Consider the following 144179-nt stretch of genomic DNA (forward strand, 5'->3'; position numbering starts at 1 on the left):
TCATGGGTAATCGTATTACAATAAACAGTGGCAGTCTTTGGCCAGTTATCAAGCATATTTAGTATGACAGAATAATGTTCATCAGAACTCTTCATTGAAAAGGAGAGTCAATTATTGGCCTAGCATTAACATAATACATTGAGTGATACAAATTATTGGCACTCATTGGCCATTTGCCAAAACATGAAAAATCAACATTGAAACAAGAGCTAATTAATGGCATAACTAATAACATAATTCATTTAGTGAAATTAATTATTGGCACTCAGTGGCCAGTAATGGAACATGAAAAATCATCATTGAAAAAGGAGCTAATTAATGGCATAATTAATAACGTAATTCATTAAGTGACACTAATTATTGGCACTCAGTGGCCAGTTATTATAACATGAAAAGTCATAATTGAAAACAGGAGCTGATTAATGGCATAATTAATAATGTAATTCATTTAGTGACATTAATTATTGGCACTCAGTGGCCAGCAAGTATTGAATAGAATAAAACATTTTTCATCATTCAGTATTATTCAGATCATTAAGAAGTCATTATTAAAAATCAGTTAATTACAGACATAGCATTAATAATCATGTGTATTATAAGTAGTCTCATTACAATAAACAGTGGCAGTTATTAGCCAGTTACAAAGCATTATTTATATATATATATATATTTTATTGTCTCATTAAGAAGTCATTACTCAAGTGACATACTATTCAGAGCTAATCAGTATTATTCAGAATTATCATAAACTAGCGACATTATGTGGGACTGGTAATACATTTTTTTTTGTTAGCAATGCATTGCATTGAGATCGATAATTAATTGCTGAGGCATAACAATATTTGATTTTGACCTATTGCTGCAAATGAGGATAGGTAACGTCATTCGTCATGAGTCAGCTGTAGTAAGGTTATGTAACAAGGCAGTATATGTGATCACATTTATAAATGATAGACACAAATGGGTAAAAAAAATAAAAATGCAAGTACTAGAACAGGTATAATAAGTAACAGGTTTAGTAAGTATCATGAAAAGCTTCTCCTGGAAAAAAATACAAAATGGATTATTGACCTGAAAGAAGAAACACATACTATGCTGAAAAGTAGTGAACTTCGAATTAACAGGTAGTGAAATGTGTATAAAAATGTGTTCCATAGCTGTCCTTTCCAAAACTTTCCGTCATCCTACTATGCAATATAACACCTGCTGTCAAAGCAAACTGCAACGAATACTTAAATAACTACATAGCATAAATACATAACTTCAACATTATCCTCATCTGTAAAGAAAAAAACTTCATTATCAATCACTTCATTATCCATATTATCATAACTTCATTATCATCACCTATAAAGAAAAACTTCATTATTCATAACAGCATATCCTTCATCATTATTCATCAGCATTCATTATCATCTGCAAAAAAAATCACTTCATTACTCATTACACAACTATTCCTTATCTCTAGCATATTTCATCACTAAAACTAAGATGTGTAGTTCTGTCTGACAGCCTGCATCAATCGCCTTGTATTCTGAAAGAAAAATTAGTTAAGACTGCTATTCTATGACGAGTATAGTATATTCTTGTTAATGCTTGTTAATCCTGATCCATTTACCCTTTCTCATAAAGTTATTGCATCTTCTTTCGTTTATTCCGTAGGTGAAATTCCCATTTCTGTTGAATTTATTTCTTACACGCATCATTTCTTTCTGAAATTGATGAACAAAGATTAATGTCTTGCATTTAAATCATATACCCACTAAATAATGACTGGTTTATGGTGACATAATTAACCATACAGCATAACATGACAGAAAACGTAATATGTCAAAGACGTTGACAGTGTTCAGATGCAAAAATGTACACAGAATAATACAATGAAGCAGCAAAAAGAAAAACGTAAAACAGTCACGATGTTGAGATATCATAGGGCAACAAAAATGTCAAAGTCAACTGGTGTGTGTTATATCTTAACTATTTCACAGTGCATATAAACAAAACTGGAATACAATCATACACACAAAAAAAATGGAAAATGTGCACGGTTTGATGTGTAACGACAAGAAAAGCGACCCGCTAACCTTACCTTGGCGGGCACTTGCCAAGAAAAATACGATAATCATCAGTAATTAGTCATGTGAATATAATTGCATAAGTGGTCATAAAAAAATTAGTAAATGGCATCATAGTGTGTCGAATCATAAAGTGTCTTCATTCAATAAAGGGTTTAATATTTGACCAATGGTGGTTGCCTTTCGATATTCTGGTTCTCAAAGTTTCGACGTGTACAACATTGGGATGAGGAATGCTGCGAATCCGATATGGACCTGCGTATAGAACTTCAAATTTACTGCACTTACCTTTTAATTTGCTGGATAAATAGTGTGTACGTACTAATATCTTCTGTCCAACGTGAAAGTCGCGGCGTGTACAAACCTGTTTTTGCTGTCTTCTCCGGCGCTCTGCGGCACGTTTGATGTTGTTCAGCGCAATGTCAATTATTTCGTGGTGTCTTAGTCGACGACATTTAGGGAAGTTGACTAATTCTTTAATTTTGTTTAGTGGTTCAACGTTTTTCAGTATAACAGACAGAGATAGCATAGTGGATTCATTTGGAATGGAATTAATTACATCTTGGAATGAGAATATGTGTGTATCCCAATCAATATGTCTTTTGTGGCAGTATATTCGGCACAGCTTACCAATTTCTTTCATTAACCGTTCACAAGGGTTCGAAGAAGCATGGTACTTGGATATATAAATCGGAGAAATGTCTCTAGCTCGTAACATGCGTGTCCATATGGCACAACGAAATTGTGATCCATTGTCAGAAATTACTTTCATCACATGCCCTACATGAAATAGAAAATGTTTTACAAATGCTTTCGAAACAGTTTTAGCAGTAGCTTTGCGTAACGGAGTGAAAGTAACAAATTTTGAAGTGAGCTCAACAGCGACAAAGATGTAGCAAAAACCTCTGTTAGTTCTCGGAATCGGACCAAAAATGTCTACTGCGGCCATATGTCTTAATTTAACAGGTACAATGGGATATAAAGGAGGAATATGTGAAGTGGTGTCTGATTTAGCTTTCTGGCAAATTTTACAAGACGCTAAAACTCGTCGTATACGTTTTTCCATGTTGGTAAAATAACAGTTCTGTCCCAGTATAAGAAAACATTTTCGTGCTCCGTAATGTGCGTAACTTAAATGAGTGTACCAGATTAATTTGTTGACCAGTTCGTCAGGAATGCATAATAACCAATTGTTGCTGTCAGGATGAAAGCGGCGAAACAGAATGTCATTGCGTACAGTGTAATGGTTTCTAATCGTAACATTATTCTCATCTTGCCAAAGGTGTTTAATTTCTTTCCACACGTTGTCTTTATTTTGTTCTTGTGCTATGTCCTGTAATGACGATGAAGTAAAGTTTTCAAATGCAACTTGCTGAATGTACATGACACTGAAATTTGCTTTGCAGAAGTTGGTTGCTACGTCTTGCTGATTGTTGCTCAGAGAACGCGATAGTGCGTCTGCTATAACATTTTGTGTGCCGGGAATGTGAACTATTGTAAAATTAAATTCTTGTAAATGAAGTTTCCATCTGCTTAATCTGTCGTGAGTGAATTTAGCCGAAAGTAAAAATTGTATTGCTCTGTGGTCTGTGTAAACGGTGGTATGTCTGCCATAAAGAAAATGCCGAAATCTCGTAAAAGCCCATACAACACATAATGTTTCAAGTTCTGTAACAGAATAATTTCGTTCAGCGGGTGACAGAATGCGACTTGCAAATGCGATGTTTTTAATTACTATTGAACCATCTTCTTCAATTTCCTGAAAAATATGTACGCCTAAAGCGGTGTTGGAACTGTCGGTGGCAATGGAAAAATTTCTAGTAAGATCTGGGTGCAATAAAAGTGGTGCATTCAACAGAGCATGTTTCAAATAACATTCTCGTAAACAAGATTCTGCGTGTGAAAATTATTGCTTACGTTACTGGAATATGCAATCTGTACTGTGTCTGGTCAAATTCTGTCGTACGTGCTGTTATTTATTTCACGGGAGGATGCTGTGGCATATCCACTATTTGAACTGTTCTGTTAACTCTTCCTGACGTATTACGCTATAGATGACACCTATTGCCTGGTTCATTCATGATTATTTGTTGTTGCTAATGTTCTTGCTGCTGATAAGATAGACTGTTATTAAATGTACGCTGATAATTGTGCTCATTATTTTTACGTCTGTCGTAATAGTCATTCCTATACGGTGCATTGCGATAGGAATTGAAATACTGAGTTTTCTGTATGTAGTTATTTCCTTGCTGCCGTACGTTACTATTTCTTGTATCAGGGACTATACGTGCACGCGGCAAAACATTAAAGCCTGGTTGACCTTGTGCATTCCATTGTTGGTTAGGTATGCTAACCGGTTGACTTTCATGCTGTTGTGGTGAAAAACATTTATTGTTACAAAAATGTGGTTCCTGTTACTATAATTCTACACATACTGATGATTACGATTTTTCTGTAATTAAAATTACGGCAGTAATTGTCATTACGGGAGTGCCTACTGAAAATTGTCACATTCGGTAAAAGATTTGTCATATCGGGTTTTCATTACTTATTCTTAATACTAGATAGAGCAATAGTTAAAGAACAGTTTTGATAGATATAAAGGATAGTAGAAGAGAAGACAGCAGTGCAGAAAACTAAAGATGAAACAGCACTACTACAGCTCGGGGCCCTATGCTCGCTACGGCACATATTCATTAAAGCGTAATGAATCCCCTGAGGTCATTTACGCACTGCAAATAAATTTTAGCTTTTGCGTTGCAAGCAATAGCGGTAAAAATCCAAAGGCAAATTGTTGTCTCCCTGTTAATTCCAATTTCTGCATAATAGATAATGCTGATGAAAATACAATAGCAAATTGTCGCATCAGGTTCAAAGCTCGTTTCTGCATTACAGGTAATAGTGGTGAAAGCATAAAAACAAATTGTCGTATACAGCTCAAAACGTGTACCTGTGTTCTGACATTATTAAGTTCCTTAGATTTTCTTACAAATGCAAATTGCTTATAATCAATGTTCTCGTCACTGAATTTGATAACACGTTCAGGTTTGTGTGTGAATCTGTTCGTCTGTGTCATTTCAGATTTCAAGTTGCGTAGCTTTTCAGATTTTAAGTCGCATGGCTTTTCGGATTTTAAGCCGCGTAGTTGCTGTAAATTGCTCACATTAAACGCGTTGCGCGAGTCTGACAAATGTTCACTAAGTGGCGTCTGTTGTGGTATGTTATTAACTGAAATGTTTTTCATCTCTGTTACTTCTTGTTGTAAACCTGACAATTTTCTACGCAAGGTGTTGTTAGATGAATCGATCTCATTAGTTGTCTGCTGTAAATTTTGAAATTCAGGTGTTTGGTTAAATGAAATCAGTGCAGTATCGTCTGATTTATTGTCATTACTACTTTCTATAACGTCAATACGACTGGCCAATTCATCATATTTTTCAGTCAGTATTTTTGCCTGATCATCGGTTTTAGAATCGGACGCATTAATCTGTTTTTGCAACTTACGTGTAGTTTCGCTCAGTTTTTTAACATCAGCTTTGATGACATAGCAATCCTGTGTTAGTTCTAATTGTTCGAGTCTGTCAGTCACTGTTTGAAAACCGGTAGTGTATGTGTCTATTTTCGATTTAAGGTCAGAAATCTCGTCGCGTAATTCTGTGTTCGACTGTTTGATGGAATTAATTTCGTCGGACACTGTAGCAATATTGTTGTCTACATATGTCTTTGCCTTCGCAAACATTTTACGTTTGTCTTCCTGTCTTTGTGCAGTGATTGTTTCCATTACCTGACGTTAAACTTTATTTTGATCCTGAATAAATTTACGGAAACGCGTATCACTGTTTTGTATGTGAACACTAAGACGTTCGTTAATTTGAGAGTTCTGTTGCTCGAATTTCGCGTCTATCTTTTCATCCATTGTGCGCGAAAGTTCTACCGTCATTACTTTAAACTCGTCCCATAATTGTGTAGCCTTTTCAGAGCATTGTTTAGCGACTGTACTAATTTCCGCTCTAAGTGTTTCTGTTGCGGCTGTTTGCATTTCGCTTAATTCTTGAGCAACAGATCTAATTTCTTCGCTACTTTTTTTTGAACAAGCCTCAATTTCCACGCGCAACTGTTCCTTAGTGTCATGGCACTGCGCGGCAACGGCTCTAATTTGTTCACTAAGCTGTCTGTAATTGTCATCTAATTTTTCATTTAAGTGTTGTTTGAGTTTTTTGTTATCTTGTTTGACCTGTTCACTAAGTTTTTGTTTGAGATCTTCACTCTGTTGTTTGAAATTGTTGTCTATTTTCTCACTTTGCTGTTGTAGCAAACTTGTCATAATTCGTACCAAGTCAAAATTAGCGTTTATATTCTCTGTGCTGTTTAGTGGTGGATCTGGAATTGTCTCGTTTTCTGTAACCATTTGATTATTCTGAGATTTACAAAAAGGTTTGTCAGTCGGATTTACACTGTCAGTCACTATTTCAGAATTAAATAAATCCGTCCTACTTTCAGTACACTGTTCATTTTCACTAGACAAATTTGTCTGTTCGTCACGTGAATTTTCCGAACCGGTTGTGTTAAGCTGGGTAGCGCTCATTACAATAGAGCGTCCCGCGTCATCAATTGTCGTCAAATTAACAGAAGAGACAATTGAGTTCATTTGTTCATCATTAAGATAAAAGTCATCATTAGTGGTTGGAATGCACTGATTGTTAGTGAACGCAGAATTGTCATCATTACACTGCGTGTCACAATTACTATCGGTCACACTGTTCAAATCGGTAAATTCATTCATAATACCTTGCGAAATACTATTCACAGTCTTTCGCGGCATTTTTACAATAGTCAAAATTATTCACAAAATAAATATGCACAATGCAAAAGCAACACACAAATACAACAGAGCAACGAATTGCCGTTGACATGTAGAAAGAAAGTCACAAGATTAGTAAAAGCGTTGCGCCAAATCCTAATTATATCTAAGCAAATAAGAGCAGATATCTGACTGTTTTTCAAAAGACTCTCAACGAAATTCGATCCTGGACTGGGTGTCGCCAAGTGTAACCTCCCCACAAAAATTTAAAAATGATATTTTATTTTAAATGCTAATGGACAATGTGCTAAGTGTAAGCCCCCACAAAAATTTAAAAGATATTATTTTAATAGAAATGGGAGCCAAGGGTAACCTCCCTAGCAATTGAATTTAATGACAATAAAAAATGCGAAACGCAATGTGACTCAAGGTGTAAACTCTCACGAAAATAATGAGACACAATTTAATGCTAATGAAACTTCAGTGATAATGACAACTCAATCAAACCGAAATATCGGTCTTTGGCCCTGTGCAAAAATCAGAATTAATTTCTTACCGCAGTATAACTGCATGTCAAATTTCTGCTCTTATTGTTGGCCACGGCTTGGAGGAAATGCATTGCAAATAATATTTTTTTTTTTTTTTAAATTTAACTGAAACTTTTCTTTAAAGGAAATGGAAGGAAATCGTTGGTTCAATTAAATGGTTTTTTTGTTGAAAATTGATTTGAAATCAAAATTATTATTGGGGCGATTATTGCACAAATTAGTTACAGTTAATTTACATTATTAGCTGAGCGAATTTAAAAATAATATACCTCGTCCTGTATCTTGACCAGAATGCCATGTCGACGCCCGCCGACTACTCACACACAACTGCACTCGACTGCTACTACCGACATACTGCACTGCTCACAGACTGCCCACTGACAGACTGCTCGCAACTGTACTGCACGACTACTACCGACAGACTACTGGACGCAACTGCACTGAGCTACTGCTAGCGACAGAGTGCACTGCACGACGACTACTGACAGAGTGCTGGACGCAACTCTCGCGCGGTCAAGCGCAGACTAACCACGATAAAAGGCTCTCTGGTCAAAGATTTTATCATGCCTCACCATCGCTGCTACGTTACATACGTGTTTCAATGTCACTATGAAAATTTGAATTCTGATTGTGATTCTGCCTTGGAATACCATTCGGCTGTTGGTATTCTTCAGCTTTCCTGTAATCCTTGTTATTATTATCGTTGTAACCACAGTCTTGGTTGTATTGGTTTCTGTTACTGTTATTGTTGTAATTGCTGTTTCCATAAGATTTATTTTTATTTTGTTTAGGACTACCTTCGCCCCTATTTACCTTGTTTGAATTCCATGAATTCTCTCCATTCGGACTGTTTGTATTGCTGGTGACATCAGAAGTCCTTCAGGCGTCCTCCTGCACAAGATCCAAGGAATCGATTACAGACAGAAATTCTTTTAAGTCGGTGTCTGTAACATTGAACAGTTTCTATCTAATGTGGATTGGTAGTCTGGCTTTTAGTACTCGTAACAAATCTCTAGTGGTAACTGGCTCATCCCAGTATCTGGTCATGTTAACATATTTTTCAAAATACTTCCTCAATGAACCTGATTTCGGATTATATACTTCGGCATTGTATACTATTTTACGAAGTCGCTCTTGAATAGACGCCGACTAAAATTGGTCTAAAAACGCTTTTTCAAAGTCATGAAAGGTTTTACAAGTATCTGCGGTATTTAATGCCCATAATGACGCATCACCAGAGATATGTGATTTTACAAATTGTATCTTTTTTTCTTCTGACCATGACTTTGGAAGAACACTTTTGAAATTACAGATAAATGCAACAGGGTGTACGTTTCTTTTGCTTTCTTCATTGAAGATCTGAAACTGGCGATGCTTGATGAGACTCTCTTCATGCATCAGTGTTGTTAGTTGCATTGAACTGCTATCAATTGCAGGTGTTGCATTTACCTTTTTACACACTCTGCTTCGTTGTCATGATTGTTTCTTGTTGTCACGCATCGCTGTGGCAAAATCATTTGATTACCAAAGTCTGGTTTTCTTTGCGGTACAACAAGATTCGGTGTAGAATGTTCTGTGTACGTTTGCCTGTCAGCATCAATGTTGTTATTGCTGCATACTGACAGATTTTGTGGGTTACGGTTTTCAGGATACATCGCTCTGGCTATCTCGGTTTTGACTTGCTTATGTGACTAGAAACAGTTGCACACTTTTACCATACTTATCAACGCCACTCTTCCAAGATTTTGATACAGGTATTTTGAATAACTAATTTTTAGTTTAAGAGCTACCACATCACACTCTGGAGCCATTTCCTGCATATGATGCATAATTTATACAATGTTTGGTCCCAATAATTACGAAGTTTATACGACTCCCTCTTTTGGTTACAAATATTAAGTTTAATTATCATTCCTTCGTGGGATATGTCATTGGTTTGCACACACACACACACACACACGCACACACACACACACACACTGCTACACAAAATCAAACATATGTTGCTGCTATTGTAGTTCTAGAAGCTGCGGAAGTGTACCTGCCGAGCGTTGTTCTCTCTTTTTTCAGAAATAATATAAAAACAAACTGAAATCGAATGGAGTACAACGGCAATTACTGCACGATAACTGTGACAGAATGCTCGTGTTTCGCAATATTGCCACCAGGGAGTAGTGGTAGTAGGAAAGTGGTGCAACAAAGTACAACCAAGCTGAAAGTTCTGCGGCATGACAAAAGTTGCATCTCTTAAACTGCGCCATTAAAAACTGTGAGTTCACACTTGCATCTGCAGTTTGCCACTAGCAGTGCCGACACTTTTGTAGCATGTGTGAACCCGGCTTAACTAACCGCGGAGCGAAATAGTGTCTTACCACACGCACCCCAAGTTAACCCGTAGTTAGCCTATTCCTCGGTTAGTTATCCTTGGATTTATCCCAAGATTGTACAACCGGCCCGTAGGGGTCATGAGGATAAGATTAGAATAATTACTGCATGCACAGCGGCATTCAAACAATCATTCTTCCTGCGCTCCATATGTGAACTGAACGGGAAGAAACGTTAATAACTGGTAGAATGCCCTCTGCCATGCACATCACGGTTGTCAAGAGTATAGGTGTAGATGTTTTTTTCTGGGTTTTTTCGTGGATGCAATTAGCTTATTTTGTTTTGGAGAGTTGGCCACACTGATGCATTGTTTACATTAAGTTTAAATGCAAGATGCAGACGATCATGCTTATCTTCTGAGTGATTTGCATGTTAGTGCATGTAAAGAAGAGGTAGAAAAGCATAATTAATAATTATAAGTCTGTAAGAGACGGACCCAGTCCTTTGTTATAGCTGGAATTAAAATAATAAGCCATGGTATTTGCCTGCCAAGCAGACAGTTTTCTGCGAGAGGTATTTTTGAATAGTTGTATTCAAGTAATTTGTTTTGTTGCGTATAACAAGAGTACGAATTTTGATTGTTTTCTTTTCTCTACGTAGTTTTCTTCTAAAGTCGTGTCTTGTGCTGAAGCAAAACTAGATTTAGTAAAAGATGGGAAGAAACAAACAATTGATGGGTTTGAAGTGGTTTTAGAAGACACAATTTTGTTTCCTGAGGGAGGAGGACAGGTGAGTAACAACCTGTAATATTCAGACCATGGTGATTGTGTGTAATAACGTGTTACATGAGAAGTATTCATGGGTAATGTAGTCTGCTTCTTGTCACAGCTGTTGTTAGTACATCAATTTTGTGTGACTTCCTTTTACCGAGCTGTGGTATGCAGTTTTGTACTGTGACACGTCTTTCGTACTGGCCAGTGTTCTTCATTATTGACTAATTCAAGTTTTACTAGTAAAAAAAGAATTTAACTCAACATCGCTGCAAAGCATAAGATTGGAAATGCCCCCCAACCCAACACCATTCTAATTCTTGGTTGTGGTGAAGCTGACGGTTATACATTTTTTTTTTTTTACAGCCATCAGATACAGGATACTTAAATGAAACACCAGTGATTCAGGTTAATCGACGAGGTGCTGAAGCTGTTCATTTTGTTCAATCAAAGTTCTCAGTTGGAGAAACAGTAAAACAAAAAGTAGACTGGGAGAGAAGATTTGATCACATGCAGCAACATTCGGGTAAATTGTTGTAACATTACATCCTTTCTGCTGATTAGTGGAAAATAATTTCGTCTTGGTTTCTAATTGTTCTGTGTAACAGGGCAGCACCTTCTCTCTGCTGTTGGTGAAACTGAATTCAATTGCCCCACGACTTCTTGGTGGCTTGGTGAAGAAACGTCATATGTTGAACTTGGTAAGATATTACTTTTTTTAGGTGAAAACTTACAACTGCCCTAGATGGCAGCTCAGACTTGTCACTATGATGCAAGTAATTATCAAGCTGTATGACTACAAGTGGTAAAAAAAAGGGGGGGAGGCAACAAATAAGTGACTTCCGTCATTTCCATATTACGGGAATGGAATCAAAATTCGCTAGCTTTGCTTTATCACTTTACATATTACTGAAAGGGTAATCATTTGGCTTTTTATTTTAACATTTCACTATTGTGGTTGAGTAAATTTTAGTAAATGTCATCAGTTAAGCACATGCACAATAGACCTCGTAGTTTTACTGTTCAGATGAAAAAACAAAATCCAGAATACAGTGTATGACATTATTGAAAGCACTATTTTTTTCCCATTGCTAGTCGGGCCAGAAGGCAGTCTACCTTGAAATTTATTAGTGCCCACCCACTCCTCAGACATGCACCTGTGATGACACTGTTCAAAAAATCCCTCTGGATGTTGGGTTCTCATTGTTTTCAGGAATTGCTTACAGCAAATCCTAGTGTCCTTTCTTTCAAAAGGATACAACAAATCTTTACTGACTTACGCTGCTGCTCAGTTTCTAATAATCTAATCATCATTTTACCATTAAACTGTAATCTTCGTTAACCCCCACTTTATTTGATAGACTAATCCGTAGCATATAAAAAGTTCTAAATTATTTTGAAATGTTACTTTGATTGTGAGTTGACAAAATCATTGAACATAAATACAAAAACTTCATTGTAGTGGCAGACTGATGTTCTGCTTAGTGACGGGTCTAGATTCATCTTTGGCAAGATTTGCTCCATATTTAGTAATTACACACCACTAAGATACATAAATGATACTTCATAATTTTGTTAGCCTTTTCTAATTTTGGAAACAGTTAGCTAACATCCACAATGACTCTTGAAGATAAGGTAGTGATCCACCCCAATTCAAATACTGATCTCCCACCAATATTCCGGCCACTATTTATTCATTTACATTTTTTGCACGTACATTATCAGACTGACAACTTTTGCAAATTTCATACATAAATTGAGTAATTAACATAGATAACACATACAGTAGTGGTACATACATTCATCTTAATATTCTAATTATATTACATGTTACAACAGAGGGCAAGTAAGATTACAATTCACTGAGTGAATATAAACATTTATTTACTAAGAAGGCTTTTAACTCCCAGTGGAACAGCTTTGGTTTACAAGTTTTCAAAGCATGTGGCACCTTGTTGAACTATATCTGCCCATTAATATACTGACTATTGTCAGTTATTGTAATTTTGTCCTTTGCCTGAAGTAGTTACCCTTATTTCTAGTGTCACTGCACTTATTTTCTTTGTTTTTACTATTCAGAAAAAGTATAAGAAGTTTATACAAATACAAGGAATATACTGTTGAATATTTATATTGGACAAAGGTTTCATGACAGGTCTCTCTGCACCAACCTAATGGCTCTGTTCTGTAATACTGGTACTCTATTCATGTGCAGGTCTGCTGCACAACCCCACAGTGCAATACAATAATTAATAAATCCATTAATTGTTCCATGGTAAACAATTTTTAGTATTTAACTTGGACTACTTGCCAGGTGACTTAGCAGATACAAGCTACTGCTGATTTTCTAATATACAGTAGTAATGTGATCTACCAAACGGAGAAATTTTTCCAAGGTGGACATGAAGAAATTTGACGTTATCTGTTTCTGCTGATGTAATACCACAAATATTGTTTATGAGAACCTGTTTTACTGATGATAGTGTTTATACCCTGGTGCAGAAATTATGTGGTTACTTTACACACCTATAGTTGCAGCTGATTGTAATGTTTCTCTTTTTCATAAAATAAGAGGGAAGTGTCGACAGCACAGTGTACTAGATGTGAGTTGAAGGGTTGTGTCACGTCATTGACATAAACAAAGAAGAAACGGACTGAGGATCGATACTGGCAGTACCCCCTGGGTTACTGTATATCTAGAAGACTGGAAATCCATTACCTTATTATGTATTTAATGTGAAAGTTTAGTACACTGTTCACGATTTGTCAGGTGTGTGGTAATTGTATGGACGAGACCTCAATGTTGGAAACCTTCAATTTCTTAGTAAGCAACCCGTGGTTGACTGAATCACAAGGCTTTAGTAAGTTCTAAGAATATGCTTGCTGTCTTCATACCTTGGTCTAAGACAGTGTACACTTTATGGAGAAATTCAGCTACTGCGGTAGTTGTGCACAGATCTTTCCTAAAGCCATCCTGTGTTTCTGTTAACAATTTGTTCTTTGTAAAATAAGTGGAGAGCTGAGAAAGGATATCCATTTCAAAAACTTTTCTAAAGGTAGGGATCAATGATGTTGTGATGTAGTTTGATATCTCTTTTGTATTCCCCTTCTTATGCTGTGGTTTAACAATTCTTATTTTTAGTAAATGCTTTCTCTAATACTACAGTTTATGAGATGCTGTTTGACTATTTCTTTTATTCCTTTTTTTAACTACTACATTCGACGCACCATCCCATTCAGCTGAGTATTTGTTCTTTAATGTTAGGATTATCTTGCTTATATCATTTTATTTAACCTCATCAAATTCAAAACTTGCTCCTTGAGGGGTGTGATTTGGTATCTCTTGGTATTTTTCTAAAGTGTGTGTTGGTTTTCCTGTTGGTGATATGAAATGTTTATTAAAAATATTACACAATACTTTTGGTTCTTTTATAATAATGGATAAGGGTTTGTTGTCCTTAGTTGTAGAAATCTTTTGTTGTCAATTAGTTTCCAGGACACCTTTCTTACAGTTGTAGATTGAGATATTCCATTGCTGTGGATTTGTTTTCTAAGGTTTGAATGTTCCACTTTAAATGTTTTATTAGCTGTGTTACATTTTTGTTTGAAACTGTCTTCTTGATCTGTACAGGGTATCTAGGTCATGAATATTTTGCCTTAGTTTAACAATACTGGCTGAAAGTCTTTGGTTGTTATTTCTTACACTGTGTATTGGCCCTGTCTGCATTTCTTTAATGGGACAGCCGGAATCAGTGTCTCAATAGAATGTTATAAAACTTTTCCCATTTGTTAACTGATCCTTCCTCGTAGTACATTCTATACCACTTCTCCTCAGCTAGTTTAATTTTCTGAGAGTTGATGTTACTTTTGCTCATAACTCATTTCTTTTCAAAAGTTTTTGGTCTTGTTTAAGGAGGTGTCTTTCTGTTTTCTACCTGTTGTGCAAGGTTGCCTGAGAAAGAAAAGTCTATATTACTATACTTAAGTGTCTTCAGCAGTTTCATTAATTATTGCATAATCTGTCCTGGTAGAACTAGACTCTGAGACCCTGGTACCCATGGTAACTATATTTTTAAGATTGTATGAAGTTAATACATCTAAAAATTTCATTATAGCTAAGTTGTAGGAGTTTACATCAGTGTTAAGGTCTCCAAGTACAGCAAGGTCATTGGAACCTGTTTGCCTCGTTATGGTATTGAAGCTGTTACATTTTCAGATGTATTATGCTAAGTGATGGCTGGGTTTTCTTCTCTACTTATATATCTCTGGATGTTGTGTTCTGTGAGAGTGGAACCAGGACTGTCTTTGCTGTTGTACTTCTATGTGAGTGATTACATTGAGTGCACATGGTTCACATACATCTAGTTTGCCTGGTTGATCACTGCTGTAATGGTTCTTTTCTCTGGAAAAGTGTACAATTATAACCTAGTGCTATTGGCTCCTTCTTGTTGGTGAATGAGGCACGGAGAACTTTTATTTCATTCAGTAACATTAATTTTTTCTTCCTGTTCTTGTGTAGTCAATGCTGGGTGTGTGCATCTTGGTTCATTTTGCTAACATCTCTTAATTTTACATAGCCTAATTTTTCACATAGCTTTCGTAACACTGAATCGTGAGTTTCTGTTTCATAATTAAACATCTCCAGTTCTTTTCCTTCACCCCTCTTCCTTTCCCTTCAACTCTTCTGCCAGAATTATTTTTCATTGTGGGTTATTCTCAAAGCAGTCATATACTTTTGTTATGATCCTGTCTACTGCTTTCACAGTAAGTAGGGTAGATCTAAAGCCATACTGTACAGAACCGATTAGTTTATTATATTCAAAATATTGGTTCATCTACTGGTACATTCAGTGCTTTGTTGCAGTAGAAATAATTGGGGCAAGTGAAATGAGCAGGTAATTGTCATGTGATGTTGCGCTTGTTTTGTTATGGACCAACTTTATTATGGATATTTTTAGGCGTTCTGGGTACACTCCCTCTTGATCTTCATTCCTGCCAAGACACTTATTATTGTATCTTGCATCATAAAAAAAAAGAGTTGGCAGGATGTTGAGTTATCCCAAACAGTATCCCCATTCTTTACGGCAGGATATACATTAGCACTGTTCACAGTCCTTACGGCAACAGTTTTCAGGCACACTCTTTAAACAACATATGATACTTAATCTTCTAAATATACCATCAATATGTGTATCCGATCTAAGATAGTCTTGGAGCAAGACCCCAGAAATTTTGTACTAATGACACTTAAATTATTTTGTCTGGCATTTGAATTTTTATGTCCTCCTCACTAGTTCTCTTGACATTATGAAGAATCTACATCTATGTGCACTCCACAAGCCACCATATGGTGAGTGGCAAAGGGTACCCTCTACCACTATTTGTTGTTTCCCTTCCTGTTCGCTGGCCGAAGTGGCCGAGCGGTTCTAGATGCTTCAGCCTGGAATCGCGCGACCGCCACGGTCGCAGGTTCGAATCCTACCTTGGGCATGGATGTGTGTGATGTCCTTAGGTTAGTTAGGTTTAAGCAGTTCTAAGTTCTAGGGGACTGATACCTCAGATGTTAAGTCCCATAGTGCTCAGAGCCATTTGAACTTGAGGAGTATTAAAGAATAGTTCCCACTAGCGTCACGTATGTCGTCTCCAGATGAACCACACTTTCCTAAAATTCTCCCAATAAACCAAAGTCTACCATTCATCTTCCCTACCACAGTCCTCACATGCTCATTCCATTTCATATCATTTTGCAACATTATGCTCAGATATTTAAATGATGTATCCAAATATTACTGGTTTGTTTTTCCTACTCATCCGCCTTAACTTAAGTTTTTCTACATTTAGAGTTATTTGCCATTCATCACACCAAAAAGAAATTTTGTTAAAGTCCACTTGTATCATCGTATGGTCACTCATCTTCAACACCTCCCCCTACACCACAGTATCATCTGTGAACAACCACATATTGCTGTCCACCCTGTGTGCCAGATCATTTATTTATATAGAAAATATTAGAGGTCCTGTCACACTTAGCTGAGGCTGTCCTGATGATAACCTTGTCTCTGAATGCTCACCGTTGAGGATGACAAACTGTATTCTATTACTTAAGAAGTGTCAGAGCCACTCATATATCTGGAAATCTATTCCATATGCTCGTACCTACGTTAAGTCTGCAGTGAGGTACCGTTCTAATGCTTTTTTGAAATCTAGGAATATGGAATGTGCCTGTTGCCCTTCATCCATAGTTTGCAATATATCATGTGAGAATAGAGAAAGCTGAGTTTTGCATGAGCTATTCTTTCTAAAACTGTGCTCTATTCATGGACATAGACTTTTCAGTCTCTAGGAAATTTATTATATTTTAACCTGAATATGTTCCAGAATTCTGCAGCAAACCGATGTTAAGGATGTTTCATGCTGTATTTTATTTTTATTTATTACCAGTTTGCAATACAACCCAGTGTCTGATAGTATATTCTGAAGCACTTCTGTCATCTTACCACCAGTTATGATACTTATCATCCGTGAACTGAATAGTGTTTTGTGTGTGTGTGTGTGTGTGTGTGTGTGTGTGTGTGTGTGTGTGTGTGTGTGTGTGTGTGTGTGTGTGTGTGTGGTTTCTGATTGAACTTCCTGGAATTCATATTGGGCTGTGGATAAAATGTTGCACTTTCCAAGAAAATGTAATGTCCCCTTCTGGAAAATGTTTCCAGTAATTTAAATGTTACACAGTCTATAAACAGAGTTGCTATATCCTTTTTTCCCATTTCTGGCCAGTGGATTCAGCTTCACCACCTTTCAACAGGAAGGAAAGGTTCTAGTTGAAAATGTACTGTTGAATGAATGGGCTTGTGGTACTGCAATGAGGGCACCAGAGCCAGTGAAATGGTCGAAAATTTCATCCAGTCCAATCGAATATTTTGTTTTTAACCAAACAATCGCTAACACAACCAGTGAAAAGTCCAGAATGAGCCACAGAGAAGCACAATGAAAAAGAACACACAAAATTTAGCTTTAGACACAGTCCTCCTTCAGAAGCAGAGTGCACACGCATGTGCGCCAGTGCCTGTAGACAATGGCCAAGTGTTTGTGTGTTGTGCATATGTGAATGTGTCGGTTTTCTGTTTCAGAAGGAATTGGTCCAAAATCTTAACTATTGTAACAGTCTTTTTCATTGTACTTCCTGTGGCTCAGTGCCTCCGTATGTAGTGAACACAGTCTGTCCTTTCCTTATTGCTGTCGAGTCACTAACACAGTTTCTTTAGGGTTGGTTGGAAAAAAGGAAGTTGAATTAGGGTTTCTATTCAGGTTTAAAGGTAATATTGTAAGTTCTTCCTCTTCTTCTTTCCCTGACCTATGTCTCTGTCTTCATGGAATGGGCATTTTAATTATTGGATTTGGCAGTATTGGTGATAGAGGGTGGCCGAAGCCCTTCCTGTACGCTCCCCCCTTCTTCCCCCTAACCCTCCCCCCCCCCCCTCTAGAAATGGAATTTGTGCACCCCATCTATGTGCATCTACTGCTATCCCATGGGAAAGTGTCCAGACATTTTATAGATGTTTGTGAATTGTGAGACTGATGCAGGGTGTGTGTACCAGCCCAGTATTTGCCTCGTCAGATGAGGGGGAAGCTGCCTGGAAACCACATCCAAGCTAGCTGGCACCACAAGCTTTTGTTGTTAATCAGTCAGGTTCATTCAGTGTGGGACCGGCATTCCTCCCTGAATGCAAGAAGTGGCATGTTAATGCCTGCAACTATTCAGTTGGATCAATATTCTATATTTGTTACTGGACGATTTAGTGTTACTGGTACACCTCCCTAATATCATGTGGTGGCCCCTGCAAGCATGCAGAACTGCCACAACACGATGTGGCGTAGACTTGACTAATGTCTGAAGTAGTGTTGAAGGAAATTGCAAGGATTTCCATAAACTGAAAGAGTACAAGGGGTTGAAGATCTCTTGTGAATAGCATGTTGCAAGGCATCCTAGATATGCTCAATATTGTTCATTTCTAGGGAGTTTGGTGGCCAGCAGAAGTGTTTAAACTCAGAGTATTCCTGGAGCCACTCTCTAGTAATTCTGGACGTGTGGGGTGTCACATTGTTCTGCTTGAATTGCCCAAGTGTGTCAGAATGCGCAATGGACATGAATGGATGCAGGTGATCAGACAATGCTTAATGTGTCACCTGTCACAGTCGTATTTAGACCCATCAGGGGACACACAACTCCAACTGCACACGCCCCACACCTTTACCGAGCCTCCACCAGCTTCAGTAGTCCCATGCTGACATGCAGGGTCCATGGATTCGTGAGGTTGTCTCCATACCCATACGTGTCCATCCACTCAGTATGTTTTGAAATCGGACTCGTCTGACCATGCACCATGTTTCCAGGCATCGACAGTCCACTGTTGGTGTTGACAGCCCCAGGTGAGGTGTAAAGCTTTGCATCATTCAGTCATCGAGGGTACACAATTGGGTCTTCGGCTCTGAAAGCACGTATCGATGATGTTTCGTTGAATGGTTCGCACACTAACACTTGTTGATGGCCCAGCATTGAAATTTGCTGCAATTTGCAGGAGTGTTGCACTTCTGTCACATTTAATGATTCTCTTCAATCGTCATCAGTCGCATTCTTACAGGATCTTTTTCCAGCGACAGTGATGTTGGAGATTTGATGCTTTACTGGATGCCCGATATTCACAGCACACTCGTGGAATGGTCATATGGGAAAATACCCATTTCATCGCTACCTCAGAGATTCTGTGTCCCATCACTCCTGCGCCGACTATAACACCACGTTCAGACTCATTTAAATCTTGATAACTTGCCATTGTAGCAGAAGTGACTGATCTAACAACTGCGCCATATACTTTTTGTCTTATATAAGCATTGCTGACCGCAGTGGTGTATTCTGCCTGTTTACATCTCTCTGTATTTGAATACGCATGCCCATACCAGTTTTTTTGGCAGTCCAATATATTAATACTGGATCTGTAGCTCTGCTAGATTTTTTGGTTGTGGGTTGTTCCTATTGCTGGGAAGAATAGGTACCTTGCTACAGTTGGCGATGGCACTGATTGTTGATTAGCAGGGCAGCAGGTTTGTGGAGCCAGGTGGATGTCGGACAGTGAGTTTTTGGAGGGGGGGGGGGGGGGGAAGGCAGCATTTACATAGGTAGATTCATTTATTCTGTACAAAAAGTGCAGCAGTCATATTGTTGCTGGGTGTTAGTCAGTACCCTGCCAGTCAACGAACTGTGCTTGTATCAGTAAGCGGCCACGTAATGTCCAGTGCGTGATATCACCCATTGAGCAGGTGGAAGCTGAAGTGAAGGTGCTGTTAGCACACCAGCGGTGTAGCACTATCTCAGGCCCCAGACAGGCAGTTGCCATACCACTGTGATTGACTCCACAGATATACATCCAAAAGTCAATAGATATAGGCCAGCAGATGGTCTGCCGGCTGAAAGGCACCAATTCCACTCCTAGCAGCGTTGAGTGTAGGTGCAGCCAGTGAAGGCAGTGCCTTTACCAGCAGTTATATGACCCATATCAGGGTGACAACCAATGTGGAATACCTCTTGTAGCTGTCTGCAGGTCGTGACACACTACATAGCTGAAATGGGCATCCTTATGGTGGTTTGACCGACCACAGAGTTGTCAAGCCATCACTTCCATTGCATACACCAAGCAAATGGCTTGGTGCCAGGCGTGAAGATGTGTTATTCGCCTCACTGTTCCAACAGTCTGCTTCTGTACTTCCACAATGTCGATAATGTTACGGCTTGGCAGCGGGTGTGGAGGTTAGATGTGTAGTATTTCGTCCATCGTGAGGCATGAGCAGTGATTCTTGTCAGGCTCTTGTAGCTTCCTGCAAAATTATCCCCTTCTGGCTTCTCTTTGTCCCATCTCTAAGTCTTCTTGTGTCAGCTTGTTGTGACATTTCTCACTAACTTGGCTGCAGGTTTTCACATGCCAGGTAAAGAAAGATGTGATACAACATGCCTCCCCTCTTCAAAAGATATGGTCTGCTGGATTGCAGACTGGCAATATCTCTGAAAATAAATTGTTAACCTACACTCCTTTATTTTATTATTTTTTATTTTATTTTTTACTTACGTGCGTGACAGATTTTCCTTATACTAACTCATCTTCATCTATGATGTTCATTGGTTGTATATTAATAAATAACTGCTTCCTAATAGTGACCTACTTGGCTGGTATTTTGTGTACATGGAGTTCAGGTGGGTAGACAGTTCCGTCTTAAATAGTTACAGGCCACATAGACAAGAGTCAAAACCAAAATTATACCTAAGGCCGAAACATGTACTACCACGACTCTGGTGAAAATCGCTACTATATTGCTTTATTTACTGTAGCATCTGCTCTGCACAACTTGGCCTTCCTGTGTTGCTATTAACTCGCTGAGCTTGCCTTACTTTCCCACATAGCCATTACATAACAAATGAAGAGAACAAACAAATAAGATAATATTTGCTGAACTCTCTCTCTCTCTCTCTCTCTCTCTCTCTCTCTCTCTCTCTCTCTCTCTCTCTCTTCCACCCCCCCCCCCCCCCCCACCTTCTTGATGTTTTAGTACATTCCTCAATATGTTGTCTTTGCAACCAAGATTTGCCTTATGTTTTCCCAGAAAATTCACCCATAAACTATGTTGACGCATAACCCACACATGATACTGCCAACCCCTGTTAAGACAGTCTCGCGTATGACCCGCTTCAGTATTGATTACAGGTTGAATCCTTTCTGCAATACTGCTTTTCCTCATACCTTGCAGTACTCCACCATTGAAATTGAGCCTTGCTGATTTTGAATGCAGTTTAACTAATTTGCCCTATGCAAGAGACAAACTTTGCAGCAGCTCATCATCAACAGTTTCCCCTAAGTTCTACCCTGTTTTGTCCATGGCCAACTTCAGCATGATGCTTTCTCATATCCCTTCCCCCGTTTTAGGGAGTGCCACAGTCACCAGTGGCAATGAATTGGATGCCCCTCTTTAGATTCAATGTGTGTCCTGTACTGCCTATTTACCCACATTTGCAACATAATTAATATTATCAATAGCCACTGCATCCTTCGCAGTATTGACTATGAAATTCGTCATCTGTAGCTACACTTTTCATGAGATAAGGATCATTGGCACATGTATTTCCCTGTACATATCCATTCAAGAAAACACCTGCCATGGCTCCACTGCCTGCATGGAGCACTTATCTGCTTCTAGAGGGTAGACACCAATGCGCCTAAATCAGTATCGCCCATGTTGTTATTGGCATGCTCCTGCATCTTGGTACAGTGCAAATTTACTCCATCTGCAACATCAGCAGATTTAGACTGCAAATTCATGCCAGGTAGTAGAGCTGCTAACCCACATTATTTTCTTTGACTCCTACAATTTCACTGTCATCTGAATCCAATACAATCCTAAGTGCATATACTACCATTATTTAATTTCTCCCCGTATTATGCCTGAACCAACTTCCCCATACATTAGTAATCTGCTTCCCACAGTTAACCAGCCTTGCTTCATTATTTTTCCATACCCTGTCTGTAAAACTCTTGGTAGGATTAACTAAGACAACAGTAGTTGAAACTAGTGTGGGGGCAACTAAATTTGATGACGCTCTGTCCTCTTTTACAGCATTTAACTTGCTATGGAAGTTTCATTACCTCCTCTGGACTGAGCTATTTGTTCCATCAGAGATTCAGTCACTTCCTGAGTGGAACACTATACTAACACTTTTTGCTAACTTCAGTTTCTGTGCCCGAGTGGTTGCTTATGATTAACACCATATACAGTCACGGGTTCAATTCCCAGTCAGGTTGGGGATTTTCTCTGCCCGGGGACTGGGTGTTTGTGTTGTCCTCATCATTCATGAAAGTGGCTACATTGGACTCGGTAAAGATTGGGGACTTTGTACGGGTGCTGATGACTGTGCAGTTGAGTGCCCCACAAACCAATCACCACCACCACCTTATACAGTTCAGAATAAACTACAGTTGATGACTTAGCCACACTCCTTGGTTTTCAATAAATTTCATTACCCATACCAACTGGATACAAACTAACATATGCTCCTTTCAAAATTCGCCTCATACACCTTCAAATTGTAGTCAGACTTTTTGGGCACAAATTTAACCCAAAACCCAGAATTGAAAATCTGATAGCAGACTAGCTGATTTAGCTTTGAAAGTATAGCCCAAAACAGTTACTACACTCACCCCAGTGTGTTCTTGATGTTGTACATTGCGGCTGTCACCGTTGTCCCAAGTCCAGGTGGCCACTTCTGCCTGTAGTTGACAGCATTCGGCCAATTATGAAGCCAGTTGCAGTGGGTCCACTGGTCACTTTAGAAATAGTTATATCAGAGTGTCAATATGGCGGGTGAGATTAGGTACCCCGCTGCAGGTAACAGTGTCATTGAGAGTGTATTAGCAGCGCGGCAGGTTCGTGGAGCCAGGTGGATATTCAACAGTAAGTCACAGAAACAGCAGGTATGTACATTCATTTATTCTGTGCAAGAATTACAGCAATCGTAGTGTTGATGGTCAAATATCCTGACATTTGCCCCCAGACGCAGTTTGGTTTTGGTCAAGGAAGTGTGTTCAGCTCAGCAAGGTGCCTCGTGTAACAACAAGCGTGTAACGGCACCCTGTCAAGCAGGCAGTGAAACTACATTGCCAGCACACCATTGATGGAAGTGCTGCACTGAGCCTCGGGCAGGTGGTCTGTACTCTGCTGTGACAAACTCCGCAGAAGCTGGTCATGTTGGCTGTTATAGATGTGTAGCTCAGAGCAGAAAACTTGAGCACGCAGTACTGAATCAGGACCCCATTGCAGTATGTGGTAATAGTGATCCACAGGGGCAAGTCTGCAGTGGTAGTGTGTGCTGCACTGGTCAGGCACTGACTCAACATTTAATGACTCCCAGGCATGAACTGTGGATCTCTAGGTACATACCCTGAAGTTGATAGAAGTTGGCCAGAAGATGTTCCTGTAATTAAGTACTATACAGAGATGTACATATCTCCTCCACCTCAATGTATTAGAGTGCATGGATTATTTTTGCTCTCCTTTTGTATGAAACAAAGGATGTACTGTAGAGTTCTACTTACTTTCCACTCCTCCTGTCTCGATACATGCCACAACACAAGGTTTACGTCTTTGAGTTAACCTTCAATAATAATCTTATTTTTTAAATAAATGATGTACTGTTTATTGAATATGTATCTTAAATATCACCAATTGTCTGTGCAAGTTTGTCATATGTTGCAGCAGCCTAATTCTGCTGGAAATCGTAAGTTCAGTGATGTAACGATTAGACGCCATCGGTGCATATCATATGCATATTTGCATCCTTTCTTGTAGAACCTACAGTCTAAATCATTTGTTATGTGCGGTCTAATTATTCTAGCCGTGCACTGCCAGCTATTTTATCACAGTTAGCTACATTTTGATACGGCCAATTATCACCCAAGTTATCTCTCTTCTGCAGAAATCTCTGCCCCTTGTTTCATCAGTGGGAAAAAGAATAATATTAACACGTGCAGCCAGCTATAGTGGGAGCTCATTAAAGTCATACCTTAATTGAGAACTGAATAGAATCATTTTCACTCCAGCTGCAGCTCTTGTGATCCCCCCTCCCCAGAACAACAGTATTCTGAGGCACTATGCAGTCTTGCATTCCATTTTGTTCGGACAACACACAAAATTCTTCATGGGGAAATATCACAGTCACAGCTGGAAGGAACCAGTTTGACTACCTGTGACATCAGGCATAGGTGCAGCCAGTAGATTCGCAGCTAGCGAATGTGGTGGTGTCTGGTAGCAGCAGTGGCGGAGGGAGCTTGCGTACCACTGTCACTTAACCCCCTTTCCTGTGTGTCACAAATGGTTCATTGGAACAACAAATGCCACTATGAAGGCTTGAACCTTTATGATTTTATGTCCATACTCTTCCCCCCCCCCCCCCCCCCCAAGATATCTGTAGGAGGAAGAAAAGTATTGTTCTCTCTTCTAAGATCACATGCTCTCATAAGTTGAACAGTAAATCACTCCATGGGGCAGAACACACCCCTCTTGCACTGTCTACCAATGGATTTCACCATCTCCATGACACTTTCGTGCTTATTAAATGAACCTGTAATGAAACTAGCTGCCCTTCCTTGGATCTCGTCTGTTTCCTCTATGAATCGTATCTGATACAGATCACATACTAATAGCAATATTAAAGTTTTGGTCAAACAAGGCTTTCGTAAGCTACCTTCTTTATTGGCGGACTACATTTCCTGAAGATTCTTCCAATGAATCTGTCTAGAATTTGCATTTCCTGCAATTAGTTTTATGTGGTTGTTTCTGTTAAAATTTTTCTAGAATCACACTTCTAAATATTTTGTGAAAGTAACTGTTTACAGTGATTGTTTTGCAATCATGTAATTATAAAGTGATTGATCTTTCTGCTTATTTATGCACAGTACATTATATTTGTTTATGCACCCCTGTACCAAGCATTGGTTCTGTGCTGGTCTTTCTGCTATTTGCTACACTTTCTAGTGTTGAGACTTCTCTGTATACAAGAGCATTGTCCTCAAAAAGCCTTATTGAACTAACATTGCCTATTACACCATTTACACTGAAGTATCAAAGAAACTGGTATAGGCATGCAGATCCAGACACACGGATATGTAAACAAGCAGAATAAGGCACTGCTGTCGGCAATGTTCATATAAGACATCAAGTGTCTGGCGCAGTTGTGAGATCAGTTCCTGCTGCTACAGTGCAGGTTATCAAGATTTAAGTGAGTTTACACGTGGTGTTACAGCCAGTACACGAGTGATGGCACACAGTGTCTGCGAGGTAGCAATGAAGTGGAGATTTTCCCACATGACCATTTCACGGGTGTACTGTGAATACCAGGAATCCAGTAAAACATCAAATCTTAGACATCGCTGCAGTTGGAAAAAGGTGCTGGAAGAATGGGACCAATGAAGATTGAAGAAAATCTTTCAACATGACAGATTTGCAACCCTTCCACAAATTGCTGCAAATTTCAGTGCTGGGCCATCAACGTGTCAGCATGCGAACCATTCTATGAAATGTCATCGATATGGGCTTTCAGAGCTGAAGGCCCCCCTCCTGTGCCCTTGATGGCTGCACGGCACAAAGCTTTATGTCTCACCTGGGCCTGTCAACACCGACATTGGACTGTTGATGACTGAAAACATGTTGTGTGGTCAGACGAGTCTCATTTCAAAACATATAGAGTGGGTGTGGAGTGGGTATGGAGACAATCTCATGAATCCATGGACCCTGCATGTCAGCGGAGGCTGTTCAAGATTGAAGATACAACTCTGACATGTGACACATATGTAAGCATCCTTTCTGACCACCTGCATCCATTCATGTCCATTGTGCCTTCCAACGGACTTGGGCGATTCCAGCAGGATAATGCAACACCCCACACATCCAGAATTGCTACAGAGTGGCTCCAGGAACACTCTTCTGAGTTTAAACACTTCTGCTGGCCACCAAAATCCCCAAACATGAATATTATTTAGCATATCTGGGATGTCTTGCAACGTGCTGTTCGGATCGGAAGACATCTCCATCCCCTCAAACTCTTGCGGATTTATCGACAGCCTTGCAGGGTTCATGGTGTCAATTCTCTCCAGAACTACTTCAGACAGAACTGGGGACCTAGAAACAACAGAGAGTCTTAGACTCGCCCTTTCCTTCAGTGGTTCACAACTCCACAACACACAACAGCAGTCCACCCACCTCACCATCACCCCACACCGAGCCCAGGGTTATTGCGTGATTTGGCCCCCAGTGGAAAAAAATGTATTCATTTTTCAACATAATGTCATTTCAGCTCTATACACTTTCCCCAGAGATGTTAAATGGGTTAGATACCCTTTTTATAATAAGAACTACCTAATTCCTCAAAATAACCATTAACTGCTGACATCACATCTTTGTTGGAAAATCTTCGACCATACTAAACCATGTGGCATATTTTTTCCTTTTTTGCAAGTTTGCGAACAGAAAATGATCCGAAGGGGCTAAATGTGGCGAATAGGGTGCAAGCGATTGCAATTCAGACTTTAATTCATTAATTTTGGCCACTGCAATACCGTGCTTGCGAGCTGGTGCATTGTCCTGAAGAAACGACGCTTTTTTCTTGGCCAAATGCGGCCTTTTTTGCTTGATTTCTTGGCCCAAATGTTGCCGTAACTTCGCATGATACTTGCCATTGATAGTTTTTCCTTTTTCGAGGTAGTCAATGAAAATTATCCCATGTGCATTTAAAAAAAAGACGCCATGACCTTGCCTGCAGGTGACGCCGTCTTCGCCTTCTTTGGAGTCAGTTCTCCAATTTGTGTCCATTGTTTTGGTTGTTCTTTTGTCTCGGGAGTGAAATGGTGGACCCAGGTTTCATCCATGGTTATGAAACAGCACAAAAAAATCAGCTTTGTTGCTGCAAAACTTCACTAAACACTCAACTGAAACATCTTCACGACACTGTTGTTGCTCGAGTGTGAGGAAACGTGGCACAAATCTTGCACACAGTTTTCTCGTGTTCATATGTTCAGATAATATTCAATGTACTGCACTTCTTGAAATGCCTACTTTGTCTGCTGGCTCGCGCTCTTTCAGTCGACTCTCATCCAGTACTGCTTTGTAGGTTTTCTTCACCATTTTGGGAGTAATGACCTCATTTGGTCGACCACTGTGATGCTCGTCTTGGCAGCTTATACGGCCTCATTTAAACCCAACTACACAATATTTTACTGTTGCCAACGAAGGAGCAGACTGTCCCAAAGTAGAATGTAGCTCAACTTTAATATTGGTTGACACTGAGGCCTTTCACAAGTTCACTCACAACGTTCACTACCGATGGCTGCCAAACAAATACTAAACAATGTGGCATCTTCAAACATGAAACATATGCTTCGTAGATCATATACTTTCTAATCGAGAGATATTTTTCAAGAACTACCATCTCTGCCAGGCCGGGTACTTATGGGACCACCCTCGTACTTTGACTTAATTCTCAAGAGGTTTAAGGAAAGTAATTACACTCCCGTCTGGACTACCATATAGACAAACATTATTTATTTTTAGGTCAGTCACTTCTGTAGAAATAGTTTCAAAATCGAGCTCTTTCCCTTATTTGTCAGTGAACTTTAAGGATGGTGTTTGAAGCCTTTTCTTACGTATATCCATACTCCTCCACAAGTAGAGATTACCGTGCAGAAAACTGATGCTATTCACTAACATACATAACTGATATGTCTCTTATTTCCATGATAACAGAATTTCCACCTTGCTAATTTTATTTGATAATGACTGCACATTTCAGTGAAACAGAATGATTTTTGCTGTTTGCTTATTTACTTGGTTTCTTACCCTTATTTGTGATAGTGCTACCCATTTTTTGACTTGTTGCTCATGATTAAAAGTAAGCCGAAAATGAGGAGCAGTGACAAGTAAGAGTAAGGAACCAATTGGAGATAACAGGTAGTAAACTTGGATGCAAAACTTAAGAATGAAAGGATTGCATGGCAAGTCACTGCCAGTCTAAAGTAACTGAAAGAAATGCACGATGAGACAAACAGAAATGACACTTATATTCAAAGACAATAATTACACTTAAAGTTGAGCATAATTCTTAATAGTGTGTGATCACCATGAACGCCAATGCATGCTCTGCAATGTGCTTCCACATTTTCATGTGGTACAGCTTTCCATACCTCCAACAGAGTGCCTGACAGCTGCTGCATGTCTGTTGACGCACATGAATGTACTGCAATAAATCTCCCCAATACCTGCTACATGAGCTCAGTGGGATTTACGTCAGGATTGGGCATGCCATTCCATTCACAGAATATCTTCTCGCTTCAAGAGCTCTTCCACATGCACTCTTTGACATAGTCATGCGTTGTCATCCATAAAAAATGAAGTCGGAGCCGAATGCACCCCTGAAAACGTTGACTGGTAGATGTACTGTGTGTTCATAGACTTGCAGACCAGTGCACACACACGACATAATGCCGTCCCACATCCTAACACTTTGATGACAAAAACGAACATGTTCAACAATGCTGGACACATCTTCATATGGCAAGATGTGGGAACACGTAATGCGCTCGGGAACGTAGTTTGAACATCATCATTTTGGTGGTCTAGGTGTTATATTGTGGGGAGTCATAATGTTGCATGGGCATACTGATCTCCAAATCTTTGAACATGGTCAACTCACTGAAGAACATTGTTGTGACACTGTACTCATTCCCCATGATAATCTTTTTCAGGGATGCGTTCCTCTGCACGGACAAGAGTGGGCGACCACGTAGAACAGCGTGCATTGAAGGGTTATTGGCATGGGAGGATATTCAACATATGGACTGGCCTGCCCATTCCTCCATCTTAATTTCCATAAAGAATGTGTGGGATGTGTCAGGGAGATGTATTTCAGTGCATCAACAACCATCCAGCAGTTGTCAGCCACACTGCTGAACAATTGGAATGCCCTACCACAAGAACTCATCACCACAGGGGCAGGATGGGAGCACATTGTACAGTATGCATTGCTGTTCATGGTGATCACATATGGTATTAAGAACCATGTCCTGTTTGTTTTGTCCAGGGGACTTTCGTAAATTGTGGATACATCAGTGTAATTTCAATTTGTCTCATTGCTTATGTTTTTTGGTTATTTTCCGTCTATATTGTAGTAATTCTTTACACGCATGAGCCAAGTTTCGTTAAGTTACGTTGCTTGCCAGTGGCACAGCAACAAAAGTTACTTTTGTCCTTAACTTTTGCACACCACAGTACTTTATCTTTTATATCTGTCCAATATGTTCTGTTGGTGGTTCCCACACATTTGAGATTTTTGTCTCTTTGTATTTCAGCTACAACCAGTCTTACCCAGAGCATTGTGGATAAATGGGAAGCTATAGTGAATGAAAAAATAAGACTAGCATTGCCTGTCACAGTCAAAGTATACAGTAAGGGTGATCCATGGTTGGATGAGGTATGTAAGGTTTGAAACAATGACATAAAAAATTAAGAATCATACAAATTTTAAGTTTTTTCAGTGTGTGTTTTTCCAGAGCAGAGCAGGAATGTAAAATCAATAAACTAGAGGTATGTTTCTTTTGCATTAATGCTAGACGGGAATAAAGTATAGCTGGCCGGGGTAGCCGAGCGGTTCTAGGCGCTACAGTCTGGAACCGCGCGCCGCTGCGGTCGCAGGTTCGAATCCTGCCTCAGGCATGGATGTGTGTGATGTCCTTAGGTTAGGTAGGTTTAAGTAGTTCTAAGTTCTAGGGGACTGATGACCTCAGATGTTAAGTCCCACAGTGCACAGAGCCATTTGAACCAATAAAGTATTATTGTTCTTTTGTACGGACTGGAAAACTAGCACAAATGGGACAACCTTCTGGCATTGCTCTTATCCTCTGCATTGGTTCAGCTATTTTTCTTGTATACCACAATGACTTGCCATTAAATGTGACACACCAGTGCAAATAACATAACTATACACTGGAAATAACAAAAATATTTGGCAGCGGGTACTTGTTATCTTGATGTATTTGTGTTTTCCATTCACATTTTGAGTCTTACCAGAATGATGCAACCTGCATACCTTTGTGTACACAGATATTAGTGCAGTCTTATTGGCACAGGCATTAGAGTAGTATGAAAGAAACTAAGAGATATTAATACTGTCGTGTTGCAATTACACTAAAGTTCAGATCCAAAAGCAGGGTTATCAGTGAAGTACAACAATTAGAATTGAAAGCATACAATCACAAGCATACAGCTAAAACAGAACTGACCTCCTGGACAGTGTGTGCAGCTGCTTATACAAACATACAATTTTCCAGAATGTAGGTATTTATACAAGCATTGAATTCCAGAAGATTTTTCAAGAAACTTCCATAACTCAACAACAAATAATTGCTAGTGGGTGTGTTTGAACCAGACATGTGTGCGAGGAAACAACGCTAACCACTACACATGCTTCTGAAGTTCTTATTGGAGCCAACTACATCACTCTGCATCTCAGTCTTGCCAACAGTCCTCTGTAAGATGGTGCTGGTGGAACATTATGTTCTGGTCATGTTCTTACATTCTCTTCACTATAATGTGAATCATAGGCAGCTACTCCCATTGAGGCTTCGCGATTATTGAGTCAGTCATCTGTTTTTGTGAATGTCCCATCATTGTTCTATATTTCTGCACTATAGTTGGGCTTCTTACATAGGAAACTGACAGTATATTCATGCTTTTGTGTTCCTGATGAAGGGTTATAATCCTCAATCTCATATGTGACATCTGATGGAGACAAAGGAGACAATACAGCGTGAAGTAACACTTGGTAACTTTCTGCACAGGTGTAAAAGTCCACACCAGGTCTCTTGGACTGTATCTCCTTGTCCTGGGCATTAAAGGTCCGTATATGAGCTGTTTGTCTTGTTTCTTTGGTCCTGGTGATGAAGTTTATCCTGTCATCATCCTGAGTATCATCAGATTTAAATGGGAACAGTGTATTCATTGTTGTTTTGGCCTCATGACCATGGAGTAGAAAGAATACTGTGAAGCCTGTTGTGTTCTAATTCACTGTGTTGTATGCGAATGTCATGATGGGCAGTATTGTATCCAAATCTCATGTCAGTATAAACATAGATAGAGAGCGTATCTGCCAATGTCTTAAAGTTTTCTGTGAGGCCATTCTTTTGTGGATGGTAAATAGTTTCCATTCTGGGATGCTGTCGCAATATGAAATTCTCAGATACTAGTTTCGGCTGGAAAGCTTTTCCATGATCAGAGATCTTCACCTAGGGTGCTGTGTGCTTCAAAATTTTGTGTCCTGTAAGGAAAAAAAGGAAATTTGCAATTTCTGGAGTTTCAGCATTTACCACAGCTTTATTGACAGTGTAGCTGGTGAAGTACGCAGTGCACACTTTTGTCCATAGAGTCCTATTTCTCAATGTTCTGAACCTCCCTAAGATGTAGATTGCAGCTGAGTGGAATGGTGCTGCTGGAGGCAGGATTAGTACCAAATGATTCGGAGTTAATAGACACAGGCATTCCTTACATTGGCTCACATGATGTTTAACGGATGAGGAGAGATATGGCCAGTGCTGCCCGCATCTGATTCTGTCTGCAGTCTTCATGAATCCCAGGAGACCAGATGTTGGATCATCTTGGGAATACTTTGTGAAAGCTGGCTGCAGATGAGCTGGAATGATGAACAACCATTTCCGCCCCTTCGTATCATGATTCCTCTCACATAATATTCCATTTATTAATTGGATTCCTCCTGTGGTTGGTTCCTTTCTTCAGGTTTTCATGGTTTTCAACAGTACTGGATTCCACCTCTGTTCAGCAGCCATGTCATTTAATCCAGCGATGACTGAGATTTCATCCACATTGCTTTGGTTCAACCAATGGAGTGTCGTATTTGGACCCACTTTCATATGTCATTGTGACTATGTACAGGGAGCAGCAAAATAATATGAACACCTGTACTTACTTGGGAGTGGTGTATTGATAAGGGGTTGGACCCACATTTGCCCATAATACAGCTGTGATTCTTGTTGGAGTACAGGCATATAATGATTATATAGTCTCCACTGGAATGTTGTGCCACTCTTCAGGATCTCTTCTAACCCCTGTAGTGATGAGGGAGGTGGAAGTCTGCTCCAGAATCTGCACTCCAGTGTCGCCCATAAGGGTTTGATAATGTTAAAAGTCCTGGGACTGTGCTGGCCAGGGAAAATGCTGCAGTTCAGTTGCATGTTCCTCGTACCACGATTGTACTGTCCTGACTGTGTGAATGGGTGCATTATAGTCTTGAAGTATGGCATCATTGTTGGGAACAACATTTGAATCATGGGTGCACCTAAAGTGTTCACATAATCGTTGGCTGTAACACGGCCTTTGAGAGAGATGAGGAGTCCATAAAAATGACTGCTCACACCATCACACTTCCATATCCATGCATACCATTGGAATCAAGCAATCGGAATGTAGGCTTCTTTTGTCATTCTCCAGATATAATCCTAGCCCGATGTTGGAAATAATGAAAATGTTGACTCATCCAGGATTTGTGTTCCTGACACAGTTTTATGCTTCTTTGCGTTGGTTGTCATCACTAATGGTTTTGGTATAGCAGCCTGTCCATGAATATTCGCTTTATGGAGGTGTTGGCAGACAATGTCAATAGATACGGTGTCTCAAAAATGGCTATTGAGCTCTGCAGTCACTTTAGCCACTGTAGTTTAGTGTTGTTTTGACACAATTTGTGTTAGCATATGACGCTCTGCCATTTAGTTTCGATTTGCACCCACTATAATGTTTACACGATGTCTTTCCATGTTTTGTGTAGGCTGTCATGACTGTTGAAACAGTTGCTCCTGTAATATTCGATAAGTTAGCTGTCTTGGTTACTGATGGTCCAGCTAATTGGGCCCCACAGTCTGCTCTCTTCAGAGCTCTGTTTGGTTTTCATTGTACGTCGACCTCGGCCTCTGAATGCAAATACGAAGTGTGCACTACTCGTAAAAAACCTGAACTGATGCCTAGTCCGTACCGAACACGCACAGTCCAGTGCGACATGTGCCTTACCTGCATTGTTAACTGTCACACAGCCATCCCATTGCTACCACTGTTCATATTATTTTGCCTCTCCCTTGTACTCTTCAAGCCTTAGTGCGCATCTCGCCAGTCGGCCCGAGTCCTTCAGGCTAGTCAGCCAGCATAGAGAAGGGTGGTTTGTTAAAGCGGTGAATTGTTTGCCAAATAAATATGATTAGAATTTGTGGATGGCCCAAACAACTGCAAGGGATTCTCTCTCAGTTATAGACTAGTTCATCTCGTTCTCGAAGAGTAACTTCAGAAGCGTAAGCTAATAATCTTTTCAGCACCTTCCTAAATCTGTATTAGATCGGTGCCTATCCCAGAAATGCTAGCCTTTGTGTGATGTTCCATTTCGCAATTTTCAGCAAGGTGGTGTAAGAAATTCCTGAGTGGCAAGAAAAGATATTTCTAGGGCCTCATTCCAGGAAAATTCAGCATCTTCCTGCAGTAGGTCTTGCAAGGGACATGACTTGGTACAGAACCAAATTGTGAATCACCAGTAGTACGAGCACCTTCTGAGAAAACTTTTCATGTCATAAGAGTCGTAAATTCTGTGACTGTTATTTTTCTGTGGATCAGGACGGACTTAAGTGGCATTCACTATGTGCCCGAAAGATTTTTTTTCATCTTGGGTGATGAAGAGTCACTTATTTGGATTCAGGCAGAAACCTGCAGTGTGAACACATTTAAACAGGGTTTTCAGGTGGCTTAGATGTATCTCAAACGTCAAAGCCTTTGTCGTCCAGATAGCAAAGATCTTGTCCACTTCAGTTGTTGAAGCAAGTTGCCCTTCATACATTCGAAGGTGGCTGGAGTATTACACAGTTCAAATGGCATAACTTTAAACTTTAGAGGTCATCAGGAGTTATGAATTCAGCCTTCTTCTGGTCAACTTCACCAGCAGCCCCTGATGCATGTCCATAGATGAAAAATACTTTTGCTCCTTTCGAGTAGTTTATGTTGTTCTCAGTGCACTGCAATGAATAGACATATTTCTCTGGAATACTGTTCAGTCTTTATTAGCCAACACAGAAATGCCATGATTCATCCTTCTTTGTTCACCAGACCCCAGGAGAGAACCAAGGACTCTCTGAAGGTTCAGTGGTGTCATCTTGCAGCATCTTCTCCACTTCCTCATGAATTATGTATTCAGTTGGTGAGACTATATAAGCACTGGCTAACTGGTGCATGGTGTTCAGTGTTCATTCAGTGTGTTATGGGCACTCAATCTGTCTTCTGACCATTTTTGATTTGAAAGCATCCAAAAATTTATACACAATGACTTACCTCTCATTGATACTGTTCCTCAGTCAGGCCAGATCCTATTAGCAGTTTTGTAGTAGCTCCTTCCCTCCCCCCACCCTCTGAATTGTCTGTAGTGGTAGCAGAGCAGATTCTCTTATCAATGACACTAAGCTGCCCTTCTTGGACTGGTGCGGCTGCCCCTGTGAACACGCCTTAAGGGATGAGTTGTGGTCATTCACAACAATTAGTAATCCAAAGTTCTCTTTGACCTCCTAAAATGCTTGTGATCATCAGTAGCATGTAGAATACTTCTGTAGGCCTGAGCAGCTTTCTGCAATCAATGAAAGCTTCACCCTGTGATTGAGCATCTGTATTAATGACAGGAACTTGTCTTGTTGACGATGCCAAGACATCGTCTTCAACACCAAACACGCGCCCCGACCAATGTTGGTTCTTTGTGCTTGTTGGAATAGCTCCAATAATCTCGAGCTCTGATCTTCCACAGTCTAAGACTGCTTATGATGCCTACAAAAAGTTCCATCTGAAAATAATATTCTGACTAAATTCTGATAAAATGATTCGTAGGATCACAGGAGAGTTAATCTTGAAAGAGATGTTCCTATCAGCTGGATGTATTTACCATTTGTCACTTTCAGCACAGGTGCCCTTTTTTTTTTTATCAAGGAACATAGTCTTTAGCTGACGTAACAGAAAAAGAAGTCCTGAAGTCGACTAGTGCCCAGACAGGTTGATCATTGATAATGTTGATGAGACTTCCTAGCATTCTGGTGACTATTGTCCATGGAGGATTTGTAGCTGTGGCTGCCTCGCCTCTGTAGATGGCCACCTATCTAAATTTTCATTGACACACAGTCAACATGGATTTAGAGAACATTGTTCTTGTTAAACACAACTTGCTCTTTATTCGCATGAAGTGTTGAATGCTATTGACAAGGGATTTCAGATCGATTCTGTATTTCTGGAAGGCTTTTGACACAGTACCACACAAGCGGCTTGTAGTGAAATTGCGTGCTTATGGCAATCCTCTCAGTTATGTGACTGGATTTGTGATTTCCTGTTATAGGTGTCACAGTTTGTTGTAACTGACAGAAAGTCATCAAGTAAAACAGAAGTGATTTTTTAGCGTTCCCTAAGGTAGTGTTACAGGCCCTTTGCTGTTCCTTGTCTATATAAATGATTTGGGAGGCAATCTGAGCAGCCGTCTTAGGTTTTTTGCAGATGATGCTGTCGTTTATCGACTAATAAAGTCATCAGAAGGTCAAAACAAATTGCAAAATGATTTAGAAACGTTATCTGAATGGTGCGAAAATTGGCAGTTGACCCAAAATAACAAAAAGTGTGAGGTCATCCACATGAGTGCTAGAACAACATAAATTGGAAAGAACACACAGAAAATGTTGTGAGGAAGGCTAACCAAAGATTGCATTTTATTGGCAGGACACTTAGAAAATGTAACAGATCTACTACGCTTGTCCGTCCTCTTTTAGAATACTGCTGTGTGGTGAGGGATCCTTACCAGATAGGACTGATGGAGTGTGTTGAAAGAAGGGCAGCACGTTTTGTATTATCACTAAATATGGGAGAGTGTGTCAGTGAAATGATACAGGATTTAGGTTGGACATCATTAAAAGAAAGGCGTTTTTTGTTGCAGTGGAATTTTATCAGGAAATTCCAATTACCAACTTTCTCCTCCAAATGCGAAAATATTTTGTTGACACCAACCTACATAGGGAGAAACAATCAGAATGATAAAATAAGGGAAATCTGACAGCGTATGAAAAGATATAGGTGTTCGTTCTGTCCGCGCACTATACGAAATTGGACTAATAGAGAATTGTGAAGGTGGTTTGGTGAACCCTCTGCCAGGCACTTAAATGTGATTTGCATAGTATCCATGTAGATGCAGATGTAGAAGTTGGTGACTAGGTGGTGGACGGTTGGTATCTCTGCACGATGACAGGGAAGGACTATGGCAAGGGGAAGTGATATCGTCCAGGGTACAGTGATCAGCTTTGTCCCACAGGTTGACTTTTATCATCTACAGCTGACTGACATGAATAAAACTGTTATCATTGCCATGTGGCAGCATTGTAGTTGTCGGAACTCTCTCTCTCTCTCTCTCTCTCTCTCTCTCTCTCCCTCTCTCTCCCTCTCCCTCTCTCCTCTCTCCTCTCTCCTCTTTATCTACTGTAGCATACAACGTGTCCAGGACATCCCCAGTGGAAACACATTGGCCAGTTGTCCTCTGGCCTTAAGATGTGTGTTCTTCTACAGGGCATCTACTTGATGTAGGAATTTGTTGTACTTGCATTGGTTGTTTGCTGAGTTATACTTTGATGCCTGCAATATAAGTCAGAGTTGGCAGAGTCCATTCTTCCCAGTGATTTCGGCTGGTGGTGGAGATTGCTACTAGAAATAGGTGCGCCACAGTGACCACATTCGGCAGTCAGTTGTACCTCTTTTGTCTGACTCTTTTTGGCATTTTCTCAATTTTCTGGCAGCAATTGATGAATTCCTGTCATGACATCATTTACCAGAAGAGCTTGGTGCATGTTGTTGACTCCTATTATCAAATGGGAGATTTTGTCGACTTTTAAGATGTTGAGATTCACAATATGCCATAGGACCAAAATATTCTGTATGTATGACTGTCATTTCTCCATGACGTTGGGTCCAAGTTGTTGTTCTGCTAAATAGGCTTGCTGCTGATTGTCACCAAACTGGAATTTATCCCAGCTCTTATGCTTCTCTTTTTGTTCTTGGACCAAGCTACCATGAACACCATCGTGAACGAATTATTGCAGCTACAATAGATACGAAGCCAACACCCATATCATAGTAGTATAAGCTTATATTCCAACTAGCTCCTCAGATGACAAGAGAGATTAAAACTACTCCCTTTATCAGAAAAGTTCCAGGACAGTTTTTTAGAAAATGACACTTACCCAGTCATAATCCTAGCTTCTATCGAAGTAGTCCCCTTGGCCAACTGGACACATCGCCAACGTTTCTCAAGGTCTTGGCAGAAAACATGGAAATTTTCAACTGTGATGTAAGCTCACTTCTCACAGTCCGTTGGATGTGTGCAGTTTCTTTATGAAGCTTTTCTTTCAGTCGCCTTTTCACTCGCAAAAAGAAGAAAAACACCAAAGGGTGAGAGGTCGGGTAAATGTGGTGGATGTGGGATGGCAGTAACACAATGTCTGGCCAGACACTCGTAACAGTTAAATCAGTATGGGGTCATGCATTGTCATCCAGTAAAAACCAGTCCTGAAAATGCCACAAATCAGGGCAGTGACATCGAATTGCTTGTCGCAAACATTTCAAGATTTAAATGTAAAGAGTTTGGTTTATTGTTTGACCTGGAGGAACGTACTTGTGGTAAAGTAATCCTTTACTATCGAAGAATGCAATCGACACTGTCTTTGTTCTCAAAGGTTGTCATTTGACTTTTTTTGAGGCTGGTGATCTGGGACTCTGTCATTCAGCACTTTAATGCTTCATGTGAGGGTGATACTCGTAGCACCAACTTTCATCCCCAGCAGTAATCTTTGACAGATATGTGGGATAACGTCTGACTCTGTCCAGTAGTTCAGCAGAAGCTCTTCATCTTTCCTCTTTCTGTCCGTCTGTTAGTGTGCGAGGGATGAGTTTTGCATTAAGTTTCCATTTCCCTAAATGTTCACATGAAATCTTACTACTCCCATTACAGTTCAAAGTAAGTTCTTCTGATACTGCACACACAGTTATGTGATGGTCTTTTTGCAATAACTGCTCTGGGATTGTCTTGCAGTTATTCTCTGCATTCACGAAACCTGGTGTGCCACTCAAAAACACAACTTCTTTTTGCCTCACCTGAATATGCTTGCTTAATCGTTATCCACATTTCACTAGGGGTTTTCCTGAGCGTAACATAGAACTTAATGTTCACTTTTTGTTCACATCAGCATCCATTGTGTTACCATACCTATGTGAGGTAACGGGTGAGTTGTGGCCCCCTGGAAATATTCTAAGTTCAGAGTTGGTGGCCGCCGCTCGGCAAGGCACAGCTCGTAAGCAAGCGCGTGATGCCGCACAGCAACTGGACCGTGTAGTCCATCAAGCACGCGGCTAGGAATTCCTTGGTGTGTCGATAAGAGACTTGTACGCTGGGAGAGCCAAAGATGGCGGACTTCGTGAGACCATAATGGCAGACATTTCTCTGTTCGTATAGAAATTAATAGTAGCCAGACGAATCAGGATACCTTGAAAAGAAACATGTACATTACTATTATTTACACGGCGATTCTGATGGCATAATCATAGTATCTGATGGTAAATTATACAAGTAACACCCAGCAACGAATTTCCAAAATCTAAACGCTTCATCAGATTTTGTTGGTTGACGTGTCTTTCGAAAGCTATTAGTGTAAACCTAAATTGGTATAAATTACAGGCATGTAACAAGAGTTATTGGAGGTCAAAGTGGCCGATTACTATCAATCGCATCAGGCCATAAATACTCCACAGCTACACGAAAAAACAGTAGCAGCAAGCTTATAAATATGTTTATTCATCTATGTCTTTGTTTATATCTCATATATACTATTCATGAAGACATTGGTTAAATATTTACTGTGTTTCATAAAGCACAGAGACATTAGGCTACTGGCCTATCTTTTGTTGCTATTCCTTTGCTATATGTTTATTTAATTTGTTTTTGTATTTAATCATGTATGTTAGAGTGTGTTTATGGTCCAGCCGTTGGAATATGTATTTAATTTCAAGTCATTTAAATGTAAGTCCAGTATTTCAGAAGTGTTTCATTATATTTGTGTGGGTGCGTTGGCTTGAAGATATGGCACGAGCGCTCCAGCCAATCACAGCGCTCATGAATGGGGAGACTGGATGGAAGCGGGAGATGAGTACGGCACAGGACACGGGAGGTGCTGGATGGAGAGTCTCAGACAGTACGGCACACCGCATGCAGTCGCGGAATGACTTGAACATTGGAGCAGTTTGCACATGGGCGCGGGAGATAGAAATATTTTGTAGCGCTGACTTATTAACTTATGAGATCACCATGGTTTCCGCAGTGAAGATGTAGTATGCGTTTAGAAATGAATATCTCGCAAGCTATGTTGTCGTTCATATTTAATTTCGTGCAGTAGGAATCTATTGTTTCCCTGTTATTCAACTTATGTTTTATTTAATTACTGGACCATCGACACCAATAAGTGTTTTGCAGAAATATACTGCATTCTCAGAAGTACTTCTGCGATCGTACTCATCATTTAAAGTCATCAAAATAGTACCTGCAGCTTTTATTTGATTGCAATCTTTCATTTATAAAAGTGTATGTCATGTTCAAAATTCACAATTGCCAAGTGATAGAAACCTTCGGCCATTCGATTCACATGCATAGTCATATTGTATGCTCTAGACTCAGCAGTATTTGGTTGGTAATGAGGCAACTACATTTTCCAGCCCCCAGACAATGAAACCAGCCAAAACTTTTAATATTTCAACTCTGAGGGGGAAGGGTATGTAGTTGAGGGCCACCACCACCACTCATTTTTTTTACTTGAAGTCCGTAATTGATACACCAAGAACCCAAACAGCTTGTTGTGTAGGACAGCCCTGCCATTTAGTGAGTTTGCATGGAAACATGGGCAAGGTCATTTTAAGGTGACACACACATCAGGTAACATAAAAAACTTTTTTTCCTTTTTAGTATTGCAAACTCCAAAAACCTGTCCTGGAACTATACTGACAAAGGGAGTATAATTAAATAAAGGAATACGTGGGAACACCAGACGGTTTCAGATCAATTGTATAAGAGGCAGTCAAATAAAAGCAAGGCAGATGTAAAAAATAAGTAAACTGTTTATTATTTCAAAAGTAATTGCCATAACTGTTAATATATTTATCCCACAGTCAGACAGGTCAGTGAGTGCATTCGTGGAAAAAGGTTTGTCGTTGCCTAAGGAACCGTAATTGTCCCCAGGCATGCACCTCTTCATCTGAAACAAATCGACGGCCATGAATGTCGTTCTTCGGTGCTCCAAAATCTTGGAAATCACATGGGGAGGGATTGGAATTGTATGGAGAATGTGTGAGGGCTTGCCAGCAGAAGTTCTGAAACATAATCGAAACAACCTTGGCAACAGTCAACATTCCTGAGTACTTGGAATTGATGATTTACTTCAGTTTTTGCAAAGTGTGCATGTGGACACATTGCAAAAATTTAGACACATCATAAAGTCCAAACACCCAGGAATGTTGATAAAAGATAACATTCTGTTGCAGGGTAATGTCCACCCACATGTTGCCGAGATTTAGATTATGCAGCAGAATTTTCACTGGATAGCCCTTAACATCTTCCATAAAGTCCCGATCTCTGCTCATCAGATTTCCAAGTTTTTGGAGCCCTTAAGAAACATTCGTGGCTGTCAGTTTGCTGCGGACAAAGAGGTGCATGCCTGAGTAATCTTAGGGCTCCAGAGGCAGCCACAAGCATTTTCCGTAAAGGCATTGATGGTCTTCTCTCACAGTGGAATAATACACTGAAGAGCCAAAGAAACTGGTACATCTCCCTAATATCGTGTAGGGCCCTAGCAAGCATGCTAAACTGCCACAACAAGATGTGGTGTGGACTCAGACTAATGTCTGAAGTAGTGCCGGAGGAAATTGACACCATAAATACTGCAGCGCTGTCCATAAATCCAGAAGAGTATGAGGCGGTGGAGATGTCTTCTGAACAGCACATTGCAAGTTATCCCAGATATGTTCAGTAATGTTCGTGTTTGGGGAGTTTAGTAGCCAGCGGAAGTATTTAAACTCAGTGTTCCTGGAGCCACACTGTAGCAATTCTGGATGCGTAAGATGTTGCATAGTCCTGCTGGAATTGCCCAAGTCTGTTGGAATGCACAATGGACATGAATGGATGCAGGTGATCAGACAGGATTGATATGCACGTGTCACCTGTCAGTCATCTCTAAACATATCAGGGGTCCCATATCACTCCAACTGCACATTCCCCACACCATTAGAACTCCACTAGCTTGAACAGTCCCCTGCTGACATCCAGGGTCCATAGATTCATGAGGCTGTTTCCACACCTGTACAAGTCCATCTGCTTGATACAATTTGAGGATTCGTCCAACCAGGCAACATGTTTCCAGTCGTCAACAGTCCAATATCAATATTGACGGGCCCATGTGAGGCGTAAAGCTTTGTACCGTGGAGTCATCAAGGGTAGACAACTGGGCCTTTGACATTTTGTTGAATGGTTCGCATGCTGACACTTGTTGATGGCCCAGCATTGAAATCTGCAGCAATTTGCGGAAGAGTTGCACTTCTATCACATTGAACGATTCTCTTCAGTTGTCGTTGGTCCCGTTCTTACAGGATCTTTTTCCGGCCAAACGACGTCGGAGATTTGATGTTTTACCGGATTCCTGATATTCATGATACACTCGTGAAATGGTCATATGGGTAAATCCCCAGTTCATTGATACCTCTGAGATGCTGTGCCCCATCACTCGTGCACTGGCTATAACACCACGTTCAAACTCATTTAAATCTTGGTAACTTGCCATTGTAGGAGCAGTAACCAACCTAACAACTGCGCCAGACACTGGTTGTTTTAGATAGGCATTTCCTGCCTGTTTACATATCTCTGTATCTGAATATGCATGCCCATACCAGTTTCTTTGGCGCTTCAGTGTATGTCAAGTTATGGTATTACCTTTGAAATAAGAAATAGTTTGCTTGCTTTTTCCATCTGCTTAGTTTTGCCCCTTATGTATTGGTAATATAGATCTTCATGTCAGATTTTAAACTGAAAGTCATTTCCAGGGGTAGTTGTGTACTCTGCCCATAATGTATGGGTTATGAACTGCAAATGAAAACTGAAGAAATTGGTAAATGGTAAGAATTTCAGGATATATGATTGGAATAAGCTGATAGAGCCAGAGGTGTTTTTCAAGCTTTAGAAGTAATGGTAGAAACTATCAGGCCATGGCAGGGGGAAAAGATTACAATAGAAGACAAATGGAAGGCTTTGAGAAAGGAAATGGTGAAGAAGCAGAGGATCAAATGAGTAAAAAGACAAGGCCTATTAGAAGTCCTTGGGTAGCACAAGAGATACTGACTTTAGTTGATGAAAAGGGGGGGGGGGGGATGCAACAAAAGAAGCAGGAGAAAGGAAATATAGTCATTTATAAAATGATACTAACAGAAAATAAAAATAGCTAAGCAAAAATACTTACAGAACAGATGTAAGACTAGAAACTTGTGAGTAGGGGAAGATAGATGCTGCCAATGGTAGAATTAAAAATGCATCTGGAGGTAAGTGCAACAGCCATATGAATATCTAGAGTTCAAATGGAAATCCAGAACTAAGCAAAAAAGGGAAAACTTAAAGGTCGAAGGAATATATAGTGTGTCTAACGGAAACAAATATGAGGACAATATTATAGAAAGAGAAGACGAAGTAATTGAAGATAGAATAAGGATGGAATAAGAGATATGATGCTCCATGAAAAAATTAACAGAGTACTGAAAAACATCAATGGAAACAAGGTCCCTGGAGTAGACAACATTCCCAAAGAATTATTGAAATCCTTGAGACAGCCAGTCATGACAAAGCTATTCCAGCTGGTGTGCAAGATATATAAGGCAGGGAAAATGCCTTCGGACCTCAAGAAGCATGTAATAATTTAAATTCCTAGGAAGGCAGGTGTTGAAAGGTGTGAATATCACTGAAGCATCAGTTTAATAATACATGGTTACAAAATGTTGATATGAAGTATTTACAGAAGAATGGAAAAATGGGTAGAAGGTGATCATAGGAAATGAATTTGGGTTCCAGAGAAATGTAGGCACATGTGATGCAATCTTACATCTTATCTTAGAAGATAGACTGAAGAAAGGCAGAGAAACATTTATAGCACTTGTAGATTTAGAGAAAGCATTTGGCATAGTTGACTGGACTACACACTTTGAAATTTTGAAGGCAGCAGGCATAAAATAGAGCATAAGGTTATTTACAACTTGTACCAAAACCAGACTATAATTAAGAGTCAAGGGCATGAAAGGAAAGCAGTGGTTTAGAAGGGAGTGAGACAGATTTGTACTCTGGCCCAATGTTATTCAGTATACATTAAGTGATCAGTAAAAGAAACCAAGGAGAAATTAGAAAACTGAATTAAAAGTTCAGGGAAAAGAAATAAGAAACAATTTGCAGATGCCATTTAATTCTGTGAGATGACTAAGAACTTGGAAGAGCAGTTGACAGTATGGGTCATCTTGGAAAAAGGTTATAAGAATAATGGACAGCAACAAAATTAAAAAGAGAGTACTGGAATATAGTTGAATTAAACCAAGTGGTGATGAGAAATTTAGATTACTCAGTGAAACACGAAAAGCAGTAGATAAGTTTAACTATTTGGGCAGCAAAATAACTTAAGTTTGCTGAAGTAGAGGAGATATAAAATACAGACAGGCAACAGCAAGAAAAGTTTGTGAAAAAGAGAAAGTTGTCAACCTCTAATATCAAATTGATAGGGAGTCTCTTTCTGGGGATAATTGCTTGGAGTGTAGGCTTGTATGGAAGGGGAGCATGGATGATAAGCAGTTCAAATAAGAAGAGAATTGAAGCTTTTGTATTGTAGTACTACAAAAGGAAGCTGACAATTAAATGGGTATACTGAATAACTACTGAGGCAGTGAATCGAATTGGGAATTTATGGTACAATTTGACTAACAGGGATCAGTTGATAGGACACCTACTGAAATGTGGTATCAAGGATTCAAATGAGGTATTAAGGAATAGCTCAGTTTGGTAATGGAGGCAGTTGTGAGGGGTGAAAGCTGTAGAGGGAGATCTAGAAATGAATACAGTAAAAAAGTTCAAAGGAATGTCGGTTGCAGTAGTTATGTAGAGATAAGGCTTGCACAAGATTGTTGGAGAGCTGCATCAATCCAGTATTTGGACTGAAGACACAACATTTACTGCAAAAGTAATTCTCTGGAATGTGCAGGTTTTTGTGATCCATCAGCACTTGAATAAAATCAGTTCAAAGCTATAACAAAACAGACCTAATAGACAGGAAAATGTGAAAAGATCAATACCATCCTTTATATCTCAAAGACTGAGAACTTGAGAAAAATTTGGTGTACTGTATACATAAATTTGTTGTTTCAGTAGAGCTACATCATCGTGCCTTTTTCTTATTTCACTCTTCCACCATTTTCTCTCTAATTCTTACTCACCTTGAACTTCATGATTGTTTACCTTAATTAGAATATTAGTAACAGAGCAACTGAGGAAATGATTATTCAATCGTCCTTTTAGATTTTTGACAAGAACTTAATCACAAAGCCAAATAAACCTGTAACTTACGTGTGTTCATTTTCAAACAGAAATATAGTTTTATAAATTTATCTTAAGTTATGTCATACCATTATGTTAAATTTTAAAAATATTTTTACATTCATCAGGCACATACTCGTGGGCTCCCAAAGGATCATGAAGGTGATGTGCGTGTGATCTCAATTGAAGGAGTGGACAACAATATGTGTTGTGGTACACATGTCAGCAATCTTAGTCAGTTACAGGTCAGTATTTATCTGTTTTTGATTTGAAGGAATATATGTGTATGGTTCACAGTTCACTAGCTACTATCCTAGATATATCTATTTTCACATTTTGTTGGAGCATGCTGGATGATAGTAGTGCAATGTACACTTTACCTTGTAGTTTTTTCTGCTTGGTTTTTTTTTTAATTTTTAATATAAATACATAACTACACATTGCATTGGTGTCAGTCAGACTGGTGTGGGTGACATGATCACATTGCTGTGTTTCTTGTGTATGCATTCATACTTGTTAATTTATAAAACCAGACTCCAGTTGAACACGATTACTGTTTAAAAGTTTGTAGTGTCAGCAGAAATGTTTTACTCATCCTCCTCCTCCTTCTTCTTCTTCTTCTTCTTCTTCTTCTTCACATGCTAGCTGCCTTTGCCAAACATCTTTAGCACATTTTTCAATTTGTTAATGTTGTGGGTGCATTTTAATTCTTGCAGCTCCTGGGGTACTTCATCAGCTGTGGCCTGGAAACTCAATGTGCCCCTAGCATGTTTGATGTTATTCTTTGCAGTTACGTTAACTGTAATACCAAGCTGATATAACATAAGGGTTTTTTAAAAATGTGAAGAGAATAGAGACAGAGGGGCTATACATCCTTGAGAGATTCCTTGTGATATTTAATTCTGCAGTTCTCACTTGATCAAACTTAGCTGTAGGGTGCTGACTCCCAGGTGAAGAGCTCGTGTAATACTCACAGCTTTTCATTCTGGCTGCTAGAAATTTAGTGTTTTACACTAAATTAGTATTTTATCACAGTCAACCAAATTGTCTGCAGTCTGGAAAACGTATGTACATCCACTTTTTAATTTTTATATTGTTGGCCTGAAACATGGTTTACATCATCCTTGGCAGTCTGAATGCTATAATGGAGGGTACTAATGGGGGAATATCATGTTACTAGTCTTTCTTCTGAGCATATGCCTGACACTGAGATACAGTTACCTTACTACTCTTAGTAGTCTTGTTGCTCTGATGCGAAACAAGGTTACTGGAAAGGTGTGGGGAATGTTGAAGATAAAAGTTTTATACAACACTGAATTCTCAAACATTTCTAGAAACCTTTTTTCTGTGAGTTTCCTACACTGAATGACAGACTTTGCATTGCAGAATGCAACAGAAAATAGCTTTAGCAATTGCCGTTCCTTTTCCATAGAAGTCATTTGGCAGTATCTTGCAGTCAGGGTGAATGAAAACATTTGCAAAACATTGCCAAAATAGTATCCTTGATCTTTTGTCTGTTGCTTTTTTCATTCAGCTTTTATCAGGACAAAGAAAGGGATCATTCAAACACTCCAGCAATGCATCCCGGTACTAGTTCCCAGCATAAAATAAGCATTGTCTGCAGTACACTGACTGAAATCTGCACCTAATTCTCACAGTGGGACCACCGCCTCTTTAGGGCAATGTAATCACTGCAGTATTTTACGTTTTATTTAGGAGAAAAATATGAAATTTCAGGGTAAAAAAAATCTTTTCTCAAAGATTGGAGACCTAAAATTATTCTCTCTGTGGTGGTACAGAGCAGAATACACAGCTACATTAGTTAAGAAGTGTGTAGTCCAAAATAACAAGTCAAACTGGGGAGGTTTAGCCGTCATAGTTTAGTCCCGTGCTGTTAAGTCATTTCTGCTGGCTAATTAAGGGTTGCTTTAGGAGCTCCAAAAGCTGACTGAGCTACATTTTACCCAGCTAACTAAAAAAGAAACACTAATTTTCAAAAAATATTTGTTCAGCTAATTATACCAGCCAACATAATGTCATAAAATAATTGGACATGAAGTATAGTACAGTATAGTATGGAATTGAGGACCTAGAAATGGCGGAGAGGCTTCGTCCCCGCTGTAGCCCTCAGTGGTACACAACCCCACAACAGGCTACAGCAGTCCTTTCACCCCACTGCCGACCCACACCGAACCCCAGGTTATTGTGTGGTTCAGCCCCTAATGGATGACCCCTCCCTTCCCCGGGAACGTCTCGCACCAGATGAGTGTAACTGCAATGTTTGCGTGGTAGAGTAATTATGGTGTACACGTACGTGGAGAAAGTGTTTGCACAGCAATTGCAGACTGGTGTAACTGAGGCAGAATAAGGGGAAGCAGCCTGCATTTATTGAGGCAGGTGGGAAACCACCTTAAAAACCATCCACAAACTGGCCGGCACTCTGGACCTCGACACAAATCTGCCGGGCGGATTCATGCCGGGGACCGGCATGCCTTCCCACCCGGAAAGCAGTGCGTTAGATTGCATGGCCAACCAGGCGGGCTTGAAGTATAGTAAGTAAGCAGTGTTACAGATGGCATCACAGTTTGTTATTTTTCCAAAAGGGTTATCGCAATCACTCTTTTTTTTTTTCTGTTGGAGATATTTAATGGTCAGTGTGAACATATCGTGAGTATTTCAATAAACATATCTTCAGTGAGCATTTTCTACCTTTATTTCTTTACTCATTGCACACACTGTCATTTCAGACTGTTAAACTAAGAGGTAACCTACATACTTACTTAGCTAGTATAAATGATCTATTTTAGACAATCCAATGGAAATAGGCTTACCATTTAGGGGTCAGAGTAACCTACATTTCAAAATATATATGTATTGAATTAGTAACTATCAATCCTTTGAGATACAGTAATGTTTGTGTATATCGTGCCAAATTTTATTCTTGGAGCATTACACATTCTCACTCAAAGAATGAGTTACATAAAGAAATGACGATTTTGGACTACTGGCTCCTCTTGGATAAGTTTCTGTGGATACCCATAAATAAAATCTGCAAAAATTTGATCACAACACACTGTGTATCCCATAGCTGTCGTGCTTCTACATCTACATTTATACTCCGCAAGCCACCCAACGGTATGTGGGGGAGGGCACTTTACGTGCCACGGTCATTACCTCCCTTTTCTGTTCCAGTCGCGTATGGTTCGCGGGAAGAACGACTGTCTGAAAGCCTCCGTATGCACTCGAATCTCTCTAATTTTACATTCGTGATCTCCTCGGGAGGTTAAGTAGGGGGAAGCAATATATTAGATACCTCATCCAGAAACACACCCTCTCGAAACCTGGCGAGCAACCTACACCGCGATGCAGAGCGCCTCTCTGGCAGAGTCTGCTGCCTGAGTTTGCTAAACATCTCTGTAACGCTATCACGGTTACCCAATACCCCTGTGACGAAACGCGCCGCTCTTCTTTGGATCTTCTCTATCTCCTCTGACAACCCGATCTGGTACGGATCCCACACTGATGAGCAACACTCAAGTACAGGTCGAACGAGTGTTTTGTAAGCCACCTCCTTTGTTGATGGACTACATTTTCTAAGGACTCTCCCAATGAATCTCAACCTGGCACCTGCCTTACCAACAATTAATTTTATATGATCATTCCACTTCAAATCGTTCCACACACATACTCCCAGATATTCTACAGAAGTAGCTGCTACCAGTGTTTGTTCCGCTATCATATAATCATACAATAAAGGATCCTTCTTTCTATGTATTGCGAATACATTACATTTGTCTATGTTAAGGGTCAGTTGCCACTCCCTGCACCAAGTGCCTATCTGCTGCAGATCTTCCTGCATTTCGCTACAATTTTTTAATGCTGCAACTTCTCTGTATACTACAGCATCATCCGCGAAAAGCCGCATGGAACTTCCGACACTATCTACTAGGTCATTTATATATATTGTGAAAAGCAATGGTCCCATAACAATCCTCTGTGGCATGCCAGAGGTTACTTTAACGTCTGTAGACATCTCCCCATTGATAACAACATGCTGTGTTCTGTTTGCTAAAAACTCTTCAATCCAGCCACGCAGCTGGTCTGATATTCCGTAGGCTCTTACTTTGTTTATCAGGCGACAGTGCGGAACTGTATCGAACGCCTTCCGGAAGTAAGGAAAACAGCTGTTTGAAAGCTACATATGTTTTTCTTGTATAGCTATGCCAGAATTTCTGATTATGTGGTTAAGGTTTAATTATGATTGTAGAAACATGTACATTAGACACTATTCTTCTTTTTCCTGATGACAGTAAAGTTGTAGTTCATCTGTAAAAGCACCTGCTTCAAAATAAGTACAATATGGAGTTGTGTCTTAACTGTTGCTTTGTCAGCCACAGGTGTGAAGTAGAAAAATTGTTTCTCCTTATGCAAATATATCATTATTTTTGAAGAACAATTAAGTGTAAAGTTACATTTGCTTAACTAATTAAAAGATTGTTGAAGAGTATAACCTGTAGAGAACATATTCTGTAGAGGTTTTGCCATTTAGTGTCAGTGAACTACTGAGTAACAACAAAGTATTTGTAATTAATGTATGCTGTGTACAGTAAGTAGATTAATTTCCTGTGTAGCAAAATTAAAACAAAAAAGTCCCCCCTCCCACATTTGCTGGTTGGAGACTTCAATGCTCACCACCCACATTGGGGATCTCCGTGTCCTTGTCAGAGAGGATCCCTGTTGATTTACCTCTTCCACCAAGTAGTTTGCCTCAACACTGGGGAACCTACATTTTTGTCTGCCTCCATGTCGACCTGCTCTCATTCGGACCTTTTGGTCAGTACTGTTAGGCTAGCTCAGCTCTTTGAATGGTTTACTCTTGCTGATACACATTTGAGTGACACATTTTCCATGTGTCCATCGATTACAGCCACAACTGCCACCTAAGCGCCCAAGATGCTGGAAGTTTTCCCAAGCCAATTGGACACTTTCTCCTTTCTAGCAAAATGTGATGACCGTCAATTTCCTAGCATCGACGATCAGGTCACTCATGTTACGGAAGTTACTCTTACAGTGCGGAATGTTCAATACCTCATAGGTCCCTTTTGCACTGGTGCCTCCCAGTTCCTTGGTGGAACAAGGTGTGCCGTGATGCAGTACATGAACGGAGACATGGTCTTCGCGTTTTCCCCCCCATCATTCTACACTGGTCAACTGTATCCACTGTAAGCAATTATGTGCACGATGCTATTGCATCATATGCGATAGCAAGAAGGCAAGCTGGGATTTCTTTACCAGCTCCTTTAATACCTTCACTGCCTCATCAGTTGTTTGAAGTTGAATCCTGCAGATATCCGGCATGTCCAGTTTTTTTTCTGACCTTTGGGCTAACTGTTGCACAGGATACCTTAGTGGACCCAGTCGCAATCTTGGGTTGACACTCTTCTGAGATTTCGAGCTCTTGTAATTACCCATCAGCCTTTCTCCCAAAGAAACAGATTGCGAAAGAGTGACATCTTGCTTTTTCCTCTCAAAATCGCGAAAGCTATAATGCCGTTTTTTCTGTGCAGGAACTGTGACATGCACTCTCCTCTTCTCGCTCCTCTGTTCCTGGATCGGATGGTATCCATGTCCAAATGTTGCTGCATCTATTGTACCCTAGTCTGTGCTACCTCCTCCGCCTTTGTAATTGACCCTGGGTCAACAGTACCTTTTCCAGAAGATGGCGGGAAGCTATCGTCATTCCTGTTCAGAGACCTAAAAAGGACAAACATCTCCCCTCCAGCTATCACCCAATCTCTCTCATGGGTAGTGTTTGTATTTCTTGAGTTATGGTAAATTGCCATTTTGGCTGGTGGCTGGAGTCACAAAACCTTTTAGCAACTGTCCACTGCAGTTTCCGAAAGCATTGTTCCACTGTTGACCATCTTGTTGCTCTCTCCACTTGTATCATGAACAATTTTCTCAGGAAACGCCAAACAGTAGCTATATTTTTTGATCTGGAGAGGGCATATGATACCTTTTGGAGGACAGGCATCCTCAACACACTGTTCTCTTGTAGCTTTCGAGGTCGGCTACCCCTTTTCATCTGTGAATTTATGACAGAGCACACATTTAAGGTGTGGGTGAACACTGCTCTATCGTGTACTTTCTCCCAAGAAAATGGCATGCCCCAGGACTCTGTGCTAAGTGTTGTACTGTTTGCCATTGCCATAAATCCAGTTGTGGATTTTCTCCTTTCCGATGTCTCGACCTCCCTCTTTATCGATGGTTTGCAACCTGCTACAGGTCTCGACAGACTAGCCTTCTTGAACGTGATGTCTCGATTACCTCCACTCAGGGATCATTGAAACCGGCATCAGATTTTCTCCCAGTAAGACCGTCTCTGTAAATTTTTGGTGTCGTACAGAGTTTTATCCACCTTACCTACATCTAGACCCTGTTGACCTTCCATTCATGTACATCGCCAAATTGTTGGGACTTAAGTTTGAAAGAAAACTGTGCTAGTTTTCCCAGGTTTCACATCTTTTGGCTCGCTGTCTGCGATCCCTCAATACCCTCCGTGTTCTGAATGGTACCTCTTGGGGAGTGGACCGAGTGGTGCTCCTCCACCTATATCGCAACGCCTCCTTGGATTTAGGGTATGCAGGCAGCCCTTACTCTCTACTACCACTGGGAGTCTGCGTCTGTCAACTGCTACATTCTCTTTCCTTCCAATTTCCTAAAACTTTGACAAATGGTGGCATGACACCACCTTGGCTTTGCCCCGGGACCTGCTTTCTCTGTGACCTTTGTCAGCTTCCCAAAGATAGTATCCCCCCTATAGTTTGTCGGGCATTTGCTGCTCTATGCACACAAATGGAGGATGCCACCTTTATTTACAGATGGCTCTGAGACCATCTTTGGTGTCGGGAGTGCCTATATTATTGACCACACCCCTCTTAGATTTTGGCTTCCTAACCAGTGGTTGCCTTTTACTGCAGAGCTTTATGCTGTTCTCCAGGCTGTCCAATACATCCGTTGCCATCAACGGATACAATATATTATGTACTCGGATTCGCTCAGTTCTCTTCTCAGTCTCTAAGCTCTTTATCCCAATCACCATCTGGTCCACCGGATTCAGGACTGCCTCCACACGCTCCACTTAGGGGGCATCTCTGTGGCATTCCTCTGGATCCCAGGGCATGCTGGTATATGCGGAAACGAGGCAGCCGCTAAAGCGGCAAAGGCTGCTCTCTCTCTTCCTCGGCCCGCTGTTTGCATGGTTCCCTTTGCCAATCTACAGAGCGTTTTACGTCGTCATGTTGCTGTTTCATGGGACACACATTGGTCTGCACTTCAGGATAATAAATTATAGGACATAAAACCTCTTCCCTGTGCTTGGACCCCTTCCTCCTGGCCTCGTTTTTGAGAGGAGGTAATTTTAACTACACTCCAGATTGGGCACTGTCTTTTTAGCCATTGACATCTTTTAAGTGGCAGTCCTCCCCCGCTTTGTCCCCACTGCTCTCAATTGTGGACAGTGAGACACCTTTTACTTCAGTGCCCCTATTTTAATCCACTACACGCCCATTTACAGCTGTCGCCTGAAATATCGTCCCTTTTAAGAGATGACGCACACTCATCCGATCACACCTTTGAGTTGATAAGTGTTAGTGAGATGACATCAGTCATTTGAAGCTTCCCCCCCCCCCCCCCCCCCCATCCTCCCCAGGGAAAACGACCCCCATTCAATAGCACTCCTAAGATTTCCTTTCGGTTTTGGTTTCCCTTCTCCTTGAGTTTTGCTCCTATTGCTGCTGATTTAAAGCTTAGGGGGCCACAGAATGGGTGCTTATGACCATAGCTGTTTTGCACCATAAAACTATAACCCAAAAAAAGAAGAAAAAGTGTTTTTTCTGTACAGCACATACCAAATGCACAAAATCTCTCTTCCTTTGTTGTGTATTTAGTGAAAGTATCCTTTTCATTGTAATGAAACACCTCTCATTTCCTGGTGTTGTCACAGGTATTGCACAGGTAATTCGTAGAAGTTTCACTGACTTTGGTGAAACAGTTCCTAATTTATACATACAATTCAGACATGTTAAAGCTCTGTTCAGTTTGGAAATCATTTCTACTGTACATGACTATCAGTTACTGTCACAGTTCATTTTCATTTAAGTTGAAGTTCTTTGTCAGGGAATAACAGCCAGTGTTTTGGAAACAAACTGGGCTGGAATAGCTGCTGACAAGTGATTGCTAAATGCAAAACGCTCATCAGTTTTAGCTGTAATAAGGCCAAAGATTTCCTCTGCGACAGTTTTACAAGAGTCTACAAGATGCAAACATTTAGCACTGGTGATCTCTTCCTTTCCATTCCTGTTGTTCCAGTGATGATAGAGATCAAGAGAATTTCTCGTCAGTTGCATTGCTGACTTGAAATGAGACATTCTTAAGAGCTTTTACAGTCTTAACATCTCTGTGTTGCAGCTGATTTAACAAAATGTCACAGTGCGGTAGTACCTTACTGAAAATGCAAACCTAAGTAGCAATTCTTGGCTGTTGATGAAAAGTTTCCGAAGTCCATCTGCTTTCCTGGTTGTTGAATGATGATTGCTATCATCATCCTCAATAATCCTAAGGCACACGTCTGTTTCATTCTTACAGATATATATGGTGTCCACACATTCCATTTTAAAATTTCATCCTGTGTCAGCATTTCTTGGGACACGATTCTTCATAGCATTATCCAGTATGACAGCACTTTTTACTGACTTTGAGATGAAAGTAGACAGTCCCTGCAAATTGCTAAAAAAAATACTACATTGTTTTTGTTGTGTTGCACAGCACTCTTCAATGAGGTTGAGTTGGTGGGCATAACAAATTTGTTCTTTTGTACACTGCTTTCACTTATCTGCACACTGTTGTGCCCACCACTCACAACTGAAGCTACATCATAGCTCTGAGCTATCGGTTTTTCTGGAGAGTTGCCAGTCTTTAGTTTGTCAATGTCTTTGAACAGCTCACTACTTGTACCTGCAGCTGTATGATTTTTGGGTGTTATGAATTAAAATACGTGTTGACACAATGTTTCACATTCTGTCGTTTCATAAGTTTCAGTTGTGACGCACTCTGTGATATTTCTTTATAAATTGACTGATTACAGTGTGTCAGCAGCCCAGTCTGAATTGTTTTTAAATGTCCAAAAAATACACAATTATTGGTTTTTTCGATATGTTCCTTGAATGTGGAATCGATTACTGCCATCAGATTCACCAGATCCTGAGAAACACTAAGTTTCTGTGAAGTATCCATTTCATTATTCCCTTAGTGCAAATTCAAATTTCCCACAGAATATGCTACTTTCTAAGAATGTAACTATTCCTAGGAACATCTTCATTATGCTTCTTATTTCTCATACTGTATGTTGTATGCAGCTGACATCTCATTCCAAGTCCAGCATACGCAATGCTATATTTTATGTGTATTTCAGTCAACTTCCTTTTTTGTCTCAAACAGCTAAGTGTTTAATGTCTGTTAACCTATTAGTGGTCCAAGGACATTCCTGAAGATTTGTTACCAGACACATGTGACAGAAGAAAGCTTTTAATATTATGAAAAGGAAAGTTGCTACTCACCATACAGTTGAGATGCTGAATCACAGGTAGGCACAACACAAAGACAGTCACAAATAAGCTATTGTCGTCTCCACTATATGGTGAGTAGCAACTTTCCGTAATATTGTTACATTCCATCCTGGATTTTCCACTGTTTTATAGAAGAAAGCAGGCAGCCAGTCTGCACATTTATATAATGTAGGAGTAAATTTTCTAGTAAAACTACTTTCACTTTTGCACACATTTTGAGTCTGTACAATACTGAAATCAGGTTTTTGGTGGTTCTGGCCTTTTTCAGTTCCAACTTCTTTCAAAACTAAGATTTTGACTACCTGTAGTTAAAATAATGTTTGCGATATTTATACTGTTCATTCTAAATAGGAAATTAGGACACACATTAGCCTCTAGCTCACAGTTTCAAGCAATCTGATTCATAATAAATAAATAAATACTAGTACACAGGCACAGCACTATTGAAGTTACACAAAAAAAGTAAAGGACAATCAAACAATTTAAAATCGTAGATGGTAAAATAATCTGTACTGAAACTGAGTGAAACTCCAAATCTGCAATAGCTGTTGATTGTGTTTTCACTGTACAATGACGAGTTTCATATCCTGGAGATATATCTTCAGGTCATATCACATACAGAATAAAACAACATAAGTAAAAGCACTAATAGTGAACATAACCTACTGAACAAAGTAGACAGAAGAGTGATGTACTCACAAAACGAAACTTAATGTGCCTTGAATATCAAGATGCAAGTGCGCGCAAAAACATGTCACTCCTCAGTAAACCCTTGGATGAAAAGGCAGACGGGCATCTGCTCCGAACTATGCATGATCAGTAATAAATCTCCAAAACACAGTCAAAAGATGAGCCTAGAGAGCACATGACAATCCACATGTGACAGAATAAAACCTATAAACATAAAACACTTCAGAATGAATGTAATGAAAATTAAAATACCACTCGCGGTGTTTGTAGAGTATGAAAACGAAGAAACCTATCATCAAAATCCACAGGAGAAACAAAGAATTAAGACATGCAATCCTTTGGCACCATCGACATATTAAAATATATAGTCATGTGTCAAATAGAACTAAAAGTTACAGCGCTAGCTACACATTGAATACGGTGAAGCCAAGCATGCACCACGCCATCATGAACATCGTGACATCTACCATTAAAAACTGAATTAAAAGGACACATACATTGGACCACGGAAATAGCAGTAACACAGTGGATCTCGGTGTTAAATAACAATCTGGTGCACGAGATAGAAACCATTAAGCATTACTCTTATGAGAATTAAGATACAACAAAATTTATTCTGTATGCAGATATGATTTGAAGATACACCTCCAGGGTATGAAATCATCATCATACAGTGAAAACATAATCAACAGCTAATATGGATTTGGACTTTCAATTTTAATACAGATTATTTTACCATCTCTGACTTTAAATTGTTTGATTGTCCTTCACGTTATGAAAGTTTTTTAGCTGTTGCTTTCCAACCTAAAAGGTTATTCATAAAAAAAAATGCTTGACTTATGATCCATACTCATATACTTCACTTGTTTTGCACAGATGCCATCCTTAGCAGCCCTAACATCAACTCTCTGTGCCCGCTCAACTCCTAATTACCCCCCCTGCCCCCCCCCCTCCACATGTGTCCATTGTCTGTCTTTTAAACCACCAGGATGGTTTGCCGAGAATCCAACTGTTGACCCATTCTAAAAACCTTGATCATTTGCGTACACGGGCTGGTGGTATGAGAAAATTAAACAAGTCTATTTGTGATTCACGATACTTACATATTGCAAGCTTTTGCATGATTGATATTATTTGGAGGGTGCTGCCTCAGAGTCCTCAAGGAATGACTACCTCTGCCTCCAACCTAACGTCGCATCCTTTCTTAGATCCCTTCCCAAGAACACAAACCTCTTAGTGGAGGAAAGACCAGGTAGCCACCATCTTTAGACAGACCCTGCTTTGATCGTCTTCCTTGCAGGCAAAGAGTCAATCAGCTTTCTGAATTTTGCACCTGAAAGGTCTGCCACCGTGATTTAATTATCACATCTATGTCATTCATAGAAGCTTTTATTGTAAGGCAACACAGTTCTCAGTGATCAGGAAAAAGAATGTCGAACACACATTTGGGCACACCCATCGCTTGCCCTGCAGATAATCACACTATTGATAAAGCCAAATAAGACACTGGTATAGGCAGAACTAATAACTAGCAGTGTACGTTGTTGTAGTTTAAATGCTTTTTGTGAAATTTGTGTATTTGGCCCTTTATTTGCAGAGAGTAACAGCTGACATGGAAAATGACTTCCTTTTTATTATTATTATTATTATTATTATTATTAACAGATGCACTGTAGGAATTTTGACACGCGTTCAAAAAAACATTCGTTCCAGAACGTGAATCAACATTTTAAGAAAATGCAAGTATAAGAGTTTAACATCTTATCAGTATCGAAATTATGAGAAGTAGGTGATGGGTAGATTAAGCATGGCCTGTTTGAAGGAATCCTCTCAGACATTGTTAGAAATGACTTCCCTGAATCATGATGCAAGCACAGATTTGTGTCAGACCCCTCCCAAGTGCACATCCATGGTATGAAGTACCGTACCATATCACTTTATTTCAGTAATGAATATGATGATTTAATTATGAGAGGTGTTCAATAAGTAATGTAACACATTATTTTCTTGGCAAATTTTGCTTGAAAATGCAGAATTTGTTGTGAGACATTATGAAACATTTCCACTTCAGCCCCTATTGATCCATGAAGTTCCAGTCGGTGGCAGTGCTATATGTAGCCTTCAAAATGGCATCTGTGATGGAGGTGTATTTCAGGCAGAGGGCTGTCATTGAGTTTCTTGAAGCAGAAAACCAGAACATCTCAGGTATTCATAGGCTCTTACAGAACATCCTAGCAGTGAACAAAAGCACAGTGAGTCATTGGGTGAGGTGTCTGTCACCATCGCAACAAGGTCATGCAAACCTGTCCAATCTTGTGTGTGCCAGCTGGCTGCACACACAACTGTGACTCCGGCAGTGTTGGAATGTGCGGACACTGCCATTTGAGGTGATAAATGAGTCACAAACAAACACCTCACAGCTCATCTGGACGTCTCTGTTGGTAGTGCTGACACTCTCATCCACATGTTGTACTCAAAGGTGTCTCCTTTGGCATCTTCAGTTTTTTGGTCCTGTCCTCCTCAGTTGCACGTAATACTACGGTATGTTGATGATTTTCACTTATGGACCGTCTGACAGCAACTGAATAAAACACAATTTTAGTGCCATACACGTTTCGCCTTTATTTTCTGCAAGGCATCATCAGTGGCCTGTAATATGTACATACGTTAGCTATTTTATTTACATTTTTGTCACTGTGCCTATAGGTTATAAACAGTTCTGGTGGTTGGTATTTCCTATTAAGTAGTAATGTTTTGAACTGTACTTACAGGTTGCGTAGACAGTTTCTTACATATTACGCTCCTGTTGCATTTTTGGTCTTGTTCTTCTTCCTATGAGCGCCAATTTGCTGTTTTTTCTGCTTTCACAGCACTATGCACTGAACGCTTTTTTTTTAATGTTATGTTTTGGTTTCTGTTGCCGACTGTCAAATGTTTTTGCCAAAGATCGAATATTACTGCCAAACTTATGAGTGTAACTATCGAAGTATCTGTGGTCTGTTCGTGTATGCATTTGTGTGTGCGCTTGTGTATATGTGTGTGTGTGTGTGTGTGTGTGTGTGTGTGTGTGTGTGTGTGTATTTTGGTGTTATACACTTTTTTTATGTTATCATTTCCTTTATTAAGTATAGTAAGGAGCCTGTGCTGATGTGTGTTTGTTCATTTATCGCATGTTTGTTTTCTGCTATGGCTTTCTGGATGTGGAAGTTTTCTTGCATTTGTATAAGATGTTTATCATGGTTGCTTATTCTCATTATTTTCATTTCTTGTTCCATGTTTGTAGGATGATAGTTGTAGTGTTTTAAATGCTCTGCAAATGTGGAATGGTTTGTTTCATACTTCCAACATCTGATATGTTCTTTGTATCTTGTTTCAAAATTCCTGCATGTCATGCCTATGTATACTGCATCACAACTTTGACATTCAAGTTTATATATTCCTGATTGTTGGAATTTGTCCCTCTTGGTAGCTGGCTGGCTTAGGTGTGATTGAAGGGTTTGCCCAGGCTTATATGCTATTTTGAAGCCCTGTCTCTTTAGGATGTTTGCAACTCTGTGTGTTAGTTTATGTGTGTAGGTCATGGTGTACCATCTGGTTCTTTTCTGTGTGGTGTTGTCATTGTGTGTGTTTGTTGAGTGTGTTTGTAAGTTTTCAGCTTGTGAGTTATTTTGTATTGTGGAAATGTTGTGTTTGTTTTTTATTTGTGTTTTTATTTTTTGATTGAGCCTGTGTACCACATGTGTGTCATACCCGTTGTTCCTAGCTATTTGTATGATCGTGTTCATTTCTTGTTCATAGTTTCTCTTACTGAGTGGGATTCTGTTTAATCTATGTAACATGTGTCTTAGTGCTGCAAATTTCTGGCTTTGGGGGTGGTTGGATGTGGAATGTATTATTGTGTCCGTGGCTGTTGGTTTTCTAAAGATGTTAAATGTATGTTTTCCATTTTCTTTTTTAATTGTAATGTCAAGAAAATTTATTTGATTTTCTTTTCTTTTTCAAGTGTGAATTTTATGTTCTTATGGGCTTTGTTTATTTCTGAATGGAGTTCATCTATTTTTTCACTTGGCTCGTCTACCAAACAAATAATGTCATCCACGTATCTGTACCAATATATGATTTTGAAACTTTCATTTGTGGTTATCTTATCAAATATCTGATTTTCAAGGTGACTGATGAAAATGTTTGCTAGTGTTCCTGATATTGGGGATCCCATGGGCAGTCCATCAGTTTATAGATAATATTCTTCCTCAAACTGAAAGTAGTTTTGTTCAGTTGTCAGTCTGAGCATATCTGTTATTTCTTTTATTGCGTCTGTGGTGAGGTTGCTGTGGGACGAGAGATTTTGTTCTATGATTTCTATTGTTTCTGTGATAGGGATGGAGGTATACATATTTTCTATATCGAATGAAATCAGTGATGCTGTGTGTGGTACCTGTATGTTCTGTATATTTTCTATTAGGTTTCCTGTGTTTATCACTGTTCTGTTGTTTTCTACTTTATAGTGTTTTGTAACTAACTTTTGGAGGTGTTTGGCTATGCGGTATGTTGGGGCTTTCTTGAAGTTGATAACAGGTCTCATTGGCATTCCGTCTTTATGTACTTTCGGTTGACTGCGGAGTGTTGGTGCTTGTGGGTTTTTCTGTGTTAAGTAGTATTTTTGTCTGTCTGTGAGTGTGTGTTCAATGTTTTTCAGTGTTGGTTTCACATTTGCCTGGAATCGTGTAGTTGGATCTGACTTCAGTTTTTGTATTGCGTTGGTGTTTATGTATTCCTTGGTTTTTGTGATGTATTGCTCTTTATCCATGAGTACTGTTACATTTCCCTTGTCTGCTCTTGTTATTAATACGTTGTTGTTTGTTAACTTTTGTTTTAACCTTTTCATAGTAGCTGCTTCTGTTTGGTTGTTCTTATTGTGTGTCTGCTGTGTTTGTTTTATTATGCCTTTTATTTCTTCTTTTACTAGTTCTCTTGTCAGTCCTATGTTTATTTCACAATTATTTTGTTGTTCTTCACGTGTAAGGATGTGTTCGGTTTCTACTATGAGATTTTCTATGTATTGATTGTTCACCTTGCTATTGGTGCAGTGTTTCAAACCTTTTTCCAAGAGCATTTTTTTGATTTCGTGTAGTTCTGTCTCTGTTAGGTTAACTAAGCGTGGATGGAATGAGTGTTGGTGTTCATGTGGTTTCACATTTAAAATGTAAATGTATTTTTGCGTCTTTTTTACTGTTAGTTTCATTATCTTGTGTTTATGTTTGTTTTGTAAATGTTTCATTGCTATGTATGTGTTGTGCTCAGTTTTTTCTACTAGTGCCATGGAAACTGCGGCGTTTCCTACGTTTTTTGCCAATTCTAGATGAGTCTCATAGAGCATCATGTTTAGGTGCTGTTTTTAAGCAACCATGACAAACATCTTATACAAATGCAAGAAAACTTCCACATCCAGAAAGCCATAGCAGAAAACAAACATGTGATAAATGAACAAACACACATCAGCGCAGGCTCCTTACTACACTTAATAAAGGAAATAACATAAAAAAAGTATATAACACCAAAATACACACACACACACACACACACACACACACACACACACACACACACACATACACAGGACATAAACAAAAATAAATAATTAAATACAATAAAATAAAATAAAATTAAATAATATGACACCAAAAAAACACACACACACACACACACACACACACACACACACACACACATATATACACAAGCACACACACAAATGCATACACGAACAGACCACAGATACTTCGATAGTTACACTCATAAGTTTGGCAGTAATATTCGATCTTTGGCAAAAACATTTGACAGTCGGCAACAGAAACCAAAACATTACATTAAAAAAAAGCGTTCAGTGCATAGTGCTGTGAAAGCAGAAAAAACAGCAAATTGGCGCTCATAGGAAGAAGAACAAGACCAAAAATGCAACAGGAGCGTAATATGTAAGAAACTGTCTACGCAACCTGTAAGTACAGTTCAAAACATTACTACTTAATAGGAAATACCAACCACCAGAACTGTTTATAACCTATAGGCACAGTGACAAAAATGTAAATAAAATAGCTAACGTATGTACATATTACAGGCCACTGATGATGCCTTGCAGAAAATAAAGGCGAAACGTGTATGGCACTAAAATTGTGTTTTATTCAGTTGCTGTCAGACGGTCCATAAGTGAAAATCATCAACATACCGTAGTGTCTCCTTTGGGTTTCTCGCTGCCTAACATAAGACCATAAAGAGCAATAAAGGACCATCTGTGCAGAATTGCTTGTGAGTTAAGAGACTGATTGTGACAGTTTTTTGTTGAACCTCGTCACAAGTGTGGGCTCATCTCTTCGAATTGGAAACAAAACAGCAATCCATGATGCCAATCCCCACCTCTCCTCCGAAGAAAACATGCAAAGCCTCAGCCAGTAAAGTTATGGCGACAGCTTTCTTGGACTCTGAAGGGGTTATTTTGTTTGATAGCCTCCCTCATGGTGCAATGATAAACTCTGAAGTGTATTGTGCAAACCTCAAGGAATTGAAGAAACGACTTCAGCTCATTCATCACCACAAAAATGCAAATTAACTTCCTCTCCATGACAGCTGAAGCCTCACTCAAGTGTGCACTGTAGAGGCACCCACAAAACTTCTTTGGACTGTTTCTCTCATCTATCCTGCAGCTTGTATCTGGCAGCTTCCAACTTACATCTGTACGGCCCAATGAACACTCTTCGGGAAGCAGTACATGGATGACGGGGAGGTTAGTGATGCAGCAAGACATTGGCTCATATGTCGACCAGTACAGTGGTGTGCACATGGGTATGCAAATCCTCCCAGTAAGATTGGCATACGGCCATCACATTGAACAGAAATTGTATTGAAAAATAGGGTTTTGTAGTCAAAAGAGTGGGGAATAATATGGTACATTGGAATCCTGAATAAAACAAGCCCACTTTCAGAAAAAAAAATTGTTTCATTACTTATTGAATGCCCCTCTTATTACTCCACATTAATAATTTAGCAATATTTGTATTCCAGGCAATTAAATTTCTATATTTTGAAAAAGGGAAGAAGAATAAAACAAACTTGCATTTCCTGGTTGGTGGACGGGTACTAAAGTATTTGTCAAGCTGTCTTGAACGAGAAAGAAAGCTTACAGAGCTGTTACAGTAAGTAATAGCAACTAGTTGCATTGCTGTGTTGAATTCCTCATCTTTACTGCATAATTATTGCTTTCTTTGACCCAGTATGTCTTCACTCCCTGGATTGTACTATGTGGTGCGTACTGACTTCAATCTTCCGAACATAAAAACTTTTATCTAAGATCATAGTAACAGCTGCTGATGCAGTCCTATTGGTACAGTGGATGTCAGTAGGTGCAGCTGACATCTTCTTTGATAATTCTCTGAACATAAATGGATTTTATTTGGTAATGAATGTTATTAAACAACTGGACTAATCTTTATCATAAATAAAACTTATTCCACATTTGAATTCAGTGAACCAGTGTCACAACAAGAAGGAAAATTAAAATTTAATACGTTAGTGATGTTGAGTTTGTCAGAAATGTAGCAATGACAGAAAGTTTTCATCAAAAACTAACCGCAAATGACAGATACAGTTACTGACTCTCACCAAATCTGCACCTGATGCCAGGGATGATGATTGCATTACTTAAGCTTGAGGTGTATTCCTAGTTATTAGATTAAGGTAGAACATACACACATCTTCATGTGTGTTTGGGAACATGCTGAAAAAATCCCCCACCCCCCCACCCTCCTGTACATAGTATATCACATGCACAAATGTGTTGAGTGGATAACTGTGGTGAGTGATTTGGCAATTCAGTATAGTAGTGTGTGTGTGTGTGTGTGTGTGTGTGTGTGTGTGTGTGTGTGTGTGTGGGATCCTAGATCCAAGAATACAGTTCAGTAATCAGGGACTGTATGTTACAGTGTCTTCAACCCTTTCCAGTCAAATACTGATGAGATCAACATCCACCATCAGGATATGAATTAGGTTCTTCTGGGTCAAGCATCTCCACTTGTTACTGACACTCTTGTTATCAATATTTGTTACATGTCTACATCTCGGTATATGTTTTATGTCCCTTGAATTATTAGTAAAAATTGTAAAGTATGCGTAGAAATTGCTGTAACATGAAATTCATTCTGTACAATATACAGGGTGGCCCATAGGTGTGGAACTACATTTCTACAACAAAACTGGTGGATGAATAGAAATTTAAAGTCAAGTAGTGTGAGATGCAGGGGGAAGGGGGGCAATGATAAACAAAACACTCCACCACACACCAGAAGCTGGCTTGCATGACGTAGGTACGTAACCAAGATGGTGACCATTTAGGATGTAACCATGTCGGGTGCAGTTTTTAAATGGAAAAGCGGTCATGTGACCTATCAGACAATTACACTGGAAAAACAATTATGCCTTTCATTTGAACATAGCTTTATTCTTTCTTGAATTACATGTAATATTTCTTCCTTACATGAGCCATGAAAACTGGTGGCATTAACACAAGTCAAATGCATTCAGAATGTCCTGATATCAGGAGAGAGGAGCATCCATATTATTACAGATTATTTCTATCAGTGCCACCTAGACAGATGATCTATTGAAACTTTGCAAAGGTCCCGAGTTCGAGTCTCGGTCGGGCACACAGTTTTAATCTGCCAGGAAGTTTCACATCAGCGCACACTCCGCTGCAGAGTGAAAATCTCATTCTGGAGATGATCTATTATCCACACTGTGGAACTCTGTCTGAAACTGAAAACTGGGTGAACAAAAACAGTTGTGAATGAAACATCAACCATTGTTCTGGAGTCATTCAGTAAGAGTCCAGAGTGCGTACTCACCATGTCTCACTGGAAATTGGGGTCAGCCGTACAGCAATAATGAAAATTTCCACCACATATAAATGGAACTGTTACAAAATGCAAATGTTACATCATCGCACTGAAGACAGCCTAGTTCATCATATTTATTTTGCAGAATGTGTGACATGCAGGCTGGATGAAAACTATTATTACCCCTGTGGTGAACTGGTTAAGGATGAAGGTTCTGTTGACCACATGGGCGAGTGCTTAGTGTTTAAGGTCATTGATCAATTCCACCAACAATTTTTAGAGGGAGAGATATCTCAAAGAAGATCCACTCACCCTTGATGACAACTGAAAAGCTACTCTTTAACATTAAGCTGCAAAACTGATATACAGGTAACCAAAGTAGCTGTATGCCGAAAGGATTGCACCAAGCAAGGCAGCAAAAGCATCAGCCATTATTTTTCACTGAGCGAGGTGGTGCAGTGGTTAGCACACTGGACTCGCATTCGGGAGGACAATGGTTCAAACCCATGTCTGGCCATCCTGATTTAGGTTTTCTGTGATTCCTCTATATATCTTCAGGCAAATGCTGGGATGGTTCCTTTGAAAGAGCATGGCCAATTTCCTTCCCTATCCTTCACTAATCCGATAGGACAGATGACCTCGCTGTTCGATCTCTCCCCCAAATCGACCAACCAACCATTATTTTTCGCATTAATGAGATCCTTTATGTATTACAACTACAGATTTTATTCTTTGCTAGATTCCAGACCAGTTCTGTAGAATTTAGGTCCAGATGATATGGCATTAGGAAGGGAACCATTTTGTTTCAAATTTTACATTTGGAATAAAGAGTACAAGGTTGGTGCTCTGTCCATTTCTACGTGATGGTCATCGAGGAAAAATTACCATGAAATAAAATTCGACATTCACAAGAATGAAATGTTGCCTTGGCACTGATGTTTGACAGTGCTCATCGGATAGTGTTACTTTTCAACATTTATTCCTAGTGTAGTGGTGTATGAAAAATAATGACTCATTTATACCGGTGTTGTGTGCAACAAAACCTTTGATGTTTTTGCAAAGATAATTTTCCCTGTATTGTTCATAATGTAGTAGAAATTGCTATCTAATAACACATTCTGCTCTACACAGCTGATGCTGCTAATAAATAAGAATCATGTGTACCCTTGCTTGATGAAGGCCTTTTGACAAAAAGCTACTTCGGTGGTTTACGGGTCAATTTTGCTGATTTTATAATTGGGCTCCTTTTCAGTTACCTTCATAAGGCTGAGATCTTTCAAAACATAAAAAAGCGCTAACTGCTAGACCACGCTGAAACGTTTCCTTTCTCGTGAATATTCCAATGAAAGTTTCTCAATAAGTGACATTACAAAGCACTGTGAAGAACATAAAGCTTTGTGTAATTTGAAAATAGCAATGAGTAAAAAAGTTCCAGTAATGGTGATGTAAAATTTCTTTTTAAAAGCACAAATAATACAAATAACAATTGTTACATTCCATCCTGGATTTTCCATTGTTTGAAATAATACAGACTGTATGATTAATCTGTAATTTAGATTTTGTTATACCTTAAATCCACCATCGTATAAAATAATTAAATATGGGGCTATATCAAGTGTGTGAGTATGTTGGCGGATGTAATTGTTAGATGATGCAAGAGCAGTCATTCGAGAACAAGTCTTAAATGTGAAATTACGCAAGTTAAAAGAAACGATCAGCAAAGTAATCTCGGGGGCATTCTGTCTTCTTTAATAGAAGAGTTGATGAAGAACACGAATAGCGCTCGGTCGTTTTATTATCAAACAATCCACTTCCATGTCCTCTAATTCAGTCTCCGAAAAATTCTTAAAACACAATGAAAATCGCTTTCATGACAAGGAAATAAGAAAGGTAGACAATTAGAAAATAATTAACACAACTACATGCAGTTAATGACAATTATTGGCCAGCAGTTTATAGGTTACATAATTTATATCCTCCTTTGAAGGGCTCAAAATGTTGAAAGGCACAAATATAATTATATAAAATCCGAAGATTGCTGTCTTAATTAGTTACCAGTAATACGAAATAAGCAATTAACAGAATTTCAGAAGCTTCATTATGAATAAAAATGCTTTCTTTGACTGCATGAAATAGTTCTGACTTCCTACTAAAATAAAAATAAAAAGTAATCTACAGAATACAATTATGAATTCATTGTCCTTGCTTTACCCACAGAGTTGCTTTTAGATATCACTTAGGAGTCTGATCAACTGTCTCTTGCTGCTGTGGTGTTAGCTTTTACTGTGATGAAATTGAAAGAATTGAAAGGTGGTGTATCATGGCAAACAATGTGTGTAATGACTGCTTGAAGGGAGACACACCCAACAGGTATGGATACTGAGAATATAATAAAATCAATTGGTATCATGTCCATTCCTCCGTAATTTGCATATCATTGACTGACTTTAGCGAGTCAACATGTGCTTACATTTTGCAATGTGTCGCACACTATCCTCTTTGTCAGTAAAATTACTGTCATTAACAGCAATTTACCATGACTTCCACGACTTCAATTGAAGGTATTTTGCTCAACTGGTTTCTGTGACCACTTTTTGCACTTGCACTGTGAGGTGCACTGCTTTGAATTGGAAAATGACTGTACTTGGTCATTTACAAAGTTATTTCCTGCTGCAGCCAGGTTACCACTTTGCCTTGCTGAGTAATAAACTTCAATTTTATGTCTAATAAATCTTTCGCAATATGTCAAATTACACACACATGGACTGTTTCATTAGGTAAGCAGCCATGGTGAGATGTATGAAATTAAACAAAAATGTTTTATGGAATATGTTGTGTTTTGGTTTTACATAACAGTGCATCAGGAGGCGGCATGAAGTGGATATGTGCCTTTCTCATTATGCCAGCAGTTGTACTATATGAGTGTGCCTCCCAAAAGAACTGTCTGAATGTCACAATGAGCCCTTCCATCCCTTCATAGATGCGACATCCTTTATGAAGCATTAAGCACATGATACTATGAGTTATCATATCCTTACTGGCTTCTCATGCAGAGACCTTGTGATACAAAACAAATTTTTATTGGGCTAACAAAATGTTCAAATGTGTGTGAATTCCTAAGGGACCAAACTGCTAAGGTCATCAGTCCCTAGACTTACACACTACTTCAAATAACTTGTGCTAAGAACACACACACACACACACACACACACACACACACACACACACACACACACACACACACATGCCCGAGGGAGGACTTGAACCTCTGGCGGGAAGGGTGGCACATTAGCCTAACAGTGTGTAACCTAGTACATGATGGACATTCTCTTTGCAAGCCAGCCACTGATGGATACAAATTTTTTTTCATGTTTTGCAGTTTTAAAAATAGGTATATGATATATCTTGTGGAAAAGATTTTTGCTACTCCCGTGAACAACATAATTTTGGGGTTTCTCCAGGTGAGCTAATCTTCAGTTCATTTCAGAGAACTTTGTGAATCCTGCAAGTTTTAGTGCCAGTAATATCTTAAACTACTAAAAAAAAAACCATATGCACCATTATCAAGACTAGCTATGTTTTTGTTTTGATGATCAGAATCTTCTTTATCAGTGCCCTTTTGACAATAGGAAATCATTGAGTACGTCAACCCCTGTACAGGAGGTAGAAGTAAACAAAGCATTCTCATTGTGGTTCAGTATAGTGCACTGTACCTCCACTTATGAACCAAACCATACAGCCTTGTATACACTGCTTAGTCTCCCAAGGTGCCTCAAAGGGTCATTTTGAACTTACAGTGTGCACACAATGTCACATTATTGTATAAAGGTTGTCAGCACAATTGGCATATGCCATAGTGAGTCATTCCGCATTCAACCACTATCATGAGATGTAGAAACTGAGGATCTACCTGGTAGTAGTTGCACACAGTTCAATCAAAAATAATGCTATCTTCAAATTATGGCTTGTAAGCACCCCAAGCAAAATGCAATGGAAGTGTGTGCTGCCTTTTTAGAGACAACTGTGAGGGCTGTGTCAACATTCCCATGCAATTAAATTGGCCTTTAAGCATATATTATGTACAAAAGTAAAAAATCCTGTCATGTAGCATGGCAAGAAGGTTGGGTAGAGAACACCTGGATTGGAACGTGGATAAAAGAGGTCTGATCCTCTTCACCATCAGTTGTAGGATTTCACCAGTGCCTGATAATTGTTACAGCTGAGAGTGGAGATAGACAGGTACCATTGCAGTTCTCAAAACGGGCAGTCATTTTTTGGGCCATTATCACATTTGACTGTTGACAACTTTCATCACTAATGAAAGTTATAGTATTGCTGCAGGAGCTTCCAGTGTACTGTTAAATCCTAAAGTCAATGTTTCAGCAATGGCCTTGTCTTCAGAGATGATAATGCATGAGCACACCAAATCCACCTCCTGAACACCTTCCTCCAGTATGTGTGAATCAACCAAATGGAATGCCCTGCAGTATCTGCTGGCATGAATTGGATTGAGCATGCTTGGGACTAGTTGAAACTGGATTTATGTTGTCACAAGAAACCAATTCACACATCATATGAACTCTGTCAAAGAGAGTGTGACAGTCTTGACAGCAAAATCGAGACAACCTTGAGACAGTGTGCTATTGGAGATCCTTGTATGCTATAATTCGTAGCATGGAGCAACACACCATTGAATATTATCCAACAACAGACTTCGATTTCACAGGTGTGCACTTCCACATATGCCTCCTTTATTTTAGTTACTGTTGTGTTTTTGTTTCACAGTAAAGTTGTTTGTTTAGTTCATTAATGCTTGTTGTTTAATTCCCTGCTGTCTTTGAACATAAACCCACTCAAGTTCTGGGCAGGCTTGTGGGCAGTTTATTACACTCCATACTCATATACTGCAAAGAATGTTACACCTATCATCATTTGTAAGTTATGAGTATAGGACTAATCTGTTTTGAAAGTGTTCAGCTTCAAGTTGAGAAACATATTTCAATTTCCCTGTAGTTACATAAGGAACTTGCAGGAAGATTTCAATGTGTACGGACCTCAGGAATTTGAATGTGAATGTTCTTGAGTAAATCATGCTTTATTACTCTAAGAGGTATGCTTGAAAATCATTCATTAAGTCATTGTAGGAAAAATTTCAAGTAAATGTTTTTAAATGTGCCTGTCTGCTGCTCCATGCTGCTCCCATGCTGTGAGTAGGACAATCAGTTACATACTCTGTTGCCAAATACTGGGCTTTATGGGGTAAAAACAGTGATGTCAGCAAGATTGGTGTCCACCTTAGACACAATGATAGTAGTCACTGGAATGCTAAAATAAACAGCAGTTTCCTGGCTTCATGTCTCCTGTAATTTACGTGATCTCAGGTGCTAATAGGTGGTGCACTAAGAATTGAGTGACATCCAATGGCTCAGTTTCTAAAAACTGTACAGTCAACGAAGTTCTTTCTAGCCTGTACTAACCAGGCTTAGATGTAGTAAGCCTGCTCCTTGCCCCATAGAAGAATGATGGAGATGTAATTAGACAGTGTTTGCTGGACTAGAACTGGCAAGACATTTTAACCCAACCATAACTGATAGACGTACAGCTGCCGAGAAAAACATGGAACAGCCTCAACCACATAACACAGATACACAAGAGGTAAAGCATCTGTTAAGAAGGGGGTCCACTACAGCCCTCAGTGTGACTGTGGTGCAGTGGAGCAAACAGTAGACCACATTATTTCCAAATGCCCTATAAGACAAATTAAACAAGAGAGGAACAACTTCCTGAGGGCCTCTCCGAAGACTGTTTCATTAAGTTCTCATGATGTAGATCTATGATGATGTCTAATTAATGCCTCTACATGTAAGTTGGAAAGGGGGGGGGGGGGGGATGAAAGAGGAAGCTGCTTGGTAGATTTTTGCACAGAGCAAAATTTAATCATAGCTAACACTTGGTTTGAAAATCATGAAAGAAGGCTGTATATGTGGAAGAGACCAGGAGACACCGGAAGGTTTCAGATTGATCATATAATCGTAAGACATTTCCAGGGGCAGTGTGGACTCTGACCACAATTTATTGCTTATGAACTGTAGATTAAAACTGAAGAAACTACAAAAAGGTGGGATTTTAAGGAGATAGACCTGGATAAGCTGAAAGCACCCAAGGTTGTCGAGTGTTTCAGAGGGAGCATTAGTGAATGAATGACAAGAACAGGGGAAGGAAATACAGTGGAAGAAAGAGTAGATTTGAGGGATGAAATAGTGAAGGCAGCACGGGATCAAGTAGGTAAAAAAAGAAGACTAGTAGAAATCCTTGGGTAACACAAGATATATTGATTTTAATTGATGAAAGGACAAAATGTAAATCGCAATAAATGAAGCACGTGAAAAGCAATACAAACACCAAAAAAAACGAGATTAACGAAGTGCAAAATGGCTAATCAGAAATTGCTAGAGGACAAATATAAGGTTGTAGAAGCATACAGGTCGGCCGCGGTGGCCAAGCGGTTCCAGACGCTTCAGTCCGGAACTGCGCGACTGCTACGGTCGCAGGTTCGAATCCTGCCTTGGGCATGGATGTGTGTGATGTCCTTAGGTTAGTTAGGTTTAAGTAGTTCTAAGTTCTAGGGGACTGATGACCTCAGGTGTTTAGGCTCATAGTGCTCAGAGCCATTTGAACCATTTTTTAGAAGCATACACTATATGACCAAAAGTATCCGGACACCTGGCTGAAAATGACTTAAAAGTTTATGGTGCCTCCATTTTTAATGCTGGAATTCAATATGGTGTTGGCCCATCGTTAGCCTCGATGACAGCTTCCACTCTCACAGGCATATGTTCAGTCAGGTGTTGGAAGGTTTCTTGAAGTGGCAGCCCATTCTTCACGGAGTGCTGCACTGAGGAGAGATATCGATGTCAGTTGGTGAGGCCTGGCACGAAGTTAGCTTTCAGAAACATCCCAAAGGTGTTCTGTAGGATTCAGGTCAAGACTCTGTGCAGGCCAGTCCATTACAGGCATGTTACTGTCGTGTAACCACTCCGCCACAGGCCGTGCATTACATTATGAACAGGTGCTCGATCATGTTGAAAGGTGCAATCGCCATCCCCGAATTGCTCTTCAACAATGGGAAGCAAGAAGGTGCTTAAAATATCGATGTAGGCCTGTGCTTTGATAGTACCATGCAAAACAACAAAGGGTGCAGGCCCCCTCCATTAAAAACATGACCACACCACAACACCAATGCTTCTGAATTTTAGTGTTGGCATGACACATCCTGGCAGATGACATTCACCAGGCTTTTGCCGTACCCACACCCTACCATCAGATTGCCACATTGTTTACCATGATTTGTCGCTCCACATGACATTTTTCCACTGTTCATTCGTCCAATGTTTACGTTCCTTACACCAAGCGAGGTGTCATTCGGCATTTACCAGCTTGATGTGTGGCTTATGAGCAGCCGCTTGAAATCAAAGTTTTTTCACCTCCAACCTAACTGTCACAGTACTTGTAGTGGATCCTGAAGCAGTTTGGAATACCTGTGTGATGGTCTGGATAGATGTCTGCCTATTACACATTAGGACCCTCTTCAACTGTCGGCGATCTCTGTCAGTCAACAGACAAGGTCGGCCTGTACGCTTTTGTGTTGTACGTGTCTCTCTTAACATTTCCACTTCCCTATCACATCAGGAACAGTGGACCTAGGGATGTTTAGGAGTGTGGAAATCTCGCGTACATAGGTATGACGCAAGTGACACCCAATCACCTGACCATGTTTGAAGTCCATGAGTTCCACGGAGTGCCCCATTCTGCACTCTCACAATGTATAATGACTACTGAGGTCACTGATATGGCAGTAGGTGGCAACACAATGCACCTAATTTGAAAAAGTATGTTTCCGGGGTATCTGGATACTTTTGATCACATAGTGTATATCACTAGGGGTAAGATAGATGCTACTTACAGGAAAATTAAAGATATCTTTGAAGAAAGTAGAACCACCTGTGTTAATATCAAGAGCTCATATGGAAAACCAGTCCTAAGGAAAGAAAAGAAAGCAGAAATGTTGACGGAGTATATAGTGTGTGTATACAATGAAGAGGTTCATGAGGGTGATACTATGGAAGAGGATGTAGATGAAGATGAGGAGAGAGATATACTGTGTGAAGAATTTGACAAAGTGCTGAAAGACTTGAGTTGAAACAAGGCCCCGGAAGTAGACAACATTTCATTAGAGCTACTGATAGTCTTGGGAGAGCCAGTGTTGACAAAACTCTTCCATCTGGTGAGGAAGGTGAGTGAGATTAGTGGAATATTCAGACTTCAAGAAGAATGTAATAATTCAAATTCCAAAGAAAGCAGTTACGGACAGGTGTGAAAATTACCAAACTATCAGTTTAATAAGTCATAGTTGCAAAATACTAACACGAATCTTTCACAGAAGATTGGAGAAACTGGTAGAAGCCGACGTTGGGAAGATCAGTTTGGTTTCCGGAGAAATCTAGAAACACGTGAAGCAATACTGGCCATACAACTTCTAATATAAGATAAGTTAAGGAAAGGCAAACCTATGTTTATAGCATTTGTAGACTTAGAGAAAGCTTTGACAATGTTGACTGGAATGCTCTCTTCCAAATTCTAGAGGTGACAGGGGTAAAATACAGGGAAAGTATTTGCATGGAGTGTAGCCATGTATGGAAATGAAACGTGGACTATAAATACTTTAGACAAGAAGAGAACAGAAGCTTTTGAAATGTGGTGCTACAGAAGAATGCTGAAGATTAGATGAGTAGATCACATAACTAATGAGGAGGTACGGAATAGAATTGAAAAGAAAAAAAAATTGTGGTACAACCTGACTGGAAGAATGAATCAGTTCGTAGGACACACTCTGAGGGATTAGTGGATCACCAATTGGGTACTGGAGGGCAGCACGGGAAAGGTAAAAATTGAAGAGGGAGACCAAGAGATGAATATAGTAACCAGATTCAGAAGGACGTAGGTTGTAGTAGATACTCGGAAATGAAGAGGCTTGCACAAAATAAAGTAGCATGAAGAACTGCATCAACAGCAACTGAGAGGTTTGTACCAGATTAATTTAAAAGTGACAGAACTGATCCCCATGGTATACAAAACAGGTCAGAACACTATTGCAGATGCATTGAAAAAAGCATGCCAAATTTAAAAGGATGCAAAATCCCCAAGATTGGCAAAGTTTTACAGAAGCTCAAAATTTAGTGCACTTCAACATGAGATGCTTTCAGTAGTTTCCACAACAAAACTCTCGAAACGTGGCAGAATGGATTCTGCTCGTATGTAAAGTATACCAGTGGCAAAACACAGTCAGTAGTTCCACTGTACAACAGTGATGGTAATGTTACAAATGACAGTACCGCCAAAGCAGGGTTACTAAATATGAGTTTCCAAAATGGATTCACCAAAGACGACAAAGTGAATATTTCAGGATTCAAATCGAGAATTGCTGACGATGTGAGTTATTTAGAAGTACATACCCTCAGTGTAGCGAAGCAACTTAAACCATTTAATAAAGATAAGTCTTCCATTCAAGACTGCATACCAACTGAATACCTTTGAGTATACTGTTAGTCTAACTCATTACTTAGCAATCATGTAAACACTCGCTTGATGAAAGATCCGCACCTAAAGTTGCACACTAATACTCAAGAAACGAAATAGGAATAAACTAATGAATTATAGACCCATATCAATGACAACAATTTGCAGGAGGCTTTTGGAACATTTACTGTGTTTGAACATTATGAATTACCTGAAAGAAAATGATCTATTGACACAGACAGCATGGATTCAGAGTACATCACTAGTATGCAACATTACTAGGTCTTTATTCTCATGATATGATGAGTACTACTGACAGGGCATCTCAGATTGATTCCACATTTCCAGATTTTGGAAAAGCTTTTGATGCCAATCTTCATAAGTGGCTTCAAATCAGATTGCATGCCCATGGCATATTGCCTCAGTTGTATGACTGGCCTCATGATTTCCTGTCGGGAAAGTCATAATTTGTAGTAATTGTTGAAAAGTCATGGAGTAAAACAAAAGTGATATCTGGTGTTCCCCGATGAAGTAGTATAAACCCTCTGCTGTTCCTTAATCTATATAAATAATGTAGGAGACAATCTGAGCATCCACCTTAAACTGTTTGCAGATTTGCTGTCATTTACTGTCTAGGAAGTCATCAGAAAAAGAAAAGAAATTGCAAAATGATTTAGACAAGATTGTGAGTTCTAAAAGGAATCAGTTAAATTTTGGTTGCACCATAAATAACACTAATCTGGAGTCTGCCAGTTCAACTAAATATCTAGGAATAACAATTATGGTCTACTTAAATTGGAACAATCACATAACATTGTGGTGAAAGCAAACCAAAGACTGTTTTTATTGGCAGAACACTTAGAAAATGAAATAGGTGTACTAAAGAGATTGCCTGCACTACACTTGTCCATCCTCTGCTACAGTATTGCTGTGTGGTAAGGGATCCTTCTGATAGGGTATGGAGGACATTGAAAAAGTTCAAAGAGCAGCAGCTCGTTTAGTATTATCACAAAATAGGGGAGAAAGTGTCAAAGATATTGTGCAATCATCAAAACAAAGGTGTTTTTCAATGTGGTGAGCTCTTTTTATGAAATTTCAATCTCCAACTTTATCCTCTGAATGTGAACATATTTGTTGACACCAATCTATATAGGGAGAAATGATCATTGTATGAGGGAATGCTGAAAAGTAGCGCCTCCAAATTTTTTATTTTGTTCTCAATATCAGTTGAGATATTACATGTCGTGTATATTGCTTGATTGACTTTCCCAGTTCCCTGATGTTAATTGCAACCCTCTGATGCTAGAGGGCTTCAAATTGTAGCGTGTAACATGGCAGTGTAACGTAACTATGTTGGTATGTGAGAAACAGCATGTTATAATTAAGATTCTAACCTCAGAAAAAAGCCCACACGTGAAGCACCCGCACCCTCTCCTTCAGCATGCCAGTGCTGCAACATCTGCAACAATCCAATGCCTTGTGTTCACTGTCATCAATCATCCTCCATACAGTCTCAACTTGGCCTCGTACAATTTTCATCGTTTCCAAAACTCAAAGAACACCTTCAGTGACTTCACTTTGATAATGGTGAAGTGGTGCAAGCAGAGGTGCTGATGTGGCTCTGTCAATAAAGTCAGACATTCTATAGTGACAGTATCAATGAGCTGGACTCAACGTGGAGACATATTTTCATTGCCAAGGTGAATATGTTGAGAAACAAATATATAGACATGAAGAATAAAAATGTAGAATGTCAAGAACTTTGTTTTATTCACACAGTTTTAAGAATCTTCACATATATATAATTCAGAGGCATTACTTTTCAGTACACCCTTGTAATAAAATAAATCAGGACCTGCATGAAAGAATTTAAGTGTTCATTTTTCCTGCATGCTGTCTGAGAGTGCAACAGTAGATAAGTAGTGTAAAAGTGGTTTGGTGAATCCTCTGCCAGACACTCAAGTGTGAATTGCAGAGTAGTCTTGTAGCTGTAGATATTTTACATATAATTTTTTCTGTTTTACATGTCACATTTGTGCATAGTTTTGTAGGATGTGAAATAGGAAATACTGCATTAGCTTGCTCAGTATTTATTACTACTTGTCTCGAAATTGAATAATTTTACCCTGTTTCATTTGCTTTTTAGACAAATAGAGTTACACTACCTGTTAACTGTGTGTGTGTGTGTGTGTGTGTGTGTGTGTGTGTGTGTGTGTGTGTGTGTGTGTGTGTGTGTGTAGCAGAGCATTCAGCATTTGGAGAATCAGTTTTGCAACTTCATTAGAATAGCTCAGATTCTATCCTTCAGTATACTAATTCTGCACAGTAACAGCTAACCATCATACTGAAACATTGTCAGACTAAGAAAATGTTTCACTATATATGACACTTTTTCCTAATTTCTTATTAAATGCTAAATTCACTCAGTTTTATTTATAACTAGCTATTCCCAGCCACACTGCATTGCTGTAGTTAAATGGAAAAGAAAGAAATGAGAAAGTACACATTTCTAATACGTATGGTAATTGGATACATGTGCGAATATCTGTCTCTGCCTGTCTCTTTCCATCTCCTCCTTCCCCTTCTCTCTGCCCGTCACCTTGTCATTCCCCCCCCCCCCCCCCCCCCGCCCCCCTCTCTCTGTGCCCATTTACCCCCATCCCCTTGTCTGTCCCCCCCCCCTGTCTGTCTTCCCCCCCTCCCCCAAACCATCCCTCTGTCTGTTCCCCCACTTGAGCCTTGTAGAATCTTATTGCAAATTCAGATTCTGTGGCGACAGACGTTTACATTTTTATTTTATACATGAACACCTGTACTTAACAATAATGCAGATATTACTACTAAGCAATAAGGAGCACTAGATTCTCTTTGCCTTCTTTCATTTCATGGTTGAAAATAAAATTAGAGAGAAATGTTTAACAAATATAGCTTCCAAAAATTGGTACTTTTATGTAAGGCTGAAAATTGTTTTAATGTCACATAAGGAGCACCATCTAAAAACTAATGTATATTCTCATTTGGCTCATATTTTGGAGTAAATTATAGTGAGGCACATACTCCTGCCTGTAGAAGGAACAGAATAAAGATCTACTATGTGTGAAAATATAACTCCTTTTTCTCTTCCTCTGTTTAGGAGCAATCCAAATGATCATGTTAGCTTAGTGGAGAAACTCCAAAAATCTGTGAAGAATGCAAATAAAGTAAGTAGTTTTATTTCCATAAACATGTTTCTATGTTTGTTAACAATGTGTTGTTAATGAATCCTATTTTTACAGAATTTAGTAAATGCCCTAAAAGAAATTGCAGCATATGAGGTAGAAAAACTGAAGAGTCAAGAACCTAAGCCCAAATTCTTCTGTCTTCACAGGTAATCTAATTTTTCTCCATTATAAATTGAATTCTCATACTAAAGTTACACTGGACCCTTAATTGGCTCTTAAATAGTCTTCAGAATTGTGGCCTGGGTGACTAGATAGATGCTTCTAACTTGTTTGGTACTGGAAGTCATATTAATCAGAAAGTGAGAACAGGATATACTGCCCAGGAGTTGAATTTCTGGGCAAGATCTGTGGTAGTAGATATTGAGGGATTTGGTGATGGGGCAGATAGATTTGCCAGAGATACATAATCTACAAGGGGAAGGAAGTGTGTTTCATGTGGTAAGGATGACAGCTATAGTGCAGGTATTGTTGCTCACTGGAAGGTTTTGTATGCACTAAAGTTTGACTGTGAGCTTCAATGATGCAGGTGTCAACATCAAGGAAGGCGACAGGATTTGGAAGAGGACCATTTGAATTTGAGTGGGGAAAAGGAGTCGAGGTATTCAGAAAGTTAAGGAATTATTCTTCATTGAGAGTCCAGACCATAAAGATAACACCTGCTTATGCGCCCTCTCATTACCACTTACTCCAGCCCCACCACTGCTAGAACCAGCAACATAAATCAGCACATGTGATATGACATGATACGAAAGTTGATAAACATCCTCACTTCACAGCATTTTTGTATAGGAATGACCCCCATGAACATAGAAAAAACTGGCAGTCGTGGGAACACTCGGTAGTCATTTGTTAGGCATGCCCCCCCCCCCCCCCCCAAAAAAAAATGTGTTCCCATTGGTGGTATCTCATTTTTATTCTTTCCTCTTATCCCCCCCTCTTTTGCACATAATTGTACTATTGAGTCCACTACTCATTTCTGTTCTTAATGTGTCCTTACTTTCATTCTGTCCTTACAGCTGTGGACTTGAAGCTGGCACAGAGCTTACCAATACACTATTTTTGTCCACTTCCTTTTCCAGACACATTTCCCCAGCTTTGTGGGTCCCTCTCATTCTTGGGTTTGTATGACTTTGCCCCCCCCCCCCTCCTCCTTTCTAATCTTCCTCAACTTATCCCTCTTTCCTAAGTTTGAGTGCACACACAAAGAACACAGGCTACCCACATAGCGAGACCAGTATGAGGCCGCTTGAAGCTGGGTGAAGAATATTGCCATGTTATCTACTAGGGCAGAACATAGTGGTAGCGCCGGCCATGGATTGGCGCCACCTGCCCAGTCAGGATGAAGGGAACATTCTTTGTGCACTTAAGCCTGGCAGGTGGCCAATGCACTACACTGATAGAGCAAACACACATGCACATTGGCTACTCTGCAATATTTGTAAAACCATTTTACAGAAACTATTTGTTGAAAATTTTCTGTTTCTTGTTATCTATCTTTTTGTTAATGGCCAAAGAAGCAAGAATTACATACCCACTGCCCAGGATTCAAATAGTTTGCAAAAAAAAAAAAAAAGAGAGAGAGAGAGAGAGAGAGAGAGAGAGAGAGAGAGAGAGAGAGTTGCTATTAATATGTTTTGTGTGTATTAGATTGTACATTGCTGCATATTGAAATCCTCTTTAAACTACGAAGTAGTTCTATATCTATTGCCAGTCTCGAAAAAATGAACTTTTTGTAGTACATTTACATCTACCTGTGTGCACAGACGTAACGTCCATTGTATTTCATAAATGGTTGATGGTAATGAAATGAGTTAATGACAAAAGATAGCAAAGAAAGAGAAGAGTATTTTGACACGTAGTTAATATGTGAAACTTTTGTGTGTATCCCAATAGCAGTAACTGTAGTTTTTTTGTGCCCCCTGGGGAATGTTTTTCTTAGACCACCATCAATAGCTGGTGAAAGGAGAAAATGTGTGGGTATGCAACAACGTAAGTCAAGAAATTAAATATTTATTTTTGTACCAACAACGAGCTATTTCATTACCTATTGTCCTGTCTTGTCCTAAGTTGGTTTTTTATAGGTGATATTACAATTACATTAGATAGGTAGTGAAATTATTTGTGTAAACTCCTCTATATTTTGGCCAAAGAAGCAAAATTTATTGTGGTAACAAGTGAAATAAAAGTGTTACTCAGAACTCGCCAGTGACTCCACTTCCCTGAAGGAGAGGAAGGGAGGTAAGATTAACAAGTCAGTCAAAAACAAGCCATTACTTCTTTCGTAGTTTTGAGGGAATCCTCTTACCTCGTTCATTAGTGGAAAAAAAAAGGTGGGGTGAAGGACTGACCTTTTTCACTTCAAATATTTTGTAGCTCATCAAAGATATTGATAAACTATTTCCATCTTGACACATAGTTAGCTGGATTATGGAAGTCATCAGTGTGTTCACAGTATCAAATGTATGAAATAGTTGCATTGTCTCAATAAGAATCTATTTGGGATAGAAAAAGGTTGATACCTATATCTCTGGGTAATAAGATGCACAATACGCTGCTTATTATTTTGTGAGTCACTTGTAACTATTCGCATAATGCCTGACAAAAAAAGTGAAGCACTAGAAGGGGAGGGGGAAACAAAATGAGACTCCACAGGCTGAGAGTGCATGTGATGTTATTTCAGTGGTAACAGAATGTATCAAATTTACAAAGAACTTAGCAGTATTATCCCTCTTGTCAGTATGGCTCCTTCTGGTCTGGATGGATGCCCTGATTTAGTTGAGAATGGTGTCATAAAACTTCATATCTTCCCTTGAGGCAAGCTGACATGCAATTTTGTAACTGGTCCATGGTATTGTGGATAAATGGAGACCCACAATGAGACCTCTTCCAAACTCTGTCAAGTGCTGATTAATGCTGTCTCACATGTGTACACAGAATTTTCATGTCCTTCAAGGTGATAATTCAACATCTGACGCTATTCTTGACACTTACGCACCCAATAAGGTCTGTTACAACACTAAATGTGAACAACTGTAATGCAGTCTGGTTGCCATTCTGTCACTAAAAAATGCTACTCTAATCATTTACATACTCGGCAACGGTGTGAATGTGTCCAAAAGTTGTCTTTACATCCATTACATCCAAATATATCTTCCAGATGCTTCACTTTCTTTGTCAGGCAGCGTACATAAATTTGACATTTAACACTCCACTCTGGATACAGGTATGAACAGAGAGATTCTACATAATTTACTATGAATTGTTTCATACCATACTGGACTTGCATTCAGGAGACAACAGTTCAAACCCACATCCAGCCATCCTGACATAGGTTTTCCGTGACTTCCCTAAATCACTTCAGGTAAATGCCGGGGTGGTTCCTGTGAGAGGACGTGGCAGACTTGCTCCCCCATCCTTCCGTAATCTGATGGGACCGATGACCTCGCTGTTTTTGCCCCTCCCCCAAATCAACCAACCAACTGTTTCGCATTCTGCACATCGAAATGTAGTGAGAAGGTCCTTTGCTAAGTTTCCATTCCAGCTGTTTCTATTTATTTATTTATTTACTAATTTCATTAAAAACATACAAGGTTACGTGGTTCCACCAAAATTACAACAGTAGCGGTGATTTTCATCTGAGAGATCTGAGAAGCATTTCTGTTTTTGCTGGTAAAATTTTGCTTCTTCTACTAAAACATAGTAGTAGAGTTACACAACTTAACTTCACTAACATGCTGTTGCAATTTGGATTGTATCCTGACAGTAGCCTATTATTAAAGAAACTTAAAACAACTGAGGGCAGGATGCATTGATAGCTTATAAAAAAATCATTGTCAGTATAAAAAATAACCTCTCTTAACTTATGTAGTTGATCATGTTTTTGCAAACACATACAAATTCTCTTTTCATCCGCTGTATAAATCGCAATCAAAAATTACTTTCTTTCATTGAAAAAAATCTACAAAAGTTTGACATATTCACAAATTGATAAAATGGTATCATTTGTATGCATTTCAGTATCTGGAAATATAGTGAATTTTATAAAGTATTCATTTTTTGCTGTATTGTAGAGTATGTGAGTGCTCTATATAAAATCCATTTTCTAGAAATTTGAGTTAGATACGGACCTTCTCCCAAGCCTGAAGAAAATTTCAATACGGTAGCTACATTTCATCTTAAAAGCAATATAAAGCCTAATTTGCACCAAACAATAACTCATAGACAACTACATTTTATTGCAAACCATTCAAATTCCATGCTGTGATTTACTTAGTTTGATAGTAACACAATGACTGTGGCCATTAATTCTAAAGCTTGGAAGTACAACACTGACTGGGGAGGTAACCAGCGCTCTTGTAGGTGCATATAACTGAATAGTGCTGCAAGTTTGCCTGCAGATTAGCAGCTTTGTATTCCCACACTAATGAAAGACCCATTTTCTGTCCTTGTAGTATTGTTCCTGTCAATATACAATGTTCCTCTTCAGAAATTTCTTAGAACTTGATTAATCTTGGAAAGTATATTGAATTTGTACAGAATAAAAATTTGGCATATTTTATCCGAGGCAGGCCATTAGAAGAGAAGACGGGAGATGCGATAAACTATTGCACTCTACTAAAATTGTTGATATTTTTTAAAATGTTGGGAATCTGCTGTATCAATATTTTAAAAAAATGTCATTGGGCCTTGATATATTGAAACAATTCATTAATGCTTTGATATATTGACACAGAAAATATATATTGACAGAGAAAATATCGATTCACCGGCATATAAATATATTGGCTGCACATTCTAAATATACTGTCAGTTTTAGAGCTGTATACAGCACAATTTTTAACGCAACTGGTATGCTATTTTTTCATATCGGAAATCTCATTATTCAATCCCCACCTCTCCCCCCACCCCCACCCCCACCCCCTCCCGAGTGCAATCAGATATCTTGTGCCACCTATACTTGCATCACACAGTCAAAGTGAAAGCTGAACATAATGCAAGTTCAGAAAGTAGTAAGACTCCTCCACACAGTGAAAGTAAAAGAACAAATATTTACAGAAAACTGAGGAAAAATGTAATACAACATAAAAATATAGTCGCTCAATATTGCCATTCCGATATCGATATATCGGAGAAATAAATATCGCTGATATATATCAATATTTTCCAGAATAAATATCAATAGATTGATATTTTATCAGCAGCTCGACCCTACTGTAACAGCTAAGCAAATAAACTGTCACTGGGCACTCACTGGAGAGCAATGAGATGTGGTATACGAGATGTGGTATGATTTAGGATCATATTAAAGACTTCTAAGATTTTGTGACTTCATGCCGTGTACACGTAGTACATGACAAAGATAGTGAAAATAACAATCAGTTAAGTTGTGCTTCAGCACATGTCAGACTTTAAAATCCTGCCACACATATACATGTGATCATCAAAACTAAACCCTTTCACTGTAGAAATACAGTAATATTGAACAAGTTCTGTACAGCTTGAAATGATGGATGTTAACTCAGAAACAGTTCTCGTAATTTACATCATTTCATGGTGTACACAGCTCTGCTTTCATTTGATGTTACTGTACTTCTATGGTGAAAGAGCTTAGTTTCGATAATGTCACGAGGTTTCTAAGTCCGACATGTTCTGAAGCAAATTGTAACTGATTGTTATTTTCATTATTTTTGTAATGTACTACTGTCTACATGACATGTTTGTGCAGTTGTGTATATACACTCTGTGCTTCATTTTTTGTATTCTTTTAGCTTTTGTAGAACCCCTTGATACAGTTAAAGGGCCAAAATTTCAATTGTGAAATAAAAAATTTCTACAGTCACTGTGAACCCCAATAGTGAGACTTTAATCAATATAAATAGAGCTAGAGATTTCATTTTAAGCAAGACTTAAACTGATTTAGTAAGAACTTGCCATTCGTCAAACTTTTCAAAGCCAAAAAGGTATGAGACGAGATGTGACTGCAGTGGAATGTTTTAGGTGCAGGAAAACTGTTGTTCTTCACTAGGCATAGCAGGTGGCAGGAATCAGTTTCCTGTAAACATGAATGACACCAACAATTCATCATAGTATGATTCGAATCCAGTCAGCTTACTGTTGTGACCTTATGAAGAAGATTACTATCTCAGTCGCTAAACATCGTGTGCAGAACTAGGATCATTAAGTTAGCTACAAATCTAAAAACATACCAACACTACCACACTGAGAATATAAAAAATTGTAACATTTCCCTAGCCTTTCTGACCTAGAACCAGGTAAGATACCATATCCCTTAACTTGAAAGTGATAGTGATTGGAAATTATGTCTGAACAGGGCCGACAGCTCTTTGCTGTGGATGATGCAACTTCTATCCGTCACATTGTATAACAATAGTAATTGTATTGTTGAATATTATTACTGTTATCTAGCATTTAATTGGAAAAACTACTTCTGTTTATTATCTTGGTGGTTCGGATAATTTTTTTTAATCTTAACAAATCATTGTATTTTATATATAATTTAGGCACATACTGCAGCACGGTTTTATTTTCATTGTATTCATGATGTTGAATCATATTTTGCTGTGTACTATTGTTTTTTTGTCTTATTCCAGAAACGAGGCTGAAATGGATTTCATAAATATGTTCCTTAAGCTGTTTGCGGATGAGGCAAGTATACTAATCAAGTAACCCGCTTGATATTTGTGCAGATGTTCTCTCTCTAAAGCAATAAATATAATAGTGTTGCATTTTTCTTTCACTTCTCTGGACGTAAGTATTTTCAGTTTTAACAAATGTCTCAACCATTACTTCCACATATGTAGATACTTAATACACTTACCTGTTCTGCGTATTTAGAGTGTGCTGCTGCTACTTACTGTCGGTGAACCTAAGGGCCCTGGGCACATGGTGTTGCATGGAGAGCAAACTGCTGTCTCTGCTTTGGGTCAACAGTAAGTAGAATCTCGTAATTTTATTCTAACTGCTTAGATGCTTCCTTTCTCAGAAAATCATGAAGCTAAATATGTCTCCTGCACGAGAGAGAGAGAGAGAGAGAGAGAGAGGGGGGGGGGGGGGGAGAAAGGGGAAGGTAACCACTCACACATATAAATGTTGGGCAGTGCAAGGTACACTTACCAAGTCAAAGAATCATCCTTGCTATAGAGCTGTTGACCATGTTCTTGTTATCCAAACACCCCCCCCACCAACCACACACACACACACACACACACACACACACACACACACACACACACACATATTCTTCTGTGGGAACAGTAATGTTCATCTTCTTGCCTACCCTCATTTTTGTTTCTTCCTTCTTCCGTCCTCAAATTTCCATTACCATATTAAATTAGCACTTTTATCTTTTCACTTTTAAGCATCAAAATCTGATATTATAGATGCTCAGAAAAGTTTTGGCCTAAACTGGTAGCTGCATAAAATTTATCTATACCAAAGTAAATAATATTAGTGATCAGAGTAGCACATATTTACGAACTATCAGAGCAGAACTGAAGCAGGGCTGGTAAGTTAAAAATATTATTGAACTTCTGAAAAAAATTTGTTGGTGATACAGTGTACATAATAACTAATAGAAAAATGAAAGCCAAAATGTCACATATTTTGTCTTCAAAAGTTCCTCCACAAAGGAAAATGTAGGTCTGTAACTACAACACAGTTGCTATACTACTCCCAGGATGAATGATATAAATTTAAGCTCCTGTAGTGCTGAAATACCAAAGTTGCAGAATTTTAACAGATATTCCATGTTGAAACATGATAAACTACTTGAAATAAAATACTACATGGCAGAAAAAAACCTTGAAGTGAAACACAGCTTTATATTATTCAGAATTGTTCTAGAGGCCTAGGATATGGGTAGTGGACTGACAAGTGCTGCCTAACTTGACTTTTAGCCGATACCATGTGTTTATTTACAATTTTAGGTGTTTGTTTACAAGCATGCATATTTATTTCCTGTTTTGCGTGCCGCTTTGCAGTCGAACATATCGATTTACGAGTGTGCTTAATATTTCCTGCTTTTTTTTTTTTTTTTTAATTCTGACCTTCTTTATAACTTCCCACATATCTCTTGATACAGTACCTATCATTTATATCCATTACAACACTTTGACCAAACTTCTTATTTTCAACCTTTTTTAATTATTCTTTTGTCACTCCTTTTGTCTCCCATCTATCCAACCAACCATGAATCCCTGTTCATTCTACCTCTGCCAATCTTGAAAACTCTACTTTGCCCCAGTAAAACTCCAAACACACATCCTCTTCCTGAAATCTTGTTTGGTGCTTGGTATCCCACCTAGTGGGCTTACTATTAAAATTGGCTTCTTGGGCTGTCACCCATGCTACTGCAAGAATATTTTACAATTTTGTCAGTCCCTCACCCTCACCAATCTGATCATTCATAATGATACAATCGAAGCTTAAACCATACCTGGACAGCCTCTATGCCTTTTGGAAAATCCTTTTACCCCACCTCCCTTTCTCTCTTGTCTCCCTCTTCATCTCCATCTTCCTCTCCTTTTCTCCCCATAGCTTTCCACCCTCTCTTCCATCTCTTACATGCTCAACCATCTAAACTACTTCAGACTTGTTGTGCAGCCACTGAGTCATCTGTTGCAATACCTGCCTCACAATATCCCATTACCTCCTCCTTGCCTCACACATCCTTCACTAACCCTCACCACCTTCACTGCCTCCTCAGCACCATCTAAGCAGGCAACTGCCCTCTGTAATCAGTAATTAATAGTCAGTCTCGCCGCCACCACAGGAATGTGTACTTGGGTGTCTGTATGGTTGTGTACGTGAAAGAGTGCACTTTTGTGAGGGAAAGAGCAAGAGCTTGAAAGCTAGTGTGACTACTGTTTTCTGTAGCAATTTCTATGTGACACATCAGTCCACTATATGTGAATGGTTGACTTTGTGTTATTTTACATATTATTCCCTCCAGGAACTTCCATTTTTGTTAATATGATAAGTGTTACACAATAAACATATCTTAATACAACATAAGCATGGAGCAAAGATTGCCAATTAATTATTAATGTAGAGGAATTTTAAGTTGTGCAGTTCACGAAATTTACTTGTACAATAACCATTCACAACATGTAAAATGATTAACAACCAAAAGCAGTCATCATAAGAGTAATGAGAAATAAAAGTATATAATGATGTGGAAAACTGCAGTTGATTTGATTTGAATGGGAAGACAAAATGACAGTTGTCATGGCTCACTGTTGCCATCACCAAAACTGAGTTCATTGTGTGGTTTTGCCCATGTCATTCTAGTAAAGCCAGCCAGTACCCTTAAAGAATAGTAACAGGCACCCTACTAGGTCTTTTTCACAAACACTGGGGAATGAATGACAAATATTGTGCGTCCTTTGGCCTCCAGTGCTTCACATTGGAAGATTAGACGTGGTGTGGTTTTATCCCTCACCAAATAATCTACATGTAGGGGCTTCTTTCTCTACAACCATTTTGTGCAGGTGTTTCCTGAAATGCACATGGCCAGTCGTTAGTCCACTGTTAATTCAATCACTCTTCGGTTCAAGCCCAGGATTCCAGAACTTTCTTTAAAAGATTTTACCATTGCATTAATGATGGTTAAGACAAGTTCCAATCGAACAAATGGAGGTCTCGCTACTGTCCTCGTCATCCTATCAGCTTGTTCATTACCAGTAATTCCTGAGTGACCTGGTCTCTCAGCAGGTTTACCTTGTTCGTTTCCCCTAGCCTCACAAGGGACTCGTGGCACTCTGTAACAATCTTTGCGATCTGTATCAGACCTGCAACAAGATCAGAGTTGCTTGGCTGCCTGAATGAATGTAGACGACACGATCCTTGTAGCACCTGCACAAATTCTCCTCCACACACACTTTTATAGCAAATATATCCATGGAGAATAGCGTGGCTAGCTTCCCTTCCCCAAAGAGACTGCACTCTCTAGTCTAGGCAGTACCCCACATACTCCAGCTCCAGCACTTTCTGTATATGACCTGTTAGTAAACCATACTATGTCCCCTGAACGGTAATGTTCAGTCTTCTGCTGCTACCTATTTTAAATTATTACATTGCAAGATTTATTGAAGCAGCTGGAGGTTATTGTATGGTTAATTGGTATTTCTCCGGCCTTCCCAATCAATTTTTATTACATTCATTATATTGGTGTGGGATTTTGATTATCCTGAAGGTTTCCAGTTTTGAATGTGTATGCCCTGGCTGATTCCTCCATTGTAACCCAAAGATATAATGGAGCATGTCCATGGTCTCTATCCCAGCAGTGGATGTGTTGCTAATTCCACCTGTTATGGCTAGGTAGGCCAATCTTAGCATCTTCTCAAGCACCTTATTGACCACCTTCTGCTCTACTTTATTTCACCATACTATGGTACCATAAATTATCACAGGTCCTATTACAGAAATTTGTATCCAGTATATGATCCTGTGGCTTAGACCAAAGTTTTATTAAGGGCCCTTCTAGTGCACATTAGAACACCTTTTGCCTTGGAACATATATTATGGAAGGGGTCCATCTTAATTTAACATCCAGGGCTGCCCCTAGATGCTTCACTGCCCTCTCTACTAGTAGTATTTTGTCAAAGAGCTTAAGGTTCCAATGCATATCCTAGTATGCTTCATTGTGAACATTACAACAGCAGTTTACCTGGGACTGACCCTTAGATTATGTTTCCTGCATCGATTTTGCAAGATCTTCAGAGAACATTGTTCTCATGGTACTTTAAAATTTGCCAAGTGTTACTGTGATTAAATTGTCTGTGTGTACCTTCATTGTTCTCCAAGCATTAGGAATTAGTTCTGCCACTAGACGTGACTGAAAAGTCCTGCTTGTTGCAGTAGAGCCAGCTAAAAAGATTCCACCGGGGCTTGGTGACTTGAATGATTGAAACAGTCCCACTGCCCACCAGATTTTCTTGAAGTCAGTACATTCTCAGACATGTCGCCAGTACTCCATTTGGTTACCAGTACCCAAAGGGATCAAATCTTTGTCTGAGCACTGTACTTGTATGCCCAACATCCTCCTCCTTTAGAGTACCTTTTGGATCTGTTGGTATTCTTATGAGGATTTTTAGAAGTCTGCCCCCTGACAGTTGTATCTTCCTTCTTCTTGTGGAATACTTTCAGGTTGGTAGTTTTGCTTGCTTAATAACAAGGTTGAATTTGGCAAGGGTCTCCTGCCATTTTCTCCATTGTCCTTCCCTTCTTGCAAAGTTGAACAGTCTTCTTAATTGCTTCCTTTGCAATTCCGGATTATTGTTCCACCGAGGTACACTCTTTTTTTTGTGCATTTTTTGGTGACTGGATAGTTTCCTAAGGATGAGGTCATAATGGTAGAGGTTAGTTCATCTGCCATTTCCTCAAGATCTATTGGATTTCTTATCAAAGTTTTAACTTCAGTTAAGCATGCATTTTGGTCTTTCTTATGAGTCCCAGTCTGCTTTCCTAGGACCTGTATAGGCCATGGTCTGTTAAACACCCATTTCAAACCAAACTTATACATGTGGTCAAATAAGGATGACTCCATCACCACATGCCAGTGTTTGATGTAATTACATATTAGGATGAACTCAAAAGTCTGAAGTTGGTAATTACTCCCTTCCCCACCCCCATTTTCCTATTTCTGAAGGGTACCTACTCCTATTCAAAATCTCTAACTTATACTCCAGTAGGTATTCAACTATGGCCCACATCTGCTGTTGTCACTGCTTCCCCTTGTCAGTTGTGGGCAGTGGCATCACAACCAACAGTTATTCATTCAGCTGCAAGCTGCTGTGCGTCTCCTCACTTCCTGGGAAGGAGCAACACTGTCCTCGTAAGGTAGGTAAGCTGAGGTCAAAACAAATTCCCTCATGCTTCCTTCCTCACACTGTTTCATCCTGATGGTCACGAACTTCAGTTAGTACACAAGAGATTCCTTTGTAAAAGACTTAACCCACCATTTATAGGAAACTTGCTAAAATGCATGGAATCTGTACTGGGTTATTCTTGTCTCCATAGCCCCACTTGTAACAAATTATACCATTATAAAATAGTTGCCAGCAGGGGCAGTAACCGACCTACACACCTTTCATCAGTCTCACCAAGATCACTTTTTTATGAATTTGGTCAGATGTGGACAATATATGATGTAAGACTTTTGGTATTTCTTTTTTCTTTCTTCCTTCCCAGTACTACTTCATTTACTCTCCAATCAATCGTCTCTGATCATCTTTCCACACCACTCTCTCTTCGGTCGAGGTATTGGCTAGTTTTGCATTTTCTACCAGTAGCCATAAGCAATTCCTGTCGTGTATTATTTTTTTCTGTAACACGTATTTTGTTTGCATCTTTCTTCACTGCTTCTATCCATCCTACAGTTTTCTTCGGTTTATAAGCGTAATTAAAATGTTGCTTTTTAATCCATGTTGCTTCCATTATTTTTAAATTTCCATATAATTTAGGTGTCTCTTTCTCATTGTATCTGTGATTTTTTTTCTGTATTTTTATATATATCTTCATTTCTACTTTTAATCCATAAATTTTCAATGTTTTCCTCAGGAACTAGAATTTCTTAGTATTTTCCACTCTCTTTTTTTCTAGCTAGTTCTCTTAGTTTGCCTTTCTTATTCAGTGTTAGGAACTCTGATCCATCATATGTTATTTGTGTCCCAATAACTGAATCTTATCTTCACTTGGATGAACATTAATTTCTTGTTGTAGTAGTTTCGTGCTAATTCGTTTGCAAATTTGAACTTCTTTACTCTTCCTTTATTTTTTGTGTTATCCAGTTTGTTGGTTTGGACCCATTCTCAAAGGTATTTAAATTTATCAGTTCTTTTAACTTTTCCATGCTTTTTCTCCATAAATTTTTCTCTATTGTGTTTTTGTTCTATATACTGTTTTTTTCATAAGCTACTTTTAGCCCAGTCTTTTCAGCAGTCCCATGTAATAGATCAAGCATAACAGTTGTCTGTTCGGTTTTTAGTTATCAGTGCTATATCATCCACAAAGGCGAAACATTTTACTTCAAATTTGTTCTTTCTGTGTCCCACCTTTATACCTTTCATGGCTCTGTTTTCTAATGTGTTTTCCCAGGTTTTTACTATTTTATCTAAAACCAGGTTAAAGAGAATTGGGGACAGTCCACATCCGTGTTTTGATCGTGAACGGTTCGGAAATTTTGCCTTGAAACTTAATTCTTGATGTTGTATCTGTGGGCGTTTGTTCAAAAAGTCTTCTGGTATTTTCGACTATCATTGATTCATGAAGTATCTGAAATAGTGTTTGTTTTTCAACTGAGTCATAAGCCTTCTTGAAGTCTGTGAAAGTAGCTGCTGTGTTATTATTTTCTATAGCTCTCAATTTCAGAGTGGTTTTTAAATAAAGAACCTGTCTCCACATGACAACCTTTCCTAGATTCTGCTTGGTACTCTCCTGTATTAGATCTTACTTGTTCCTCTATTTTAGTTAGAAGCACTTTAGACAATATTTTCTATGTTACTGGTAACAAGGAGGTATCCATTTTGTCCAAATGTCTTTAATTACTTCATGAATTTTCTGACACGTGGATAAGCCCCTAGTTTCCAAAAATCACTTATAGTTACCAAAATTAGTAGCACAATAAATTTAACTGCAAGAGAACAGTTACATAAATTCCAGGTTATAACAATGACCAAAAACGAGGAAAGGAATGCTTTACATATTTTTAAAGGACTGCAAAATAACAAACATACACGTATGTGGCAGTTTTTCTTCAACCTCATCAATAGCTAACCACAGTGATAACAAAACAATGGAAATCACAATAACAAAATGTACTTCAGAATAACATTCATTTAACTTGCCGAAACTGAATCTGGCATGTGTAATAAAAAAGGACCCCCTCCTGTGGAATATAGCCTCCAAATTTGACTTAAACTGGTTTGCGTATGGTGCTGGTTTCATTAGCAATGTTATTGAGCTTTAACTATTATGCCAATTGGATTGCATGAGAATTTCAGGAGGTTACCCAATGAAGTGAAGAAATATTCAAAATTATTAGTATCTAGTCCACACATGGAATTTTGCTGTAATTGGAAACAATTATCTCCTGCCCCCTTATGATGAAGTTCACTTGTGCCATAGAGAAATAAAATGTGTAACATCTTCCTTACAGAATCTGCAAACTTCTGGATGGTAAAGGTGCAGGGAAAGGGACAAGATTCCAAGCCAAGGTCAACAATCTTAAAAATATAAGAGCTGCAGAGAAGTTGATCAAAGAATATTTTCAAACAGGTCAGAATGAAGTATAATGCTGCATTAAAGAGTGAGAGTTAATTATTGTATTATAATTTTTTGACAATATTTGCTGTGCAATTCATCATATTTCACAGTGTTATAGATAAGACTCAATTTCATATAGCAGATGAAACTGAGATTTGTAAATAAAACTAGCATAAAATGTGTAAGATGTTTATCACGAATAAAGTGAATTGCTAACTATGGAGGCTTCTTTCCTTTTCATTTTTTAAAAGTTATTTGGTTGTGGTTCAAAATCAGATTGGAAAAAAACTAACTGTTCTTGGATAATGAAAGAAGAAAATTAGCTTTTGCTAGTGCAGCCTTTCTTATTTATTTCACTAATGTAATCTCAGGTCATCAGCTAAGTATCAAGATTTCCTTCTTTGTTAAAGGATGTCATGTAAACACCATAAGCTGCATTTAAAATGATGTAAGAAATTCATTGAATGTTAGAATAAAGATAATTTAGCTACCTTGCATAGCTCAAGATGATTTCCTTAACATTAGGTTTTTCTAGTTCTGTATGCAGCAATGTCTTAGAAGACCTTTTTCATTGGCTGTCGAATAGAATTGAGAACACTATTTCCTGTTTTTCCTACAGCTGCATAACAGCTCCAGTTTTCACCTGGGGAACATCTGATTTCATGTTTCAGCTCATTAAATTAAATTTCAGGTATAAGTTTGGGTAAGGCATTGTAATTGCAGATACTAAACAACTGATACCTACCCTGAGGTGACAAAAGTCGTGAGATACCTCCTAATGTCATGTTGGATCTCCCTTTGCCTAGCACAATGCAGCAGTTAGATATGTCATGGACTAAGTCATTAGAAGTCCTCTGCAGAAATATTGAGCCATGTTGCCTCTACAGCTGTCCATAATTACACAAGTGTTGCTGGCAGGATTTTGTGCACAAACTGACCTCTTGATTATGTCCTATAAATGTCTGATGGCATTCCTGTCGGGTGATGTGGGTGGCCAAATAATTTGCTTGAGTAGTCTAGAATATTCTTAAAACCAGTCGCAAACAATTGTGGTCAGGTGACATGGTGCTTTGTCTTCCATAACAATTCAATTGTTGTTTGGGAATGTGAGATCCATGAAAGTCTGCAAATGGTCTTCAAGTAGCCAAACATAACCATTTCCAGTCAATGATGGGTTCAGTTAGACCAAAAGACCCAGTGCATTCCATGTAAACACAGCCCATGCCATTGTGAAGCTATCACCCACTTGCACAGTGCCTTGTTAACAACTTGGATCCATGGCTTTGTGGGGTCTGCACCACACTCGAACCCTGCCATCAGCACTTACCAGCTGAAATCATGACTCACCTGACCAAGCTACAATCTTGCACTCGTATGGGGTTCAACTAATATAGTCATGAGCCCAGGAGAGGTGCAGCTGTTGACAAACACACTCACGTCGGTCTTCTGATGCCATATCCCATTAACACTAAATTTTGTCACACTGCCTTGATGGATACATTTGTCGTTAAGTCCCACATTGATTTCTGCGGTTATTTAACACAGTGTTGCTTGTCTGTTAGTACAGACAACTCCACACAAACACTGCTGCCCTGTCATCAAGTGAGGGCTGTTGGTCACAGCATTGCCCGTGGGAGAGGTAATCCCTGAAATTGAGTATTCTCAGCACACTCTTGACACTGTGGATCTCGGAACACTGAATTCCCCAACGATTTCCAAAATGGAATATCCCATGCATCTAGATCCACCTACCATTCTGCTTTCAAAGTCTGTTAATTCCCGTCATGTGGCCATAATCTTGTTGGAAACTTTTTCTCAGGAATCACCTGAGTACAAATTGCAGCTCGGACAATTCGCTAACTTTTTATACCTCCTGTACACGATACTACTGCCATATGTATATATGCATATCACTTTACCATGACTTTTGTCATCTCGATGTATTACAGAAAAAGGAAAAACAGGGGAGATAGGCATAATGTTTTTCACTGACGTTAAGCATTGCAAGTGTGGTAATGCTCAATCAACCTTCAGATTGACCACTGAGGGATGAATTATCAAGCTTGTACTGTACTAACTATAAAGGAAGTAAAAATTATACTTAGTGATTAATTTAGTGGTCATTGTCTTACAAGGGGAACTTACAGTGGCCCTCTACAGTTTTCTTTATGGTTGGATTTAAAGCTCATTGTCCTGTTATCAAATTTCCTGAAGCCATATGATGCAATTACTGAAAGTGGCAAGAGAGAGAGAGAGAGAGAGAGAGAGAGAGAGAGAGAAGGGGAAAAAATCAGACTTCAAAGATCTGAAGATTTTACAAAAAGGTACAGCCAAACTTTCAGGAAACATTCCTCACACACAAATAAAGAAAAGATGTTATGTGAACATGTGTCCCGAAACGCTTAATTTCCATGTTAGAGCTCATTTTAGTTTCGTCAGTATGTACTGTACTTCCTCGATTCACCACCAGTTGACCCAATTGAAGGAAGGTAATGTTGACTTTGGTGCTTGTGTTGACATGCGACTCATTGCTCTACAGTACTAGCATCAAGCACATCAGTATGTAGCATCAACAGGTTAGTGTTCATCACGAACGTGGTTTTGCAGTCAGCGCAATGTTTACAAATGCGGAGTTGGCAGCTGCCCATTTGATGCATGGATTAGCACGGGGCAATAGCCGTGGCGCGGTACGTTTGTACGGTACGTTTGTATCGAGACAGATTTCCAGAACGAAGGTGTCCCAACAGGAAGACGTTCGAAGCAATTGATAGGCATCTTAGGGAGCACGGAACAATCCAGCCTATGACTCGCGACTGGGGAAGACCTAGAACGACAAGGACACCTGCAATGGACGAGGCAATTCTTCGTGCAGTTGACGATAACCCTAATGTCAGCATCGGAGAAGTTGCTGCTGTACAAGGTAACGTTGACCATGTCACTGTATGGAGAGTGCTACGGGAGAACCAGTTGTTTCCGTACCATGTACAGCGTATGCAGGCACTATCAGCAGCTAATTGGCCTCCACGGGTACACTTCTGTGAGGCATTGTTGGTGATGTCTTGATTGGGCCCCATGTTCTTCCACCTACGCTCAATGGAGCACGTTATCATGATTTCATATGGGATACTCTACCTGTGCTTCTAGAACATGTGCCTTTACAAGTACGACACAACATGTGGTTCATGCACATTTCAGTCGAAGTGTTCGTACGCTTCTCAACAACAGATTCGGTGACCGATGGATTGGCAGAGGCGGGCCAATTCCATGGCCTCCACGCTCTCCTGACCTCAACGCTCTTGACTTTCATTTATGGGGGCATTTGAAAGCTCTTGTCTACACAACCCCGGTACCAAATGTAGAGACTCTTCGTGCTCGTATTGTGGACGGCTGTGATACAATACGCCATTCTCCAGGGCTGCATCAGCGCATGAGGGATTCCATGCGACGGAGGGTGGATGCATGTATCCTCGCTAATGGAAGATATTTTGAACATTTCCTGTAACAAAGTGTTTGAAGTCACGCTGGTACATTCTGTTGCTGTGTGTTTCCATTCCATGATTTGAAGAGAAGTAATAAAATGAGCTCTAACATGGAAAGTAACTGGACACATGTCCACATAACATATTTTCTTTCTTTGTGTGTGAGGAATGTTTCCTGAAAGTTTGGCCGTACCTTTTTGTAACACCCTGTGTGATATATACAGGGCGTTTCAAAAAGAAAGAGCAGATTTCAAACATTTATTTCTCAAAAACTACAAATGATAGAAACACAATTCAAACGTTTCTTGTCAGAGAAAGGTTCAAAGTTTTTCAATGGTCCGCGCAGAAGTTCCATGCAAATCCGCAGTGGCGCTGGCGTTTGTTTGTAGGAAAATGGCGACGACACCACAGGAACGATCATTTTGTGTGCTGCAATTTGCAAAGTTAGAGTCCATTGTTGGTGTGCAACGTGCATTCCGCCGTCAATTCAACAAACAGCCGCCTCGTCATAAGCAAATTTATGAGTGGCATCACAGATTCGTAGAAGATGGTTGCATCTGCAAGCGAAAAAGCACGGGTCGTCCACGCACATCGGATGAAAATGTCGAGCGTGTCCGTGCAGCTTAAGAAAGGAGCCCTAGAAAATCCACGGCACGGGCAAGTCACGAACTAAACATGTCTAAAACAACGGTATGGCGCGTTCTGAGTAACCGTCTGCACATGAAGCCGTACAAACTGCAGTTATTGCAAGCATTGCGTCCTGACGACCACAACAAAAGGTTCGAATTTTCAACTGCAATTCTACAGGACATGGAAGAGGACAATTTTGCCGAACGATTAATTTTTTCAGATGAATCAACGTTTCACATTTCTGGTAAAGTTAATCGGCATAACGTACGAATTTGGGCGAGTGAAACTCCGAGGGACGTTATTCAACATGAAAGAGACTCACCAAAGGTTAACGTCTTTTGTGCAATTTCGGTAAACAAAGTTTATGGACCTTTCTTTTTCATGGAGAAAACTATCACAGGAACCATTTACCTGGACATGTTAGAAAACTGGCTATTTCCTCAACTTCAGGAAGATTCAAATCACTTCATCTTCATGCAAGATGGCGCCCCACCACACTTCTCTGAACCTGTACGACGGTACCTAAATAACACCATTCCAGGACGGTGGATTGGAAGAGCAGGAGCACAAGATCAATGTCATCGTCTGTGGCCTCCCAGGTCACCAGACCTTACTCCCTGCGATTTTTATTTGTGGGGGTACATAAAGGACTGTGTTTATGTCCCACCTATGCCCGCTACTCTTCAAGAGGTACGACATCGAATTGTTGCGGCCGTGAATTCGGTAACTAAAGACCAGTTGCGTCGTGTGTGGCAAGAAATGAGATACCGGTTTGATATTTGTCGTGTAACAAATGGTGCTCATATTGAGGTACAGTTTTGATATTTGTTGTGTAACATTTGGTACTCATATTGAGTGAAGGACCGTTGGAATTGTGTTTCTATCATTTGTAGTTTTTGAGAAATAAATGTTTGAAATCTGCTCTTTCTTTTTGAAACGCCCTGTATATATATATATATATATAACAGAGATGTATCTATTGAGAGGACAGACAAACATATGGTTCCGGAAGAGAGGTAGTAGCCTTTTCAGTAGTTGCAGGGACAACAGTCTGGATGATTGACCGATCTGACTGTGTAACATCAACCCAATGGCCTTGCTGTGCTGGTACTGCAAACAGCTGAAACCAAGGATAAACTACAGTTGTAATTTTCCCCAAGGGCATGCAGCTCTACAGAATGGTTAAATGACGATGATGACATCCTTGTGGGTAAAATATGCCATAGGTACAGTAATTCCCGATTTGGATCTCTCAGGAGGATGTCTTCAGGTGGGAAAAAAAACTGGCATTCTGTGAACTGGAGTGTGGAATGATTGAGGCAAGTGGGTTAGAAAATTTAAAAAGGGAAATGGATAGGTTAAAGTAGATGTGACTTTTGGTGACAGGAGGAACAGGACCAGGACCAGGACTTCTGGTCAGCTGAACACAGGGTTATAAATAAAAAAATTAAATAAGGGTAATGCAGGAATAGGTTTAATAATGTATAAGAAAATAGGAATGTGGATAAGTTACTATGAACTGAACTGCATAGCAAAAGCATTATCGTAGCCAAGATAGATACGACGCCCACACCCACCACAGTAGTGCAAGTTTATAAGCCAACTAGCTCTGCAGATGCTGGAAAGATTGAAGAAATGTATGATGAGATAAACAAAAATATTCAGATAGTTAAGGGAGATGAAAATTTAATAGTCATGGGAGACTGAAACTCAAAAGTAAGAAAAGTAAGAGAAGGCAAAGTAGTTGGTGAATATGGACTAGTAGAAGGAAATGAAAGAGGAAGCTGCTTGGATTAAGAATGATGAAAGAAAGCTGAATATGTGAAAGAGACCTGGAGACAGCAAAAAAGTTTCATACTGACTATATAATGGTAAGACACAGGTTTTGGAACCAGATTTTAAATTATAAGACATTTCCGGGGGGCAGATTGAATTCTGATCACAATGTATTGGTTATGAACTGTAGATTAAAATTGAAGAAAATCCAAAAAGGTCAGTAATTGATTAGATAGGAACTGGATAAGTTGAAAGAATAAGAGGTTGTTGAGAGTTTCAGAGGGAGGTTTAGGCATTGACTGACAAGAACAGGAGAAAGAAATCTAGTAGAAGAAGAATGGGTAGTTCTAAGAAGTAATAAAGAGAGCAGAGGTTCAAATAGGTAAAACAACGTCCAGTAGAAATCCTTGTATAAAAGGGAGAGATATAAAAAGGCAGAAATGAAGCAGGCAAAAGGAGATACAAAGTATAAAAAATGAGTTTGACAAGTGATACAAAATGGCTAAGCAGTAATGGCTAGAGGACAAATGTAAGGATTTGGAAGCATGTGTTACTATGGTAAAGGTATATATTGCTTACAGGAAAACTAGAGGCCATTGGAGAAAAGAGAAGCAGCTATAAGAGTACCAAGAGCTCAAATGGAAAATGAGTCCGAAGCAAAGGAGGGAAAGGTGGAAGGAGTATATAGGGGGTCTGTACATGAGAGATGTACTTGAAGCCAATATTATAGAAATTCAAGAGGATGAAGATGAAACAGGAGGTAAGGTACTACGAGAAGAATTTCACAGAGCACTGAAACATCTAAGTCAAAACAAGGCCCTGGGAGTAGACAACATTTCCATTAGAACTACTGGTAGGCTTGGGAGAGCCAGCCATGACAAAACTCTTCCATCCGGTGAGCAAGATATAAGAGATAGGTGAAATACCCACAGACTTCAAGAAGAATATAATAATTCCAGTTCCAAAGAAAGCAGGTGCTAACTGATGTGAAAATTACTGAACTGTCAGTTTAATAAGTCATGGTTGCAAAATGCTAACACAGATCCTTCACAGAACAGTGAAAAAATGGAAAAACTGGTAGAGGCCAACCTAGGAGAAGACCAGGTTTAATTCTGGAGAAATTTAGAAACACGCAAGCAATACTGGCCCTACGACTTACCTTAGAGAATAGATTAAGGAAAGGCAAACGTATGTTTATAGAGCATTTGTAGACTTGGAGAAAGCTATTGACTTAAATTTTAACGCATTCAAGGAATGTGGATGTATCATCATCAATAATTTTATTTACAAGATACAGCAGAGTCATTCTAATCCCATAATTTTACATATTAGAACAAAGTTGCTGAGTCCATAGTAATCTTCTGTTCTGGAGTTGTTCAGCTTGTTTACAGAGTTGGTAAGGTCTGCTGCAGTAATTCTCCAAGTGAATCTTTCATGTATTTGCAGAATTTAAAATGTATTAATCAGATGTGATTTTAACTGCTTTAATTTCAGATTTGCAAATTTTTCTTAGGCTTATATAGTTGCCCTTGTCCTCACAGCTGTCAGTTGTCATGTCCTTAAGCAGGAGTAAAAATATCCCGATTTTATTGAGTTGTGATATGTATCACTTTATAGTATGTCGGGGTTTGTGCCTATTGCTAATGTTGCATCTTTTAGAAATAAGAGAGCAGTTACTGTCAATTGTATGTTTTATGGTGGAAATGAATATGAAGCAGTATTCATTAATATCTTTGACACTGATTAGTGTATTGGACCACTCTATTAGTTTAAAGTCATTTCACATTCTTCCAATGTTCTCATCACTGTGAACAATGTATGTAGTTAACAGAATTATCAGTAAGCAGGTTTCCAATTTTGAGCCATATGCTGTCATGATTAGATATTCCTAATTTGTTGGTGTCTCATTCGACTTTATTTCTACACAGATTTGTAATTATGTTGTCAAGGCATGCTTACATCTTCGTTGGGTTTTCATTTAAGCAATAGAAAGTCATTGATCTTAACATATTTAGGAGGCAAATCACACTTTATCTTTACACTTACACCTAGGTTAGTATTTCCTGTGACAAAAATTTCATATTGCTTATATTTGACAGTCATTAAAATTAAAGTAAATGTTTCATCATCACACTAGTGTTCAGTGAAGTGATGCAATAATAAGTTTCTGAATATGTAATGCCACAGCAGGTCCTTCAAAATATGTCTTACACAAAGGTTGGTGAGATGTATGGTTGAATATTCCAAATTCATATTTTTATTGATAATAGATGCACAGTCCACCATGGTCAGTGTTTGGTCTACAGTAACTTGTTGCTAGTGAATAACTGAATTGTACAAACAAGTTTATTTCTGTACTTTTAATCCATTGTTTATTTACTAAGAGAATGCTGCACTTAATTTCTCACAGCCAGTACAGGAGTTCAGCAACTTTGCTTCATATGGATTGCTCATTTAAATGTACAAGATTGGCTAATTTTTGCATCAGGAGGATGTTTTGTTGGTATGGTTACTGACCAGTGTCTGACACCAAATTCAACAGTTCATAAATATCTGCCAGAAATAGTTGTAAAATGTAATATTCAGTATTTACAAATGCAAAAATTGCTTGAAAAAACTATTTTAGACTAGTCTCACACTAATATTAGTTCTTCATTATTAAGGTCATGATAATTGGTCCTGCATAATCGTCATGTGATTCGTTGATTTTAGGTGTGTGAACAGCATTTTCACCCTCATAAAATAGTAACATCCCAGGATGGCAGGAGAAACAAAGAAATACCTCACACATTCACCACACTAAGTCTACTTTCAACATCTGTTTTTCCAAATTGCATTCACTATTTGAGCAAAGCCAGAAGCTGGACGGTTGGTCCCGAGCCCGAGGGACAGAAACTCGAAGAGCAAAATATTCAGGCAGCAGTTAAGGAAAGTCTGAAGGAAAGGGAAATACAGTATATTTAGAAGCTCAATCCATTGCATTGCTGTGAGAGTTAAAACCAAAACTCAATGTTAAAACTATCTGATTTCTGGAGTATTATTACAAAACCTACACTTGTATTGTTTGCTAACATGCATACAGTTCTTGCTCCTGTTATAAAGATATTCTGTTCTTGTTAGTGAAATGAAATGCTTGATGTATTAGTATTTGTTTTGAACAAGCAAACAAGACAGGCCTAATGGGGGGGATAAGTTTTTAACAAGGGTTTCAAGCATTGATAATGTGGGTGATCTGTTAGCTTGTATGGAAAAAGCTGATACACAGATTAATGAAGCAAATAATACTGAACAAATTTTGAATTTTGGACGCGAGATCAAATGTACACTTGGTTTATCTGAGTGTGAAAAAACCAAAAACACACACTTTATGATTGAACAGTTGAAATTACTGTCGTCAAAGAAACTTCCATATACTTGGCCATTCACGATGTTTTTTTGTTTATCTTAAAATATTTTTCAGTGTGCTTATAGGTTTAACAGAGATTATGGTTTTGTTGTAGGCCCTCAGGAAGAGCAGTGTGAAAATCATTTTTTGTCGTAATTATATAAAAGGTAAATGTAAAATTCTTGAACCACATGAACGCATGTCAACCTTCTAATAGATGCAGTACATGTAAAAGAATATTTTGACTATGTAGGAGGTAGGTCTGTTGGTATGATTAATGATGAATGTCTGGCAGCAAGTTCGACATAAGTTTTCATGATTAGTAGCATACCGAGTAATTTTAAAGATGTTCATATTTTACCAGCCAAGAAATTAACAGGTAATAATTTGCATCAGTGGACTAAAAGAATCATATTGGGTCTCAAAGACACAGGATTCAAAGTCTTGACTGTAATATCAAATAATAATTCCATTAATAGAAAGGCAGTGTCATCATTTTCAAAGCCCCCTTCAGTCTCTCATTGTAAAGATTCTATAGGATCCTTGTTTTTTGTAACTGACTCAGTACAGACTATGAAGTGTGTCTGGCATAATTGTTTAAAGAAAAAATCCTGTATTATGATTTACCCCATATATCAGAACAGTGATTCTTAAAGCATTATGCGTGTTTTTACATGTTAGTGAAGCTGTATGATCTTGAACATGAAAAACTGGTAAAACAATATATGAAAAGGATAGTTGCTAGTCGCCATACAGCGGAGATGCTGAGTCGCAGAACGGCACAATAGAAAGACTGTGGGAAACTTAGCTTTCAGCCAACAAAGCCTTATCGAAAGTAGACAGCATACATGCACTCGTGCAAACATAAGTAACACACACATGAGCACAGTCTCTGGCAGCTAGAGCCAGACTGTGAGCAACAGGGCATTATGGGAGAGACAACCAGGTGAGGGTAAGGAGGAGGTTGGTGCAGGGAGGGGCAGGGATAGCAGGGTAGGAGTTGGGGACAATAAAGTGCTGCTGGGTGTGTACAGGGATGACGTAGAGAGTGGGGCAGCTAGGTGCTGTCAGTAGGTTAGACGGAGGATGGGGGAGGAGGGTTAGTGATACAGGAGAGAAGTAAAAAAGACTGGGTGTGTTGGTGGAATGAGGGCTGTGTATGCTGTAATGGGAACAGTGCAGTAACAAAGGTTGAGGCCAGGAGCATTACAGGAATGTGGGATATATTGCAGGGAGAGTTCCCACCTGCGCAATTCAAAAAAAGCAGATGTTGGTGGGAAGGATCCAGATGGCAGAGGCTGTGAAGGATGTTGTGTTGGGCAGCATTCTCAGTAACGGGGTGGTGCACTTGTTTCTTGGCCACAGTCTGGCGGTGGCCATTCATGCGGACAGACAGCTTGTTGGTTGTCATGCCTTTGTGCCTCTCTGCGACTCAGCATCTCCACATTCATACATTCCATCCTGGATTTTTCATTGATTGAAAAACTGGTAAAATACTGTTACAGTCTGAAAGCAATAAGACCAAATAACTCTGAAAAATGCTAACCTAGCTCTGGAAATTTTCAGTGATGTCACAGCTCAACACACTCCTTAGGAAACTGCAAATTACATTAGATTGTGTGTCAAACAAGTGTAAAAGCACCATTTAAACCCAATAGGTTTAATGATGATTTCATGAGTGTCGTTAAAACGATGTACAGTTGCTGAACCCTAAGTATACATATCTTAAAGGAATGTCTGTGTAGATGGGAAAAATTAAACATGATACCCTGAGGGCTCCTTAACGAAAGAAACATATGTCAACAATACAACCTTTTATAAAATTGTCTGAATATTGTATTAATGAGTTGCAGTTCTTCTGCTTTTTACCTGGAAAGTTTCAAACTGATTGGCTAGAAGAGAGATTTGGAAAGTATCGGCAGTTATGTGTGAGATCAGTACAATTTTAGTATTAGGGAAGTGTATGAGGTAGAGAAGAAGCTATGTTTGCAGTCTGTAATTGGGCTAAATTTAAAATACTGTTTTCTGTAAGATCAGTATACAGTCCATACAGTATTTTTTCTCTGATGTAGGCCTACCAATACTGACATTGATTCCTTCCTTATATGATAAAATAATAGATAATTCATCAAAAATTAATGAAAATTCCAGTGAAGATTTGTCTTCATATTTTCAAAACCCAGGCTATTTTTGCTACTTTGTTTTGAAACATACAAAATGCTTAAAGATATTCCAGTGTTATATGACACTTTAGGCTCTCGGGCAATGTATTCCCTATTATGGAAAGTGAGCAGAGGGAAACTGCTTATTCCTTGTTCTAAGGTTATCGTGTGATTGTCACTGCTTCTCTGACTTTAAAGAAATTGTGTGATAAGTTTAAAAACAAGTTTCTTAAAGTACGAAATCAGAGAGAACTGGTTTCATATCTGGCTTGGAATTCAGTTTTAGTGAATGAACTGCTGTAGGAAAGAGACTGTTGCATCTGAACTGAACTTTAATTGTATACAATCTGCTGAATTTATACGATAGAATTTGGCTGCGGTACATATTCTCCATATAAGTAACAACAGTATTTGTATTCATTACTACTGTGTTCCTCATAACTGTTATGATTAGTAAAGCTATTACTTAAAAAAAAGACACATTAATGCACCAGTTAATGTGAAATGAATGAATGGTCTGGTTCTAGACATCTTATACTTAGAATTTTTTTTTTCCCCCGTTATGCTGAAGCTTGCTCCAACTATTATTAAGGTCATGTTTTGATGAGCTGTACAAGTGGACACATTGTGTGCCTCATTAGTTCCAGCTGTAATACCATTTTTTTGGTCTTAATACATCGAATTTAGAGAATCCAATTGGATCTGTGGGTAGTTTATTTTAAAAAGTTTGTACACTTCTCTTAGGTTTCATAAAATTACTCATTCTTTGAGTATGCATAAGCTTGCCACCACCATCTTTTCCCATAGAAATGTGTTCCTTTCCGCCAAGTATTTGCGTGCTAGTATCATCAGAACAATACAACTTTTTCACTAACAAAAAAGTTTTGGCAGACAGGGACTGTCCAGGTTTAAGATCTGGAGAAGAAAGTATGCTTCTTTTCTCTTCCACATTTAAAATGTACTTGCTTACTCCAAACTCTCTTCCCTATTTCTGGGTAGGGAAGTCAATGCTAATAATTTTTCACTTTTGCTACAAACGTAAAATTTACCTTTTAGAAACATGAAATTTACCTTTGATCAATCCTTTCTGCTTGTGAACCATCACAGCCAAGTATTTTCTGGTTTTCACCCATTTCTCCCTGAAAGAAGATTTCACTTAATTTGCACGCAGAATTGTCCACTATCTTAGCAATATTCCTTTGAGTTGATTCATTCTTTTTTCATTACTGGGGATTTCCCTTTTGAAGTCAGAGGCATCCACAAACTCAGACATCTAATGTGTTACAACTCTGCTGTACTTTTCATAAGATTTTTTGCCCTTCACCTATATACTTATTTTTCTGTCAAAACAAAAAATTCTGATTTTGAAATTTTAAGACTAAAAAACTGGTTTTGGAAAATTCAGCATTTCTATGAATATGGTAAAGCAGTGCACTTTTTTAAACCTGACAAATACTCAGTGAAGTGGTACAAATTTCAGATCTGTAAGTCAATTAGTTTTGGAGATATAGCCTTCTTAAGACTGCAGAAGTAACAAAAATTGCATAGTTATAACTCTAAAATGAAAAGCCGGAAAAATTATTGTGGATTTTTCCTTATTTTGATAGGTAGAACAAAATGACAAAAACTTGCAAAATTTGAAACCATAACACACAAATTTAATTTTTTATAGTTTATTTCACAGGGAAGAACCCTCGTGTTTTCATTATGAAATGTGTGTAGTTAAAAACATGTCTATAGGCCTAATTAAGCTATCTGGATTTTCAGTTTCAAAACAGGTAAGTTCAGTGTATGTAATAATTGATATGAGACTGATTTTATTAACATAGTGATGTAGTAAGTCAGTAGAAGTACAAAATATAGCCACAGTAAAAACTACTTGTGGTTGGTTAAGACTTATGACTACTCTTAGAGGGTGGGCTACTCAGTGTGCAGGCCTCCTTAATCTAGATGGCATTGTCTATACCCCTCCACACAAGTCAAGTGACACCATATGGAAAAGAACGACATGTGAGCTATGATGTGACATGTGGGCCACCGATTTCAATCAAGTTTTACGAGGACATTCTAGATTTAAAATACACTTGTCACAGCTTTTTGCTAGACACTCCTAGTTTTAAAAAAATAGAGGTCAAAGTTGATGATGGAAAATCATATTTTCAATGCTATGCATTGAAAGATCTTCTAAAAACATACATTTTATTTATATAATGTGGGGTCCAAAGTTGATAACATTAGAATCATTATTTCTGTGTTTTTATGCTGTAGCTTGGGTACATGTCATTCTATGCGTCTAGCAGAGAGAGGTTCGTGGCCAAGGCGTTAGGTTACCAAACCACTGGTCTGTATTTGATTCTTGGTCATGGCCTTTTTTTCATTGAATATTTTCTTTAAGTTTATCTGATAATTTTCTGGTAGAACACTTTTCTTTGTCTTCTTTAAGCAAAATATCTGGAGCTATCTTCTTCATGATACATAGCACAAAAATGCACCTAAAGTATATTATTTTGTGATCCTATCTATTCATGAGTGTTCTCGCAATCAGTAAAGTGAAACTATCATAGAAACAGGTGAAACATAAATATTTCTCACACTAAATGCAGATCTACCAGATACCAATTTGAGTGAATCATGAAACTTGAAGACGAGAGTAGATCTGCACCTGCTTTTCAACCTCGATTGGCACTGAATCACAAGGCCGATATGACTGCCAAGAGGCAGAGGATGCAGTGAATGACCACATGCCAGTAGGAGTATCCTGACATACACCCTTAAGGCATATCACAGATGCCTTGCCTCATCGATACAGGAGCTGTGAGTATTTGCCCATCGACGTTACCTGCCTCCTACACCGATGACTTGTGACAAGGGATGGTAGGATGAGTGCATACCAAGTGTATAAAGCATATCAGGGAGATACAGGCCTGGACCACTGGCTATGGACCAATGCCTGAATTTTGATAGCATCTGCTCTGCTGTGATGTCACATGATTTTGCAGTCTTGTGATGAAATTCTTTGCCTTTCAGAAAAAGTACGCTTAACATTTTTCAAAGAGTTATATTTCATTTGTATTACTTTTACGGTGCAGGTTGGTCATCAAGTCATGTCATAGCGTCCACCCCACGAATTGAGTATCAGCATGGGAATCTCATTACTTGGTATCCCACATCCTTTCTTGTGTGAAATTTAATCCTGTACTGGTAAACCCTACACCTCTAAGGGAATTATACCCTACTTACCAATCATAATGGTGGGTACAAAAAAAAAAAAAAAAAGTAGATCCAAACATATAGTAAGTAAAATACAGCAACCAGACTGGGACATAACAATATGGTGCATTGAATTCAGGTGATGGGCATTCACACCATGTGTTGTGATGACTTTCTAAAATTTAACATGGACTTAATGCACTTTAGATTTCGTTGAAATTCATCATTAGTATCAAACACATTAAGGATATGCTGGCTCAAGTTGAGTGGAGCCAACAGAAGCTTATTACTGTCAAGTATTAAAAAAATATAAGATATGCCACTTTATAGTAGTGACTTCATACACTCTTATTGAAGAGATCACCAAATACTCAAACAGATCTTGGTTGAGTTTCTTATTATTCTGTGCCTATGCCTCTCTCTCTCTCTCTCTCTCTCTCTCTCTCTCTCTCTCTGTCTCTGTGTGTGTGTGTGTGTGTGTGTGTGTGTGTGTGTGTGTGTGTGTGTGTCATGAAAGTATCTGAATGGATCAGAGCTGCTCACAGCTGGCATAAGCTAGCTGCATCAGGTATCTGCCAGAGCGCAAACTTACCAAAAGGAAAAATTCTTGCAGCAGTGTGGTGCACACATGCATGGGTCGACAAAAAAACAACACACGGTTCAAGTAGAGCCATCTTACGATGCAGAGGTGTTTTCCCAGAGTCTACTCCATGCAATCCACAGACCGTGTAAGCTGAGCCCAATGCGCGCTCACCACCAACATGTTCGGAAGTTGTCACTTTCTGTTCACTTTCACTTCAATCTCATCACATCCATAGTGCCCCATGATCCTAAAGAAAATTCACTACTTTCTGGACATACATCCATTGTTCTCTTGCAGTCGCACAACTGGATGATGCACTTGCTTCAGTGATGAGTGTAGAGCCACTTTAGATCAGTGCTAGTTGGAATAGTGAGTAAACACAATTACCTTGATCGCCAGTCAATAGATGTTGCAAACATTTTATTTGTCAATGGTTCATTTACTCTTTTTGTGTAGAATAAATATATTTATGAGAAACATGTACTTCGTCAACATTCGTCGTGACACTGTCACCATAGCCCTGTGCAGGAGTAAGCCAGCTCACTACATGATTGACATGTACTTTTTCACTTAATGTGTCCTCTACACTGAGAGCACAGAGTAAGCATTTTTCATTAGTCTCCAATGTCCTTTTATGTAGTTTTCCTTTGTCCTGCATCTCTCCTAGTACTGCAATAAGAAATATGATGATTATTTCTTGTCTTAACACTTGTGTCCTTATTCTGTCTTCCTCAATTCAATTCGCTTCGAACTTACTGACTACTTAAGTTTATGGCCTGGAAAAGCATACATAAACTATTCGGTTTGATGAGTTTGTTTGCATGGCCATCCTCCAGCAACCAACACATAAGAAATATTAGGTTTGGGTTTAATCATTAAAGCATTGAATACAGTTGCTCCCTTGGTAAATGACATAGCAGATATTTATCTGCTTGTGGCTACATTATTTGCCGTCACCTGCACTCTGTGCGTGTGATGTCTGTTATAATGCTTTGTACAAAAAGGACAATTCACTCCAGAAATTACCTAATACATTCACAGAGATACAGAAAGGCTGGTCCAGTTCTAAGCTTCAGGAGGCAACAGCTCCCATTATTGCTGATACAGAAACATAAAAACTGATCAAAGCACTTAATTCTCAGAACAATAAATTATTTTCTGAAGGAATATATATTTTCTTCATGGTCTGAAACGTTTATCAATTTTTGCATCTTTCTGTAGGCCATACTAATCGGCCTTTCTGTTGAAACTTCCTGGCAGGTTAAAACTGTGTGCCAGACCGAGACTCAAACTCGGGACCTTTGCCTTTCGTGGTCAAGTGCTCTAACAATCATATCATTGCACACTCCGCTGTAGTGAAAATTTCATTCTAGAAACATTCCCCAGGCTGTGGCTAAGCCATGTCTCCATGGTATCCTTTCTTTCAGGAGTGCTAGTTCTGCAAGCTTTGCAGGAGAGCTTCTGTGAAGTTTGGGAGGTAGGAGATGAGGTACTGGCAGAATTAAAGCTGTGAGGACCGGGTGCGAGTCGTGCTTGGATACCTCAGTTGGTAGAGCACTTGCCCACGAAAGGCAAAGGTCCCGAGTTCGGGTCTCGGTACGGCACACACTTTTAACCTTCCAGGAAGTTTCATATCAGCGCACACTCCGCTGTAGAGTGAAAATTTCATTCTAACCTTTCTGTTTCTTACTCTTCTGTCAGTTGATGTACAAGTGAGTAAACACATTCAACAGCATGTGGTTCAGCCACTTCATACCATAAATAACAATGTGAAGACTCTCAAATCTGCTTCAACTGTTAATAATGGTAATATACACTAAACAGCCAAAGAAACTGGTACACTCATGAAATGGTCGTACTGGAAAATCCCCACTTCATCACTACCTCGAAAATGCTGTGGCCCATTCCTCATGTGCTGACAAAACGTTCAAACTCCCTTAAATCTTGATAACCTGCCATTTTAGCAGTCATAAGCAAACTAACAACTGCACCAGACAGTTGTCTTATGTAGGCGTTGTCGACTGCAGTGCCATATTCTGCGTGTTTACAATCTCTGTATTTGAATACACATACCTATACCAGTTTCTTTGGCACTTCATTGTATAATTCTGCATAAAATATAGTTGCAATGATATTAGTTGAAGTAAAATTTGACAAACATTCATAAATGACTTCTCTTAACACAAAAAGCACTAATAGCGCACTTTCACATAAAATGACTACTAAGATTCGCAATTTCATTGGTTACATTGCACAACCACTTCATCAGTTCTTTGGGGATAAAACTAGTGTACTTATTACTCAAAATGATAACCTGGCTGTAGTAGGAACTAGCTTTTATTATGTAATTAGGTAGAGCCACACTCCAGTTAAAGTAGTGTGCAGTATTATTTCACACTGCAAGCATGGAAAGTGATCACGGAAAATGTCTTCACAAGAAGGTGCAGTGGGTTGCACTTACATTTGTTGACGTGAGAAGAAGGGATTGATAATGCCAAAGGAGAAGGCTTTGGGACATGAAATCAAAATGTAAAAATTGAGCATGAAGATAGCTTGCAAATCGTGAAAGGAGAATGGAATTTAAGATTCTACGCCAAAGAAGAATGAGAAGGTGCAGTAAGTATTATATTGACAACGTGAATAAATGTGTTATAAGGCAGCAGTTTCTATATCACAAACAATATAAAGGAAACTGGAAAAGAAAACTACACTGTGTTTGTCAAAAGGAGCTGAACTTCATGGATAGCAAAGAAACTCAGAAAAATTGTTCTGTCTATGTGATTTAGTTTCAGAATATGCCTAAATAAATGTGTTATGTGCAAACAAGAGGGAATCAAAATCAAAGCAGGTATAATATGGATTCACACATATTGTACTAAATATAAGTAAACGAAAGCAGTAATTAATCCTAAGTTTGTTTTGAACACTACAGCGCTTTACTGGCTTCGTCCTGTTGGAGGTGGTATGGCATTACTTTCCTCTGATCTTTGAATTGACTGACCCTGCCAGTTAGAATATAGGGGGCATGTGGATTCCGAAATACAGAGCATCTCGTTGCCAGAGGTGAAAGAAGTGATGAGTGACACGTACAAATCCCAGAAAATAAATATTGACAGTGTGCAAGTAGTATTGTCAAAAAAGTCCCAGGTAGCATTTAAATGTTGTGCATATGAGGGGGGGGGGGGGGCTGTTTTCACTCTGGATTGTTCGGGATGGGTTTTCTCCCAGCCAATTTAACCTGACTGTTAGAACCCCTGAAAATAACCAGTTTCTGAAATAATCGATATTCGTTTTTTTTATTCCTATTATTTCTTGTAATAAATGCAGAAATCAAACTTAAAGACTGAAAAATTTTGACTTGCCCAGTTCAAAAATATTCAAGTAATTAGGCAAATAAAACAATCCGTCTACAGTTTGCTGATTTTCTCAAAAAGTGAATATTACAAATATTCTCCTGCTGTTCCAATTTTTTGAAACTGTTCTTAAAAATCATGTTGTAATTGGGATCATACCACTATTTGGGCATTACAAATAGTCAGTGTTAAAGGGTGAAATCTGTGGTGGAAGAACATTTTTCGTGTTAATTTGTCAGTTTTCAAAGGCTGCAAGCAGATAAAGAAGTTGCACTCACCCCCAGGACCACAGACATACATTACTAGAGTGGCAATAGTGTTTTCACTGGCGTCACAGTGGCATGCAAACCAACACTTTGGAATTGCAAAGGACTTGTAAACAGGTCTTTGTTTCATCAGTAAACAGTTGTAAGAATGGGGATGAACTGATACAATGTAGCTATGTTACCTTTAGAATTTCGACATAATGGGCAATACATGCCTTGTTTTTGGCTGTAACTTTCCTTACAACACACTGAAGATGGGAAAATGTTCCAATGCATGCATAACTAGAAACATCTTGCATAATTTTGCTTTAGTAGTGTATATAAGGCTAAATAAATGGATTACAGTTTGTCTTATCTGAAAAACTGGGAGTGTTTATATAGCTCACATATATTTAAAGGGGTTTAACCAATGTAGTAACAACACACGTAGCTTATGACGTGCTTTTAACCAGTTTTGATCAACTTCAGCTTTTCTTCAAATGGCAAAATTTGTCATGAAAGTGCTCCTACAAGTAGATAATGCTATTTGTTGTTGATAACAGGTGTCTATTCGTTCGAGCGTTATTACTAAAATTGCAGCCTGCTTTAAACGTGTGTAGTGTACAGGGTGAACATCAATAAAACCGACAAGCTGCAGGGGCGGATACCTGACTACAAATGGAGGTAAAAAGGTCCTATAAACAAGTGTCCAGAAATTGACTAAGTGGCTGCAATGATGACAAATTGTATGACCTTGTGGGAGTATTCACTACTGAAGATTCAATGAACAAGCCAGCCGAAGTCGAAAAGTTACGAAATGAACCACAAAAAGTAAACAAACCGTTGCTCGATGAAGTTCCAACTTCTAACATTGTAAAATACGGAAAAATGTATGTGTTATGCGAAAGCCACGGGCGTGGAATTGCCGCAGTGCTAACGGAAAAACACAATTACAGGGCAAATGGTTTCATGAAGCCTGGGGCTCCATTAAGTGAACTAAAAAACCCTTACAAAATTACGTGAAGTAACTAGTTTGTGTAAGGATGACTTTGTTGTATTGCTGGGAGGATCAAATGATGTATATAGAAATGAGTTGTTCAAGGCTAGCACAGAATTGAGAAAATGCCTCAATTTATCTCACACAAATGTACTCATTGTAAATATCCCGCATCGTCGCGATTTACCGAGGTGGTCATGTGTAAACAGTGAAATTCATGCCACAAACAGGAGTTCAGTGAAATATGTATTCCCTTCGTAAATGCAGACGTTATTGACAAACAGTTTGGAGTGAACGCTCCATACAGTTCACGGTCTTCATTTGAATACATTAGGAAAGGAGGTACTTACGGAAAAATGATTTACTATTTCGCAGTGCAATGAAGTACCCAGGACAAGTGGAAATCGGTCGTAAGTAACAAAGCATTCTTTTCATGCAGCAAACAATATAGCCATCAATCAGTGTCAAATCAAGAAATGGTTTAAAACCAATAGGCCAAAAAGTAACATTCAAGATAGGAAATAAATTACGAAATGGTTCAAGCCAAAAAGAAATGAAGCACAACAGTGATTTTTTATGGCTGGCACCAGGGAAATCACTTCAGCTCCATCCAGATCTAGTGCCATCAATAATGTAACTATGGATGTAAGTACACAATATCAAAGTGACAAAGAAAGGTACAAGCCAAGTGAGCAAGCTGATGGGCTGCTACAGAATACAGACCTACCCTTTTGTGAGGATGGCTCATTATTAAATAATAGGTCTTTAAAAAATAAAATTGATGATCTTAGTAGTAACTGTGTAATGCATTGTAATATAAATGGTTTAAGTGCTGAATACTCATGTGACTGAAGCTCTAAGTTAGATGAGCTACAAATTTTTTTGTCTGAATTTCTAAATGTTAAAGTAATTTGTTTAAATGAACACTGGCTTAGTAGTGATACCATAAAAATCTTAAGTAAAATTGAAAACTTCAAGGTGGCTACCAGCTTTTGTAGGATAAATGTCACGAGGAGGTTCATGCATACTCATTCATTCTGATTTAGATTACCATGTAAGATGTGACTTCAATTGTTTTAATGAAGAGTGTATTTTTGAGGGTTGCTGCGTTGAGTTAAAGGACTTAAATGTTGTTATAATATCAATTTATAGAATCCCAGGGAAGGTGACAACCGAGCATTTCCTACATAAATTTCAGAGTTTGTTAGAATACCTCACTAAAGAAAAGAGGAAAAAAAATTGTAGTTGCTGCTGATTTCAACATCAATGTGTTGAATGAAACATGTGAGGTATCAAAATTTACAGACTTAATAAAAAAATATGGCTTCAAATTAATTTTTTCTGAATCTACAAGAGAAAATGCTCAGTCAGCTACATGCATTGACAATATTACGTATTTGACGATGGATATAAATTTTGTCTAGATCTAAGAATTTCTGATCATTGAGCTACCCAGAGCAGGTAGAGAAGTCCCATGTAAAAAGGATCAACCAAGAAACTGACGCTATTCCATGATAAGCTGAAGGAGACAGAATGGCACTTCGATAAAAATATTTCATGCACAGCAAATTTTGAAGCATTTCTAAGGGATTTTCTAAGTGTTTTCAATGAAATGTTTCCACAAAAACTTGTGTTAATAAAATGACAAAATGGATCACTAAAGGTATAAAAATCTCCAGAGCAAAGAAAAGGCAGCTACATAAGGAACTAAGACATAATAAAAAAAATTGAATTTATTGAATATGTTAAACGATACAAAAGTACATTTAAGAAAGTTGTCAAAGCAGCAAAGCATAAATTAACCTTAAAACATGAGTATAAATCAAAGGCAGTGTTGTCAGTTGTAAAACGCGAATTAGGTATCAAAGCTTCTACACATGGAATTAGTACAATTAAGCTTGAAGATGAGATCATTGTAAATCTGGCTCGAATTTCAGAATGCTTCAATGAGTTCTTCATTAATGTAGTGAAACCAGAGGTTAATGTTGCAGATTATGAGAACAATGTATGTCCCTTGGGACTAAATCATAATTCTGAATGCCTCACAAACTTCAGAAGTTTCAACAATAGATCTAGGAAAAAATTATATTAAAACTAAAAAACAAAAATTCTGCAGGTTGGGATGGAATACCAGCAAAAGTCCTTAAATTTGTGTGTAAAATAATAAGATACCCACTGTCTAAAATAATAAACCAATCCTTTGAACAAGGAAGCTTCCCAGAGGTGCTGCAGTACACAAGTAAAACTGTTGCTCAAAAAAGGGTCAAGAGAGGATATGGGGAATTATTGTCCCATCTCCTTCCTTCCAGTCCTATCATAAATCTTTAAAAATGCTGCTGCAATGCAGATTCGAAATTTTATGGAGAAATATATTATTACGGGAAACCAATTTGGTTTCCAGCATGGCAGAAGTACTATTGATGCAATTAACAAGTTTATCGACAAGATCAGCACATCATTAGACAACCATAATAAAGTTACAGGAATCTTTTGTGATCTCTCAAAAGCCTTTGATTCTGTAAATCATGCACTACTCATCCGTACAGGATGAGCGTATTGGCAGACGGTGGGCGTTATGGAATGATTAGGGTTATTTTTAGAGAAAGGCCATTTATTGGCTAAAGCATGTTGAAAGGGGGCTACATAGGCCTAGGGAGATGAGGGTGAGCCATAGCTTAGTTTAGCGAACATTGCTCGCGAAGCTACCGAAAGTTGTTGTCTGCCAAAACTAAGTCCACAGTGCCGCAGCACCGGGAGAAGCAGGAGATGTTCAATGCTACAGAGCGTGCATCCGACTCGCAGGTGAGCAAGAATACAAGAGAGCGAGCCTGACGACTCGCGGCCGGGTATATCGACACACCACGCGGCTTCCTCCGCCCCGATTGGTCAGGACCGAGCAAACCGTGCGGACGGCATGGAACTTTCCAGAGCGTTGCCTGCTAAGCAACGCCTGGGACAGCGTTACCTCATAAGGGCATGAGAGAGGCGCGTGAACAAGTCATCGGTGCTGACTTCTGTTGCTAAAGCGTGGGACGAAAGAATTTACAGGCAGCTAACACTGCTGCCCGAGGCTTGGCCATAACAAGAAAAATGAAGTTATCGTGGCCTTGTTGTCTGGCTCATCCTTTACACATCTGTAAGCTTGACAAGTATGGGATCAAGGGTAATGTTCTAAATTTACTTCATACTTATCAAATAGGAAACAGTGATTGTCTCATCAAATGCAGCAAATTACTATTCAGAATGGAAAACAGTAGCCCATGGTGTTCCTCAAGGCTCAATTCTAGGACCTATTTTGTTTTTGTTCTATGTTAATGATTTACCGAACAATATAAACGCTCCACCGATTTTATTTGCAGATGACAGATCTGTATTAATTGGAAACCAGGAGCCAGAAAACATCCCTCTTTACATAATAAACACAATGAACAAATTAGAAACATGGTTCCAACTGAATGGATTACGATTGAACATCCCCAAAACCCACATGGTCCAATTCAGAACAAAACAGTCAAAGCCCCAAGAAATTAAAATAACTCAAAAATCAGGATATAGAAGAAGTGTATTCTGTGAAGTTTTTAGGGTTAAACCTAGATAAAAAGTTAAATTGGAATAAACATGTTGACTACCTGTTAAATTATGTAGCTTTGCATTTGCTATGCAAATATTAGCTGGTGCAACAGACATTAATAAAGGAAAAATTGCATACAACAGCTACTTTCAATCAGTTGTAAGGTATGGTATTAGGGGCACACTAAAGTTACAGAAAAGAATAATAAGGAACATGTGTACTGCCCATCCAAGGACATCATGTCGCCCACTATTTGAAAAACAAGTTATTAACAGTTTCATCCTTATACATCTATGATATAGTCTTTCTACACAGCAATTTAGAGTTATTTGAGAAAAACTGTTTCAATCACATGTATAACACGAGAAATAAAGAATTTTATGTTCCCACTCATCGCTTAAACCTATATGCACAGTATCCTCAGTATATGGCAATGAAAATTCATAACAAGCTAAAAGGAAAGAACCTAGAGACACTGAAAACAAGGCTATATGATATACTTGTCAAATGCTGCTGCTACACTGTTGAGTTCATGAAGGATGAACTGAACATTTGAGCAGGAGGGAAGAAAAATAAAAGTTTATATTAATGTTAATTCTTTGTACCAATTAGGCCTAAGTTGTGTTATCCATTCTTTTTGACGTGTCTCCTGTACACTAATCATATGATTAGAAATTGTATGTTATGAGACGAATGAAAACACTATTCACTAAAGCTCTGCATCACATACACTTAACATATGTTCAAAGTGACGATGTTGGTGGGCCACTTGCCTTGACCTTGTATGAGGATTTGTCTCAATATCCTATAGAACCCGATCCTCCAAATCTGTTTTACGCGTAATCCGCCGCCTCCCTGCACATCCGTCTGTTTGAAAGTACACATGATCACACAAACTCCCAAAAAGGGATTGAGATGTGCAATGTGGTTGGTGTCTGTGGGGGTACTTGTCTTGATATAGCCGTTCTGCCTCTCGAGCGTTTCCATCTGTTTGGCCGTACGCAAACACCATCTCGGCTTGTTCCCTACACAAAGACAATACCATTCCGCTGCTTTCAGTACGCTGCGTCCAATCTCTCAGCTTGCAGCACACTAGGAACACATGGTATGTGATTAGAGGAACTCATTTGTCAGCACCTCCTACCATTGCAACGATGCATTTTCAGACCCATGTTCATAGGACCATTATTCCTGCATTTCCTATCAGGAATCTATCCCTGCAGTTTGTAAGTTTTTCTAATGTTCCATCAGGCCGCTCGTAATTGCTAAAATGTATCTAATGTAAACAGTTGTGACTTCACGCTCATCGGAGGCAATTTGTTGTTATGAAACATTGCATAGTCTTCCTAACACCTTTGACACATTTTGCTGTTGGCAGACGTTTGCATGAGCTGTGTGTTGTCGTATATGGTGCATTTCTTTTGCAATTTCAGTTATTTTCGCTTTTTTCTTTTGTTTGTTTTATATTGTAAGTGGGATACAGTAATATTCTTTGGAGTATCAGTTCTTACCAGTCAAAATTACAAAAATTTAACAGAAAACTAAAACAACGAAAATTTCTGGGTCTTTCCTGGATCTCCTGGGTCGTATACACCCTGTTATTACTGGTAAGTATTTTAATGACCAATTCCTTCTGTACTTATCTTTCTAATTCCAGCTGATCTCTGTAAAGTTTAAAATTAAAAACTCAAGACTTTAATCCGGCAATTTGTGTTTAATTTCTATATTCACATCTCGTACCACTTCCCCTTGCACTGAACCACCTTGTGATGGCTATACTGAGTCATACAATTTAAGTACCATAGTAAATACACCTTAAGTGCTCATAAATCAAATGGTGTGGAGGTCTGCCAATCACAGAACTTTCTGCTAGCAACATGCACATCCTGTATAGGCCCTGATAATAGTTGGCCCCATATAGGGGATTAGTCAACTTCTTCATGATGTGTTCTTGAATGAGCTAACCAAACAGTGTCACTATCTCACCAGCCTTGAAATATGTTCACTATCACAAGTTACTTTTTCACACACCAAATGAAATACTTCGTATGACAATTTTAGTGTAGGTAGTTTACTGCTACATTAATTTCATTGATATATTGACACTTTTGAATATACAAAATTTAAAGCTTTCATAAGAAATCCCTGTTAGTGAAAAAATTTCATGGTACTGCTAACCTTTCAATAATATTTTGAAACAATTTTCTGTACTTTTTTTATGGCCATGTTTTGTCTGAGTGACACTACATGTGCTTTGTAAGATATTAAGCTGTGTTATCTTGAAATTTATGAAACAAACACACAGGAAAGCATTTAAGGGGATACGGAATCACCTATCCCCGCAATGTTAATATATGCCTACTATAGGGAACATTTTCTCACAAACTACTGGAGACAGAGAGGTAAAAATTTTACTGTATGTGCATTCATATGTTACAACAATACTGAAACAACAGTTTATTGTCAAAGTATTTTCTTACAGAGATATTGTACATTTATTTTTAAGTAAATTTTTTCCATCGCTTTTTACTAGACTATCACCCCTAAGTCTTTTGTAAATCAAGTAATTAAAAAATCGTTGTTTCAGTATGTAATAGGGACCTATGTCACTACGTCATAAAAATTTCAGACTTCTAGGTTGACCAGTACCTGAGATAATGTTCCTAGATGAAGTAAAAAGTAAACTTACGGGAAACGGAGAAAGAAGATTAAAACATTCCTGATCCGTAGCTAATACCCCCTTCACAGTCTTCATAATCATCTTCAAGTCTTCTTTTGGCACCCCTCTGCACCTGTCTTGCTTTTTTCACTAATGTCTTGATTATATTATCAGCATGCCTTAGTCTGTGCTGATCTAAAAAGAACATAGCACGTACCGTACGGGAACCAACACACATACCCAACTTTTGAAGGGCCTGGCATTTAGTTATATTTCCAAGATTGAAGGTTGCCACAGCATCATACACACCAAAATGTAGTGTATTAATTCCGACAAACACTGTTTTTGGGAGACGATGCCATATCACACTATTCAAGCACTCGTTGGGGTTCTGCGTTTTTCCGTGAAGACATTTCATCAGAAGACTTCTGTCAGCCAGATCTCTGAAAATGGGCTTTATTTCTGCCATGATGGCTGATGGTAGACTGTGGTGGTGAATGTATTTCTCTCCTGTTGTTAGTCCCCTATTGTATTTACACCAGCTGTTTTCACCTTTGGGGCACAAACCATGTTGTGGATGCTCATCCGTGGATGCGGTGTGGAAATATAAAGCCCATATAGCTCTCCTCATTTCTTCAAGATTGCCTGTATTTTGCCTGATTGCAAGGCCATAGCAGTTCTGAATGTGGTCTATTATGGAATCAGTCAATCTTCCTCTGCCATCCAAGGTTTTCCCATCATCTAGTTTTTTCCCTTTCATAACTGATTTTAACCTTCTCAGCCTGGCACCCATTCTCTTCTGCACATGTCCTATACATTCAAGTTTGCTTATATTTACACTGTTCCCATATGGTTTGCTTTCCAAAACTTCTTTGAATGCTTTAGAGTCACCATCTCCCAGATATTTGACATAGCGAACATTATACCACTGTGAAGAGCGATGAAAAATTTTCTTCACCCCAGCAACCTCCATGCCACCACTACTACCATAATAATTAGCAATACAGTCATCACTGTGTTCATTTTTCAGCCTGCCTGTGCACCTACAGTATTTAGACATTATTGCAACATCAATAACCTTGCCAGTATCAACACTAGTTGCTGTTACAACACCATTGTTGGAGGTGTGGCCCCTTTTCTGCCACGTGCCATCAAACGCCACTGTGAGGTCACGACTGCCGTCATTTTCTTCCACTGCTTCTTCCACAGCAACCTGCATTGACTTCTGTGCTACATCTTCAACTGCAGATCCTAGTACATAATTGTAAGCTTCAAACTTTGAAGGTGCACTTGGAAGATTTAGAACACCACATAGCATATCACCAGCTGCTTTGCCCTTACCAATTGCTCGCAATCCATAAACTAACCTAATATTTACACTATAAAGTTCAGTTTTCTTGTATCCATTATTTACAGTTACTGAAACCGAACTTGGAAACTTACAGCTGTATTTACAAACACTGCATATTAAATTAAACTGGGCAGCCAGGCCAACATGGGATTCTACTTTCAGAGAAACGTTTCAATGACATTTTTTGCAGCACAAACTGTTTTCAAGAGCTTCACACAATATATTCGTATCAATGAGTTCAAAAACTTCATTCCCTCTATCAAGTAAATTATATTTCTCTTCCAAATCTCTTAGTTTTTTATGAGAAGCACTGTTTTCATTTGGTGTAAGTTCGTTCGGCAAATCAGTAATAAGTGGATTCACATTTTCCAACAGTGATGATGATGAACTGCTTTGCTTTGCTAATGAATCATTATTTCTTTTCTTTTGCCAGTTCACACGCTTTTTAAATACTTTTGCTTTAGCTCTAGGCATTTTCACTGCGAAAAATGAAGCAGTAAATACGAAATAACTCAACAACAACTACTTTCTTATATCACACTGTTTACAAAACAGTCCCGCCACAAAGTCAAAGAGTAACTTGAGGAAACCAGAGAGAAACATTTTCGGGCAACTAGTGTATAAATAGTCGCTGGGAACCGGGATATTTGAATTCATGTCACTTTAAAGGTACTGCCAAAAAGTTCATGGTCAGCCACGAGAGACGTGTATAACTAAAGCGCAATACCCGATCTCACAAATATATAAAAATAAAATAGTTATAATTGTAGTAGAGCTATGTATGATACGTCATTTTAAAGAGGAAACATGGCAGAATATAATACGCCAATAAAAAAAAAATCGATTTTTTAACCCAAAATCCGATTCCGTATCCCCTTAAGAATGGATACAAATGTTTTAAAATTCTGGGTGGCATGGTGTGCAGTTTTAACAGAGAACTTAATCCAAAGTGAGCATTTGCCAAGCAGTGTGAGCATTCTCACCATATTAAGTGTATCTGGTCTGTGTTAATACAATCTAGCTACTACAAACGGGCAGCAACCTTTTCAGTAGTTGCAGGGGCAACAGTCTGGATGATTGACTGATCTCGCCTTGTAACACTAACCAAAATGGCCTTGCTGTTCTGGTACTGCGAACGGCTGAAAGCAAGGGGAAACTACAGCCATAATTTTTCCCGAGGGCATGCAACTTTACTGTATGATTAAATGATGGCGTCCTCTTGGGTAAAATATTCCGGAGGTAAAATAGTCCCCCATTCGGATCTCCAGGTGGGGACTACTCAGGAAGACGTCGTTATCAGGAGAAATAAAACTGGCATTCTATGGATCGGAGCGTGGAATGTCAGATCCTTAATCGGGCAGGTAGGTTACAAAATTTAAAAAGGGAAATGGATAGTGGGAATTAGTGAAGTTCGGTGGCAGGAGGAACAAGACTTTTGGTCAGGTGAATACAGGGTTATAAATACAAAATCGTTGACTGGAATACTCTCTTTCAAATTCTGAAGGTGGCAGGGGTAAAATACAGGGAGCGAAAGGCTATTTACAATTTGTACAGAAAGCAAATGGCAGTTATTAGAGTCGAGGGGTATGAAAGGGAAGCAGTGGTTGGGAAGGGAGTGAGACAGGGTTGTAGCCTCTCCCTGATGTTATTCAATATGTATATTGAGCTAGCAATAAAGGGAACAAAAGAAAAGTTTGGAGTAGGTATTAAAATCCATGGAGAAGAAATAAAAACTTTGAGGTTCGCCGATGACATTGTAATTGTATCAGAGACTGCAAAGGACTTTGAAGAGCAGTTGAACGGAATGGACAGTGTCTTGAAAGGAGGGTATAAAATGAACATCAACAAAAGCAAAACAAGGATAATGGAATGTAGCCAGATTAAGTCGGGTGATGCTGAGGGAATTAGATTAGGAAATGAGACACTGAAAGTAGTAAAGGAGTTTTGCTATTTGGGGAGCAAAATAACTGATGATGGTTGAAGTAGAGAGGATATAAAATGTAGACTGGCAATGGCAAGGAAAGTGTTTCTGAAGAAAAATTTGTTAACATCTAGTATAGATTTAAATGTCAGGAAGTCGTTTCTGAAAGTATTTTTATGGAGTGTAGCCATGTATGGAAGTGAAACGTGGACGATAAATAGTTTGGACAAGAAGAAAATAGAAGCTTTTGAAATGTGGTACTACAGAAGAATGCTGAAGATTAGATGGGTAGATCACATAACTAATGAAGAGGTATGTGGTACTACAGAAGAATGCTGAAGATTAGATGGGTAGATCACATAACTAATGAAGAGGTATTGAATGGAATTGGGTAGAAGAGGAGCTTCTGGCACAACTTGACTATAAGAAAAGGTCGGTTGGTAGGACATGTTCTGAGACATCGAGGGATCACCAATTTAGTATTGGAGGGCAGGGTGGACGGTAAAAATCGTAGAGGGAGACCAAGAGATCAATACACTAAGCAGATTCAGAAGGATGTAGGCTGCAGTAGGTACTGCGAGATGAAGCTTGCACAGGATAGAGCAGCACGGAGAGCTGCATCAAACCAGTCTCAGGACTGAAGACCCGAACAACAACTACAAAGTGTCAAATGCAAAAGTGGTATTACACATAGGAAGGACTTTGTGGCTTATATTTATACATTAAAAGTAGTATGGCATAAGCCAGCTGCCTAACTGTACAGGTTTTTCCTAAATTCCACACCTGCGGGCAGTTTTCATTCCCTGAGTACGAGAGCTGCATGTGTTAAGTGTAGATGACTAATGGCATGTATGTAGTGTGTGTGTAGATGAGAGAAGGGAGAGGGTGAAACACAGACTGTCGTCTCTAAGGGCACCAAGGGAGCTGCCAAGCTTAATGCCGCAGCCAACCGACAATGTTACATGCCCTAACTCCATGTGACACTGCAGAGGTTTGGAACTTGATTCTGGACATTGGTGCAAAGACTGGTGATCAGGGTTTGTACACCACCCCTCCTGCCCCCTCTGCTGTAAAGGCAACAGGATAATTCAGATTCACTCATTTGGTAGTTTAGTCAGACATGAATAATTTTTGTACCTTGCCAACATTTATGGTGTCCAGTTTTTCTTCAGCTTTTCTTCTCAAGATGATGTGTGACAGGACAGGCATGTGTATACAAAGACTTTACCCACATGAGAACTTATCTCTGTACAGTAGAAACTGTAAACTGGCTAGATATTCCACAGGTAGATATGAGGATACTCCACATTCATTCATGAAATTAAATGTGTTTATTCAGTCATCTTCAGCTAATTTTAATACAAAATAATTAGGATTTTACTGTGAAACAAACTAGAAGTAACAAAACATCAAAGGCCAAATTATTAAGAGCATGCTTGTAGATATTTTACAAATTCAGCAGGTTGAAGTAAAGTTCCATAAATTCTGGGTCTGTGTAATGCACATGGAACTTCAGCAGAAGGATGGCCACTGCAGATCTCTCAGAGCAGGGCAGCCTGTAACAAAAAGAGGTCATGTTAAGTGAATGCTCACTGCCTGTAAAAATTCAAGTTTTACTTTAGATTTAACACTCCTAGTGTTTCCTTCATTCTGATATTCCATTACAAGAACTACAATAATCCAATCACATTTTCAAAACATAGATGTTTGACAAAAATCTGAAACGAATCCTCTGCTCTGGACTTCACAGGACCAGTAATTCAGGAATTTAATGTCCAATTTCTATTATTGTAACTGTTTTAAACTTTTTATAATACATTATCACTGACAAGTGCCTTTACATCTGCAATTGTGATGGTGGACACATCAGATGGTGAAGCAATAATAGCCAGTAACTTTCCTCTTTAACATACAATATGTTCAGAAACAGTGTGCAGGCCAGCAACCATATCTGTTCCTTTGTTATACCAGGATTAGTCCACGATTCAAAGCAACTATTTCACCCGAACATACAATGAACCTAACCAGTGCAAAGCTCTTCTTATAGGGCAACCACAACTCTACAACTCCATTTTGAAAAATGGAGAAACCAGAAGACAGTTACTTAATCCACAATCATTTATTGTATACACGACCAGTTTTTGAATACTAAGATCTATCACCTGGTGTAAAAATAAAATCAATCATCTGAGGTCATACTCACCTCAATGTGATTACTCACAGCCAGTATTTACTACTACATAGTTTTTCAGTTGCACAACACAGGGCAACAGTTCTGGAATTTTTGCCCCTTTTCCCTTTTGACATGGAATCTCTAGTACCATAACTTTGGGGTGGTGATTTTTTTTACACCATATGATAAAACATATGTTCCAAAACCAGTCATGTGGGAGTAACATCAGTACATAATCTGACAAAGGGTTTAATATAATGAAGTATATACATCCCCTATCCTATTCCATCTATCATTTAACAAATTTATTTTTATGTTAAAACCTTTTTACAGTAAAGAATGAAGAAATGCGTGAAATGTATACCATAAATTATGATTATCAACAATCTTTCAAGTATTAACCCATTCTGAAATAGCTCCTACTTTAATCACCAATCACGTAACACTATTCCAATATGTTCAATACTCTACAAACTGCAACACTGCAGTGTATCATACCAGCTTCCAGATCCCTGTAGTGTGGGCATAAATAGATTACACAGCAAGCTTGGGGATGAGTGAAAATCATATTAGGAACAAAACCTAATATAAACTATCAGCAAATGTTCCTGATGAAATTTACTATCCCCTTCAAGGTTTTCAAGCAATAATTCCTGCTCTTATGACCACTCATCTGCCAGCATTACTGGATAAACGTATATCTTTAAGTGAATAATGAACCAATGTCATGATTAATGGCTATAAAGGCACAGTAGCAACACATTAACATCAGATGTACTTTGCTTTCTGCAGCTTTTAGGTTACTCAAGTCTACTTACAAGGGTGGTTTGAAAAGTTCTCAAAATCACTGCGAGACGTCAGCACTAGCTCAACGAGTTGTTCACATGATATTCATTGGACGGCTGCCTGTGAACACGTGCCACGTCAGTGCTCTTGAAAGAGCTGTGGCAGTGACGAGGCTCTGCCATTGCCATGCAGTGATTTGCGAAGATGGGGAGGTAAAAAAGATTCGAACACTGATTAAGTACTTCGCAAAGAAAGGTATGAAAGCAAAGGACATTCATGCACATTGTACAAAGAGGAATCCCTAAGCACCAAATGAGGAAAGGAGCACTTCTTAAGAAGTGAAAGAAGTCATTTCATTCTTTACGTAAGATCATTATGTAGAATTTGATATGCTGAGTCCTCCTATTAAAGATCTACTTCAGCCAAGTCATTTGTGATAAGGGCTGTAGCATTGCCCACTGGCAGCTGGGAGAACAGTCATGGACAATTCCACCACCAAACCCAGTCTATTTCCCTTTCCACTACTTCGGCTCCCCTCCCCACATCTCCCCAGCCCACCACCCCTACCATACTATCCCTCCCCCTCCCAGCCTCCTCCTTACCCCCACCCAGTCACTACTCCCATCATGCACTAGTGCTGCTGCTCGCAGTGTGGTTTCAGTTGCCCGAGACTGCAATGGTGTGAGAGTTTCGTTTGCGTGAGTATTTGTGTGTGTATTGTTGGCAAAGGCCTTAATGGCCGAAAGCTGTAATTGTGAGAGTATTTGTTATGCCTATTTGCAACTCAGCATCTCCACTATATGGTGAGTAGCAATCCTCACAACATTGCTACTCAGATAAGGCATGCAAATAAAGCAGTTCTTGGCATCAATATTCATTTCAAAACTAGACTCTACAGCACTTTTGCTATGTGGTGACCTTAACATAAGATTTGTTTTCATTTGAATGCAGCATTGTTATGTAGCATTTCCCATCAGGTTTACATCTACACTGTACTGCAAAAAGCTAGTAAGAAGGAATACAAATTGCTTGCAAAAATAGAAGAAACAGTTCCTTGTGCAGCTTACACCAGAATAAAGGACAAATTATTTCATGACTATTTCAAAATGTGTAAAAAATGAACAAGGTCATACACTATTCACAGTTTATATTCTACTCTAGGAATAAATATAAAGGCATGTGGGGAGATCACTATAAACACAGTACGCTGCCAGTCAAGCATAGAATGGCATTCCATAAATTTAAGATGTAAACAACTCAAATTAAGAAATAACGCCACACCGAGAGGAAGTTATAGACAAGTGTGTTGTGACTGTGTTTTACAGAAGGCAGATTTGCAAAATTCTGCTACAGCTGTCAATATATTTGAAACAAAATATTTAATTTAAAACTACTGACCAAATTTGGCTGTTTAGCCAGCTTCAAGTTAATATTTATGTTTGCTCGTACATATACAGCATTTACAGATATTACAGTGTCATCAGAAAACACCAAGGACTATTACAACGGCATTGTAATTTCCTAAACCATACTAAAAGGCTAAATTCAGGTCAAAGTGCACACATCTATGTCCAGATTCACACTGAAGTACCTGATATTCAACTTTTGTACGTGGTTTTTGGGATACCAATTTTCTAGGAGTACCAGTACTGTATTATCTCATGTTTGGTTCTTTTGGCTGATTGCTAATAATGTGGAAATAATAGAAAATCGGAAAAGTGAAACTAGTAACTTATTTTAGTCTTTCATGATTATGGGAACGTATATTAATTCACTTAATAGCTCCCGGCTACAGTAATTGTTTTGGTTTCATTTGACATGTGAGCTGTAAACAAACAAAACAGCAATATCATGAAACACTTGACACAGGTTACATGGAGAATGACCCCTCCACTAACTCAGATTGCTCTGCACATGCGCAAATCTGGCAGCTTGGGCACACCAGAAAAAATTTTCTGGGTAGATGTGGCTACTTGCTACTACTGGTCATATGGCAAACAAACACACTTTAAGCAGCCAGAAGCAGGTGAAAGCACTACTCATACACACATTCAGCTCTGCGCATGTGCATGAACCTGCTGGCAACTGCTCAAACAAATCTTATGTTACAATTAACAGTTATTCGGGAATCTCCAACTTCACTAAGTTAACTGGAGGCCAGAGTTACCTTTTATTTCAGGCATACAAAATGCATCCTCCAATTTTGCAGTGATAAGCATTACGAAGATCCTGCTGAAGTAGAACTGATGGGATGTTCATAGTAATAGTCACAATACACTAGGCTCCAATAAATAATTCTGAGTAGCTATTAAAGTTACACAGCTTATTAAAGTTTGTAACTTCTTAACAGAATGACATACTGTAATATTAAGTTGACATTTTTGGTGATCCCAGCAAATCTATTATACAGTTATATTCAAGTCCCTTGTCATTTCATTTCATACAAGCCAACTATCCTACAATTCGTATTAAGATTGATGATAGTCAGCAGTGCTGCTGCTGACAGTATTTCTATAGACACTTCCAGACTAGAAAACAAATTGTGAATATTTGAAGTTAAACTATGACACTAATTAAGGAAAAAGGAACTTAGGCCTAAAGAATGAATTATTTTAACACTGGAAAGATGTACACAACCAATTTGCCATCACTGAAAAACGTAAAATTTTGTGAAATAATCTACAGTTCCCAAGAAAAGTAGTTCAAAGCAAGTTTAATAGCTTACAATTCTGTTTTATTTTTTTGCTTTAAATTACTTGAGATCAACTGTGACTGCTGCTAAAAACAGCAGTTCATTTTCCCTTCCAGAACTGCTCAATGTAGTGGCATTCATGCTACTTACTGAAATTACTTGGCAAATCACTTGTGTAGGGCAGGGTTGAGACAAGTGGCTGGATGCAGTGATATGGCATGCAACAGATCATTGATCTGCCACGTATGTGGGGAACTATTAACATGCAACAAGCTGAATTAGTTCTTTCTGCATATGACATTAGCACTGCATAGCTTCCAACCTTAAGTGGCTGTCAGTAATCACATAGTAAACATGGAGAGGGGCTCCACTGACCCCTCTTCCATATTCTGAAATTCCTTAAAAGAACTTTCAAATGAACTAAATTTCATTGTTATAGCTTAATTAGGACCCAAGATGTGAATAATACAGTATCATCCTGCATATCAAAAATTTTGGTTTTGAGCACCCATTGCTTAGCAACCTGTCACGAGAAAAATCGTACTAATTATGAATACTAAATGTGTACTTAATTTCAAATAAATCTAATGGGATCAGATTGTAGCACTTTATTTGACATAGAATAACTCCAGTGCATCATCCTGATGAGCAGAAGACCCCTATTTGAATCCCAGCCTTCGTACAAATTTTTATTTGCAGCTTTGGACTGCATATTTATTTATCTATTGATAAAAACTGACAGAGCAAAGCTAAACTCTGAAACAAACTGATAAAACTATTTCCTTGACAATTCCTATTCTGCAGAAGAATTTCTATTTATGTATAATATAAAAGGTGGTGGGTACGTATTACTATTTATACTTTCACTATTTCATAAAACTTAAATTGTCAGCATGCAGCCTTATTTATATCTGATACAAATGTAAAAATCATTTGTTCCACATCATCATTATGATTAATCATACAAATGACCCAATAAACATGGAAAAGTACAGCCCATAATACAGGTAAAATACCCATTTACAACAGCTGTACAATTACTGCAAGAACTGCCAATTCATGAGCAGGCAAGGGAGACTATACATACAACTTTAATGTACACAATAAAAGCTCAGGGTTGCCACAAGTCTCCCAAAGTGAAATTCTCTGATTTCCAGACAAGTTTGAGCATTTTTCCCCTGATGAATTTTGAGCTCTCAAGGGTAAGTTAAGATGTAAGTTCACAATCTGTCTTTGCAGCAACAACCCAAGAAACAATAGGGCACATGAGGAGATACTTAATACAACTTGCAAGCGCAGGGAAGACTTGTGTAACAAACACTGTAGGTGACTGCCAATATAATGTTGGTTCTACTATGTTGTTGTCTTATTAACCACTGTGTTATATCTATTATCTTACAGATACTTTACGATTTTTCTTTTCAGAAATTAGGTGTACACAGCATACAAACCAACAGTGATTGAATTTTCTTATCGTCCATACTTTCTAACATATGAACTACTTTTTACGAGCCAAAATGTACTGTAAGGAATGAAATGTCTACTGGCCTGCTGAGGAACACCGCAGTCGTGGGTCTTCATATTAATTATGAAAATCTACTGCATTATGCCACACTCGAGCAATTAAACAGAGAACCGACTCGTGGAGATAACATCTTGGACCTACTGATAACAGACCCAAACTTTTCGACTGTATGTGCAGAACAGGGAATCAGTGATCATAAGGCCGTTGCAGCATCCCTGAATATGGAAGTTAATAGGAATATAAAAAAAGGGAGGAAGGTTTATCTGTTTAGCAAGATTAATAGAAGGCAGATTTCAGACTACCTAACAGATCAAAACGAAAATTTCTGTTCCGATACTGACAATGTTGAGTGTTTATGGAAAAAGTTCAAGGCAATCGTAAAATGCGTTTTAGACAGGTACGTGCCGAGTAAAACTGTGAGGGACGGGAAAAACCCACCGTGGTACAACAACAAAGTTAGGAAACTACTGCGAAAGCAAAGAGAGCTTCACTCCAAGTTAAAACGCAGCCAAAACCTCTCAGACAAACAGAAGCTAAACGATGTCAAAGTTAGCGTAAGGAGGGCTAAGCGTGAAGTGTTCAGTGAATTCGAAAGTAAAATTCTATGTACCGACTTGACAGAAAATCCTCGGAAGTTCTGGTCTTACGCTAAATCAGTAAGTGGCTCGAAACAGCATATCCAGACACTCCGGGATGATGATGGCATTGAAACAGAGGATGACACACATAAAGCTGAAATACTAAACACCTTTTTCCAAAGCTGTTTCACAGGAAGACCGCACTGCAGTTCCTTCTCTAAATCCTCGCACAAATGAAAAAATGGCTGACATCGAAATAAGTGTCCAAGAAATAGAAAAGCAACTGGAATCACTCAACAGAGGAAAGTCCACTGGACCTGACGGGATACCAATTCGATTCTACACAGAGTACGCGAAAGAACTTGCCCCCCCTTCTAACAGCCGCGTACCGCAAGTCTCTAGAGGAATGGAAGGTTCAAATGATTGGAAAAGAGCACAGGTAGTCCCAGTCTTCAAGAAGGGTCGTCAAGCAGATGCGCAAAACTATAGACCTGTATCTGACACCTATCTGTTGTAGAATTTTAGAACATGTTTTTTGCTCGAGTATCATGTCGTTTTTGGAAACCCAGACTACTATGTAGGAATCAACATGGATTCCGGAAACAGCGATCGTGTGAGACCTAACTCGCTTTATTTGTTCATGAGACCCAGAAAATATTAGATACAGGCTCCCAGGTAGATGCTAATTTTCTTGACTTCCGGAAGGCGTTCTATACAGTTCCGCACTGTCGCCTGATAAAGTAAGAGCCTACAGAATATCAGACCAGCTGTGTGGCTGGATTGAAGAGTTTTTAGAACACAGCATGTTGTTATCAATGGAGAGACGTCTACAGACAAAGTAACCTCTGGCATGCCACAGGGGAGTGTTATGGGACCATTGCTTTTCACAATATATATAAATGACCTAGTAGATAGTGTCGGAAGTTCCATGCGGCTTTTCGCGGATGATGCTGTAGTATACAGAGAAGTTGCAGCATTAGAAAATTGTAGCGAAATGCAGGAAGATCTGCAGTGGATAGTCACTTAGTGCAGGGAGTGGCAACTGTCCCTTAACATAGACAAATGTAATGTATTGCGAATACATGGAAAGAAGGATCCTTTGTTGTATGATTATATGATAGCGGAACAAACACTGGTAGCAGTTACTTCTGTAAAATATCTGGGAGTATGCGTGCGGAACGATTTGAAGTGGAATGATCATATAAAATTAATTGTTGGTAAGGCAGGTACCAGGTTGAGATTCAGTGGGAGAGTGCTTAGAAAATGTAGTCCATCAACAAAGGAGGTGGCTTACAAAACACTCGTTCGACCTATACTTGAGTATACATCAGTGTGGGATACGTACCAGGTCGGGTTGATGGAGGAGATAGAGAAGATCCGAAGAAGAGCGGCGCGTTTCGTCACAGGGTTATTTGGTAAGCGTGATAGCGTTACAGAGATGTTTAATAAACTCAAGTGGCAGACTCTGCAAGAGCGGCGCTCTGCATCGCGGTGTAGGTTGCTCACCAGGTTTCGAGAGGGTGCATTTCTGGATGAGGTATCTAATATATTGCTTCCCCCTACTTATACCTCCCGAGGAGATCACGAATGTAAAATTTGAGATATTAGAGCGCGCACGGAGGCTTTCAGACAGTCGTTCTTCCCGCGAACCATACACGACTGGAACAGGAAAGGGAGGTAATGACAGTAGCACATAAAGTGCCCTCCGCCACACACCGTTGGGTGGCTTGCGGAGTATAAATGTAGATGTAACAGACCTGGCCTATCGACAGGTCGGTGAGACTAGATCCAACTGGCAGGGCCTGCACATTAGTGGGAACCGAATGTGCTTCATACCTGCAAGCCTGATCCAGAACAGATACCCACAGAAACGGACTGCAGTTTTGACCCATAAGCAGAAGTCCACTCGTGGTCAGCTATTCATATGCCACAGACAGCATGTTGACGAAATGAGACCACAGTGATTAATCCATGCAAGAGATAATGTGTTCAAATACTCTGAGAATCAATAATAATGAGGATAGGTAGCAACTCACTGTCAAGTTCACTGCTGAGCCACAGACAGGCACACAGAAAAGAATCATTCTCTTAACCAAAATTTCAGCCAAAGCTTTTGTCAGAAAGCATGCACACACCTCAAACTACTCTGCACTGTAATGATGTCACACCACAACACCCTTACATCATGGGTCAAAGCAGACAGGTGGAATATGACACTTCCATTGACCCTAATTGAGTATGGAAGCGACACACATACTCAGGTGCAACCAGTCACTGATGATGCACTGACACCTCTGACAATTTCATCTACTGAGACAAACTACATTTTTCCAGCTTTTTCCCAATTTTCTCTAGCTTCCAGAACCTGGGGCAACCCTGGAGCAGTTCAACAATATGTGGCCTCACATTTGCCACGAGGAAACAGCCACACCCTTGCACGACTGCTCATTCAAAGTGGGAGAATCTCCTGGCTGAATGAATTCACGAAACAATTGTGACTTCACTAAAAACATGCAACGGACATCTGTTCTTCAGTCGTTTTCCAGTCCTTGCGAATTCATTGAAAAAACACACAGCAGATGTTCTTGCATATTAACAAAGATGCCAAAAACCAAAAATCTCTTCTTAGTTTCTACTGTTTGTAAAGGGAAAACGAAATGAAACCAGCAGATAATCAATTAGGCCTGTAATAATTAGGTTACTTAAGTCCATCACTGTACAACAATAATGACACTGTAAAATTGTTCCATGTTCTCAATAAAAGAACTGGGCTACTGGAGATTATACTATCTAACAGATCTTCACACAGCAGCAGGATTGGTTTCTTCCCTGTAGTTTGACGACTGCTTTAAATAGGAATGAAAGTTGCCTAAAAATTTAAAATTCAACATAAACCAAATTTCACAGGTTATTACTCAAACAACATTCACCATCGATAAGAGTGGAAGGTAGAGGGGCCGAGGGACGCGAGTCGAAAATTACTTTCTTACATAGTAAATAGCTAGAAAGTCATGTAGTAACAAGAAACAAGGTCCTAATGGGACGGCACTCTCTGAAGAAAGAATTAGCTACTATATTCTCGCCGAATTCTTTAAGCAACTACAATAGTAACTCAATATAACACCTAACACACATCCCATTAAAGTAACAACCAAAAAATGTGGATGATAAATTCTACCAGAGAAACCAAATCTTTGAAGCAGTATTCATACGACAATGTGTTAACTAAGCATTAACAAAACTTAAGGAATAGCGATTAATATGTAAAGCATACCAAAAAGTTATCTTAATCTTCTTGCTTCTCTCTCAGATTCCAGGAGCGTTAATATATCACCTTCACGAACTGGGCCTTTGACGTTCCGAATAATTTGTCGGTTTTGTTCACCGATAAATTCTACTTTCACTTGCGTACACTGCCCTTGCGAGCCAGTTCTTCCCAAAACTTTCATAACTCTAGCTAGTACTACTGGCTTATCCATTGTGAAGATAAATGTTTCCTTTACACACACGTGCACAACACACGAGCACACGATACAGAAGGTCGGAACCGGAACACGAGTGCCAACTATGTACAAAGAGTTTCGCATGACGATTTCGATCAAAGATATTAGTATCTATACCGTAGCATTGGGAGTATCTCGCGCCAGCAAAACGCCTGTACTCCGTTCATAAAAAAAGAATAAACCCTATATAAACAAACACAAAAATGATGATTGGTCAAAGGCCGTAACACACGCACAGTGGTGTTGTTGCGCCCTTGAAAGTAGGTCCTACTTATGTATTAGAAATATTATTATTAAGTTACGTTAAATAAACCTTTAAGATAGTTAAATCTGTTAACAGCCTTCAACGTTTTTCTTAATCACGCTTTAGCTAAGTAGTTTTTATTTCAAAAATCGTGTACAGCCACAGTCTCCACACTGTTGCGCTCGTACTGTCGCGCTGTTAACACGCAGTATGAAAATCGCTGAGGCTGCTTCAAGATCCATAGTGAAGCATGCGTGTGGAACACGGTTAAAAACTGCCGAGAAATCGCCCGTTCTTAATGTTTTTCATAAATTTACAGATATAATCGGCTTTGAAGTTTTCTAAGACTGTATTCGAACCATTTTAGATACAAGCAGCTACTGAATGCATACCAGAATCAGCAACACGCTAGATTGGTAAATTATTGCAGTTCGTGGTTGGCTGGTTCAAGTCTACCCTTCGTTTTTTTTTTTTTTTTCCTCGATACTCTTCAGAAACATGAAAAACAATCATTTTCGCGGCATCGAGTACACCATGCAAATGCAGCATTTTTACATTTTCCACTCTATCATTCTAATATGAACCCAAGAGAACTGTTCTGGAACCAATTTAATGGATTACGCCCGAGAAATAACAAGACTGTGAAGTTGCCAGAGGTATTGGAACTAACGCCCACACCATTTTCACACATGGCTGCTCAACGCTGGCAGGATATAGAACGGCACGTCGTAAAAGAAAAGGAGAAATTGCGGCGCGTGATTGGCTTCGTCGATTTTGTTGTTAATCGACTCGTTATCAACGTAGCCGATGACAGTTCCAGAACTGAAATGTATTTTCCAGATTCGGATAAGGGAGGAGCTAAGAGATTACCTAGACGACTGACTGTAATTAAAACCTTCAGTGGCTTCAGTATTCAACAATATGATGAAATTTCTGCAGTATGCTTTTCCATCACACACAGCTAGCTCAGAAAAATTATCCTGTGTTTCGTTAGGTATTTTCATCAGTCTTTTTTGTAATTAGAATATTATGTCAGGTGGGAACAAGAGCATTTTATGCTTTCCGTCTGATCACCTAAGAAGCATGTGGTAGTGCCGGAGTTTTGCCGAATATTATTTCATTCTCTTTAAAAATGAAATGACATTCGAAACTATATAGTTTCTTTCCTTGTCTCTTTTTACATTTGAACTGCCATTGCTCACATCATTGCTGGTTAGTTGGACTGTTGGCTGGCCAGCGCTGTCCAAGTTTAATGCGCCAGTAAAGCTGTTGTCCCACATTGCCGCTCAATCTATGTCCATGTAACACAGCATACAATGTATTCCTATGATCGTACTTAAGTGTACTGGTCACCGCTTGGCTTCTGCTCGACGTGAAACAAAATCCAATGAAATTCAAGCAAACGTGGAAGAATAGGTGGCGAAACGTTTTCTTCTGGTTTATTCTTATGATGAGCAGTGTATAGCTGCGCTGACGTTTGGGACCGGAAATTGAGATCATGAAACCGAATACTCCCGGTTTTACACATTAGCTGGCTACTCGTATTTTCCTATTCTGAAAGTAGCTGCTAAGACTCTCATAAGGTTCTCATATCGCTTGCTTATTCTCATTTCGCCTGCTTTCTTTGTTATTTTTGGTACCTATTGATTTATATTTGCTGCTGGTATTTACTTATTTCTTACATATTTTATGCTGTTGAAGAGATGAATACAGGAAACAGGTTCAATAGCATATGGGATGCAATAGTTCTTCGGAGATGAAGAAGCTTGCACTGGAAGGAGTAGTGTCGAGAGGTTCATCAAGCCAGTCTTTGGACTGAAGATCACAACACATTGTTATGGTGATAATCGTCAGTATTTAAATAGTCTGATGCTCACTGCCCATTACGTTAATTTAAAAAAATGAGAGTTTCCAAACATAAATTGGTGGTAAAGGTAGAATACCTAAACTCTTAAGAAGGTACTTTCAGGAATTAATAGGTTTACATCCTTTGTGATTCTAATGGCTTTTTTTATATTCTGAAATATCGCTTAGTTGTTGCCAAATTATTCCACGATACGACCCCATGTGGGTGAGATAAAAAGTAAGCATAATATGTACTCTTAATTATTTTTTCACAGGACGTTCAGATCTTAAACAACACTGAAGCTGATGCATTTTCCATCACAAACGCAGTGATGGGGTTAATAAGTACACTTAGTCAGATGGCTGGTCATACACCTAGATGTCAAATTGACATGACAGGCACACACTCGCTGGGTATATAGAACAGTATTAAAATGGTTTCAGCTTTCACAAGTGAAAAACAGTTACTTACAAGCTACACTTTCTTCTGTTAACATCTTCCTCTTTGTATTATTCTCTGCAGAATCGATACTGTACATCAACAATATCCTTGCTGAAAAAAAACAGAAAGAGTTATGATAGGAATATTTAATACCATATGTGACTGAAACATGCAGGCTAACCTTCTCAGTGATTTACAACATCAATTGTATTACCACTGTATGCTAAAACATGCCTTATTCCAAAAGTAAACAAAAGTTGGGTGAGTCATTATGACAAGCCATGATATACTCAGTCATGAGTCTACATATGATAGTACTCTAGATTTCGCTTTTAGACTGAGTAATTCTTAATAGTTTTAACTTCACTGCAATCTAGATGTCAGTGAAGTACCTTTACCAGTGACTCAGATGCCTAGAAAAATATAAGATTTCGGCATTCTACACCAAGTGCTAACACACAAATGTTTATGAAATTTGAGATTTTTTACTAAGTTTAGACAAACAATCATACAGTATTAATCTAATATAAGGGCATAGAGTACTCATAACATTTGCCCACCCAGTTAGCTGTTCAGTTCAATGCACACCTTTCTGGACAGGAAGGCATGCCAGTCCCCGGCACGAATCCGCCTGGCAGATTAGTGTTGAGGTCCAGTGTGCCAGACAGTCTGTGAATAGTTCTTAAGGCGGTTTTCCATCTGCCTCGGCGAATGTGGACTTGTTCCCCTTATTCTGCCTCAGTTACAATTTGTCTGCGATTGCTGTGCAAACACTTCCTCCACACACTTGTATTCACCATAATTACCGTGTAAACATTGGGCTTACACTCATCTGGTGTGAGACGATCCAAGGGGGGGGGGGTGTCCACTGGTGGCTGAACCACACAATAACATTGGGTTCGGTGTGCAGCAGAGGTGGGGTGAGTGGACTGCTGTAGCCTGTTGTGGGGTTATGTACCGCTGAGGCTTTGTCAGGGACGCAATTATGGAGAATGTAATGGCCCCTGCATATGATCTAACAATTTGTCAGATTTTACTAAGTTTTACTAAGTTTGTTAGTCAATAATATAGCGCGTTTGTGAGAAATTTTTATTGACAGAAAATTTGGCAGGAGTTGACACATGTATACCTGCATTCCTCATAACACAACATAAACAAAAAGAATTGGCCAGGTGCGAGCAGGACTCACGCCCTGATGGTTCTGTACAAAATTATGTATATAGACAATTCATCCATGCTGATAATCAAGGATTTCGACAGTTTTTGTCTATTATCGATATTGATACTGCAAGATATTGGTCCCTCAGATTCCAAGTGAAACATTACTTATTTCGAAGTAAAAATTAATATCGAGGTTTATACTCAATCATATCTGCCACAGCCATGGTCCTGGATTCTTAGACAACACCATTAAAAATAGACTATTAAGTCAAATGAATATTTAATCAAGTATTAAGTTTCAGAATATTGTTTATTGTAATTTTGAAAAATCCAACCTCCTTTAAAAAACTCAAATAATTTCTAATATACTTACAATAATGAAATGAATCTTACTCAACAAGCTACATACTTTCTGTCCAACATCACACAAAGTACTGACCTCGTATGCCAACATAGCTCCCACTATTTATATAATCCTTAACAATTCACAGTATTGTTGCAAATGGTCTCTTAAAGAAATAACTAAGGAAATTTATCTCTCCGAATCAGTACAGTATTTCATTAATTACATTGACTCGTATATATTAAACATACGAGTGTTTATTAATTTAAGCGTATACAAAAAGCTCAGGTATCGAAAGTTAAAAATACTTTGTACATTTTTATTAATTACAGAAGATTGATACTGAAGTGAGCACTCCTACCAATTACAGGACCTACACTCTTCAATACAATTTTTTATTTATTTTTATTTATTTATTTATTGTTCCGTAGGACCAAATTAAGGAGAAGTCTCCATGGTCATGGAACGAGCCAGTACATGAAATTATAACACGATATTAGAAACAGATAAAATGAAATATAGAAAAACATATTCAGGTGACAAGTCGTAAGTTTAAATAAAGAAAATCAACAATGTAACACTGGAATTTGCTTAATTTTTTAGCTCTTCCAGGAGCTCCTCGACAGAATAGAAGGAGTGAGCCATGAGGAAACTCTTCAGTTTAGACTTACAAGAGTTTGGGCTACTGCTAAGATTTTTGAGTTCTTGTGGTAGCTTATTGAAAATGGATGCAGCAGAATACTGCACTCCTTTCTGCACAAGAGTCAAGGAAGTGCATTCCACATGCAGATTGGATTTCCGCCTAGTATTAACTGAGTGAAAGCTGAAGTGTTTGAAAATATGCAAAGTAAACTACTTTTCGTGTTGAAGTGTCACTTATTTCAAATACTGTTCTAATGGTAAATAAAGCAGCATTTAGTTTCTGAACAAGATCCTGGACATGGGCTTTCCACAACAGCTTACTATCTATCCGAACGCCTAGGAACTTGAACTGTTCCATCTCGCTTATAACATGCCCATTCTGTCTGATCAAAATATCGGTTCTTGTTTAATTGTGAGTTAGAAGCTGTAAAAACTCAGTCTTACTGTGATTTAGCGTCAAATTATTTTCCACAAGCCATGAACTTATTTCATGAACTACATCATTTGATACTGTTTCAATATTACACACAAGATCCTTCACTATCAAGCTGGTGTCATCAGCAAACAGAAATATTTTTGAATCACCTGTAATACTAGAAGGCATATCGTTTATATAAATAAGAAACAGCAGTGGCCCCAGCACCAACCCTTGTGGAACGCCCCACTTAACAGTGCCCCTTGGGACTGAACATCACTACCACTCTCAATATTGCGGAGAATTACCTTTTGCTTTCTGTTCTTAAAGTAAGAGGTGAACCAATTGTAAGCTACTCCCCCTACTCCATAATGGTCCAACTTCCGCAGTAATATTTTGTGGTCAACACAGTCAAAAGCCTTCGTTAAATCAATGAAAACACCTAGCGTTCGCAGCCTTTTATTTAATCCGTCCAAAACCTCACAGAGAAAAGAGAATATAGCATTTTCAGTTGTTAAACCATTTCTAAAATCAAACTGAACATTTGACAGCAAATTATGTGAATTTAAATGCTCCAGTAACCTTGTATATACAACCTTCTCGATAACTTTAGCAAACACTGATGGCATAGAAATAGGTCTAAAATTGTCAACATTATCCCTGTCTCCCTTTTTGTAAAGTGGCTTCACTACCAAGTACTTTAATCGGTCAGCAAACCGACCACTCCTAAAGGAAAAGTTACAGATATGGCTAAGTACTGGGCTAACATACATAGAACAATACTTCAGTATTCTGCTAGATACCCCGTCATATCCATGAGAGTTCTTGGTCTTTAGTGATTTAATTATTAACTCAATCTCCCTCTTGTCGGTATCATGAAGGAGCATTTCAGGTAACAGTCTCGGAACACTTTTTTCTAAGAGCGCTATATGATTCCCTGTTGGGACTAGATTTCTATTTAGTTCACCTGCTATATTCAGAAACTGATTATTAAATACTGTACATATATGCAACTTATCAGTAACACAGACATTCCCACTACGCACTGATTTTATATCCTCGACCTGTCTCTGCAGACCAGCCATTTCCTTTACGACTAACCATATGGTTCTAATTTTATCCTGGGACTTAGCTATTCTATCTGCATACCACATACTTTTTGCCTTCCTAATAACATTTTTAAGCACCTTACAATACTGTTTGTAATGGGCTGCTGCATTTAGATTTTGACGGTTTCTAACGTTTTGATATAATTGCCACTTTGTTTTACAAGATATTCTTATCCCTGTAGTCAGCCACCCTGGCTGCTTGTTTGTGCTAGTACCCTGATTTGAACGTTCTAACGGGAAGTAACTTTCAAAGAGCACAAGAAAAGTCTTGAGAAAAGCATCATATTTATCGTCTACTGTATCAGCGCTATAAACATCTTGCCACTCTTGTTCCTTGATAAGGTTTACAAAGCTCTCTACAGCAACTGGATCAGCTTTCCTAAACAGCTGATGACTATATTTAACACGTGTTGCAGCACAAAAATCTTTTAGGGTTAAAATTTGTGCATCATGATCTGAAAGGCCATTCATCTTTTTGCTTACAGAATGCCCTTCTAGTAATGAAGAATGAACAAAAATGTTGTCTATGGTTGTTCTACTGTTCCCTTGCACTCTCGTTGGAAATAATATGGTTTGCATAAGATTATATGAATTAAGGAGGTCTACCAGCGTCCTCTTCCTTGCACAATCACTTATACAATTAATACTGAAGTCACCACATATAACTAACTTTTTGTATTTCCTATAAAGTGAACCAAGAACCTCCTCTAGCTTTAGCAAAAATGTTGTGAAATCGGAGTCTGGGGATCTATAAATAACAACAGTTAGAAGTTTAGCTCTGTTAAATCTAACCACCTTTTCAATGCAGTACTTTGAAACATCAATTGACTCAAATGGGATGCCGTTTTTCACATACATGGCTACTCCCCCACACTGCAAAGAGCTCCTCGAAAGAGCCAATGTAGTAACTAGCCAATGTAGTAACTAGCTTATTTGCATCTATTCCACAAGTACATGTTTATCTACACCCGTATGGTATTTAAGTCAGAAATTTTCTGTTTATAGTCGAAAAATATTTTTAAATCGGTTTCACTAGACTGTTATGTCTCACAAGCCTTTAGAGAATGTTTTATGTTTAAGAGTGAAGTTGATAACAAATGACAAAAGAAAAATTTTTTCCTGTGATATAATTACAAATTAACAGTTTTATGACTTTTTTCCTTTACTTGTAGTGTGAAATTCTTCTCCTTGCCAAATTTAATTATTCCACTTCAAGAGGAAGTAGCCTGTAGGTTTTAATGAGTGAGTTCAGGAGTATCAAAATATGTGACATAAATGGCTGTATCTTTTGACTGCAGTATGTAATATTAATTTCAGCTTGATACATTTACCTGTTCCTGAGAAAAAGGGGTCTTAACAGGTGGAGGGACAGGCAGACAGTTGGATAACAAATAACAAATTTTTTCCTATTATTTAATTAGAAATTAGCAGTTTCGGATTTTTCCCTTTACTTATTCTGTCAAGCCTTTCTTCTTGGCCAGCTGCTGTGGGCGAGCAGTTCTAGGCACTTCAGTCCGGAATCATGCAGCTGCTATGGTCGCAGGTTCGAATCCTGCCTTGGGCATGGATGTGTGTTATGTCGTTAGGTTAGATAGGTTTAAGTAGTTCTAAGTCTAGGGGACTGATGACCTCAAATGTTAAGTCCCATAGTGCCTAGAGCCAGCTTTTCTTCTTGGCAAATTTCATGATTCTAGAGCAACAGGAAGTACTCTATAGATTTTGATGAGCCATATTTTTTGACTGCATTAACTTAGAAGCCAATATGTATTATACCCCTAAGGGACCACAGACTTTAGTATGTGAGATGAATTTCAAGTTGTTAATACACTTTTTTTATGAGAAACAGAGGTCTTTACATATCGACAGATAGACAGACAGCCTGATACAATTGACAAAAAAGGCTATTTGTGTGATATAATTATAAATTAACAATTTCGGATTTTTCCCTTACTTGTACTGTGAAACCCTTCTTTTTGCCAAATTTCATTATTTTAGACCAATGGGAAGAACTCTGTGAGTTTTGATGAGTGAGTTTGCAAGTATCTATTTTGATTGCACTGACTTAGAAGCTTCATTTTGTTCATGGCCAAGGTACCACAGATCTTAATATATGATATAAATTTCAACTTGATACATCTACCAGTTGCTGAGAAAGTCAGACAGACAGACAGTTAATGGACAGACAACAAGGTGATGTAAGGGTTAATATTCACGGCGAAATCTTCACCTATCATTTATTTTACACATTCGTTACTAGTTTTGCTCAATGACCATTATCAAGCTTAGCTGTTTAAATGGCAGGAAACTTATGGCATAATTTGAACGAAAGTAATTTTCCCCTTAGGCCCACCATAGGACGTAAAAAAATCCCACAATAATAGGTTTGTAAGATAATTTTCATCAAGAAGTAAGTCCATATCGACAGCTAGTGACACAGTGAGCCTATAAGGGCTCTGTTGTTACCGACTGAAGTATGGAACCCTTATAATAGCAGTTGTATGTCGGTCTTCAGAGATGATGGACCTTGCTTGTGATGTTTCCCCACATAATATGAGTGAGAAAGAGTTTCTTTTACAATTTCTCTTGCTTCATCAAGAGTTCCCACAATTGTGGAAACTACAATCAGGCGATTACATGGACAAAAACAAAATAATTTTTGCACTTAACAAAACAGTGGAGGTGTTGCGTTTATCGCAGCCAAACATCACACAGGAAGGTGTGAAGAAGAAAATAAATATCCTACAGATGACACACAGGCGGGAATAAGGAAGTCAAAGGCCTCAGATACTTCCACAGACGATATATATGTATTGGGATTACGATATTACAATGAATTTTCATTTTTGGTGCATGAAGTGGAAGAAGAACTTGGAATTATCACAATCGAAAATCAGGCAACTAATGTTTTACTTATATCTTTATTTGTATCAAATATTGTCACATGTTCCAACATTACACAACTGATAGCAAGACAAATAAAAATGTTGTTGTTCTTCTCTTAAGGAACTGCTCCACCTGTCACAAAGTACTAAAAAAGTCTGCTAATAACCGCTTTGCTTTCAGTACGAAATTCCCTGCTTTAGATGGCAGACCTGGAAACATCTCATTCAGATCATTTCTCCTTAAGCCAAGTGTAACAGTAGCTGAAGCAGATTCTTCAGTGTCTGCTTCTTCATGCTGAATACATTGCTGTTTTGTAACTAATAAGTTGTGCAGATGGCAACCAGCCAGTACGTCAATTTTTGTTTTCTCTTGCAGTACACTGACTGGTTTAAAAAAAATTTTGAATCTCCCTGTAAGGATGCCAAACATATTTTGTATTATTAATTGGGTACAAGACAATAGATAGATAAAATTTTTCCCTTACCGTTCAAAAGGTTTTTGGTATAAGGCAGCACTGTATTTTTATGCATCTGAAAGGCTTCATTGCCCGGAAAAACAAATGGAAATTTCTTTTCTGAATTTGACAGTTGCTCAGGGAGTGGAAACTGCAGTTACTGCTTTTACAACATATTCCAAAACATAGTATTTTTTATCAGTCCTCCATCAGATATCTGCCATTAGCATCAAAATCCACCATATTGCTGTTGTGGTCTTCAGTCCGAAGACTGATTTGATGCAGTTCTTCACAGTACTCTAGCCTTGTGTGAGCCTCTTCATCTCTGAATGACTACTGAACTTATACCTTTTGGAATATGCTTCTTGTATTCATCTCATGGTCTGGTAATATATTGGTGATCTCTTGATGTCTCAGATGTGCCCTACCAACCGACCCCTTCTTCTAATCAGGTTGTGCCACAAATTCTACTCAGTGCTTCCTCATTAGCTACATGATCGACCCATCTAATCATCGGCATTCTTCTGTAGCACCACATTTCGAAAGCTTCGATTACGTTTTTATCTAAACTGTTTGTCACCCGAGTTTCACTTCCATACATGACTACACTCCAGACAAAGACCGTCAGAAAAGACATCCTCACACTCAAATCTAGCAAATTTCCCTTCTTCAGAAATGCTTTTCTTGCCGTTGACAGTCTACATTTCATCCTCTCTACTTTCACCATCATCAGTTATTTTGGTGCCCAAATAGCAAAACTAAACTACTACTTTAAGTGTGTCGTTTCCTAATATGATTTAATTCGACTACATTCCATTATCCTTCTTTTGCTTTTGTTGATGTTCATGTGATATCCTCCTTCCGAGAGATTGTCCAATCCGTTCAACTGCTCTTCCAAGTCCTTTGCTGTCTCTGACAGGATTACAATGACACTGGTAAACCTCATTGTTTTTGTCTTCTCCCTGAACTTTATTTACTATTCCAAATTTTTCTTTGATTTTCTTTACTGCTTGTTCAATACCGATACAATTACTGCCTCTCTTTGATGCTTGTACCACGAACAGCTGAAAGCAAATTGAATCAACAATGATGATGGCATTCTCTTGGGTAAAGTATTCTGGAGGTAAAATAGTCTCCCATATACATATCTGGGTGGGGACTATGCAGGAGGATGTCGTTATTGGGAGAAATAAAACTGGAGTTCTATGGATCGAGCATGGAATGTCAGATTCCTTAATCGAGCAGGTGGGTTAGAAAATTCAAAAAAGGGAAATAGATAGGTTAAAGTTAGAGTTAGTGGGAATTAATGAAGTTTGGTGGTAGGAGGAACAGGACTTTTGGTCAGGTGAAAACAGGGTAATAAATACAAAATCAAATAGGGATAATGCAGGAAAAGGTTTAATATGAATAAATAACTAGGTTCGCTGATAAACTCCTATGAACAGCAAATTAAATGCATTATTGTAGCCAAGATAGACATGAATCCCACACCCATAACAGTAGTACAAGTTTATATGCCATCTACCCCCACAGATGATGAACAGTTAATAAATATGTGATGAGATAAAAGAAATTATTCAGATAGTTAAGAGAGACGAAAATTAATAGTCATGGGAGACCTGGAATTCGATAGTAGGAAATATGTAGAGAGGGGATAATAGTATACGAAAATGTAGTGGGGGAAAGGAATGAAAGAGGAAGCCACCAGGTAGAATTTTGAACAGACGTAATTTAATCATAGCTGACACTAGGTTTAACAAACATGGAAGAAGGGTGTACAACTAGTAGAGACCTGAAGACACCAGAAGGTTACAAACTGATTATATAATGGTCAGACAGGGACTTTGGAACCAGATTTTAAATTCTAACACATTTCCATGGCAGACGTCGACTTTAACCACAATTTATATATCATAGAATGAGAAGTGTGATATAGATGTAGATGAGATGGGAGATATGATACTGCAAGAACATTTTGACAAAGCTCTGAAAGACCTAAATCTTAACAAAGACAATATTCAGTCAGATCTACTGACAGTCTTGGAAGAACCAGCCATGCCAAAACTTTTCCATGTGGTGAGTAAGATGCATGAGACAGGGAAATATCGTCTTTTTTCAAACAGAATGTTAAGTTCAATTCAAAAGAAAGCAGTTGCCTATAGGTTTGAAAATTACCAAACTATCAGTTTAATAAATCATGATTGCAAAACATTAATACTGTTTCTAAACAGGCAAATTGAAAAACCGGTAGAAGATGACCTCAGGGAAGATCAATTTGGATTCTGGAGAAATTCAGGAATACACGAGGAAATACTAACCCTATGACTTACCTTAGTAGCCAGGTTAAGAAAAGGCAAACTTACATATATAGTATTTGTAGACCTACAGAAAGCTTTTGACTATGTCGAGTAGTATAGTCTCTTTGAAGTTCTGAAGGTAACAGAGGTAAAGTTCATGGAGCAAAAGGCTATTTACAGCTTGTACAGAAACCAGACCACAGTTATAAGAGTGATGGGAGAGGGGGGGGGGCGGGGGGAGAGCGTGAAAGGGAGCCAGTGGTTGCATGCATATTCAACAAGCAGTAAAGAAAATCAAAGAAAAATTTGGAATAGGAATTAAAGTTCAGGGAGGAGACATAAAAACTTTGATGTTTGCCAGTGTCGCTGTAACTCTGTCAGAGACAGCAAAGGACTTGGAAGAGCAGTTGAACGAAATGGGCAATGTCTCAGAAGAAGGATATCATACAACATCGAAAAGGAGGATAATGGAATGTAATCGAATTAAATCAGATTAAGAAACGACACACTTAAACTAGTAGTTGAGTTTTGCTATTTGGGCACCAAAATAACTGATGGTGGTCGAAGTAGAGAGGATATGAAATGTAGACCAGCAATGGCAAGAAAGGAATTTCTGAAGAAGGGAAATTTGCTAGATTTGAGTGTGAGGATGTCTTTTCTGAAGGTCTTTGTCT

The 144179-nt window shown here is 38.8% G+C and overlaps 1 protein-coding gene across 1 annotated transcript; it reads left to right on the forward strand.

The window, feature by feature from the left end:
* Positions 1-9877: 9877 nt before the first annotated feature.
* LOC126474190 (alanyl-tRNA editing protein Aarsd1) lies at positions 9878-91310 on the forward strand. Its single transcript, XM_050101653.1, has 12 exons — positions 9878-10322; positions 10410-10538; positions 10886-11045; positions 11128-11220; positions 29455-29576; positions 44942-45058; positions 62186-62316; positions 76721-76787; positions 76863-76954; positions 83420-83474; positions 83664-83758; positions 90985-91310. The coding sequence occupies exons 1-12, from the start codon at positions 10284-10286 to the stop codon at positions 91118-91120; spliced, it is 1236 nt and encodes a 411-aa protein (XP_049957610.1). The 5' UTR covers positions 9878-10283; the 3' UTR covers positions 91121-91310.
* The last annotated feature ends 52869 nt before the right edge of the window (positions 91311-144179 follow it).

The sequence above is a fragment of the Schistocerca serialis genome, chromosome 4 (genome assembly GCF_023864345.2).
Source record: "Schistocerca serialis cubense isolate TAMUIC-IGC-003099 chromosome 4, iqSchSeri2.2, whole genome shotgun sequence".
Lineage (NCBI taxonomy): Eukaryota > Metazoa > Arthropoda > Insecta > Orthoptera > Acrididae > Schistocerca > Schistocerca serialis.

Excerpts from the sequence above, each read along its gene's own strand:
- LOC126474190 (XM_050101653.1), top strand. The coding sequence starts at position 10,284 with ATGGTATTTGCCTGCCAAGCAGACAGTTTTCTGCGAGAG. Across the intron at positions 10,323-10,409 it reads CAGACAGTTTTCTGCGAGAG|TTTTCTTCTAAAGTCGTGTC; the intron begins GTATTTTTGAAT and ends TTCTCTACGTAG. Across the intron at positions 10,539-10,885 it reads TTCCTGAGGGAGGAGGACAG|CCATCAGATACAGGATACTT; the intron begins GTGAGTAACAAC and ends TTTTTTTTACAG.